Raw genomic sequence first — 118088 nt, 5'->3', positions numbered from 1 at the left:
CGACCCGAGATAACTCCTTAGCACACAGCTGGCGGAAGAAATTGCTCAACTCTGCCAACACTCGCCATATATTATCAGGGAGATAGCCTCGAACCATCACAGGAAGAAGCCGCTCAATCCATATGTGGTAGTCATGACTCTTCAGCCCATTGATTCGCATCGTAGTCAAATTAACTCCCCTCCTCAGATTCATTGCATACCCATATGGAAATTGTAACTTTTGGATCCGCTCTAGTGCTTCCTTTTTTTGGGGCCTCGTTAGGACGAAATCCGCCGGAGTCTTCCTCCATTGTCTCCCTGGTCTCGGAGTCTTCATTTCGTATCTTGGTCTATCGCACAACGTTGCCAGATCCACTCGAGCCTTGACGTGGTCGTCTTATCAGGAATGTCCATGATAGTTCCAAAAAGAGCCTCGCCCAATTCTTTTCAGTGTGCATGGCATCATATTGTGTGGAAGGAGGAGATCATTAATATAGGGAAGCCTCCACAAGCCAGAGACCTGAGTCCAGGAATGTTCTTCGCCATATCCCGCAAAACCACCTGCATCATTGACCTGGAGAGCATCTATCTGAGCATGAAGCATGGCACCCATCAGCATCTGCGGTGCAGATTGTGTAACTACGACACCTTTCGTGAAGTTCTTAATGTCTCTTCTAAATGGATGGTCAGCAGGAAGGAATTGTCGATGTTTGTTAAATGACGAATACTTGCCCCCCTTTCTCAACCAAATGAACTGCAGAGTTGCCTTGCATGTTGGGCATGGAAACTTTCCATGAGTACACCACCCGCAGAAAATGCCATACTCTGGGAGGTCACACATACATTCTGAAGTTTGTCTTTGTCGCTCGGTCGTACGTCCACACCCCCTCCTCCCATGCTTTTGATCAACTCATCGATTAGAGGCTCCATGTAAACACTCATTTTATTCCCGGGGTGTTCAGGAATAATCAACGAAACAAATATGGTTTGTCGTTGAAAGAGAACGCCGGGGGGGGGAGATTCAAGGGAATAACGAACATGGGCCAACATGAGTACGATGCGGCCATCATACCATAAGGATTGAACCCATCGGTTGCCAGCACAACACGTATATTACGAGCTTCTTTAGCTTTCTCATGATGAATCTCATCAAAATGAGTCCATGACTCACCGTCGGAGGGATGCACCATCTTATCTGGGTTGTATCGAACACCTTTTTTGTGCCATGTCATCTGTTTCGCGGTTTCCTCGGTCATTAGAGTCTTTGGATCCTCTGAATGAACGGCAGGTAACGTACGATTTTCACAGGAATCATGAGCTGCCTCTTAGGCTAACCGTCACCAGCATCCACCTCCAGGAATCTTGAGGCTTTGCATTTTGGACAGTAAGTTTCAGCCTTGTGCTCTTTCCTAAATAAGATGCACCCATTAGGACAAGAATGTATCTGCTCATATGGCATCTTCAGTGCACTAAGGATTTTCGTCGCCTGATACATTGTCTTGGGCATAATGTGATCTTCCGAAAGCATGCTCCCAAAAACGGTCAACATACTATCAAAGGCGTCTCGGCTCAGGCCAAACTGGGACTTTAAGGCCATAAGGCGTCCAATGCCGTCCAACTGAGAAACCTTTGTTTGGCCGTGAAGAGGTTTCTGTGCTGCCTCCAACATCTCGTAAAACGCCTTTGTGCTTGCCTCTGGCTCCTCCTCCTGCGGTCCTTCACCAAAATGTGCCTCCTCATAGTCGTCTAACATGTCTCCAATCCCACCAGCAGCATCGCATTCATCGATGTGTTGCTCACAACCTCGTCCCTCATACGGCACGACGGCACGGCGGTGGTGGCGTGGGCCGGGGCGGCACGGCCCTGCGGTGGCGGCGGCGCGGGCCGGGGCGGGAAGGGTCGCGGGGGCCGAGGGGGGAAGGGTCGCGGGGGCCGGGGCGGACGGGGACACCGGGGTGGCACGGCGACACGGCGGTGGCGGCGCGGGCCGTGGTGGCACGGCCCCGCGGCGGCGGGGGCGCGGGCCGGGGCGGGGAGGGTCGCGGGGGCCGGGGCGGACGGGGACATCGGAGCGGCGAGTTTCGCCGGGTCGGGGCGGTGGGGGACGCCGGAGCGGCGGCGCGGGTCGGGTGGGCGGCGGCGCGTGCGTGTGTGTGTGTGGCGGCGTGTGTGTGGGCGGGCTTGTGGTCGGGGATAAGTCCTGGTGAAGCATATTCGCCGAGTGTCAGATCAGCTTTGCCGAGTGGCTCAGATCCGGCACTTGGCAAAGCATACAAAAAAATTAAAATATATCGTTGCCGAGTGCCCCAGATCAGGCACTCGGCAAAGACTATATGAAAAAACAAAAAAAAAAGTTTGCCGAGTGCCTTCCCAGTTGGCACTCGGCAAACTTATGCAGAATTTTACAAAACAAATTATTTTTCACATTCCAATTCATGAAAAATCCATTATTTCAAGTATTATTATTTGAAAATCAAATTAAAACAAGGGACATTTGGTGTTTCATGATTCTTTGTAAAAAAAACTAATATTTCATGTGTTTCTAAGTCCAAATTAAATTGTACCAACTAATCTTTTTGATTAGGTGTATGACAAAAATTTTATGAAGATTATTTAAATAATTTACGAAAATCATTTAACTATTTATGATTCATTATTTCATGTGTTTAAAACAAAGCTTCTTACTAAATACATTGATTTTGAATGAGTGTCATATATATATATATAACAAAATAAAAAAATTAACCCAATTTCACAGGACACATATTTTGTTGTTCTTTGTCTGTAGAAAAAGTATCATATTCAAAATCCAATGTGACTTTCATTTCGAGTACAAATCATGCCGGATAATCCGCATCTCTCCGAAACTTCTTCGGAGATCCTCCGGTATCTAAGCAACGTACGTTATCAGTTGTCCGAAATGCTGTTAACTTTTTTTCACACTATCCTCACATAAAATCATGACATCTCAACAAGTCTCATGATTTTCAGACATTATTTTCTATTTTTTGTTTTTTTTCCGAACGTCCTTGCACAAGCTTGCGATCAAGTTTCATGATAAAGATGTTTCAACTATTCAGTTCTTTCACACATGCGGCATCAGTTTTGATTCCAGATACATGAATATCACTTTTCCTTTCAAAGATTTCGAAATTTCGAACCACTTCTAATTTAAAAATAACTTCAAAAAATATTTCCCGCAAACAAAAAAAATAACAGAATAGAGTAAACCAATGAATGAAAATATCATATGCTACCAGGGATTAAGTTTTCAAATTTGTGTTGATTATAAAAAAATTTGAACGAAAGAAAAATAAAAATACAAACTATTTGCCGAGTGCCAGGAGGATGGCACTCGGCGAAAGAGGCTCTGCCGAGTGCCGAACACAGACACTCGGCGAACTTTACGCTTTGCCGAGTGCCACCTTTGTAGCACTCGGCAAAGGATAACGGCCGTCAGGCACCCTGACGGCCGGCGCACGGCGGGCGCGCGTGCTGGGCACGTGACCTGTCTTTGCCGAGTTCTCGCCTTCCGGCACTCGACAAGGGCTCGGTATGCCGAGTGCCGTTCGTTGCCGACGGCCAGCACTCGGCAAAGTGTGGGCATGCCGTGTGCCACATGTTTGCCGAGTGCCCTAGGTCTGGCACTCGGCTGTAACACCCCGGTGTTAATTTAATGCTAATCTCGTGTTTAATTTCTAATCGTGGCTTAACCGCATCATTAGCGTTAATCGTGTTCGCATAGTAAACATTGTTTTAGCTATGTTTGACCTTGTTTTTTTCTCTCTCGATGATCCGAATCTCAAATCAACTTTCGCCCAAAATGAAAGTTGTAGATCTTCTCTTCCTCTACAACTTCTATTTTGGCCAAATTTCAAATTCCTATATCAAATTTTGAGTTCCAATAGGTCAAAGTCGATTCAAATTGGGTCAAAATCGTGCATTGTTCTTCCCTGTGCCTCCACTGTTCTCGCCCATACCGCGACCGGCGACCGTCGACGCCGGCGAGCTCTTCCACGCGTCGCTCATCCCGGCGATCCTCGTTCTCCGAGCGCCGCCTTATCCTCGCACAGGCACGGGAACCTTCTCCTCCCTTCCATCCGTTCTCCTTCCTCGCGCTCGCGTTGCGCAGAGCTCGAGCTAGACGCCGCCGCTCGTCGCGCCGGCCAAACCTCGCTGCCCCGCTTCGATCCTTTGCACTCCGAGCCGCACAACCTCACCCCGCACCCACTCCGCACCTCCCCGAGCTTGACCGTGCCCTACGCCGGCCGAAATCGAGCCGCCACTGCCGCCCGCCATTGCCGTTCTTCCCCGAGCTCCACCCTCTCCGTCAAGCTCCCTCCTCCGGCCCTCCTCCGCTCAAATTGAGCCCTCGGTGAGCTCCCCCGCGACCTCCTCTCCCTCCACGACCTCTTCCCCGCTCGGTTCCGGCGCTACCGCCGCCGCCGCGCTGCCATTGTCGCGCCGCCACCACAGCGCGCACGCCGCCAGGCCTCCCTGCGTGGGGCCGCGCGCCGTCGTTGCGCACCCCGAGGCCACCCGGCCGTGCTGATGCTTGCGCTGCCCCCATCCGCGGCCGCCTTGCTCCGTCGCAGCCGGAACGGCCGGCCACCACTGCCGCCGCCGCCCATGGTCTGGCGCGCCGCCGCCGCCTCGCTCCACCCCGTGCCGCCCCTGCGCGGGCTGCGGGTGCGTGGGCCCCTGCGTGCCAGCCCCGCCCGCGCTGCCCCGCAGGCCGGCCGGCCCACGGCAGCCACGCGCGTGCCAGGGCGCCGACGGCGTGCGCGGCCGGGGCAGGCAAGCAAAACAGGGGAGGCAGCTGGGCCGGCGCCCACTTACATGTGGGGCCCAGCTGTCAGCCCCTTTTGTTTTATTTTTTTGGTTTCCAATTTCAGTTATTTTATTTCAATTGCAATTTCATAATTGCATAACAATTAAAAGAAAAATGTGAAAAATGCAAAATAAATTTTGTTAGGTTTCTAAAATCGAGATCTTCAGAAGAAAAATACTTGTGCATGGGAATTGTCACTTTTTCCCCTGCTAAAAATTTGGGTTGTGTTAAAGCTAATTTAATTATTATCGGTTGTTTTGTTGCTCTAAAAATTGTGAAATTTATTCAGTAGATTACTCTTTGTATGCGTAGTCCCCTGAAAAATTTCTAGGTGCATGGCCTATGTTCATGATTGTGGATCTAATATTGTTTGTTTTTCCTTCTAGGGCTAAAAGAAATACTTTTCTATATCAATAAATGTTGGTAATTTATTTATGCACTCCTTATCAGTAGTTTTTCATGATAGAAAAGTTGTGCTACTAGATCCTTGCGGCGTGTTAAGTTTTAATCTTTAATTAGTTCTTAGCTTCGGTTTTATTTCCGATTCTTGTTTTCAGTTATTGCTAAGTCCGTGGTTTTATGTTTTTCTTGTGCTCTAGATGGGTGATTAGTCGTCCTAAGTAGTTTAGTAGCTGTTGTGTTGAAGGAAACACTTCAGGCTAAAATATTTTGAAGTCTTGAAACCACTTATCAGCACCCGCACCCTTTCGGTTTTAGCCTTGTTGTTGTGATTACTCAGTTTATTGTTGGTCGGTCTTGATTGTGGCTCATTTTGCATTGTATCGCATTGCATCGCATCTTGAGCACTCATGCGTCGTACTGTGTCCTAACTGTTGCATGGCATTCTTTTTCATACGTGCAGACGCCACGAACGAAGCCGCCTACGAGCTGATCGCCGAGCCGATCCAGGAGCCGCAAGCGGGAGAGCAGCAAGAGGACGCAGTCGAGCCCACTTGCGAAGAAGTTGCTAACCCCGCTGACCTGCAAGGCAAGCCTCGGAGCATAACCCTAATTTAAGTATTCAATGTTTAATTAAGTATTTGTGCATTTACGTTCTAGGAGTTGTATGGAAATCTAGTATGCATGTTCTCCCTAGGTAACCGAGGGTCAATACTAGTATGCAGATGTCGATAGATATGCTCTGCTAAGTAGGATCTCGATAGAAGTCGAGTGATTCCTGTCGCTCGTGAGAATTAAGATCTTGTTACTTGTGGCAATGTCGTTTGAGAATGAATCAATGAGGAAAAAGAAATGGAGACCGGGCGGATATGAGTTGGTTCTGGATATGAAAGGGATGGAAAGAAAACCTCCGCCTGTGTCGATTGAGGACCGTACCGTTGTTGGCCCTGTTGATCGAGGATTGAACAATACTAACGACATGCCGGAAGTAGGAGGTAGTCGAAACCGGTAAGCTGTGTACCGCTTTACAACGATAGTTTGAATTCCGACCTGCTACGCTGGGCGTGGGAGTTGGCGGGTGTTGGATAGGATGCCGCCTTCGGGTTCTCTGGGAGTTCACCAGGAGGGGCCCATCACCTGGGTTTTAGCAGGCGTGGTTCAGATATCGTGGTAATGATGGAAACAGTTGACGCGTGTGGCCCAACGGGGCTTACATGTGTCGTGTTGGTTAGGTCCACCTTGCAAGGTTAAAACGAATCGATTCGCCGTGTCTCGCGGATATGAGAGCCTTGATCACTGCGTCACATCATAGTAAAGGATGTAAACGTGGATGTAATGAAAACGTTTGTTGGTGTTTTGCTAGAGGTTGAGTTGATCCACCATGTGTGCTCTAGATGTTATAGCAAACCTAGTTGGTACTAAAATACTAAACTTGAGCTAAAATATTGAAAGTAAGGATTTACTACTAGTAGTTTTCAGCAAAACCAACTCCAGAGCCAAAAAGCTGTACATGTCTAGTTAATGGGCTAAGTATACCCAGAGTCGGGTAAGCCTTGCTGAGTATTAGAATACTCAAGGTTGTTGTTGTAACCCTTTTGAGCAGGTTGTGTTCCCGCTGACTTCGAGGAGGTCTGCACGTCCTGGATTGGACAGCTGCTTCCTCCTGGGTGGACCGTCGAGTGGGCCCCGTCTTCCCCGTGAAGATCGGGCAGGTTGGCATCACATCGGTGGGCAGGATGTGGAGCTCGCCTTGTATCATCGTCGTGGTTACCGTATTGTAATTCGAACTCGGTTTTTAAACTTCCGCTGTGTTTCAAACTCTGTCATTTGTACTTAAAACTTTTATATAAAACCTGTGTTGTAAATTAATTTGAAAATTTATGTATGCTGGTATCACCTGTGCTCCTCTTCGTACGGGCCTGCTAGTGCAATTGTGATCCTGGAGTACAGTAGTAAATCGGGATTTACCCGACAGCCTGTCAGATTATACCATTTTAAGTGCACGGTAACTTGATTAAGTACTAAGATGATAGTTAGCGCACTTAAGCCGGTTTAATTTGGGCGGTGCTGCTACATCGGCAAACCCGTAGACACTCGGCATTTGTGCGTTTTCCGGTAGTGTATGATGAACTGAATGTTTCACGCGTGAAACTGTCATCTATTTTTTATCTTCCCACAATATCAGGCTTGTCGTGAAAATGTGATGAATTGAGAAGCCATGTTCAGTTCTTCAATCGTTCAGTCTTCAGTTCTTCAGTCGTTCTCACTGGTAAAATGAGATTGGCAGCCTGCCTCATCCTGCCTGATAGAAGAACTGGTAACAGTTTGGAAGAAAAAAAAGAATTCAGGGTAGTAAGACAATCTAAGGGACATGTATTTGAGATGATGTAAGGGAACATATCTAGTGCAAACCACAACTTCATGAAAACCCGTGCAAATCACGGTAAAAAAGTCGTCTAAATTCACCCAAAAAAATCACACATGTAGATGATACAATGATAAACAACCTTGTAAAATATTTTGTCCAAACTCGACTTCGTTTGTGAGATATAAAAAGAACAAATTTCAAGTTTCCTAGCTTGAAATTTATTCTTTTTATATCTCACAGACAAAGTCAAGTTTGGACAAGATATTTTACAAAGTTGTGTACCATCATATCATCTACATGTATGATTTTTTTGTGAATTTAGACGATTTTTTTTTGCTGTGGTTTGCACGGATTTTTACGAAGTTATGGTTTGCACTATATATATGTCCCCATGATGTAAAGCTAAAACATGATCTGAAAAGGGAACGAAACATAGCAACTGAAGACAGATCCAAGTTACAGAGCCAATAATCAGTTCCATGTGGCGATGGGGGCCTTGGCACAGCGATGGGGCGGTGAAATCAACGGCGGCGGCGGCTTGGCAAAGGGGCGGCGGCGGCGGCGCGACGAGGGGGCGGCGGCGGCGAATTGTGCCGAGGGTGCCCCATCGCGATGTAGGGCAGGCAGTCGCACCGGAACGGAGGCGAGGCCTGGGGGAGACGTGGCTGTGCTGGAGCTCGTACCCGAGGGAGGCGGCGCTGGAGGAGCCGCGGCCGTGCTGGAGGTCGTACGTGACGACGGCTGTTGGCGCCTACCAGTGCCACCACCGGGAAAGCAGCGATGACGCCTACAAACGCCAATTTGGGGTGGCAGTATTTCATGGACCACGAATAAATCCGCAAGCGCACGAAATACCGCTGCAGCATTTTACCCGGGAGTATACCGGGGTGTCATTTATATTTCCGCAGGGAAGGCGGTGAGTGAAGAGATATAGACTAGTTGATGAAGTTTATCTAGATTGGATATTCTTATGCATAAGCAGGAGTAAGATATATAACATGTTAGGAGGTAGTGTGACACACAAACAAACTACCCTCTGGATAAATAAATAAAAGAAAAGAAAAGATGCTTTAGGCCGGGAGCAAGGCAGAAGTTAGAGCTCGAATCAACTGTGCTAGGCTAGCTATATCTATGCCATCTTATGGTTAGATCGTCAGAGATTAAACTACACAACAGGGAGACCGCTATCGAAGTAATGGGAGGAGCCCGTATACCCCGGCGGCTTTATGCACCTCCTACCTCCCATACCGAATGTGGAGGATTACTATGGCTCGAACAGGGCTGTCACCACCTGCCGGCTAGCTCTAAAAATAGTGGGTATAGTTGACATCCAGCAACTCTTAGCTAATCTAGACACCATGTCTACACTAGTAAGCGATACTCTAGTGTCCCGCGCGGAGCTCCCACCCTCCGGATGGACATACATCACACTAGAGCAAACATAGGAATACTGGAGTAGTTGATAGAGTTCTAAGGCCGATATATTAACCATTGCAAGCATAGAACGATCATGCAATGCAAGCATTGAACAATAACGCAACTAGATCAAGAAGCATATATCCGATAACTCAAAACATACTTCGAGCAGATATCAGTAACCATAGTCTAACTCTATTACAAACAACCGAATATTACAAGAGAGAGTTAGAGATGAACCCATACCAGAACTCTCGAGCAACTCCGGTGACTCGAAGACTCCTAGATTTCTCCTAAACTCCACTAAGCCTAAAGACTATGCAAGAGATGAGTGTTGTGAGGTGTGTGTGTGTGTTTTCTCATTCTCTACCCCCACTTGTATTTATAGCAGGGAGCCACGGGTGAGAAGCTGTCAATCCTCAGCAAACGGATGTTGTGAGCCAATGAGACGTCGCCACGTAGCAAGCTTAAGGCGGTGGGGCCCATGGGCCGGTCGGCCGACCAGGCTGGTCAGCCGGCCTGCCAGTGGCGCCAACCGCCCCCAACCTCCTCTGGTGGGTTGTCCTGGGCTGTCTTGTCTGGTCCATGTTGGTCCTGGCTTGTGTTGAGTGGATTTGGTGTGGTTATTGGGCTACACTTGGTCCAATTGAGCCTGATATTTTCTGTGATTTTATGTCGGGCCAAAGTGTGCTTGCAACCTGTATATTAGCTCAAAAACACAACTTGCATTTTCTAGAAGGTGAAGTGTGGTTTAGGGACTTTATTGGATAAAAATGCGCGTAAGAAATGCAAACTCACATGATTTTCTGATCAAGTTGACGCCTGGAAATAATCGTTAGTGAGCGTCAACAGCGGCGTGGCTGGAGCTCGAGGCCGGCGGCGCCTAGGGCAGGCAGTCGACACGAAACGGAGGGCCTGCATGGGGGAGACAGAACGGGTGCGGACGAAACGGCGGACGACGCGTCGGTTGGAGGGGGCGATTTGCAATAGTACCAGGCAACGGTGGGGGAGAGGCGGGCGTGAAAATGCAAAATTTCACCACATCTATCCAGTGCCCTTAGATGGAGATCCTATAGCCTCCATTGAAGTTTCCAAAGTTTGCACAAGAGACTTGGTTTTCATAAGATACGGTGCCTAATTAATTAAGCACGTGATTATTGCGGCCTGAAAATAACAACTGAGACCTGACTGTCGAGGACAACCGAGTATGTATATAGCGTTGCGGATTGCAAGTACTTCCTCCGTTCTAAATTATAAGTTATTTTAAGAATTTTGTAGAGTCAAATCATCTCAAAGTTTAACCAAAATTATAGAGAGAAATATAAAAAATTATGACATTAAATAGGTGCACTATAAAAATATAGCTAATAAAGAATCTAATGATACTTAATTGGTATCATAAATATTATTATCTTGTCATATAGATTTGATCAAATTTGAAAAACTTTGACTTTTTAAGATTTTTGAAATGACTTATGATTTGGAACGGAGGGAGTAGTATGGTAGATGCGGAGATGCCTAGATGCGATACATGGCCCCTGATTCAGCTGGTGTGAAGGAATTGGAACCTGCAGGAGGTGCTTGAACCCCGTGCGTAGCAGTCATTCTTCAGATGAGCCAACGACACCACACACTTGTGCGATAGAGATATACATGAGCTATGACTGCGGACTACCGTGCAATTAGCTCCCGGCCTGCTTGCTTATTCTTTTCTTTTCATCTTCTACTAGCATAGATACACGTGGTTTAAAAAATTAAATTAGTTTTTAACTAGATAAGGCATTGAATTATATATTAATTAAATTAATATTTAAATTAAATTCTAAAACATGTACAATGATAGATGTCATTGGTATCTCATAGTTTAGGTTCATACGAAGATGAGGAGGGAAGAGGAAGGGAGAAGGAACGGCAACTGTGGGGTGAGCAAGCCTCTGCTCTGGATTATTGCTGACGAGCAGGTACACGCGGGCAGGTAAGCCAACATCGAATGAAAAAAGAAATCGTTTTATGGCAAAAATACTCTCCGACATGCGATTTTTATATAGGTCTGCACCCTTTTCAACCTCCCTTCGCCCTGACAGATGAGTCCAACCAGGGGCGGATACAGGAGGGGGGCTAGGGGGGCTCAAGCCCCCCTAAGCTCCCCTAATTACACATAAAACACTGTAGCAAGACCTCCAAATCACCATTAAATTTTCACACAAATCAACATCTCTATTGTTTCAGCCCCCCCTTGCCTTCAATCCTGCATCCGCCACTGAGTCCAACGTGATAAAACCAGTAAAAGACCGCTACGCCCTTATCTTTTACAGGATATATAGATGATCTACAAAAAGTAGCAAGCAAATGTCAAGACTTCAGTCAAGCATGCTACGAGATGTGTAGCTAACATATTCCAACTAAAGATCGCATGGCATTATTCATTAACCAACATACCATGAATTCACCATCGATGCAGGGATCAACAGAGCCTTGCAGTTATCCTAGGCACAAAAAATATACTAGGCTCACACGCAGACAGCAAAAAGGATTAAACTCTTAGGCCAATCTCAGTGAGACTGGTTACCTAGACTGAATTCTTAAGAACTGTGCCAGTGGAGTGTCATAGTGATGACACTCCTCTCACATTTCATGATACTCATCTTTTCTCTCTCCTCATACTATTAGTATATATTAGCAAATTTAATATCCATAACACTCTTATAACACTCCCACTGAGATTGGCCTTAGCGCGAACACTTGAGAAAGATACTAGGCTCACACGCAGAACTAGGACTATATGGCTTACACATTTCATCGGCCAGAAATATTGTACAAGGAGCATCGATCTTCACACGCCCACCGCAGCCAGCGCAATGCAGATCCTCCCCTTCTGCATGTGCATTGCCGCCATTGCTATGACTCCAATCCATCTGCAGAAGCTCCTGCAGAATCCAACTCTGGTCCGCCGCCGCTCAAACCCCCACTCATAGTCTGGGAAAGCGAGGATGGGGATTTCTCCGCCCCAGGCCCGCACGTCGTCTCCTCCAGGGGTGACACGGGCAGCGCCCCACACCCTCCACCATCGCCACCCCCATCTCGGCCTCCTCACCACCTAGCCGCCACCGGAGCAGGGCACCGGAAGCCTGCGTGCCCGCTAGGATGGCGGTGGCGGGGGCTTTTCTCTCGTCGGCCCAAGTTGCCCCCGCTCCGGCTGACGACTCACTGGAGCCGGGCATGGAGACGGCGGATCCGGTGCCCCCGGGGGCGGATCTACGCGGTGCGGCTGCCTGCGGGGGTCCTGCGCGCCATGCTCACGGCGGCACGTCTGGGCTTGCAGGGGGCTGCGCTGGCGGCGCGGCGGCCAGACATCGGGGCGGGGGCTGCGGCTCGTGCCCTGGCGGCTAGGGCCGCCGCCCTCAGTGGGAGGGCGGAGCCCTGGCAGCAGGTCGTCGGAGTCGGCAACGGCGTCGGCTTGTGCCGATGGTGGTGGCTGTGGACGGTTTGTGGCGGTGTTACGCGACAGGTGGAGTCTGGCCCGGCTCTGTGTGCTGCCTAGTCGGAGGGGGTGGCGGCCGACGCAGCATTGCGGCTGCCGCGTGCAGCCGGCGCGTCGACGCCCGTCTAATGAGGCTTCCGTGGGGCAGCGGGACACAGCGTTGAAGGTGTTGGATGGTGAGGGGTTCGGCTTCTTGGCCCGGCATCTGCGCTTGTGGGTTCTTGGGCGAAAGCTTGGATGACGACGACGCCGTCGGGTGCCGCTTTCCCTGTTGGGGGCGTCGTGTTTCCCCTGGCGTTGACATCCAAGGGAGAAATCCCAGTCCATTTGGGACGTGCGATTGTGGCGCCATTGGCGTCACTCCCTTCCTGAAGGCGTCACATTTTGGATTGTGTTGTGGCTTTGATGTCTCCCTGGACAGATGTTCTTGCTTCCTTGTGCTTTCGGTGTGGGTCTTGCAACGTGAAGTCGAAGCTGCTACGCGAGACATGGCTTAGCAACGATGACACGCGGCGATCCTCCCTGGAGCTAGGGGTCTACATCCGCTGGGGGTGAGGCGGGGGTTCATGATCGGAACTTGGAGCTGCTCTTCGCATGTCGAGCTTGGCAACGATAACTGGTTGCGGCCGCTTGCTTCGGATCCGTTGGTGGGTGGCTCGTGGGTGGCTTGCCATGGGAAGTCGGAGCTGCATAGCTTGCTCTATGCTCGGCAACGAGCCAAGGATGACCCATGGCGGTGCGTCGTGTTTGTGCTCAACCGTGTTGCGTGGGTTGGTTAGCCCCTCGGACGCCTCTTCGGCATCTTGTTGGGGTAACCTTTCTTGTATATAATTTCTTTCGTCTTAATTGAGCGGCAGAGCTCCTGCCTTTATGTTTAAAAAAACGAGGATGAGGATCGTGACGAGATGTGAACACGGAACGTGCGGTCACCACATTTGCTGCTCTGCTTCCGCCCCTCGACGGCTCCGCATGCCCGCCCTCCGCCAAGGAAGGGAAGCGATGTGGATGAGGATTGGGTGAGGGAGGCGGCAGAAATTTTCATGCGTGGAGAGAACAGGGACCGAAGCGTGATTAGCGGGCGGATACCACGGCGAGTAAGCGAGAGGGCGAGGTGAGAAAAAACTTTAGTTTTTGGCAGAAATATTCTTTAACATCCAATTTTTATGGGTCCAACGTGAGGGGCACCGGCGCACCGCGGACCCAATACAAGTGAGAAATGTTTCCAATTGTTTTTTATTTTTATAATATAAATTTAGGAGTAATAATAATATGCATAAGGTAGATATGTCTTATGGGCACGTACATGCTTCGAGTCTAGGATGAGGATAAGAGCAAGTATATAATAGAAAGATGTAAGAGGGCTACAATAGTTGCTACATCAGATTTGTGATGAGTACTCGTAGATGACAGAGAAGAAAAGCGGGCTGTTGGCCTATAACCGGTTAATGCATAGATTCCTAGAAGTTTTGTGAGAGAACAAGGTAGCCGGGCATTAATAATTTAGTGTACGTCTATAACTACACTACTATATGAGTGGGATTTTAGTTGGTTGTATAGGATGTACGCAAAAACATACTGCCCATTATCGCCTATATTATTAACCATGCTCTAAATCCAAACACTGAAGTTGGTCCAATAATTCAAAGTTGAGTAACAAACTTAAAATTCATGATATTTATACACGTAGAATTAATCAACACTCCTTGTGAAATACATACTATTATCTCTGTTCCAAATTATAATTTATTTATTTTTTTCTAATCCTAAGTTTGACTACTCATCTTATTAAAAAAATTGTACAAATATAGTCAAACTTAAGTCATTTTTGAAGAACTTTTATTAATAAAAGCAAGCCACAATAGAAGAAATAATATTTTGCATAATTTTTTTAATAAGACAAGTGGTAAAACTTGAGTAAAAAAATTAAACGGGTTATAATTTGGAACGGAGTGAGTACTTGCATTGTCTCCGGGAAGAACTAATGATGTCTGAAATCTACTTATGATCTATCAGCAGCCAAGGTTAGCACAGTTAACCAGCATCACCTGCTATAATCAATCAATTTTTTTATAATAACAAATCAATTTATTAATCTGTACTCTCTCAGTTCCAAAACTTATATATAATTCGTTTGACTTTTCTAACCCTAAGTTTAACCAAACATAATCAAATTTAAGAACCTTTTATATTAGTTAAGCAGTTGAGTCTATCTCCCGTCCTGAAATTTTGCTGACACATTAACGAACGGAGTAGTCGGTCGAGACATCTCTGTAGAAAAGTTTGTCGCTTTCGTTTGACCATCAGGACAGCTCGGCGGTATACTGGCGTTTTGACAAGTAGGAGTACTAGAAGGAGGGGCGGTCATGCATCTACGCTGCATTGGTGGATCTTCAATGTATCTTTCGCTGTCCCTTTGATAGTTTAACTCATGCATGCAGCATGCAGGTTTCCATTTCAACAGGGGAGTAAAAGTAAGTAGCTAGAGCAGAAATGGCGCCAAGGATAAGATACTATACAGTTAGATATGCGTGTGCTCTAGTACGGTCGAGCTTAATATATAAACACGTGCTGCAACAGGTAGATGGACCAAATGCATGATGGAATGACCGGCCGGTTGGTGGATTTGTGGAGACGAAGAAGAAGCAATGAAGGACCGCAAATAAAGACTGGGGCAGTAATCTGGTGGATTAACTGTCTGCAGCCAGCCGTCTGGGCGGTCTGGCTGTCTGCTGCTTCATTCATTCTGAGTGGTGGTGTGATCGATGGCAGCAGGAACAACTAACTGAAGCGATGGAGATTATTATCTGCATTCAGCTTCAGAACTAACCGCGCCCCTTGTATGAGGGAAGGAATGGAACGCTTGGCTACTACTAGCACAGTAGCACTGGTAGAGCATCAGCACGAAGGCGCTCCAATAGTCGATTCCATGGTGACCCGTTGCCGTCGGTGCCGCCGCCGAGCAGAGGGGTCCGATCCAATCATTCGCTGAAGAAAATAAAGGCAATGGGGGAGCTGACAAGGAAGAAAAGGAAACGTGATCCACGCGCAGTCGGCCTGCCTTGCCCATGCAGCTCCCCTCGCCTAGTGTCGGCACCAGGGTTCACCTTTTCGGTTGGAAAGACCGAAATTTCGGTGATTTTTTTCGTTTTCAGTGAACACCGGGATATGAATTTCGGTCCGGAAAATTTGTGATTTCGATTTCAAATTCAAAAGTATGAAAGTCAAACTTTAGTTAAAAAAACAAAATTCGCTACAGTGAAAACGAAATTATGAACCCTGGTCGTCGCGCAGGGTTCTCGATCCGGCCAAGCCGCCCTGCATACGGTCTCCGTAGAACCCTCTGCTACTAGTCCAGTCCTATTGCCAGTGCCAGTGCCAGTGCCAGTTCCACATACCGTGCGTGGAGCCAGCAGAGCCGCGCAGGCAGCTGCCAAGCAGTCAAGAGCATGGGAGTCTAGAAGGGACATGAAGGGTGTGTTTAGTTGATGAAAAAATTTGAGTTGTGGTACTTAAACATATTTCATTGTTATTTAATAAATAATGTCCAATTATGAATTAATTAGACTTAAAAGATTCATTTCGTGGTAATCAGTTAGACTGTGTAATTAATTATTATTTTCAACTGTATTTAATGTCTCATGTATTTGTCCAAAGATTTGATTTGACGAATACAGTAGAAAATATTTCAGGAACTAAACACCCCCGAAAAAGCGCCGGTGCTCGGCCCCTGATCCACATCCACTGCACCGTGAACCGAACCACTTTTTACCTATCCAAATCCAATGTTCAGTGCTCAACGTCGTCGGCCTCCGTCGCTCGCGTCCCTCTCCGCTAATTTTTTGTAGTACTCCAACTCCATAGGAGTACTTTTTTTACGTACCAGTACCAGGGCAGGCCGGGTCGGCCGGGGCCCCTCGCCGTCTCGTCCTCCACTCTCCTACCTGCCTCTTGCCTCGCTCCAGAAGCGACAAAACCAGCTCATTCACTTATCCGTTCATTCAACGTCCCTTCTTCCTGCATCTGCTACTCGCGGTTGAGGAGAGCACCCGATTCAACGGCAAGGAAGGAACACGTGGGTCCAAATTCCAACCAATCGAGCGGGGTCACTTGCATGCGAGCGGACCATTTTCTTCTCCCTTTGCAAATAATAAAACATCCCTTGGCTCCGCTCCATTCGTTCCCCTCCCAAGCTGGAAATAATAAAACGCCAAGGCTGCAAGAGACAGGAGAAGAAACAATGTCGACAGATTATATATATATATAGGGGTGGATTTAAGGGGGCTAGGGGGGCTCTAGCCCACCTACTGCCCAAATTTCTATTGAAATCAAGGGAGAAATATGAGAGAGAAAAAGAAAAAAAGGTGAAGAAATGAGTAGAGATAGGGAGGAGGAAGAACCAAACCCCCTCTAAGTTGAAAATCTACTTCCGCCACTGTATATATATATATATCCTCCCATTCATCGCACCCAAGCAAGCAAGTGCGCAAGCAAGCGAGGGAATGGGAAGAAAGCAGGAGGAACGCGTGCTGCCGCGGGGCGGCGCCATTCACATCACAGGCCGCAGGCCCCGCCACCACGTGACGACAACTGGGGTGCGGGTGGAAACGTTGCATTCGCACGGCCCACCACGCGAGCAAAACGTGCCCTGTGCTCCCCCACCCCCAGTGCCGTGAAGCTTCCGCGCGCTCGCATCCTCACCTCCTCCCGGAGATGGACGCGCTTAGCTTAAACATCAGATATCTCATTCCGCTACGAGTACACGCGACGCTGCCCTTTTATATATATATATATATATATATACTCCACCATCCCTTGGCCATGTTTGGTTTACGTGATGAAATTATTTTACAAAAAGACGAATGTGTGCATGAAGTACTAAACGAAGTTTATTTGCGAAATCTTTTTATGAATGAGTGTAAATTCTCGAGATGAATCTAATAAGTCAAGTTTCACCATAATTGGCGACAGTGATGCTACAGTAACCGCGCCTAATAATCCCTGACCATACGGTCAAAAGCCTCATTAACTACAGTAACTGCTACAATATCATAGTTTTTAAGGTGATTCGGTAATTAGACTTCATTTAGTACCTTTAACTAGTGGTCAAAGCTGCTAAAAGTTTTCATAATTTTTTTTTACCCTCTAACCAAACATGGCCCTTGCTTAGCGTCCACAATGGAGAAGAAAAGCAGTCCATAGCCAATAAACAATTCATTCAGCTAATATTTATACGTCGTGCAACCAGCTCATAAAACTGTCCATAGTCTAAGGTGCCCATATGCATATGACAGCTCATAAAAGATAAACAGATATTAGTCTCTCTCTCCTCACTCACTACTCTCTCTCTCTCAAGGATAAACAAACAATGCCACTGCAAATTCATGATCAGTAGCGGACGCAGAGTTTAAAGTCGGGGGGCTTGGTTCTTCTCTTCATCTCCACTCATTTCTTCTCGTTTTCTTCATCTTTTTTCTCTTTTCTTCTCATTTTCTCTTTGATTTCAATGGACTTTTGAGCAGTAGGGGGGCTAGAGCCCCCTAGCTCCCTTGTAAATCCGCCCATGTTCATGATGATACTTTAACCTCGTCTAGTGCATGATATTTTGAGAGTTTAGGACATTGTACATCCCATAATCATGCAATTCAATATTAAGTGTTTTAAATTTTTAAAAATTTTGCCTTCTTCTGTAACAGTGTTATGCGCCTTCCATCACCAGCTTGTCATTCGATAGTAAATACTCCAGTTCATGGCCCCCATCCCCTTGTCACTTCATTAAGAAAAAGTGCAACATGACATCTCAATCCTCAAACCATTTCTATATTTTGTGATGAGAAGTGAGCATTAGCGCAAACAAATTAAATTCAAAACACTCTATATTCAGTTACTACTATTTTCAATTGCACGTGCCTCCTCAATCCCCATACATTTGTTTATAATGGAGATAGTGCCAATGTGGTTGACATATAAGTATAGTCATTCACGTGAACTCATACCATATTTTACGAGGAGTTAGCATTATTGCCAAGCGCAAACAAAATAGCTTATAACATTCTATTTTATGCTATCACCGTCACTAATAATTGACGTTTAAAATTTTATTTTCCTGCCTTATGCATTTTTAAATCAAATATACACTATCTGCCAAAGGCATTGTAAAGGTGCTAAGCATGCGTCCTCTATCACCGGCTTGTTGAAATCAATCCTAAATCCTCTGAGTGGGGACCCTCATCCTCGTTGCTTTCTTAAAAAAAAAATATTACCAAGGTTCTTCTTCCTGGGGTGAGCGTAGCGTTTGCGCGTGGAATCCAAAAGTGCGTGAATGGGTAGTGGCCAAGTTGCGCTGGAGCGGATTAGAGTAATCGCGGGCCGCGACAGCGACCCGGCGGCCACCTGCCTCGCCCAACTGGCCCCCCATGCTAATCAACACAAACCTCCAGATCGCCGGATCATCACGCCCGATCCGCGTTAAAATTTTATATACACCCCACGCATCCGTTTCGCTCCGTAAACTAATAAGGCAAGCTAAACACGTGAACGGGGGACGGACGGTCAGGATTTTGGGGCAGGTGTTAGAGCCTGTTCGGCTGATCGTATGAATAGTATAGTACTGGTAGAATAAATAGTATTTTGTGAGAAAAAATAAATCAAAACAAATCGAGACAAGTTATGACCAGGGTTAACCTTACCGACCGGTCCGGCCAAACCGGCGCGGTCCGGTACCGGTATACCGGTCCGATTTGGCCGGAAACCGGTCGGTACCGGTGGAATTCAAATTTGAATTCAAATTTCACAGTTCAACCGGTTCGTACCGGTATACCGGTCGGTTTGACCGGTTTACCGGTCGGATTGACCGGTAACCAGCCAAATTCAATTTTTTTTCTTTTTTCTTTTAAATTCAAATGCCCGCAAAGTATACTAAATGAATGTTTGTATAACATGTTTTAGTCTAAATGAACCCTCCAATCTTTTTTTTACTACTTTTACATTGTATTTGTATACTTTTATATGCACGTTTTTTTGTTTAACTTCAAATCCCCGCAAACTATACTAAATGAACGAATTTTTGAGAAAATTTGACACCATTAGATCCGTCGCACCTTGAAGTATTTTTAGGAATTTTTTGAGAGTTTTTATTTTTTTTAATTTAAATTTGAATTTTGAATTTGGACCGGTTTGGTACCGGTCCAAATCGAAACCGGACTGAATCGGTTTGACCGGTAACCGATCAAACCGGACGGTTCCCACCGGTTCGGTGAACCTAGTCGACAAACCTAACAGATCGCTTCCTCTCCCCTTCGTCGTCCTCCTCCCCGCCGCTTCTGGGCCTTATTTATTCGGCTGCCTGCTGCGTGGGCCCGCCGATGGAGGACTTTCCTCCTACAACGCTCTCTCACTGCGCGTGGGCCAGCCTGCTCTCGCCCCACCGCAGCGGTGAAGCGAGAGCCTCGGGTCTAGTCAACGGTCAAACAAAGGCGGCTGGATTTTTTTCTTCAAGTTAAAAAAGCCGGCTGGGTTATCTCCCATGTTCTCTCACTCTCTACCACTACCAGTGGCGGTACCAGTCGAGCGCGAGGCCACGCTGCTCCCTCACCCCCTCCCCACGTGCCGCATGCGGCTAGAGCACGCGAGTGATCTTTTAAAAAAAAAAGCTTGTAAATTGTAATGCTCCACCTGGGCCATGGAATATACATGGTGTTTAATTGAAACATGCAAGCGTGTGCTAATAGAATACTTATATTGGCGATTATCTATGGATAAATTCGTTGCATTCTAAAAATCTAGAAAAAAAGGATTACAGATCGTGCTAAGGAGAAAAGGATTTGGATCATGATCCCATGCAACAGAAGAGCTATCTGGCTTTTTTTTTAAAAAAATGTAGCTCTCACAGAGTAATGGTGTTAGGTCATGCGTCTCCTCTTCTTCATCGTACCAATTGTGGTACTCTAGTAGGCTCATAAAGGAGAGGAACCGGTGTGCAATTTGACTACTTATCTGTGGAACGCATGCATGGTGATAATGTCCTGTACAATCAACTAAAATCCTTTGCAAAAACACTTCTTTTTTTGCGAGCACGTTAATCCTATGTGTCTTCTGGCTTTGATACCATGTCCTTTTACCACAAATACATAAGCATATTCTCTTGCACGTTTTTCTTTCTTTGCTGCTGTCCAACCTAGTAATTTTCTATACATTTTCATATGCATATAATTAACCAAGGTCTCGTAGTGATAGAGTATTACCAACAATATCTATAATTATCGAGTCGACTTTTTTTGAATGTGGAAATTTCGCAATTCTTGTGATCCAGGACACATTCGCATGTCCTATGTCCTCCCCCACAGCATCTACACCATATTTGGAGCTCCAGTACATTCTCGCGTGAAAAATGCCTAGGCCCCCTTGATGATATATATCCCGTTTCAGGAAACTTATGCCAACAAGAAACAAAGAGGAGTGGTTAAATCTAAAATGGCATGATCACCGCATATGCAAAACAAGAAACAAAGAGGAGTGGTTAGATCCCAAAATGGCATGATCACCGCATATGCAAAACAAGGAACAAAGAGCAGTGGTTTAAATAAAAAATGGCATCAACAACATTTTAGATTGCTTTTACTACAATTCGAATAGGTCTATATGTCATATAATAGGTTTGGTGAAATGCATAGTTACAATGGCCAATGGCACCGGAAAATACCATTAAAAGCATGCGATTCTTATGTATCAAAGCATCTTCTCCAATGCATTGATTGCCTCTAAGGAACAAGAACAAGATCTTCCATATATATATATCATCACAACTCAACATGTTCTTATGCGAAAAGTTGGCAATTCAATCTAGGAAATCGCATGCTCCACCCCTTCCTTTGCTCCCATCCATATATAGCTGGTGCCTACCGTGTTCGCGTACATAATTTATTACTTATTAATCCCTCTAATACCTAGATCCTGAAAATATATTATACATAGTAAGAAAAATAGACAGCTGTTCTAGGCAAATTTGATATTCTCTTCACCATTAAGTTGCTACTTTGTCAAGCTCATCGATATCCGATATCTTTCAGCTAATATTATCTCGGATTGCTTTGGTTACTATTGAGATCTTGCTGTAAATCGTAGAATAGGGATCCTCTGTGCGAATAGCTTTGGTGAAATCTATGGCGACAGTGATCCAATGACACCTTGAAAATATCTTTTAAGATTCTTACGTATCAAAGCATTTCCTCCAATTCATTCATTACCTCTAAGAACGACAAGAACAAGAGATCTACCGTATATATCTTCACAACTCAAACATTTTATTTTATTATACGATACGCATGTTCAACCCCTCCTTTAGTCCCATCCTATATATAGATGGCGGCCGGTGGTATTCCCGGCCGTGCACCGCGGATCCAAAAAATATAATTAGGGGCCGTTTAGTTCCCAAAAATTTTCACCTCCCCTTTGAAACACATGTATGAAGCACTAAATGTAATTAAATAATAAAATTAATTACACAATTTGGATGTACACGACGAGACGAATCTTTTGAGCCTAATTAGGGCATGATTAGTCATAAGTGCTACAGTACCCACATGTGCTAATGATGCGGTCAAAGGGCTCAAAAGATTCGTCTTGCGGTTTCCAAGTGAGTTCTGAAATTAGTTTTTTAATTAGTGTTCGAAAAGCCCTCCCGACATCTGGTCAAACATTGATGGGACACCCAAAAATATTGTTTCAACCAAAAGAAGAAAAAAATAGTCAGCTGTTGCATGCAAACCTGGCATTATAGTATATCTTCACAATTAAAATCACCAGCTTTGCAAGGATATCAATACCCATTGTTTTCCTGCAGGTAGCATTATCTTATGCCGAAAGTTTAAGCAACGAGGTCCAGCCAATACACATGCCCACGCGCTTCCTCTCCTATCCATCCATATTTCCCCACGTGTAACCACGGAGGCAAAACCAGCCACCCATGACAAATGGGTCCCGCCGCTGCGGCCACAGGCGCCCACTGACAAAAGGGGCCCACCTCGCAGGAGGAGGCTACAAACCCGGGGGTGACACAAACGCGGGCCCCTGAATTTTAGGTTTATACCCTCCTAAAATCGACCCCTCGACGAATTCCCCCCGCTACTATTTGGCGCCGCGCAGGCCCCCTGCCGCCCCCTCGGTGGGGAGATGTTTCCGGATTTGCCCTCGGCACGCGAGCAGGGAGCGGGACCCGCGGCAGGGGCGTTTTCGGGTTTGTGCCCCTAATCCCACGGATTCCGCGTTCTAAACCGTTTCTTTCGCTTTCCCCCTCTCGGCCTCCTCCGTTCTCCACCCACCGTTTTTCTCCACCCTCCTGGCCTCCCTCTTCCTTGTCCACCTCGCCCTCCTCCTCCTGCTCGGCGGCTCATGAACCTGTGGACGGACGACAACGCCTCCATGATGGAGGCCTTCATGGCCTCTGCCGACCTCCCCGCCTTTCCCTGGGCCGGCGCCTCGTCGGCCGCCGCCACGCCGCCGCCGCCGCCGCCGCAGGCGCCGCCGGCGATGATGGCGCCGGGCTTCAACCAGGACACGCTGCAGCAGCGGCTGCAGGCCATGATCGAGGGCTCCAGGGAGACCTGGACCTACGCCATCTTCTGGCAGTCCTCCGTGGACGCCGCCACCGGCGCCTCGCTGCTCGGCTGGGGGGACGGCTACTACAAGGGCTGCGACGACGACAAGCGCAAGCAGAGGCCGCTCACGCCCGCCGCCCAGGCCGAGCAGGAGCACCGCAAGCGCGTGCTCCGCGAGCTCAACTCGCTCATCTCCGGCGCCGCCGCCGCCCCCGACGAGGCCGTCGAGGAGGAGGTCACCGACACCGAGTGGTTCTTCCTCGTCTCCATGACGCAGTCCTTCCTCAACGGCTCGGGCCTCCCGGGGCAGGCGCTCTTCGCCGGCCAGCCCACCTGGATCGCCTCCGGCCTCTCCGCCGCGCCGTGCGAGCGCGCGCGCCAGGCCTACAACTTCGGCCTCCGCACCATGGTCTGCGTCCCCGTCGGCACGGGGGTGCTCGAGCTCGGCTCCACCGACGTCGTCTTCCAGACCGCCGAGAGCATGGCTAAGATCCGCGCACTCTTTGGGGGCGGAGGCGGAGCAGGGGGCGGCTCGTGGCCGCCCGTGCAGCCGCCGGCGCCGCCGCAGCAGCCCGCGCCCGGAGCGGACCAGGCGGAGACGGACCCCTCCGTGCTCTGGCTCGCCGACCCGGTCATGGACATCAAGGATTCCCTGTCGCACCCGTCGGCCGAGATCTCCGTCAGCAAGCCGCCGCCGCCGCCGCCCCAGATCCACTTCGAGAACGGGAGCACGAGCACGCTCACGGAGAACCCCAGCCCCTCCGTGCACGCGCCCCCTCCCCCGCCGGCGCCGGCTGCCGCGCCACCGCAGCGGCAGCACCAGCAGAACCAGGGCCCCTTCCGCCGGGAGCTCAACTTCTCCGACTTCGCGTCCAATCCCTCCTCCATGGCGGCGGCCCCGCCCTTCTTCAAGCCCGAGTCCGGCGAGATCCTCAGCTTCGGCGCCGACAGCAACGGCCGGAGGAACCAGTCGCCGGCGCCCCCCGCCGCCACAGCCAGCCTGACCACCGCGCCCGGGAGCCTCTTCTCGCAGCACACGGCGACCCTGACGGCCGCCGCGGCGAACGACGCGAAGAACAACACCACCACCAACAACAACAAGCGCTCGATGGAGGCCACATCCCGCGCCAGCAACACCAACCACCACCCGGCGGCGACGGCGAACGAGGGCATGCTGTCCTTCTCGTCGGCGCCGACGATGCGGCAGTCGACGGGCACGGGCGCGCCGGCCAAGTCGGAGTCGGACCACTCGGACCTGGACGCCTCGGTGCGCGAGGTGGAAAGCAGCCGCGTGGTGGCGCCGCCGCCCGAGGCGGAGAAGCGGCCGCGCAAGCGCGGGCGGAAGCCGGCCAACGGCCGGGAGGAGCCGCTGAACCACGTCGAGGCGGAGCGGCAGCGGCGCGAGAAGCTCAACCAGCGCTTCTACGCGTTGCGCGCGGTGGTGCCCAACGTGTCCAAGATGGACAAGGCGTCGCTGCTCGGCGACGCCATCTCCTACATCAACGAGCTCCGCGGCAAGCTGACGGCGCTCGAGTCGGACAAGGACACGCTGCACGCGCAGATCGAGGCGCTCAAGAAGGAGCGCGACGCGCGGCCGGCCCCGCACGCCGCCGGGCACGACGCCGGGCCGCGGTGCCACGCGGTAGAGATCGACGCCAAGATCCTGGGGCTGGAGGCCATGATCCGCGTGCAGTGCCACAAGCGCAACCACCCGTCGGCGCGGCTCATGACGGCGCTGCGCGAGCTGGACCTGGACGTCTACCACGCCAGCGTCTCCGTCGTCAAGGACCTCATGATCCAGCAGGTCGCCGTCAAGATGGCCAGCCGCATCTACTCACAGGAGCAGCTCAACGCCGCCCTCTACAGCCGCCTCGCGGAGCCGGGCGCCGCCATGGGCAGGTAATTAGGGATCTCACCTCACCTGGGGCAGCCAGATATCATAGGGACGATACCGTTACCGTTACCGCAACCGGATTGTTTGTCGCCGTCGTCACCTCCATGGTCACAACACAATAGCTGCTGGAGAGATTCGCGAGGAGGAAGACGACCATGACGACGGTGTTGTTGTTGTAAACTTTAGAAGGGAGGATGGATGAGGGGTGATACTTAGCTGCTGCTGCTGCTGCGGTTGTTCATCTTCTTCTTGTGTTTTTGCTAGTAGCGTGTTACTAATTAGCAGGATTGAGCAATCAGCAGGCGTCCATCCATCCTTGTTAATTACCTACCTGTATTGTTGTTATGAGCCGCGATGATGGATCGATCGATCGACGCTAGCGTTGGTTGAATCAGAAACTGTATATAGGATGGGTTGATCGTCTTTGTACCGGGCGCACGATGATGCCCTGATACGTATTTTACACCAGGATCTCGCCTGAAAATGGAGTCGCTTTTTTGATCTCGCAACAACTGTCTTGGTTGGTTTACCATCAGTTCTTGTTGAAACTCTGAATCACATGTTCCTGCTGAAGCTCTTGATGGATCATGCCGTTGTCTCTTGACTGATCGATTGATCTTATTGTCTGTGTTTCTGTTACCATTTGACGAGCTTAAAGGTTGCGGTCGTGTCACCTGCCTGGGCGTGCTTGAGTTTTTAACACGAGCGACAGTAGGATTTGCACATGACATGATGGGGACACCATGGGAGCAGGGGGCATGTGAGTTGGGTGGATTTCGCCAGCACGTGCAAGCACTAGGGATGAAGGGGGGAGTTAGGCGAGGGAAGGAGGAGAAGCAACTTTTCCCATATCTATAAAATATAAAAATGGGGGGAAGCCACTTGCTTGGCCCATGAACTTGCAGGAAATTCACATGGAGCACCACGGTTTCCGCATGAATTAAAAAAGATGCACAAAAGTCCTGTATTGGGACTCGAGAACGGGGGGCCCTTGACTTGCAAAAAACGATTATCCAGTGGCCAGCCCCTGCCTAATGGCTATGGAACGCATGTACTCCTGTGAAGCAATCACACGTCACGAGTGATGTCATTGTGGTAGCCATGGGTGAGGCAAGGGCGCAAACCACATCACATATTCACATGTCCGTTTTTATATATCTAAACATATCCTTTTATTTTAGTGCTAGCGATTGTTTTTATTTGGTATTTTTTTTAGTTTCCTCTGCGTCGGCCGGGCTTGTTTCCTGGAGGGGGCAAGAGTGGCGTGCGGCTTTGCTTATCGCGCATGTGCCTTTAACTAACACCAGCCCGGGCCGGCCATCACTAGCGAACAAAAGGAGCTTTGCTGTTTGCTTGCCTCCCCAGCCCGTCTCCATTCCACATGCACCTCCTCAGCCATGCCGCGGACTCAAGGATTGGGAGCAAGCTCCACTTTTGCTTACGGCCTTGTACAGAAGCTCTAATCATTCTAGAATTTTTTTGCCTTCTATGACACTAGTTCTAAATTTTACTCCCAAATTGATGCTGCCATCAGTTCTGTTATTATCTTCCATTAGTACATGAACAAGTAGATCAAATTACCCATGAGGAAAAAAAAAAAGACAAGACCCAGATGCTCCCGGCCTCATCCCAGTATCCTACCTCTGTCCCATGCCTCCCTCCCTCCCCTGCTATCCCTCACAATACCTAGCTAGAATGGATGCGGTGGATAATAAGTAATCTGGGTAAAACATTTGGGCAGTGAAATTTTGGGTCAAGAGTTGGGAGTCAAGAAAGAATACAAGACCATTTTTTCTCTAGACCAATGCATGTGAATCAATCTGATCGTCCAGATGTATTCTTCTAAAAAATACTCCTAACAATTAAACATACATCAATATAATGACCTATGCTTGGATATGAAAGATCTTAATAGACTGAAAACATCTGGCACCAGTGGTCTAGTGGTAGAATAGTACCCTGCCACGGTACAGACCCGGGTTCGATTCCCGGCTGGTGCAAAACTTTTTTTTCCACATCAAATCCGTTTTGATTTATTCATTCTTTGGGCGTATCTATTTTGATTCACTTTCGAGTTGAAATTCAACTGCAGCGAAAGGTTGTGCTTTGTAACATCTCAGCAAACCATTTACAAATTGAACTCCAAGCAAAGAAGTGTTTTGGTACAAAGAGTGTTTTGGTACAAAGAAAAATCCTTGGGCACGAAGCTGGAGTAGAGCACGCATTACAACTAAAAATATATAAGGTCACACAAAACACAATACGGGTCAAACGGACAAAAAGCATCCATATCCTCACGTCGTGTCAAGAAGACCATGTAATCCAGAAAAGTTAAGGTATCCACCCAGCAAAGGATCGATACACATTTCCAGCTCGAGTATTCTATGGACATCTATATTACAGAAAAGGAGCATGTGCTTTACATGTGTACAAGGAACAACAAACGCAAAACCGACCCCTATGTAATGGAAAACTGTACATGCTATGTACTGAAATGCAGCCTCTGACAAGCTGCTCTTTGGTGGGGTATGGAGGCGCGGGCTGTATTTTGCTTCTGTAACAAGGCTAGTTATGTTCTTCACTCTACAAATCATACCAATTTCAAATGGACATATCTCCAAAAGCCACTGTGATTAATGATTTTTGTTTTTCGCGCTACGAATGATGGTAAGAATGCCGTCCACTTGGATTTGAAGGAGCTGATGGGGGAGAGGGAGATGAAGATGGTAGCCGGACCAATGCTGGTTGAGGCGGGGGTGCTGTAAGGGCATAGGTGAGTCTTGATGACGAATTCTCGATGAGCCCAGCAACTCCAGCAGCAGAGGACTGTGCGTTTGATGGGAGGAATAGATCATGCTTCTGGTCCTTGTAAGCACCCCATACCTACACAACAGGAAATTGATACTCAAACCACTATTTCTTTCATTTTCTGTTTGGCCAATCACTCATCATGATCACAGATGTAGTTTTCCAGATCCTAAAGATTTTCAGGGAATTGTGCTGCGCAGGGGAGTTACTTACATCAGAAGAATTCAGGACTTCACGAACTCTAGCACAGTGTGCACCTTCTGTTGCAAATGCATGAAGCACCTGTGTAAATCAAACAGGACAGGGAGTACAAGCCTTGAGAGTTGAGATTGATGAGGCCATATAACGGGCAGAACTAAATGCATCAAGAATAATAATAAAAAACTAGTACAATCAAACAGTTCTATGCTCTGAAGATTTATTTAATTTTTTAAAAAACACAATGCCTACTCACAGGAAATATATCTGTCCAATTCTTGTCTGAATACTTCGTGAATTTTGAAGTTCAAAACATTCCAGGCTACGCAAAAAATGCTGAATGTACAATTTCTCTACAAGTTATAGATACCCAAAACAAGAAAAAAGGATATTGGTCCCAGTTGGCTATATCATATGCCTATAGAACTTTTGCAATGGGTCCAATTTGTTTTTCTTTTCTTGGGAGTTACAATTCCATGTTCTATTGCATCGATCTCATGTTTTAATATACTAATATGTTTTAATATACTAACAGTCACCTCCACTGCCAAAACACGCCCAATCGAAGCCTCTGATTCATTCCACTTCATCTGATTACAGAGTCCCTGTCTTCCACCAGCACGCCAATCAAGAATACCAAGGAGCACTTCAACAAGACCAACCCTGTTTTGTTTCATTATCAAATACATGACAAAGCTTAGCCATTGCAAGACTTGATTCCAAGAAAGACTAGGTTGAGTGAATACACAAACAAGCAAACAAGCAAGCTTTTGGACTTCTGGATATCATTTCGTTTGCTTTTAAGTCTTAAAAATTTGGCACAGACTGATTTAAATAGAAATAAGAGGTTAACAATATTTGATGTCAGCAGGGACACAAAGTCAACAAAAATGAAGCGTTAACTAATTTTATAAACGAGGAAAAATAGGCATGACCTGAGATACCACAGAATACTTTGATTTACCATATTAAATTAAACTCAAACAATTTCAGCCCCTCACAAGTAAATTAACGATTTTGAATTGTGTAACTTCATATGCATCTTTTGCATGTCTATATAATGTGCCAACACCTATAGCCATTAAACTTCTTTTTTGGGAAAATTTAAAGTCTATAGTTTTACAAATGTTTTTGACAGAAATTTTAGCTTTTAGGACAAGTTCACATGATATGCACTATATTGGCATTTTCAGCAGCTTACTTTAGCCCCTGGGCAACAAGAGCATCACGAGCTCGATTACCAGCACCGACTACACGCTTTAATGTTTCCAATGCCAGTATACTTCCACCTTGCCACCCAATTGCTTTCATAAGCAGTGGTACAACCTGCATGTCAGTTCAAGCAAGAAAAGATTATGGTGCCACAATGTACTATGTATTGATCATACAGGAATACAGAATGCTTATTGAGTTCCCCTAAACAGTAGAGAAAATTTATTGATTTCCATGATGTCAAGTCAAGAATTTAAAAAAGGATGCAAGTATTAGTGTTCTAAAAGCAGTAAATGGCAGGGTGGCTCCTAGGGCCAACCGGCCAAGGTAGGCAAGCCAAGCCAATTTTTGAAACAGTGGTATAAATAGTCTCTGTGGAAGTTAAAGAGATAATTCTGCAGTCAGACTGATAAAAGATGCCAGAAGTGAAATCATCACATTAACAGGCTTAAATTTTAATCTGAATTCTGAGCATTACAGGTTCTAACATGATAATTACATTTCAAATCGCTGATTCTAGTATCAAAAAAAAATTATCACAGGAAACCTATTAGAAGAAAGTCAAATCACAAAAGCAGTCACCCTGTTGCATCAACAAAACCAAAAAAAAAACACTGCTCAAAAGATAGAACATGCATTACCCAGAAAGAGTTATTAAAATATAAAGAAGTCAAATAATTGGATACCTGAGGAGTTCCTGCGCTTGTTGCTGCCATAGCTTCTGCACAAGTTGTGCTAGATGCAAGCTGATGTAATACACGCAAACAACTAAGGCGAACACGTTCTTGTGGAGTCTGCACATTGGCCTCAGGTTGACCTGAATTGTCATGTTCACTAGGTTCTGCCTGCGATCCACTTGTTGCCTGCCCAGATGCCATACTCTCCCTTCTTCCCTCATAGGCCATAGCTGCAACAAGCTTTGGAACATAACCTAGATAACCGACATGGTCTGAAAGGGCCGGATGAACTCGTAGTAAGGAGACTAATGCTGCGGACAGCAGCAAAGGAAGCTCTGGATCAACAGCATGTGCTTCATAATGTGTAGCAGCAACAGAGGAGACATACTGATCTAGCAGTCCTTCAAGAAATCTTTTAGGATTTCTCAGTGGAAACTTGGGATCCTTTAGGAAAAGTCTTACATAAATTCCACCAACCTGAATTTGCGAAGCATAACATATTAGCCAGGGTTACAGAAATATGGTACGCAGGAATAAAAATGTTCTAGAAAACAAATTACCTGAGGTTCATCCTTCATTACATGTTGGCCAGATGCTTGTTCAGGTACATCCCAATCAACAACACGGCCTTTCATCTGCTCTTGGTAGAGGTCTGATGCCATGGTTGCCAACTGTGCAGAAAGAGAAGCTGCCATTGCAGGTGTCCATACTAGTTCAGGAGTTTCCGTTGTTTGTTCAAGAGATGAAACAACTGCTTCCCCAGGTCCATCTTTGATGGCAGAAACCAAACCATCAGGCAAGAATCTAGCAAGTGTGATCGCCACTCTGGGACCATGCATTGGTTGCCCAACAAGTTTGCCCAATAAGGATGCAGCTGCAGCTCTTTGTTGCATAGGGATTTCCTCTACATGGTATAAATTAAGTGATAAATATAATGTATGTACCTATAAGGTCATCTAATAAATTAAACATGTATAAATTAAACCATGTGCACAGCAGTTAAGCGAAGCAACATTTAAAAACATTTGAACTTCGCTGGAAGTTGGTAAGCATAAGTAATTTTAGCACGGATTTTATGCATACAATTAATCACTGCTAGAGCATGTAATTGCGAGTATCATGCAAATTGTACAAAATAATGGATGTAAAGAAACATCTGCTCTATAGTAACAATACAATAAAGTAAAGATCGAACCTTCAAGAGGCAACATAAGCTCAAGAATGTAAACAACACCACCATGCTTGGCAGCAGCCCAGGCAAGCTCTGGGGTGCTGGCTAAAGAATACAGTACAGCAAGTGCTCCATCCCTGCAAGGAGGATTGCAGTGGAGTATCTGAAATAGCAAAATGAGGCTCATCCTTTCTGCAACCATGGCCTCCAAACAAGGAGCATGCTTTGTCAACAGAGAAAGAACACTTAAACAGATTTGCGGGATGTTGCTTTCAGGAGGAACATGCAGCGCAAGGCATTCAAAAAGAGGAATCAGACGCTCCTTGGAAGTGAAGACAGCAGCCAAGCCTGGATTACTTATCAGAAGATTCTGCAATAAAAAGATGTGGCATACAATTCAGAAAATGCACCTCACACAGAAAAGGTTGAGAAAAATACTCTTTCAATAGAAGCACCTGAAGTGATGTTAGCCCACTTTGGAGGTTTGTAATTACTTTGGAATCTTCATCAGTCCCTGTACTTTGTTTTCCTGATGAGCCATCCATTTTTCCTTCATCAGTTGAATCACCAACTTTAAAGTTTTCAGAAGTAGATGCATCAAGTGAAACATGTTGATGCATCGTATTTTCCTCCAAATTAATGGAATTCCACTGTTGTACTAATTTTGCTATAAATTTAAGCAGAGCAATGCAAAATTCTTCCTGATCACTTATTTCAAAATCCGGCTGATTGTTGTAAACTCTCAAGTATACATTACCAACATTCAATTCTTTTGATAAAGATTCATAGGTGAAAGATTGTGATTCTGTCAAATCGTATGAACCATCAGGGCCTTGACTAGCACGCTGCTGGTCAACAAATTTGAGAAGCTCCCCTCTGGTGGTAGAATTCCATATGATCTGAAACAAAAGCAAAGTTGTTTGAGCACAAAAGTATCTGTGAATAACAAACTAAGAGTAGTGGATTTTGTGAAATAATTTTAATACGAGTATTAGACAGAAAAAATAACTTTTAATTGCACACTGAGGCTATACAAAGCAAGACTACAAGCTCACAGAATCAAGACAAACGACAGGCCTTTCTTAGCTGGGTTGATAATGTCCAACTTTAGTTGAAGTTTCTCTTATCCTTTCTCAGAGTTTTCTGTGAGGTTTACTCCTCCTTTTTAGGTCCTCCGGCCCTTTGTGGTTGGCGGCCTTTTGTACAGTTCTTCTCTTTTTTCTACTTATTTATATATATACCATACCACAGCAGGGGCTTCCCCCGCTGTACAGTTTTTTAAAAAAGGCTATACAAAGCATATATTGAAGAAGCGAATCATATATTCATATTACACATGTACAGCCAAACAGAAGTTGGTTGTGGCAAAATACTTGCATAAGTTGTGCCATTTGGAACAGAGTAATTGCTCACTATGACCAGATATAAATTGATGAAACAAATAATGCACTACTGTTCTGAGTATGCATCCATACACAAACATATCCTGCCAATCTGTCAGACTTAATATTAAACAAGGAGTAGGGAGAACATGACTATGAAACTGTCCTTGCTACATTTTCAAGCTGGAAATAATTCATTATATCCACTCTGACTATATTTCCCTATGTGTCTTAGGCTCTTAGCAATATTAATTACATACGCATTCTGATTATAATTCCCTGAACTTTGTGTGCATGACACTCTTAAGCTGCTTGTATGCATGACTATATAGCAAGTTGCTAAACATATAGCAGACCATGGTGGTGAATAGTATACAAGATGCATACATTTACATGAATTTTATTATGAAATCGCAGTATTCTAGGCATAACAATTGAAATAGAACCCATTACCTCAGGTGACTCCAAATTTGAATTTAGATTCGATAAGAGCTCTTTAGGTGGGTGGTTTCTCAGCATGTCAGCAAGCTTTGGAGTAAGAAGTGCCTTTAGAGCATTGTATGCAGATTTGTTAGATGGGCAAGATATCTCGACACTACTAAGACCGCAAAGCCTAGACAAAGCCTCAATTGCACGAACAGCATGCAAATTTTTTGCAATCTGCACCCTTGCACCATGTGCCTCACTTGTCTCATTCTCTTCTGCTGTTGAATCGTATTGAAGCAGTAGGGGCAGCACATACCTACAAGTATATTTCAATTAGATACATCAGAAACATCTGTTTATCTCCTAATGTATATCATAGTTCGGTTTACTATCTAATTTCCATAATAATTGAAGAAGCAATAAGATGGCAGGAAATTACCATAAAAATCCAGCCCTTAGCAGAGCATCTTGCAACTCCGATGACACTGAAATATTAGCAGATGTCAGCAGCGCAGCATCCACAGCTGAGGGAACAAATTCAAGTTCTGTACAGTGCACAATGTCCTCAACAAGGCCACCAAACTTGAGAATCTCAACTCTTCCTGATTCAAACTGGCTAAGAATGGAGAAGGTATGCATTATGTTGGTGACTATTCTTGCAGCTGGTTCATTTGCCAGTGTCGTGGGCTGAACAATGCACATACAGCGAGAAAGAAGTGTTGCCAACAAGGGGATACCACCATCTCGTATAAGTTCTTCTCCATTTAATGAAGAAGACGCACATCTAACAGAACATTATAAAAAAACATCAGATAATGGATATTGAATCCGAGTGAGCAGTTTTTAAGAAAATGTATAAACATAATAAATTAATTCTGTACTAGCTTACGTCAGCCAAATTAGCTCCGAAGCAGCTATAAGAAGAGGGGCCCTATCAGATGAAAGAAAATTGCTGTCATCCTTATCTACAGTGACAGCATTTAGCAACATTGGATAACCAGCATATTTAAATGGTTCCAAGACATCTCCATATCTCTTGTACAAGATACATTGTGCCTTGAGCAAGAGTAGCAACCTCCAGGCTTGTGGTCCCTGCAATCCCTGCATACTTGCCTGCATGTATAGATGATAGATTCACTGTAAATAGTCAACAGTGTGAAAATATGCCTTAAAGGGCTCACTAGTTTGCACATCACTACCAATTCGTAGGAAAGATAACAGTGTAGGTGCATAGGTTAAAAAATAACAGTGTAGGCAACAAAAGGAGAAGGCATGAAAAGATAGCATGCGTCAATGGCTAATAATTGTCCATATGAACAAAGGAGCACCTGCAATCGCTCATAAGCCTTTTGTACAGCAACGAATTTCTCTCTTCCCTCAGGGTTCTTGTCTGGATGGTACTTTATTGCTAGCTTACGGTACTGGCGCTTAAGCTTCTCCTCGTCAATATTTTCAATTTTGTTTCCAGAATTAGCTGAACTTAACTCAGAAGACTGCTTGCTATTACCGTTCTCACCAACCGCAAGATCATCAAGTGATATCTCCAGTATCTTACAGGCTTCTTCTTCAGACAAATCCATTGGACGACGAGTTAACTCTTCACGCCACATTACCAACAACGATTGCAAAAACTCCACGTGCTCAACAATGGGCCAGTTAGGAAACCTAATCTCATCACAGAGGTTACGGAGGTAGTAACGATGGCACCACATCTCATCTTTCAAATTCGGGTAAGTCACAGGTGGCATAGGAGCATAATCATACAGTGAATGGCAATGTTGTGCCAATTTCTGAGGAAAATCACCAAGATGCTGCAGGACCTGCAAAAAGAAATCAGATGAACACCATAACTTGAAAGGGGATTATAAAATCTCAAGACATGAAAGAAAATGTTACAAATAACGATAAAGGGGTATCAGTAAAAGACCTGATGAATAAGGTTTTCTGCCCGCATCTTGTGAGTCCATATAATTTCTGGTGTGTCAGAATCAGACACCATTGCACCTGCAAAGGCAGAAGGGCCACTACGTTCCAAGACATACAATAAAGATTCTGGGAGCAGTCCACCAAGTACACTACGTTTCGCCAAAGGCAAAGATGATGATACTGCTGCCTCTTCACCACCATGAAAAGCTTGATAAGTATGTGTGGCTGAAAACAATTGTGCAATTGATAGGAGATTTGAACCAGGATAAGCTAATGCAAAGTAAAAGGCTCCCGTACTATACAGGCGAATCATAGCTTTAGGGTTTCTTGTAACAATAGCCTTAAGTAATGAGGCAGCTGCTTCAACAATGCTTGGTTCCCCAGTAAGCATAACCTATACAATTTCAAATTGAATTTCTTTTGTCAGTGTCAATGAAATTATTGGAAAGAAATAGAAATATATCTAAAAATTGAAAAAGAACACTGAAGGGCTGAATGAATTTTACTAGTATGAACAAATAGCTTATCATAAAGACAACTAGCAAATACATGTATTCTATTGCTGATGGATATACTAACAGGTTTACTGATTTACAATTTATTAACTCTATATATTTTGAGGAAATATTACTTGTGAAAGCAGAGCAATGGCTGCATTCTATTCAGCTATCGGTATATAAATCTATTAGTTACTGTCACTTATATGCTGTGTTATCCAATCCCCACTATCAAGTTTCAATTATCCACTGATGATTTTTTTTTTGTTCGGCCAAATAAATTATTGCAAAAAGAGAAAAATAAATCTCAAAAGCTGAAAAAGAACATTGACGAGTTGAATAAATTAAGCACAAATTAAAGAATGAAATTATTGGTACGAAAATAGTTTATCATAAAGACAACTAACAATTGTATGTATTATATTGCTGATAGCTGTAGGAGAGAATAATTGTGTCTATTCCTCCAAATCCTAGAAGGGTGGGATATATAGTTCCTTTCCTATACATGAGCCTCTAGATGGACCACTGGCGGAGCTTGATTGAAGAAATCGGAAGAATGAGGCGCAGCGGTGTTCAAGACTGGACAACGAGAAAGTATACGCAGGGCAAATACCCTCCCGCAGCCACAACTAGCCACCTGCTACGTTGAGGCTGGAGCGAAACTCCGAAAAGGTTGAGGAGGGTAGTCCCTTGGTGAAGATGTCGGCAAACTGGGAGGTGGTCGGGACATAGAGTACCCGAACATCGCCGATGGCGACCCTGTCGCGCACGAAGTGCAAGTCGATCTCCACATGCTTCGTCCGTTGATGCTGAACGGGGTTGGTGGAGAGATACACGGCGCTGACGTTGTTGCAGTAGACGAGCGTGTTCTTGGCAAGCGGGCTGTGGAGCTCCGCTAAGAGCTGTCGTATCCAGGACGCCTCCGCCACGCCGTTAGCGACAGCACGGTACTCCGCCTCGGCACTGGAGCGGGAGACAACCGGCTGCCGCTTGGACGACCAGGAGACCAGGTTGCCGCTCAAGAAGATGGCATAGCCGGAAGTGGAGCGGCGAGTGTCCGGACAGCCAGCCCAGTCAGCGTCGGTGTAGACAACCAGCTAAGCAGAGGACGAGTGGTGAAGAACCAGGCCGAGGTCCACAGTGCCACGGACGTAGCGGAGGAGACGCTTCAGCGCAGCAAGGTGTGACACTGTGACTCCCGAGAATCATGCATATCGAGACAGACCTGCTGAACAGCGTAGGTGAGGTCCGGCCTTGTGAAGGTGAGTTACTGCAAGGCACCGGCCAGACTCCGGTAGGCAGTAGGATTAGCCACCGGATTACCCAGATCAGCAGACAGGTTCGCCTGAGTGTCGACAGGAGTGGAGCAGGGCTTACAATCATTCATCCCGGCCCGCTCCAGAATATCGAGTGCGTACTGCCGCTGGTGAAGGAGAAGACCAGACGGGCGAGGCTCAACAGTGACGCCTAAGAATTGGTGGAGCTGACCAAGATCCTTCATAGCAAACTCATGCTACAGAGAGGAGATGACACCCTGAAGCAACTGCTGACTGGAGGCTGTGAGCACAATGTCATCGACATAGAGCAGCAGATAGGCAGTCTCATCCCCACGGCAGTAGATGAAGAGAGATGTGTCAGACTTAGCCTCGACGAACCCCAATGTCAGCAAGAACGTGGCGAACAGAGAATACCAAGCCCGAGGAGCCCGCTTCAGACCATAAAGAGACTTGTTGAGTCGGCAGACCATGTCCGGAAGACTGGAGTCCACAAATCCGGCTGGCTGAGAGCAGTAGACTGTCTCTGACAGAGTGCCATGAAAAAAGGCATTCTTCACATCCAGCTAGTGCACAGGCCAAGAGCGAGAGAGCGCGAGCGAGAGGACCGTGCGCACAGTAGCATGCTTCACCACTGGACTGAAAATCTCATCGTAGTCCACACCAGGCCGCTGTGTGAAACTCCGGAGAACCCAGCGAGCCTTGTAGCGCTCCAGTGTGCCGTCAGCCCGACGCTTATGCGTCCAGATCCATTTGCCGATGACCACATTGCAACCAGACGGATGCGGCACGAGGTCCCACGTCAGGTTGGCAAGAAGAGCCGCGTACTCCTCTTCCATCGCGCGACGCCAGTGAGGATCCACCAAGGCGTCGCGGACAGAGGAGGGTACCGGAGAGACCCGCGGCTCCCCCTTAGTGGCGGAGAGAGTCGCGGCCTGTGGCGGATATACTGAGGAATCCGATGGATGACTGGCGGGTGGTACACCGCCGGCTCGACTCGAGAGCGAGTCGGCGGAGGCGGCGGCGGCGGCGGCAACGACAGCTCCGGTGTAGGAGGCTGCAGCGACGGCTCCGGTGTAGGAGGCTGCAGCGACGGCTCCGGTGTAGGCGCTGCAGGAGCCTCCGGAGCCAGAGGCGGCGCCGGTGTCGGCGCCGAACGACGCCGGTACACCTGCACCGGCTGAGCATATCGCGCAGGTGCAGGGGGAGGCACCGGGGCCGTGCAGGAGACACCGGGTCCGCGCGCGGCACGACCGGAGGTCCGGGGGCCGCGCGTGGCGCGACAGCGGGCACCGGGGCCGCGCTTGGCGCAGCAGGGATCACCGGAAGCGGTGCCGGTGTACCGGAAAAACCTGCAGGGAAAGAACAGATAGGCACAGGTGTCTGAACCACCGAGTCAGTCGAAAACAGGGACTCCAACTCGGGGTAAGGAGAAGGTGTGGAGGAGGTGGAGTAGGGAAAATCTGACTCGTCAAACACGACGTGTCGGGAGATCAGAACACAGCAAGAGGTGAGGTCAAAGCATCGGTACCCCTTGTGGTCAAGGGAGTAACCAAGGAACACACAACGAGGCGAGCGGGACGCCAGCTTGTGAGAAGCAGTGGCGGAGATGTTAGGGTAACATGCACACCCGAAGACCCGAAGGTAGTCGTAGCGAGGAGGGGTACCGAAAAGAGCGTGGTGTGGAGTGGGAGCAGGAGAAGCAGTGGACGGAAGACGGTTAAGCAAGTATGTGGCGGTGTGAAGGCTCTCAGCCTAGAAGTGGGGAGGCAGAGAGGCCTGGATCAGAAGACTGCGCACGACGTCGTTCGTCGTGCGAATCATCCGCTCAACCTTGCCGTTCTGTGGAGAGGTATACGGACAAGACATACGCAGCTGAACACCCCGAGAGAGGAAGAAAGAACGGGAGGTGGAGTTGTCGAACTCACGCCCGTTGTCACACTGGACGGCCTTAATGGTGAGGCCGAACTGAGTGGACACCCAGGCGAAGAAGTGGAGGAGGGTGGGAAAGGTCTCAGACTTGGCGCGCAAAGGAAAAGTCCAAGAGTAGTGTGAGAAATCATGACCACCACCAGATAGTACTTATAGCCAGAAAGACTGAGAACAAGAGAGGTCCACAGATCACAGTTTACAAGATCAAAGGCATACGTCGCATGCGAAGAAGAAAAAAAAAAGCCGAACATGACGACCAAGCTGGCACGCATGGCAGAGGTGCTCAGCTGGAGCCCTAGTACCAGGAATATCGGTACTACGACTGAGCTGAGCCAGAACGTCGCGGCCAGGGTGACCAAGACGGCGGTGGCAGGTGGTGGGAGACGGCGTCGCGGCAAAAGCGGCAGACGAAGAAGACGAGTGGTGCAGCGGAAGACGGAAGGCGAAGGGTGTAAAGAGGCCCCGTGCTGTCACACCGGAGGAGCGGATGCCGAGAGACCGAATCCTTTACAGTAAGGCCAGAAGAGTCAAATTCGATGGAACAAGAATTGTCAGCTGTAAACTGACAAATGGAAAGAAGGTTATGAACCATCTGAGGAGCAACAAGAACATTGGGAAGAAGAAAAGAACCAGGAGCAGAACCCACAGCGGTGACAGGAAGACAAGACCCATCACCAACCATGATGAAAGAAGGACAAGAGGGGTGTGGGGTTCGGACAGAAGACAGGATACTGGCATCTGAGGTGGTGTGGAAGGAGGCACCCGAGTCGGCGATCCACTCGGTGCTGACCGGCGGCGTCAGGCCCATGGCGCTGAAGGACCCGGTTTGCGCCAGGCGCCCCCGGCGGCGGTAGCAGAGGCGCCGGCTGCGCCCAGCGCGGCGGCGGCGGGCACCTGCGGGGTAGGCGCACCCCAGGGGCCCTACGCAGCAGATCCACCAGCGCCAGGGACCGGCGCGGGAGATCCCGCAGCAGAGGAGAGAGAGGGGAGGGAGGAGAGGGGAGGGAAGGGAAGGAGGGGCGGCGGCACCGGCTGCCGGCCGGCCATGGCGACAACGGCGGCGGCAGCTGCAGGGAGAGGAGAGGTAGAGAGAGGCTAAGCTGATACCATGTAGGAGAGAATAATTGTGTCTATTCCTCCAAACCCTAGAAGGGTGGGATATATAGTTCCTATACATGGGCTCACATATACACCAACAATAGCTATACCAACAGGTTTAAAAGGGAGTTACAATTTTAGTAACTATATATTTTGAGGAAATAAGCAAAGCTTAATGGTTGCATCTATTAATGTGAATCTATTAGTTACTATCACTTTTATGTTGTGTTCATCTAGTTGCCATTAACAACTGATGACAGAAATAGAAAAAAAAACTTGAAGCTGGAGAAAACCTGCGCCACATGAGGAAGGCATCTTGGACTTGACAATATACGTTTCACCCTAGGAGTTGGGGTTACTATTTCGCCTGCGTCATCAAGATCAGAGTGTGCTGACGCCATACTGTGCAATATAGATAATGCAGCCTCCCCAATCTGTAAACAAGATACATTTTCTAATTTATGAGAAGAAAATTTGTGCTTGCTGAGAGCTGACTGCTGAAAAGGGGGGAAAGTAGAAGCACGATGTGTGTGTGCGAGCATGTGTCTGATCACAGGATATAGACTCAATACCTGAGTAGGAGTCAGGACAGGTACTCTTACAGAAAGTGCCCAACGTAGTTCCCGTATGTCACGTAACCTTTTCCAGTCAGACATACCAGAAGCCCAACATTTTGTTGTCCAATCAATTGACTTCTTCGACCATAGCCTTCTTATTGCATCTTTTTCAAGTGGCCCGACTTGTGTGCCATCTTTATCAATGTACATCCACTCTTTTGAAGGTTCCATAAATGCGGTTGCTGCAATGAGGTTAGATTGCAAAGGAATAGCTGTCCGCTCAGATGTTTCATGCGCAACCGTAAGCAAATCAACAGCCAAAACACAGCCTCCAACCAAAACACATGCTTCAACATTTGAAAGGTCATTCATCAAGGCCTACAAAAACAAGGAAAATAGAGGGAGAAGATTTCAGATTTCAATGGTATGTCACGTCAGCAAAGCCATAGTAGTAATGGTCATTGAAAATATTGTCCAAAGTTAATGTCATGTCCCAAACTAAGAGATTTATGGATTCTACTGTGCAATGTCAAGATGAGACCAGATAACAAAGCTTGTTGACGTTTGCATATCTAGCATCTCTTATGTCATCTTACTATAAAATAAGAGAGAAAATGACAGTACATAGCAACAAACCTTTAATAGTAGTAGCAAACGATGCCTCAATGCCCTATCATCTGTTCTGTCTAGGAGAACAGTAATATGTGCAGTGCCATCAAAAGGTCCAATAATTTTATAATGTTGCTCATAAACTATTGCCATTGCCCTTGAACAAAGTTCTCTTACAGAAGACCCTCCGCCTCCACCAAAGCCATCTAATCTTCCCATGTCACACCAATCATCTGATGAACCTAACTCATCAGGAACTGCACCATCCACAGTAAGACCAATATCTGCATCACACAAAAACCGATGGTATAAAGCTCTAAAAAAGGCAACAGGATCACGCAGTGGAAAATCCTGTGCTCGATAGTTGCTCCCACTTTCAAGCAGCAGCCGCAAATAGTATTGCCCCACACAGACTTCTTTGGACAAGCTTGGGTAGCGAACTGAAAATTCAGCATAATTCCAAGAAATTCGAGGTAAATTGTCACTACCACCAGCATCCTCAGTGACCGAACCTCCAGGGACAATGTCATCAGTTCTTTCTTTCTCGACATCAAGGTTATGAACTTCAGCTTGCAATGCTTCCTTCAATTCCTGTCTGGTGCGCTCATTCCATATCAAATCTGCTCTGTTGTGATCTAGACTGAAAGCCCTCCAAAACCCATACCAGTTACACAGGAGCCTGCCCGATCCTACAGGAGTGCTTTCCACCACAACTTGTGCAGGGACTGAAAAATCTGAATGTGATGAGCTGACAAGATTTCCATTGGCATTGGAGTCCACTGAATAAACTTGTGAATCCAACTGTGGTGCCCCGATTTGATGATTATTTTCAGAAAGTGCCTCAGGTACAGAACCATGTGGAACTGAAACTGCATTAGAAGGATCGATATTTATACCTGCCAATGGGGAGTGGGCAGAAGAGTACTGACCAACATGCCTCTGATGGACATCTGCTCCTCCATAAGTACCCGCACTGGTGTGTCTGAAGAGTTCCCCATCATCAACACCATTGGAGGGTATCCCCTGTTCTTGTGCTGCCATACTTTTACTTCCACGAGCCCTCCTCTGCTGAAGTATCCGTCTCTGCCTTCTGCTTAAAGGTGCTTCATCATACTGGCTCTGTGAATCTTCATCTGACCTTGTATGAAGATAAGCAACAAGTCCAGGAGGAAGTATTCTTGATAGCAAATCAAGTGCAGGTTGATAAGAATCAGCCCAAAGAGCAACAAGTTGCCGACTAACATCACGCCGTTCACCAGCAGGAAAGAAAAAGGCATTTAGCAAATGCCTCAGAAGAGCACCATCCTTCAAGGCAGCATCACGCATGGACTCTGCTGCTATCGCATCTTCCTCAGCAATTGTACGCATAATAACAGAAATAGTCTCTCGCACACTTTCAGCTGGATGTGCAAATAATGCAAACAAACGACGGCGCAAACCAGCAACTTGACGTAGTAGCTCAACAAATGTAGCATGTTGGGTTGTTTCACCATGGGGTTCACAAAGCATAGCTTCAAGGACTTCCACAACGGACAGAGATAATAATGGTGAAACTGATATTGGCTTCAACCTGTTAACAAGGACTGGAACATAAATTGGCTGCGAGAACAATACAGATTTTGCATGCATGTGGGTGGCATGGGATTCTCCCCTTGTATCCACTAACATGGATGCATCACCAGGACCACCACCAATTAGCATAGCTACAAGTCCAGAAGCTTCAGCTGCCACTCCCTCTGAACCATTCCTAAGCAAACCCATTATTCTCGCAACAGCAGCAGGAAATGCCAAGACATGTGATGCCACACTTCTTGATGTAAGTAGCCTGCGTAAGCAAGCAACAAAACCCATTATAGTTGCTGCTGCTTTTGGGGATGGAGGCGGAAGAGGAGAAGCATCAGTGGGAAAGCCATGTTGTGGGTTCGGAAGAAGACTGATTAAGGCCATTAAGACCACTTCAGGTACTTCAATATTGACGGGCACTCCAGTGTATGGTACACATGCATTAAACTCCCTTATTCTACGCCACAATCTGATTTTTGCTCCAGGAACAGTGTCAGATGATGCTACAGCCTCTTTAGAAACTGCAGCTAAATGTTTGATGTGCATGGTAGCAGCCTCCATGTCAAAAATACCATGATGGGGCATCTGATGATGGGCTACACCACAAGGCGGATCTATCCGATGCCCAGGCATCGTTAACCTTGGTAGCACTGGAATTGCACACTGTCTCTGAAAACAATGAAGTGGAAGGAAAAATGAGGCACGAAGACAGGTGAGCATGACAGAAAACACATGCACCATGACTCTAAGAGTATAGATTAGGACTCTGCACTCATCTGCATCGCACTATTCCATGCTTAAGTCCATGAAACTCAAGGGCACAAGGAAGATCAATGCAAATACTAAAATGGACCTGCATAACAGTCTAATGCACCGTTTTGCTGCGCAGCAGGTCAAGATTCTTTCACCACTGATGTACAATTTGAAATTACTATACAGAAGATGTGAATATGTCAAAAATGGAAATGTTCTACAGTTATACACACACACTAAAATGGGAACACTTCTGGTCCTTCTCCAGGTATGTTGGTCATTGTACTCATCGAACTTAGTGAGCATATTGGTGTTCGCAAATAAAGAGTTGTTTTAGGTTCCACATGTTACAAATGAGATAGAGGCTAGACAGATCGATGTATTGGATAGCCCCAAATGGGGTTTATATAGTACATGAGCACCCAAACCCTAGACAATAGGAAAAGACTAAACTACCCTTGACTCATTTACTCTTATACCCTTAACACCCCTTCTCAAATGCAACGTGAATGCAATGTCGTTGCATTTGGAGAGTTGATACTAAGCACTAGACTCAACAAAAAAAGAAAATGATACATCCAAAGTCTAAAATCAAAGATGACATCAAAGTGTGCAACTCTTGAACTTGTCGATGTAGCAAATGGTCTCCTCCACAAGACAGCTGTTTTGGAGATTTTGAACCCGACGAGATTAGTGATGTGCCAAATCGAGCCAAATGAGAATAGAGATAAACCACATCTGCAAGACGGCATGCAGTGGTACTATCGTGTTGATGACTAAGAAGGCCACTTGGTGATGAAATGTAGCAAGAAGGCCACGAAAAGGCCAAATGGCAAAGATGCATCAACCACGATGACGAAGATGGGTTGCCACAAATCATGGCAAACCCGAAAAAGAAAATGGAAGTGGCTGATTTGGCAATGAATTTTGTGGACACGCACGGCATTGACGAACTCAAGATGTGTAGTGGACTTGGATAGACAATGGTGAAACAGAAGACAAACGAAGATGACTTGATATAGTAGACACTAGCAGCAAGACAGATGCTATATAGCAGCAGCAAAAGGCGCTCTGCCTCAAAACAGCAGCAGAACAAAATATGGAGATGTTCAAGCAGCTGATAACTTGAAGTGTAGAAGCACCACATATCCAGGGGAAAGCCCCAAAGAACAAGGATATGAAGAAATTCTCCCAATTTAAGTAGCAGCCTGCAGCAATTTGGCAACAAGATAATGATAATGGTGGGACGAACAACCACCTGCAGATAGACATAGGAGATGACGGGCAGAGAGCTGCTACACAGAACAAAGGGCATTAAAGGATGACAACGTGGTGGAATCATGAAGTAATCACAAGGAAACAAGCTGCTTGGAGATGATGCAGTAATGGCATATGCCACCAATTTGAACAAATGCTGCTACTGAATTAGGGGGCCACATGAGAGCAAAGCAGTAGCATAGATAATCCCTTGCTCTATTCTCTCCCAAATAAGCAGCATGAAGCTACAGCAAAGGATGTGACTGATTGGAAGAGAAGAGATGAGCAGAGAGGGAAAATATCACCGCCGGGAAGAGGCTCATGGCTGCAGCAGATCGAGGGCCAACAGCTCGGCCGAAGCTCGCACGCGGGCGGACGGACGATGCAGAGCAGGGGAGCGGACGGATCCATGGGAAGACGTGCTGCTGCTGCGGAAGAAGGCGTGACGACGGGTGGACGGCCGACGGCGGAGGGAGGCGCGACGGGCGCGTGGACAGCGCGCGCCGGACGCAGACAGCGCGGATAGGCGGCCGCCTCCAGCAGCCGGATCCGCGACGGGCCGAGTGGACGGCGGCAGCGACGGGCGCCGACCGCGAGGACGAAGATAGCAAGCGGAAGAGGCATGGACAGCCGGATTTGCGACGGGCAGATGCGGCACAGACGGGCGGAGACGAGGCCGGACGGCGCCGGATCGAGGCGGCGCAGGTGGACGGACGGCAGAGACGATGCCGGCGGAGGAGGCGAGCGGCGACGGGCTGGACAGAGGCGCCGGAACTGCTGTTGCTGCTGCGACACTACCTAAAAAAAATGGGTTTGGGGGGGCTGGACGGAGGAGTTGCCGCCCCTGGGAGGGAAGATCGACCCTCCCAGGGACGGCGCAGCGGAGATCGACGGGGGACTACCGGATCGGGGATCTCAACTGTGGATGTGATACCATGTTACAAATGAGATAGAGGCTAGACAGATCGATGTATTGGATAGCCCCAAATGGGGTTTATATAGTACATGAGCACCCAAACCCTAGACAATAGGAAAAGACTAAACTACCCTTGACTCATTTACTCTTATACCCTTAACACCACACATACATTTGACACCGTACTATTCATCAACTTCTTATGTGTGTGCAACTGAATGGATCAAATTACAGATTGTTCCTAGTGTGTGGCGAGTCTGGACATTTTTTATATGGAAAAAGTTCAATTTACTCCCTTCAAGTACAACCAAAGTCTGAATAACCCCCTAAACTATAACTTGGTTCAATTTACCCCCTAAACTATGCAATTTAGTTCATTTTACCCCATAATACAATTTGTCTTTTTTGTTTCTCGATACACAAGTTGAATTTTAATTTCAAATTTTGCATGGTAGTAGTGCACATCACAATGCATATTAAAAAAATTGTTATAATTTTGTCATCGTTATTTTTCATATAAGTTTGAACTCCAATGATTAATTTATAATTAAATATCCTAATCTATCAATATAAGGATAAAAAATTATGATGTATTTTTCTAACATGTGTTATGATCTGTAGTATCATCGTGTAAAATTTCAACTTAAAACTCCACCTATGCATGGAGAAATAAAAAAGACAAATTGTATTATGGGGGTAATTTGAACCAAAGGGCATAATTTTTTTTGGGAAAATTGGTCTCATAGCACTGAAAGATCTCCATATCTGAAAAATACCACCAAAACTTTGTTGCTCCGTAAAATACCATCGAAAGATTGCAACGTTATCTGAAAATAGCATTCCGTCACATTTGCTCCAAACGTCGTCGCCTCCGTTCGTCAAGGCCACACACGCAACACACGCAACAGGCCGCCATAAACACACCGGACACCGCCCTCCCGTGGGTCGCGGCAGCCGCTCATGGACGCCCTCCCGCAGCCCGCGTCGCCGCTCGCCGGCACTGGGGACCCGTTCGCGGCCACCCTTCCGCCATCATTGCCAGCGCCACCGGCAGCGTCGTCGTCGTCGCTCAACCTCACCCCCACTACTCATCATCACGGCGCTGCTGGCGTTCGTCTTCTTCGTCTCCGTGTCGATCGACTTCCTCCGCTGCATCGCGCGCGCATCGTCGGAGGCGGAGGTAGAGGAGGCCGGGGCGGGGTCGTCAGGGAGGCGTGGCGCCGCGGCGGAGGCGGTGGACGACGAGAAGGAGCGGCTGATCGCGTCGCTGCCGCTGTTCACCATGGCGTCGGCGCTAGCGGCGTTGCCCCAAGAGCTCGCCGAACTACGCCGTTTGCCTCTCGCCCTTCACCCCCGACGCCGAGCTGCGGCTCCTCCCTGCGTGCCGCCACGCGTTCCACGCCGCCTGCGCCGACGCCTGGCTGCGCACCACCCCGTCCTGCCCGCTCTGCCGCGCCGCTGTCTCGCTCCCGCACCAATCGCTCCCGGCCGCTGCGCAGGAGCCGCTCGGCTCACGGGACAGAAGCCTCTCCGGTCGCGGTGCGCGGCGACAGCCCCCACGGCCTCCCCCGGCGGCTCGCCTTTCCGCGCCCTGGCGGCCCCGGCAGCCCACCTTCCAGCGGTGGCGGTGGGGAGGAGGGGCCTCCCGCGGCGGCGGGGGGATTCGGGGGTGAGGAGGAGCGGTAGCGGGATTCGTGGGGTGAGGAGGAGCGGCAATCCGAGCCAGCTTGACGGAGGCGACGGAGTTTGGAGCAAACGTGACGGAATGCTATTCCCAGATGACGTTGCAATTTTTCGATGGTATTTTACGAAGCAACAAAGTTTTGATGGTATTTTTCGAATATGGGGATCTTTCAGTGGTATGAGACCAATTTTCCCTCTCTCTCTTTTTTGGGGGGGGGGGGGTAAATATCCGGAATTTGGCTATAGGGTGTTCGCAAATAAAGAGTTGTTTAGGTGCCACACATACATTTGACACCGTAGTATTCATCAACTTCTTATGTGTATGTAACTGAATGAATCAAATTACAGATTGTTCCTAGTGTGTGGCGAGTCTGGACCTTTTTTATATCTAGGTGTGTTTTGTTTGTGTGCCTGGGAATAGGCTCCTGCCTCTCCTTTGTTCTGGGAGCAGACCTTGCTTCTCCTTTGCATTTTTTCTCTCTTCTTAATAAATGACATGCAGCTCCCCTGCGTTGTTGAAGAAAAATATACAGATTGAATGCTCACACAGCAGTAAATGCACCTTAGGTCCTAACCACATGCAATGGTCTTGCTTGGGCTCCCAAACTTAAAAATTGTAGATACCTGAACTTACATAAGTGGGTCAATAAAAATATACCAATCCTATTTTAATTGGCAATTGAAGATGACACATACCACCTAAAGCTGAATCCTAGTCAAAGTTCAAGGGCATGCTACATAAAACTGCTATGGAAAATGGCTTTGGATTTAAGTAAGCTTTTATGGATTAGCACAACTCGTATAAGATTTTAATGGTTTTAATGGCAGTCAAGTATCACATGATCATTAGTCGGCAATCATGTGCGGTTTGGACCTATATTGACAGACAATACAAGTCTTGGCACCTACATGTGAATTCTTAAGTTTGGGTAGCTAGTGACATGTACACATAAATTTAGGGGCCTATGCAACTATGCCACTCTTCAATCCTGAACAGGATGCATGCCCTTTTTTGGTTAAAATGCATGGCTTAGTTGTGTGAAGAAAAGTACAGCTGCCTGTTAATGACCTTGAATTTGGTTGTCAAATATACCAAGGCAGTATGACCTCACGTGGGGCATAATAATTGAGGAAAAAACAAATGATACCTGGGTTTGTAAAACATCAAGAACTGTTGCAAGTAGATTATCACGGGAAGTGCTAGCATAAACCTGAGAGAAAACATATAAGAATCAGATTGTATTCCTTGTAATGAGATAGAGACCTGCATGCATACTTACATGAATTGGGCAACCATCATTGAATTCAAATGCAAACATCTGCGGCTCTTCTGCAAATCGAACAAGAGCATTTACTGCTGAGAGAGGTCGGACAATGACTGCCTGGAAAGATAGTTCAGTGAAAACTAGTAAGAACCTGGCATGCTGAAAGCTGGGGGAAATATGGCAAGCAATCTAGGAAAAAACAAATTCAAGGGAGAAAACATTATGATGCGTAAATCCTTAGCACTCAAAATTAATGGCCATTATTTGGTTTGTCAGTGGCTACAAGGGTGTAGGATGTCCATATTATGTAACATATAGAAAGTTTAATAATTCATACAAAAACGAGGAGAAAATGTCTACCTCGTAGTTCTCTGGACGCCTTTCAACAAGTGAAGTGTTTGTAAGAACAAGCAGACGAGAAATAGAATCACCCTGTTCTCCAAGCCCACCCCTTGGTCCAACACCCAAACCTAAGCTCTCAATACTAGCAGTGCCATGTGCAGCAGAACGTAATCTTGTTACTGACCATTCTCCATGCCGAGTTTCAGCAGCTCCAACTGCTTCCATAGCTGGGGAAAAAAGTCCATAGGCAAATAAAAATCAGAAGGTCAGAGTTACAGGCTCACAGGTAATAGACAAACTGTGACTGTTGAGTTTTCAATCCTTTCATTATACAAGAGAATGCAGGATCAGCATTCAGCAACATAAATAAATGTGTAGCCAAACCATGACATACATGTGGATTTTGTTGATCAACCTGATGCATGAAGGTGATATTTTAGCTCGTTCAGTTCATTTACTTCTAGAGAAATTAAGATGTTGTGTAGCTACAGAAACATATGGAAGGAAAATTGGAAAAGACACTACTGATGCTAAGAAAACATCAGATAGATATAGAAAAGTACCATCATCTCAATACCTAAATAGATTCCCCCAATAAAATACAGTACATGTAAAGTCCAATATCACCGGAGATACAATCCCTACCTCTTTTTGCTATGAAGTCAGATGCCTTCATTGACTGAGAATTATCCACAGATAGTGATAATCCAATCCTTGATCTGGCAGTTTTTGTCTGGATAAGATAGCTAACATCAGGAAGTTGCAAGCACTACAAAATCTGTATCACTAGACAATATGGGTGGAACCAACAAAAAAAAAAAAGATGAGAACAGAAAGGTGTACCAAATGAGATATAATTGCAGTGTTTGTAGTGCCTGAAGCAGCCATAAAAGCTTTTGACTTCCTACCATAAAGGGGGCATAGCACAAACCCTCCACCCTCAGAAGTCTTCCTCCCATAGCTATCCTCCAAGAGAATGATAGCAGGAGAATTCATATCTCTGAAGTCCAGGCACCAGCGCATATCACCAGAAGCCTCAAGGAGCTCAACACCCACCGAAGTGACCTTAAGTTTCTACAGAATGTTCACATACATCAACTATAGTATCAGGTACCAAAATTGTGATGATTAAACAATAAATCCCTTCAATACAACATTTTGTGAGTACATCATAGAAGATGTGCTCTGCTATCAGCTAGGTATCTAGCCCATTGAAGTGACACACTACAATCATCTAGTTCTTAGCATATCATGGCACAACTGGATAGTAGCATTTGATTTTTTTTTTCCAAGTTTTGCTACAGTCAGAGAAATCACAAAAAACTGAGCAAGGATTATGATTGTGCAAATATGTGCATTATCTTCAGGAGTTCTGCTTGAATTGATAGCTTCCGCCAAATCGGTAGGGAATAATGTTTTCATTGCTGAGTTTGGCTCTAAACAAGATCTGAATCGAGTTTTGGATGGTTCACCATGGAATGTGGGCAATAAAGCTGTTCTTGTCCAGCCTTTTGATCCAAACCTTAGACCATCGGAGGTGGTTTTTGATAAGTTGGCGATCTGGATCAGGATATATGACCTCCCATTTGGGCTCATGAATAAACAGTGGGGTTTTGAGCTAGGCAATAAAGTAGGACCTGTCATGAAGGTGGATGTTGATGAACAGGGAAGAGCATGGGGACCTTTTTTGAGAGTTAAGGTACAGTTTGATATCTCAAAACCACTACTCAGGTGCATCACCATTTTTTTCTAAGAAAAGGCAGGTACCAGAGGTGTATAATGTCAGATATGAGAAACTTCCCAATTATTGTTATTCTTGTGGGATAATAGGACATTCCTCTGTTGAATGTCCAACGCCAGCAGAACGCGATGAAAATGAAATTTTGCCATATGGAAAGGATCTCCGAGCCCAGGAGGAGAACAAATATAGGAAGGGGTCAGAGGAAAGGCAGCCAGGCTCAGCTGAACAAAGTTCCTTTTCCAGGGGGCAACATGGCTCTAGTGAAGACCGTCAAAGGCAACAGGACAGGGACTATGGGGGTTTTGATGGAAGACCTGTCACAATGGAGGATTGTGCTAATTCCTCTGCCAGAGAGGAACGTCTGGCAGCTATTAAGGAGATTGGTAAAAAAGACAAGGAAAAAACAGTGTATGAGGAAAAGAGTGTAGGCAAGGAACTTTGTCCAAGCTCTTCATGGTCTCAGGGGACCAAACGTAAACAAGCAAGGACCTCTGTTTCTAAGTACGCTAATAGTGATCATGATTCAGATATGGATCCTAACACAAATGCTATGGCGCTAATTATAGCGAATCCAGTTTCTCAGCTCACTTTACAAAGAGGCAATTTGGGTTCTGAAGTCGATTTGGAGGAGAGTGGGGATGAGACATCAAAGAAGATGAGGTTTTCATGTATCTCTTATGCACAATCGGCGGAGGCTGCTAGGCAGCCCCACCGAGAGCCATGAATCTTTTAAGCTGGAACTGCCGAGGCTTGGGACGGGACTCGGCAGTGGGAGAGCTTCGCTGGTTAGTGAGGCAATTCCGTCCCTCCCTCCTGTTTTTATCGGAAACAAAAATGAGGGAAGAAAAAGTGAAAGGTTTTATGTGGTCGTTGGGTTATAATGCATGCCTTGCAGTTAATTGTGAAGGGGGGAGTGGAGGCCTTGCTCTTTTCTGGTCCATGGATTATTGTGTGAGTTTGCAATCATTATGTCCAAATTTTATTGATGTCTATGTCAAGCACGAGTCAGGAGCATTTTGGAGAGCAACTTTTGTGTACGGAGAGCCCAGAACAGAAAACAGAGCCTTGTTTTGGGATCGGTTACGGTTCCTTAGGGCCCAATGGGAGGGGCCATGGGTGTGCATTGGTGATTTCAATGAAATTTTAAGTAATGAGGAGCATACAGGGCCTACTGCTAGGGGTGAGTCCCAGATGAGACAATTTCGTGATTGCCTTGAGGATTGCCAACTTGTTGATTTGGGCTTCAGCGGGCCAAAATATACCTGGAATAATAGACGACAGCATGGTCATAATATTCAAGTCCGGCTGGACAGAGCAGTGGCGAATGGTCAATTTACACAACTTTTTGATGATGTTCATGTTGAAAATATTGTTACAACTTCATCTGACCACTTTGCTATAATGTTATCTATCTCCAAGCATAATCACATAAGGCACAGGGAGGTGAGCAGCTATAATTTCAGATATGAAGCTGCATGGAGTAGGGCACCAGATTATTTAGAAACAGTTGAGAAATGTTGGGCAGATGCTTCAGCAAGGCCAAGTAACTTACAAAATACATGGGCCAACCTGAACAAGTTGGCAAGGCACCTTGCTGAGTGGAATCGAAAATCATTTGGGTCTCCCCGCAAGGAGATAAGAAAACTTGAAAGACGTTTGGCAAGGCTAAGAAATGACAGTGCCACAAGGCCTTATTCTCAAGAGGAAAGAGATATCGAACGAAGGCTCTGTGAGCTATTTGAAATAGAAGAAATAATTGATGGATAAGTCTTTGCTGTTGGTCTTTGTGGTCCCTTGTACCCCTGCAGCATCTTGTAGTCCTTAGCATCTTGGACTGCAGCATCTTGGACTGCAAGACAGCAGTTAGTGTCCTCTCTAGGACAGCAGTTAGACTAGTGTTAGACTAGCATTATTGGCTTCGTTTGCTGCCCAGCAGCCTGCTGTATATATATGTGGCCACCCCTCCCGTTGGAAGGTATGGCATTGTGAGTGTGAATGAAGAAAAACCCAGAAAACTTCCCCAACTTGAGTGTCATCCTCTCAGCTCAATGAGAGTGAAAATTGAGCTCCTAACATCTGGTATCAGAGCCGTACTTTCCTGTAGGTTGGATATCTCTTGCTCCTCCCCTTCCCAAGCCGCTGTAGCAGTCCAGCCACCACCACCAGCAGCTAGCGCAGCAGCAGCAGCAGCTGAACCAGCCACTACAGCAGCAGCAGCAGCCGCTACAACAGCAGCAGCAGCTCCGGCTGCCTCTTCTTCCCCGTTCCCTTCCCCCTCTCCACGCAACAGCCCCTTGGAGGCGCGCCATGTCCGACGCACCGTCTCAGCGCTCGGTCGCCTCGAGCGCACGGCGCCAGCGAGACGCCGAGCTCGCCGCGGCAGAGGAGCGCAGGCGAGCGACGGCTCAAGCCGCTGCAGCAGCGGCGAGGGCGGCCAGGCTGGCTGCAGCGGAGCTGGCAGCGGCCAAGGCGGAGGTGGAAGCAGAGGAGGCGGAGGATGCAGCGCGTGCGGCGGAGGTCGAGGTTGAGACCTTGCGCGGCAGCCTCAGCGGCTCCATCGCCGGCGACACCACCGCCGACAGGGACCTTGAGGAGTTGGCAAGGGAGAGGGCGCGGCAGCGGACCGCGCGGTGGGCAGCAGCCCACCCCCATGGCGGCGGCCCGGAGGCCGACGCGCCCGGCGGCGGCCTGGAGGGCCGGCGCGCCCGGCGGCGGCCTGGAGGGCGGCGCGCCCGGCCGCGGTCCAGGGGGCCGCGCGCCCGGCGGCGGAGGCGGCGCCCCTGGCGGCGGCGCGCAGGGCGGTGGCGGCGCTCCTGGCTGGGGTGCGCGCGGCGGCGCCCCCGGCTACCACGGCCTCCAGGCGGTGGTCAGGAACGTCGGTCCCGGCGGTGGGTGGCCCACCCTCACCAAGACCAACTACGTCGAGTGGGCCGCGGTCATGGAGGTGAGGCTCCAGGTGCGGCATATGTGGGAGGCAGTCCGGTACGGCGACGTCGACTACGATGAGGATCGACGGGCGCTGGATGCTCTCATCGCAGCAGCCCCGCCCGAGATGCAGTTCACGCTTTCCAAGAAGCGAACTGCCAAGGAGGCCTGGGACTCCATCGCTGCGGCACGTATCGGCAACGACCGCGCCCGCAAGACCACTCTCCAGGCACTTCGCAAGGAGTGGGAGAACCTGGCCTTCAAGCCAGGTGAGGATGTTGATGACTTCGCCCTCCGTCTCAACACTCTGCTGCAGAAGGTGGTGCAGTTCGGCGACGACACCTACGACGAGGAGAGAGCCGTCGAGAAGCTCTTCCGCTGCGTCCCCGAGAGGTACAGGCAGACCGCTCGCTCGATCGAGTCTCTGCTGGACCTCTCCACCATGACGATCGAGGAGGCGATAGGTCGCCTCAAGGTCGTCGACAGCGACGAGCCACAGCCTCCCTCGGGAGGCATCTCCATCGGTGGGAAGCTCCACCTCACTCAGGAGCAGTGGGAGGCTCGGCGCGGTGACAGGAGGAGGGGGGAGCCCTCTTCCTCGACTGGTGGCCGCAAGCGCGGCAAGCCGCGAAAGGAGCGCAGAGGTGCCCAAGCCGAGGCACGAGGGCGCGCCGAGGGTGGCGCCCGCGGAGATGCTCAGAGCGGCGCCGCTGACAGGCCCAAGGCGGCACGAGACGACGCCTGCCACAACTGTGGCAGGCCCGGCCACTGGGCCAGGGACTGCCCGCAGCGGAGGCGTGGGGGCCAAGCCAACATCGCGGAGGCCCAGCCGGATGACGAGCCGGCTCTGTTCCTACTCCACGGGGACATGGAGCCGCATCCGGCGGCACTGCCTGTCACCGCTCTACTCCACCTCGACGAGCCGCGTGCCCGAGTTCTCCTCGGCAACGGCTCCGATGACGACAGGGTCGATGGCTGGTACCTCGACTCCGGCGCCACGCACCACATGACCGGGCGGCGGGAGTTCTTCTCCGACCTAGACGTCGACGTAGGTGGCTCCGTCAGGTTCGGGGACTCCTCCGCTGTGGAGATCAAGGGCGTGGGCTCCGTGATCTTCACCGCCAAGTCCGGAGAGCACTGGATGCTCACCGGAGTCTACTACATCCCGGCGCTGCGGAACTCCATCATCAGCCTTGGGCAGCTCGATGAGAGCGGCTCCCGCGTGGTGATCGACAGCGGGGTCCTCCGCATCTGGGACCACCGTCGCCAGCTTCTCGCCAGGGTGATTCGAGGGAAGAACCGCCTCTACATCCTCCATGTCGGGGTGGCCCAGCCTCTTTGTCTTGCAGCTCGCAGGGACGACGAGGCATGGCAGTGGCACGAGCGCTTTGGGCACCTCCACTTTGAGGCCCTGAAGCGGCTCGGCGCCAAGGAGATGGTGCGAGGCCTCCCGTGCCTCGACCACGTGGAGCAGCTCTGCGACGTCTGCGTGCTGACGAAGCAGAGGCGGCACTCCTTTCCCCAGCAGGCGAGCTTCCGAGCCAAGGAGCGGCTCGAGCTCGTACACGGGGACTTGTGTGGCCCGGTGACACCGGTCACACCAGGAGGACGGCGCTACTTCCTGCTGCTCGTCGACGACCTCTCCCGCTTCATGTGGGTGACGATCCTCGGCAGCAAGGGAGAGGCTGCAGACGCCATCAGGCGTGCTCAGGCTGCTGCGGAGGCGGAGAGCGGCCGCAAGTTGCGCGTGCTGCGCACCGACAACGGCGGCGAGTTCACGGCGGCCGAGTTCACGGCGTACTGCGCGGATGAGGGCATCCAGCGCCACTACTCTGCGCCGTACAGCCCGCAGCAGAATGGCGTCGTCGAGCGGCGCAACCAGACGGTGGTGGGGATGGCCCGGGCCCTCCTCAAGCAGAGGGGCATGCCGGCCGTCTTCTGGGGAGAGGCGGTGGTGACGGCCGTCTACATCCTCAACCGCTCGCCCACCAAGGCACTCGACGGCATGACGCCGTATGAGGCTTGGCATGGGCGTAAGCCGGCGGTCTCCCACCTGCGGGTCTTCGGCTGCCTCGCGTTCGCCAAGGAGCTTGTCCACATCGGGAAGCTCGACGACAGGAGCACTCCGGGAGTGTTCATCGGCTACGCGGAGGGTTCGAAGGCCTACCGCATTCTCGACCCGGAGACACAGCGTGTGCGCACTGGCGCGCGACGTTGTGTTCGACGAAGGGCGAGGATGGGCGTGGGACAAGGCGGTGGACGACGGCTCGGCTCCGACGTACGACGACTTCACCGTCGAGTACGTCCACTTCGAGGGAGCCGGGGGAGTAGGCAGCTCTTCTTCGCCGAGCGTGCCTACCCCGGTCCCCGAGCCTCCACCGACTCCGGCGCCCGCCACACCGGCGGCACCACGCTCTTCAGCTACGACTCCGGCTGCGCCGAGTTCCTCGGCTGCACCACCACAGCTGGCGACGCCGCGCACTCCAGCACCGACAACCACTCCTCCGGGCACGCCTACTACAGCACCTGCTCATGCTGAGCACAGCCCGGTGGAGTTCGCTACTCCGCTCTCTCACGACGAGGAGCGCATCGACGCGTACCACGACGGTGAGCCACTGCGGTACCGTACGATGGAGGACCTTCTCGGCGATCAGCCGGTGCCGGGACTGGTGCCTCACGACCTGGAAGCGCAGTTGCACCTCGCGTGCGACGACGGCGAGCCTCGGTCTTTCGCAGAGGCCGAGGGACACGCGGCATGGCGTGCCGCGATGCAGTCGGAGATGGACGCGGTTGAGAAGAACCGCACTTGGGAGCTTGCTGATCTCCCTCGTGGTCACCGCGCGATCAGCCCTTAAGTGGGTGTTCAAGCTGAAGAGGGATGAGGCCGGCACCGTCGTCAAGCACAAGGCTCGCCTGGTGGCACGAGGTTTCGTCCAGCATGAGGGAGTCGACTTCGACGATGCCTTCGCTCCCGTGGCACGGATGGAGTCCGTGCGACTTCTCCTTGCGCTGGCTGCCCAGGAGGGCTGGCGCGTCCATCACATGGACGTCAAGTCGGCGTTTCTCAACGGCGACTTGAAGGAGGAGGTCTACGTGCACCAGCCGCCGGGGTTTGCGATCCCCGGCAAGGAGGGTAAGGTGCTACGTCTGCGCAAGGCCCTCTATGGCTTGCGGCAGGCCCCGAGGGCGTGGAACGCCAAACTGGACTCCACGCTCAAGAGGATGGGCTTCGAGCAAAGCCCGCACGAGGCGGCCATCTACCGGCGGGGCAATGGAGGCAATGCCCTGCTGGTGGGTGTCTACGTCGACGACTTGGTGATCACCGGCACCAAGGATGAGGAGGTGGTGGCGTTCAAGGAGGAGATGAAGGTCACCTTTCAGATGAGCGACCTGGGGCCTCTCTCCTTCTACCTGGGGATCGAGGTGCACCAGGACGACTCCAGGATCACACTTCGACAGACCGCCTACGCCAAGCGCGTCGTCGAGCTCGCCGGGCTCACCGACTGCAACCCAGCTCTCACTCCGATGGAGGAGAGGCTGAAGCTGAGCCGTGACAGCACGACAGAGGAGGTGGACGCTACTCAGTACCGGCGCCTTGTGGGGAGCCTCCGCTACCTCGCCCACACGCGGCCGGACTTGGCGTTCTCCGTCGGCTACGTTAGTCGGTTCATGCAGCGACCGACGACGGAGCACCAGCAGGCCGTGAAGAGGATCATCCGCTATGTTGCGGGGACTCTCGACCACGGTCTCCACTACCCGAGGTGCCCTGGAGCGGCACACTTCGTCGGGTACAGCGACTAGCGACCACGCCGGCGACATCGACACCAGCAAGAGCACGAGCGGGATCCTCTTCTTCCTCGGCGAGTGTCCTTGTTAGCTGGCAGTCGGTCAAGCAGCAGGTGGTGGCCTTGTCCAGTTGCGAGGCCGAGTACATAGCGGCCTCCACCGCGTCGACTCAGGCGCTCTGGCTCGCTCGACTGCTTGGTGATCTACTCGGCAGAGACATTGGAGCAGTGGAGCTCAGGGTGGACAGCAAGTCCGCTCTGGCCTTGGCGAAGAACCCCGTTTTCCACGAACGGAGCAAGCACATCCGGGTGAGGTATCACTTCATCCGAGGCTGCTTGGAGGAAGGAAGCATCAAGGCGAGCTACATCAACACCAAGGATCAGCTTGCGGATCTGCTCACCAAGCCCCTTGGGAGGATCAAGTTCCTTGAGCTTTGCTCCAGGACTGGGATGGTCCAATCTTCCCACAAGACGACGCACAAGACTTAGGGGGAGAATGATGGATAAGTCTTTGCTGTTGGTCTTTGTGGTCCCTTGTACCCCTGCAGCATCTTGTAGTCCTTAGCATCTTGGACTGCAGCATCTTGGACTGCAGGACAGCAGTTAGTGTCCTCTCTAGGACAGCAGTTAGACTAGTGTTAGACTAGCATTATTGGCTTCGTTTGCTGCCCAGCAGCTTGCTGTATATATATGTGGCCACCCCTCCCGTCGGAAGGTATGGCATTGTGAGTGTGAATGAAGAAAAACCCAGAAAACTTCCCCAACTTGAGTGTCATCCTCTCAGCTCAATGAGAGTGAAAATTGAGCTCCTAACAATAATGGCTCGCCAACGCTCTAGAGTGGACTGGCTTAAGGCCGGGGATCGCAATACATCATTTTTTCAGGCAAGGGCCACAGCTAGGAGAAGAACAAACAAAATAAAATATATCCGGCGTTCTGATGGGTCAAAATGTGAGGACCAAGCTGAGATAAAGGAAATGGTTCAGTCTTTCTACAATAACTTATTTACAGCTGAACCAAATGCTGAAATGAACCAAGTTCTAGCAGCTATTCCTTCTCGAGTTGATGAGGCCATTAATGAAGACTTATGTAAGGCCTACTCAAATGAAGAAATCAAAGAGGCACTCTTCCAGATGGGACCAACGAAGGCTCCAGGCCCAGATGGCTTCCCTGCATTATTTTATCAAAAACACTGGAGCATGCTGCAGGATGACATTTGCCAAGCTGTAAGGAATTTCTTAGAAGGAGATGATATACCAGATGGTCTATGTGACACAACAATTGTCCTCATTCCAAAGGGTTGAGTGGAATTATCTGCAGGGGGTCCTTCAGCAGATGGGTTTCACACAGGGGTGGATTAAAAGCGTTATGCGCTGTGTCTCCTCAGTTCGTTACTCGGTGAGAGTAAATGGAGAGCTAACAGAATCTTTTACACCTTCTAGAGGGCTGAGACAGGGTGATCCTATTAGTCCCTATCTGTTTTTACTTTGTGCTGAAGGCCTCTCTTGCTTATTGAAGAAGGAGGAACAAGCAGGTCGTCTAAAAGGGACATATAGCCAAGCATCGGGGCAAAGGATTAATCTACAGAAATCATACTTGTTTTTTGGCCATCACTGCCCTGCTGAAATTAAACAGAAGGGTTGGAATGATAGGCCAATGTCTAGAGCAGGGAAGGAAATAATGCTTAAATCAGTGGCACAGGCCATTCCCACATATGTCATGAGTTGTTTTCGGCTCCCTGATAGTTTTTGCGAAAATTTGAGAGCTACAATATCAAACCATTGGTGGGGCTTCGAGGGGGGCAAAAAGAAAATGCATTGGCGTTCTTGGGACTGGTTGACAACTCCAAAATTCTTGGGAGGTATGGGTTTTAGAGATATGAAGCTCTTTAATCAGGCAATGCTTGGCCGCCAATGTTGGAGACTTTTGACATCACCTGATTCTTTGTGTGCAAGGGTCCTTAAAGGGAGATATTATCCAAAGTGTTCCTTTATGGATTCAGGTGTCACAAGATCATGTTCTTTTACATGGCGAAGCTTAATGTTTGGGAAAAGTCTTCTGGAGCGTGGTATTTTTTGGCGAGTAGGTGATGGAAAAGAAATCAGAATTATAAAAGATAGATGGGTCCCTGGTGTACCTTGTCATCCTATCCATCCTATTGTTCAAATGCCTGATGATCTCAAGGTGAGCTCTTTAATTGACGAGTCATCTAAACAATGGAATGTGGAGCTGATACGCATATGCTTTAATCCTGCTGATGCTGAACATATTTTAAATATACCTCTTAGCCACAACCGGGTCTCTGATTTTGTTTCTTGGCCATATACCAAGACGGGTGCTTACACGGTTAAATCAGCCTATATCATGGTTAAATGTGTGGCTGCTTACTTAAAGGAGAGTGTCAACGGCAAAGGTGGTTCATCAAATCAAGCTGCTATTGCAGGAGAATGGAAGCGGATATGGAGTATAAACGCTCCACCAAAGATGAAAATTGTTTTATGGCGATTTGCACATGACTGTCTTCCAACAGGACAACAACTCAGAAGGAGGAACATATCTACTTGTGACCTTTGTTGTCACTGTGGGAGACATGAGACCATTGAACACACTTTTATCTCCTGTCAATATGTGGCTGAAATATGGAGGGAATTGAAGAAGAGATCGGGTTTCAAAAGTTTAGTCAAATATTTTGGGTCACCCAGGGACTGGATTTCTCAAATGTTGGCAGGCTGTACAGAAATGGAGGCCACTATCCTTGTCATAGCAATTTGGCATATTTGGGAGTCTAGAAATGCGGTGCGGAATGGTAAGAATGAAGTACATCCTCATTGCATAGTTGAAAAGATTTTAGCATATGTCGATATGGTGCTGCTGCATATGTTTAAGCATGTTCCGTCCAACAGGTGTGATTCTCCTAGGCGTAAAAAATGGGATCCACCGCCGGAAGGATGGGTGATGGTAAATGTTGACGCAGCAGTGTTCCAAAGGGCTAATCGCATGGGGATGGGTATTGTAATCAGAAATCACAAAAGTGAGTTCCTGGCTGCTTACAGACAGGGTTTGGACAGGATCATTGAGCCAGAACTTGCAGAGGCTTTTGCTTTCAGGCAAGCTGTAACCTTTGCTTTGGGACTCAATTATAAACGTGCCATAATTGCATCTGATTGCCTATCATTGGTCCAGAAGCTTCATTTCAAAACTTTGGATCGATCCAATACAGGGATCATTGTTGAGGACATCAAGAAGATGGCATGTATTCCTACTGTTGCTCTCTCTTTTGTTCATATTAGTAGATGTTGTAATGAGGTAGCACATGTGTTGGCACGATCTGCTGATCAACTAGTTGAAAAGTCTTGGTTTCATGTACCACCAGAGTTTCTCTGGTATACTCTATGTAATGATCTTTGAGCTAATAAAAAGCTACCCATTGCAAGTCAAAAAAAAGAATTGATAGCTTCCGAAACTAGGTAGAATCTGAAGGATGGAGAAATTCAACAGCAATATAGGGATAAGTAGTAGATGAGATTGGGCATGGGAGCATCAACTGACCAGCACAGAGTTGTACAATAAAATCACTTACAGAAATTCAGCCTCGCATTGTTAGTTCGCTGTTCACAGTAGCACAACATAGTAGACAGTAGCGGGATGCGAAGTTGATAGTAAGGGGGGATTCAGTAAGGGGGGCGGGCTTACGAAGGGGGCCCACTCATGGGTTCGTCGGCGGAGGTGTAGGACGGGGAAGTCGAAGGCGGGGTGGACCGGGCGGAGGCGATGGAGCTCGGTGAGGATCCCCGGGCGGAGCGGGGACGAGAAGCGCATGGGCTTGAACTTGCCGCGGCCATCGGTGCGGACGGCGAGCGCGAACTCGTCGGTGGCGGTGAGGGCCTCGGCCTGGTCGAACTCGGGGCCGGCGTCGTAGGAGTTGGTGAGGTTGAGCGTGGTGGGGTCGAGCGTGACGACGCCGGAGGTGGCGATGCACAGGATCCGGCGGTACCTTCCCCTCCACGAGTGCTTGACGACGAGGTACCGAGCGAGGTACTCGGGCTCCTCAGCGACCACGGCGGGAGCGGCGGCGGAGGCCGCGGCCGAGGTGGCCGCCTCTGCGGCGGCGTGGCGACTGGCGAAGTCCATGGTGGCTAGGCTCGGGCCGGCATTAGGTTTCCTCCACCAGGGTAGGGAAGGGGAGGAGTGGCGCGAGTGAGTCGCCCCCAGCGCGGCTGCCGATCTCGAAGGGACACGAGATCCCCCAGCTGCTGCCGCCTCGCAGGTCGCCGGAGGAGGGTGTTCGCCGGCGCTGCGGCCGGGATAATCGTTGCCGAGATTCTGTGTTGCGCGAGGATTCGTGGTGCCTCGGTTGATTGATCGATCGATCGATCGGTTGGTTGGCTCCTTTTTCCAGGATGTTTTATTGAAATTTTCTTTGCGTTTTCCAAGCTGTTTCTCGCTTCCGATCTCGATTTTATTACCTTCTGTCTACGTGGCTGAAGACAAACACGGAAGCCAAGTCCCCATGAAGGCACCGTTCGTGGGGAGAGGGAGAGGGATGCTTCAGAAATCAGGACGACTTGGCTTCCGTGTTTGTCTTCAGCACGAGTGAGGTTGTGTTATTTCTTTTTTATTTTCTTTTAAAATTAAAAAATACTCTACCCATTTCTCTCTTTTTTTGAACTTAATAACTACCCATTTCTAAAGAGAGAGCTTTCCTTGGTTCATCATTGACTTTGGTTGATTATACTTCTCATCGGATGCAGAACTCGAAGCGAACATAACTCAAAATTTAAAATATCAATTCCGTATATGAATTTATTTGATTTCATAAATAGTAGTATGAAATGATAATTAAAGTACACAAACACTGGATGGATTGTAAAGTAACGCAGCGGTACATTTATTGAAAGTTAAATTAAAGCCTTATTACGAGGATCTCCAGAATAGTTTCCTGCGAAAAAAAAATCTCCAGAATAGTTCTGAACAGTGACGGTTACATTGACATAGCAGATTTTTCATGTCAAATGTTGAAATGTAAATGGCCACCAAATCTACATCTATGGTGTATAGATGTTCCAATACGCACAATGTCATCTGCTTTTATTTTGCACCTAGTGATTTATCCGGCTATTATGATACGTTTTCGCTCTGACAGTGATCCGACTTCAAACTATTTCTGATATCCTAAAATATCCATACGCATGTAATATTCGATCCACTTCGTACCCACTAAATAAATATGGTTGACGATATAGAAAAAGTATTATCCATTTTCCTCTGATCCAGGGATAAGAATGAGTTGAGAGGACAGGTTCAATTTAGGCTATTTTAGTTGTGACTTCGATTTACCTGATTAGGAAAAAAGTTAGGTAATGTGTGACAAACCCAGATAATAAAACAAATGTAATATGAAGGTTTTCGTTTTCCATGCTCCAAGAGGGAATGAGATGAATCTTTGATTATACAAGGCTTATGGATTAACACTCCAGACTATGAGCATCGGTACTCATCTATCTCTCGGTCTAGTTTAGGAATCTTGGTTTATCATTTCTTGGCGGGGATTTTCTGGTTACTTCCTCTTTATTTTTCCCTTTGTTCTTAGAAGTATAACAGAGAGGCCTCTCGATTTTGTAGTTTATAGGAATGGAAAATCTCGTTCTGAAGGGCCAAAATTTTTAAGATGGGCCGGTGCATTTCAAATAATCCCGAATCTCGACATGGGCCGTTGGCCTTGCTGTACGGCCGAAGGCCCAGCTCACAGTCTGCGTAGCAACATAGTATTCTCCAACCTATTTATACGTGCAAGTTTTGTTTCACCGTGTAAAGAAAAGAAAATTTGTATATACACATCTGGTGCAAAACAGAACGCTCCAACTTATTTATTTACACTGCAAAATTCATCACTGTGAAGTGACAAGAGGTAGAACTAAAGTAGTAGAAAAAAAGAATTACATGGATTTCATGCAATAGAATCAAGTGATCACTAACTACATTTTCTAGCAGAAAAAAAAAGAATGCACAAGGGAGATGTATATCTCAGCGCATGCGCCATCATGATTCATCCTCCTCCTCCTCTCTTGGTTTCTCTACAGGTTCACGCCCAAGTATAATTATCAACCATGACGACGAGATAAAGATCAAGCAAAAGATCAACCTCCGGTTATTGCACATGGCATGGCAACGGCTCATGCAAGCATCGCTGCATCATCGCCTGATTGACTAGCGAGATCGAGAGCCTGCCTAATTATAGTCCGGAAACGTCCGCATCGCCTCCACCATGGACGGGGAGAAGACGGCCCCACCGTTGCCGGCGGCGCTGTTCACGCTCATCACCGGGCCGAGCGCCGCGGCGTCGACCGGCGGGAACTGGCCGGCGTAGAGCCCCCTCGGCGCGTAGAGCTGGTGCAGGTCTGGCGCGTCGGGCGCGAACAGCGGGATGTCGGGCGCCATGAAGTGCGCGTCCAGAGGCGGGGCCGGCGGCGGCATCAGCTGCGAGTCCGCGTAGGGAGGCGGCGGCGGCCCCGCGGCGTGGGCGTTGGCACAGCTCTCGGACGAGGAGGAGGACGACTCGTCCTGAGCGGCGGCGGCGGCGGAGGCCGGGCCCGCGTTGGCGCGCGCCGCCGGGGGCGCGCCGCGGGCGAGGCCGGGGCTGTCGAGGCCGGTGAGCTTCTGCACGATGGACATGAAGTCGCGCGGGTTGGTGCGGATGACCTTGGGCGACTGCGTGTAGATGATAACCGGCTGCGGCTGCTGCCTCTGCCTCGGCGGCGGCGCCGGGGCCGGCCGGTGGCTGCTGCTGGTGATGGCGACGGACGACGATACGGAGGAGTTGGTGGAGGACGAGGAGGGCGGCGAGTTGGCCTGCTTGTGTATGCTGTGGGAGTCCCTGTGGACCTTGAACGCGGCGGCGTGCCGCGCCCCGCCGGCGCCGGGCTGCCGCGGCGATGTGGGGCTCATGGGCAGTCGGCCAGTGGGTGGCTGGCGATGGGTGTGCCTGCCTGCCTGGACGGGGAGAGGGGGGGAGCGCGCGTATAAATAGCAGAGCCCGGGTGGGGACGCGAGGGCGCAGCGCATGCCGCCGGGATATTTCTCCGGGCGGATGGTTAGCGGCCGAGCGCGCGCGAGAGGATGGTGGCGGGAAGGAAGGCCGCCCGGCGAGCTACCAGACCGATCGAGAGGGTGGCAGTTACTGCTACTAGTAGCCTTGAGCCTACCCGTTTCGCGCATGCAGCAACAGCCACTCCTGTGCTCCTGACCGGTGGTCCCAGCGCCCAGCCCGATGCTACACTCCTCCCATAGTCTCAGTCCTCCACACGTGCCGCGCCACCGGCGGGCGGGCGTCCCTGGCCTGACGTCGCACGCGCATAGGAACTGAGCCACCGCCGTGACGCCGATGACGCAAGTGAGAGCTCCGGAACGTGCAGCTGCGAGATTCCGCTCAATATTGTTGCTTATTTTTTAAAAGAAAATCTCGGACTTTGCTTTTTTGCTGTGCGCGACCCGGACACGGTTTCTCTGCCAGATTCGTTCCCAGCTGCATCTATATATATTGACAGCATCTCCCCATCGTTTCGGTTCTCCAGGGCACCGTCTACCGATGGCGATCACGCCGCCGTACTGCGTCGACGAGGAGGAGCTGATGTCACCCAAGTCGCTGCTGGAGGACGTGGAGGTCCTCTCCCGAGGCGGTGGCGTGGGCGATAGGTGCGGAGGGCACCGCCGCGCAGATGGCGCAGACCATGGGAGCGCTCGCGGAGGACATCTGGCGGGGCGTGGCGGTGCTGGCCCTGCGGCCGGGCGAGGAGGCCGCCGTGGAGGCGCTGCGGAAGCAGGCCGCGCTGGCGGACGCGCGGCGCGCCGACGGCGAGGAGCTCCTGGCCACCACGCGCCGCCTGCAGGACCAGGACCTGCGGAGGCTGGCGGCGGTTGCTATCCTATCCGGGTTGCACTAGTATGCCATAACTTTTTTTTTCCCAATTTGTACCGTGTCATTGTTTCGTGAGTATACAAACGGTTTTATAGGAAAATTTCGTTTTTGTTTGAACCATCTTGATATATGGATTTAATCCAAGGTCGCTGAATTTTTCTTTTTAACTAGTGATTTCTATTTGTTTTTTAATTGAACAATTTCACTGCCCTTGTTCAGTGTTTGTAGTCGAAATGCAAACTTTGAAATATTATATTCAAAATATTGATCTTGGTTTAGCAAAATATTGAACCTAGCATTTAAAATTGTTCAATGCAGTAGAAAACCGAAAAAAGATTGTGACTCAATGAATAAAAGGAATTAGAAACATTTTTAAAAACAAAATGAAACAAACATTTCTCACACATGGTCATCGCCCCCGTTGATGAGTTGGCTTACCGACACTTTTTGGACAGCTACTGTGAGCTTTTGATTCGGAAATATACCTCGACCTATCTACATGGGCGTGAAGAAATTGAATTGCAAACCCTTCTATCCCTAGTAATGCGGTCATCATTCCCTTTAATGAGCTAAGGTTAGGGTTTTACGTCATCACAATAGAAATCCGTAATAATGTTTCATGTTGAGCTGCCACCATACGTAAATAAAATATAATCGCTCGAGCTGGTGGCTTGGTAGGAGTCGGTAAGCGATATCAGGTGGTGGGGCGTCATGTGTCGATCAGGCAATAGGAAACCATCTGAGGGGTAAATCACAAGGGTGAACAATCAAGGTCTGCCACAATGAAAGGGGTTAGGCTTAGGTGAGATCAAGGTGAGCCATGCACCCAACCCCCACCCAACAACCCAACACACACACACACACACACACACACACACACACACACACACACACACACACACACACACACACACACACACACACACACACACAACAAAACATAAATTCCGTTGATTTAGTAACAAATGAGCTAGGGGAGCGTCAACTTAACATCCGGTTGATATTTCATTATGATCTCGTTCAGATTTTGAACTAGTGAAACAGTGGCATGTCACAAAAGTGGGAAAAGGACAAAAAAGAAAGGTGAATGAAAAATCAAAACAGTGGTATGTCACAAAAAAGGAACTCACTCAGATTTCCATCACTGCGTATCTGTAACAGTGAACACGGAGACGCTCTTGATGTGGCAGCCTACGTCAGCAACAGCCACTCACCTTGCAACGGTTGTCCCTTCCCCTATGTTGCTTCCGTTCACCCTCCACTCGTCAACAGGAGTGCCTAAATCTAACTTTCATTATTCGGATTGGATACCATGTAGGCTAGACACTAAACATCTAGATTTGGATACGGATGGATCTTAACCCCTCTAAGCATATTCGAATTTGAAAACGAATGGATATTAACTGTACATTTACACCCCGACTTCCCAATAAGAAAATTCTCACGAGAGAGACATATGGTAATGAGGTTGGTGGTGGACGACATGGCGATGGTGAGCATTGGTGACGATGGTCAGGGGTGGAGCTATGTTGTATCTGTCGGGTGCGGCTGCACCCACAAAACTTTGAAAGCCAGCTATTAATTTTAAAGTTTCACCATATAAACTTAAACATCATCCATGTGATTTGAAGTGCCACATCCCCCTCAATTTCTCTCTAGCTCCGCCCCTATTGATGGTGGTATGCGGAGCAGTAGTCATGGTGTATGGATCTTGGCTCTAGTTATCAAGTCAAAACAAATATTTGTTGTGGATCCCACACTATTGGAAAATTAAGATTTTCCTATAGGTGATGAATTTTTTGATGGTTTTTATGGAAACATAGAGAAATTGCTATTGTTCTATGGGTTTGCAAAACCTGCAGAGAAAATTAATAGCACCCACAGAAAATTACGAATTAGCCTCGAGAAAAAAAAAACACAATTATAATAGAGTACATCGATCACAAACACCGAAGAGTCATATAATGAATCATGTGATGCTACCATGTGGAAATGCTGCACGTTAACATCCTGTTTTGCCGTGATTTGCGTTGGGCGATTTGGTCGATGCTTCTGTTCATGAGCAGTATCAGAAATTTAATCGACTGGCATCAAGATTTATTACAGACGTCTTCTTACATGAGAAACATGTATCTCAGTATCTATATGCATTCCAGAACCCAGAAGCAACATGAGCTGTGTTAACTACTTCACTTCCTCCTCTTCAGTGCACTGGTTCGTTGAACACCAGAGCCCAATTGACCTGTGGAGGATCTGAACTGCTGCTGGGGGCCAATGGCGAGAGCCCACGCAGGCACACACAGGACGGGCCACACGGTGTAAAGCCTCAGAAAGACGCGGCGGCTGTCTCATCGCAACGGCTAACTCGTAACTACTAACTCTCCCCTCCCTCCGTCCCTTTTGCTCTGCTTCTTCTTCCCCCTTCCCTGCTTCGCTGCTTTGGCCTATAAAAACAACCAACCAATCCACCGCTCCATCCGTTCCGCGACCCGCGCCGCACGAACGCAAGACAACGAGCGCCAACGAAAGCAAGGAGAAGAGCAGAAACGCGAGCGAGTCGGGGAGAGAGAGAGAGAGAGAGAGAGAGAGAGAGAGAGAGAGAGAGAGAGAGAGAGAGAGAGAGAGAGAGAGAGAGAAGGGACGAGGGAGGCGACCATGGAGGTGGAGGCGGCCGTGGAGGGGTGGACATCGCGGCGGATGCACCGGAACGGTGGCTTCTGGTTGAGAGCGGAGATCGAGGTGGACCGGGGTTCCTCCATTCCCAGGTAAGCATCAGCAGCGATCGGGTTCTTGCAGCACCGATCGTTCTTGATTCCTCTGGATGCTTCTCTCTCCCTCTCCCCTGCTGCTCTGCTTCCTCATTCTGGATGCTTGTACCATTCTTCTTTCTTGGCTCGGTCCACTGAATTCGTGTTTTTCTCGCCGTCCTTCGCCCAGAAAGCTGGCTGAATTCGTCCCCGGCTTTCGTCATCTCGTGTAGCAGCAAGATCGTTCTGTCTTTTCCTTGTCTGAATTCGTTGTGTTTGGCTCGCCGCACTCTGCAGGGGCCCGGGGTTCGGCTTCGCCGCCGCCGTGCGAGAGCCGCTGGTGAAGCTGCGGCGACCGGAGCACGACTTCGAGAGGTGGGACTGGGACTACTTCGTCTGGCCCCATGACCGGCTCGACGGTAAGTACCATGTTCGCAGGCTCTGCTGGCTGAACCTTAGAGGTCAATGAATCTGGACGGGACTCTTGACCAGGTTAATCGAAAGTTCGAAACATTCCTTTTTGTTACTTACCTGAGATGAGAAACTGGTGCTGCATCCGTCGGTTTTCGAACGAACAATATAGAAATGAAATTTCAGGAATAGATTAGTCGCCAACCATGTTCTGAATTTCTCGCGTTTCTCTTGATTTCTGCAAGAAATTGGGAGTGGTGAAAAAGGCTTAGGAATATGCGGTTGTTCAGGACTGCAGATAGGATAGGTCAATGAATCTGGACAGGAAAGTGGTCTAAGTTGATCTCTCGTTGAATTTGCTTTCAGAAGTAGTAAACGGCAGATATACCAATGAACTTTCATGGTATGAGTGTATAAAGCTTCAATAGTTTGTTCAGCGCATTTTCTTATGATATTGATCTAGCAGCACATTGTCTGATAACAAACTGAAAATGTAGTTGCATGCTTCAGCAGCATAGCATTATAGTGGTTATGTGCTTGTTGGTTGTTACAGGGTGCTGTAGACTATTTGTCGCTTCTTTAAGTTTGCTGGAAACCATGGAACCCCATTCATTCATCGCTAACTCCTTTGTTCCTCTACAATGTCTGACAAGAAACTGAAATTCTGATTTTATGCAGCCAATCTTGAGATGAGGGACAGTGATCCAGAGGCGACACTTGAAGCAGATCGGAAGGCGAGCGAGAGTTTCCTGAACAAGATCGCACTACAGCTGGAGAGCTATGAGATGTACCAGCACCTGCTGCAGCAGCACGCTTCAGCGTGGCCTTGCAACCGGCTCAAAAGTAAGCATGCTCAAGCACTCAAGCTCCTAGTTGATGATGTCTTGATCTCTATGAAGTTTCATAGTATAGTGTATGTATTTCCACTGCCCACATCATGATGTGGTCGATTCATTGTTAGTACTTAAATCCCCAATGGCATATGAGCACAGGTTCTGACTAAATTTGTTAAGAAACACAATGTCTGACTAAAAACAGAAAATTTAATGGCTGATTCCTATAGTTCAATGAATCTGGATGGAAATGTTCAACTAGATGACCGAGATTTCCTTTTTGATGGTTTCCAGAATGAGAAACTATGGCTACATTATCTTTTGGTTTTCGAATGAACCATATACAAATGAAACTTCCGTACTAGATTAGTCGCCAAATCATATTCAGTGATGCTGTTAAATACAGAGTAGTTGTTACAACAGGAAACTGAATTTCTTGCATGTCTACATTGTACAACCTTCCAGAATCCAGAATTGACACTATGGTTTGATTGCTTAATCGACACTCCTTGATTTTATTAACACAATTTTAACACATTTTCTGATGAAATTCATCTAGAAGCACATTGACTGATAAGAAACTGAAATTATAGTTTTTCGTTCAGTAACAGCATATAATGTACTACCTCCAGTCAAGTTTATTGACGTTTCAGACAGCAAAACCAGCTTGCTTTCTACTACTTGTTTTTCTTGTCTGAAACTTCAGGTTTACTTGACTGGAGGGAGTAGTAGTTATGAGCTGGTTTCAGGGTGTTGACAATTGTTGACGATTGTTTGTCATATCTGTAAAGTTTGCTGGAAACCATGGAAATAGGAAGCCATTGATTCATCACTTCCTATGTTGCTGAAAATAAACTGAACTTTTGATTCATGCAGCTAATCTGGAGATGAGGGACATTAGCATAAAGGCGACACTGCAGCCGGAAAGCGAGGAGATGTACCAGCACACGCAGGAGCAGCATACTGCAGCCTTGCCTCGCGACCATCTCATGGGTAAGCCTGCTCAAGCACTCAAGCTCCTAATTCATATGTCAATAAGTTTTGTTATCTATGGGGTTACAGTGCATATACTTCTACAGTCTGTATCTGTGGGATCTATTCATATTCAGCACTTAATTTCAGCATTGGCATTTAAACACAGTTTCTAAGTGAACAAGAAAACAGTTCCTGACAGAACTTGACGGTTTCTGACTAACTGAAAATGTGCAAAGAGTTACAGTAGTTATGTGTGGGGGTTCAGGTTGTTGTTTCTTCGTGTCATGATTGCTTCACTTTCAGTACCCATGCAATAGTTAGCGCCTCCTTTGTTCTGAACTTGTGTTCCTCTTTGATAAATCTGGCACTGGCAGGGATCCTGCCTAGGCTTTGAATGAGAACATGCTGTAATGTGATCATTTGTGACCAAGAAAAAAACTGAGTTTCTTGCACATTATTGTTAATTTTTGCATAAAACTAACATGGTGATGAGTACAAGGAAATTGCATAATCAAGTAGATTATCATGGAAGTCCAGCAACTAGGATCTGGTCGATTCATCACATCAGTAGCCCTTAAATTGAGTAAATCTTTTTCAGGAAACACGGTTTCTGACGAGAAACTGAAAATGTAGTTGTTCATTCTGCAACAACATAGCGTTACGGTAGTTGTGTGCAGGCTTCAGAGCATTGTCAGAATTTTGCCGCTTTTTGAAATCTAACTACTAACCTTAGCAATGCTATCGCAGTACAATGTCTGACAATAGACTGAGAAGTTTTGATTCATGCAGCCAATCTGGAGATGAGGAACACCGACGCGGAGGCGAAGCTTCAGACTGATCGGAAGGCAAAGGAGCGAAGCACGCGGCGGCTGAAGAGGTCCGAGATGGATCGGCGCACGCAGGAGCAGCACAAGGAGAAGGAGAACCAACAGACCGAGCTGTTCCGGACACCCACGCCGGTGAACAAGAAGGCCGTAGGACCCAGATCGGCACGGCGTCGCCGTGTTTTCGCAGAAGCTAACCTTAGCCCGGACGATGACAGCGCAAGGCAGAGGCAGGTTCCTTGGGCTTGTTAGTCGGACTTTCTCATGTGCCATCTGGTTGCTCCGATGGCTTGAGCTGCATGCATTGCAAGTCTGATACGACACAGCCTGAGATGTGGGTTGGTTTTCAGCTGGAGCTCGTTAACTGTCAGGAGTGGACCCTGAATTTTTTTTTTAGCTCAGGCTCTGTTTAGTTCGTTTTACATGTAAACGCAAAATTTTTTTGTGTGAGAATCTTGCCAATTTGAAGTACTAAATAAAGTCTATTTATAAAAATTGTGCAAAAGTCTATTTACAAAATTTTTTGCACAGATGAGTTGTAAATCGCGAGACGAATCTAATGATGCTAATTAATCCATAATTAACCAATAATTAGCGGATGGTTACTGTAGCATCAATGTTGCAAATCATGAATTAAGTATGCTCATTAGATTCGTCTCGCGATTTACAGCCCAACCATGCAAAAAATTTTGTAAATAGATTTCATTTAGTACTTCAAATTAGCAAGATTCCTTCGCAAAAGTTTGCGTTTACAGCTTTTTTGCGTTTATGGGGTGGGGCCTCAGAACTAGGTGAGCACGTTCGTGTGTTTGTACATAGTACAATACAATGCAGAGTAGAAACATTCCACGCATGGTTTTCCACTGCATGGTTCAGAACTAGGCTGAATTGTATTTCGGTTCAGAACTGTGTGGAAACAGTTTTCCGTTGACAAGTAGGAACAGATTCACGTCTCGTGAAGCTCAGTTTCCGTCAGTTGCCATTACTCATTTGTGTTGTTCGGTGGTGTCGTCAGTTTATTCTATAATCCTGCACCTGCTCTTCAGTTAGATGTGTTGATTCGATTGTTATATCGTTCTCCCTGCCTTAGTCTTAGCCGTTTGTTTGCTGGTTGTCCGTGGAAAACGCCCACCACTCCAAAATTAACTGGTGCGTCATTCTGTAAGAAAAATCTTTTACTTCTTCTATGGCCCTGTTTGGCAGGGCTCCAACAGCGGCTCCAAGAGCAGTTCCAGGCGGAGCCCTGCCAAACGGTGGTTTCGGCACCAGCTCCAGGTTTGGAGCCCCCGCTGGAGCCCCTCGTGGCTTCCACACGCGAGGAAGAGTCAGGAATTGTGGCTCCACGCGGCTCCAGCCTCCTCTTTCCAGCCTTGCCCTCGAGTGGGCCTCGTCGGGGTGCAGCCCGCAGGCCCGAGGTGGCCGGCGGCGGCGTCGGGCACGGCCTGCGGGGCCGACGTGGACGGCGACGGGCGCACCGACGGGCGCACATGGCGCAGCCTGAGGGGCCCGGAAGGACATGGCCGGCGGCGGCCGCGGGCGTAGGGGCTGTGGGGATGTGGCCAGCGGCGGCTGCGGAGAGGCGGAGGCGCAGGCCGTTGGTGCTCCAGGAGAAGGCGTGGGCCGCCGCTCTGGGAGGAGGCATAGGCCGCCGCCGATGGGTGGAGGAGGCTGTGGTGCTGGGGACGGGAGTTGCGAGGAAGGAGATGGGGTGAATGGATAAGAGGAGAGGAAAAAATAAAAGGGAAAGAAAAAGAAAAGAGGAGGAGAAAAAAAGAAAAAGGGAAGAAAAGAAAAAAAGAAAAAGGGCAATTTAGACATTTACAATATCAATTTAACAGGTGAAACTGTTTTACCAAACGTTTTTCAAAACGGCTCCAGCTCTATCAAAGAAGCTGCTCCACCAAAAGAGCCGGAACCGGAACTGTTTTTGGAGGAGCCGGAGCCCTGCCAAACAGTCTCTATAAAAACATCTGATGAGCTCCCTAAAATATCTAGGGTGTGTTTAGATCCCACAAAAACCCCCCAACATCCAAACTTTCCATCACATCAAAATCACATCGAAACATTAAATATAGCAAATAACCCATGCATGGAGTTCTAAATGTAGTTAAATAAAAAAACTAATTGCATAGTTTTGATGTACGTTGCGAGACGAATCTTTTGAGTCTAGTTAGATCATGGTAGGATAATATTTACCACAAACAAACGAAAAGTGCTACAGTGTGCTACAGTGACCGATGCGACTTTTTCTCCCACCTTTTCCCCCATCTAAACACAGCCCTAGTCAGAAGTAGCAGAAGTGGAGTAACAAAGGCCCTGTTTAGTTCCTTTTACATGTAAACGCAAAAATTTTTTGCGTGGGAATCTTGCCAATTTGAAGTACTAAATGAAGTCTATTTATAAAACTTTTTGCACAAATGAGTTGTAAATCGCGAGACGAATCTAATGATGCTAATTAATCCATGATTAACCAATAATTAGCGGATGGTTACTGTAGCATTAATGTTGCAAATCATAGATTAAGTAGGCTCATTAGATTCGTCTCGCGATTTACAGCCCAATCATGTAAAAAATTTTGTAAATAGACTTCATTTAGTACTTCAAATTAAAAAAAAAAATTAATTTTTTGCGCGGCTTTTTTGCGATTGCGGGGTGCGAACTAAACAGGGCCAAAATCGCGCAAGACCCGTGCTTGCTGCAGGCGTGCAGAGAGCAGACAGTGGCAATGGCAATGGCCATGGCCTGAGCTGACACATGACGGTCACGTCGCCTCAGTGTCTCCCAGCTAGTGGTAACCGGCAGGTGCTGCTGCTGCATGACCTCCAGCCACTCGAGAACCGGAAGGTGACCACAGCATGTTGGGCACAGCCTGGCTGCAAACTGGAGAGCTTGTAGCTTAATTTCTCAGTACTTGGGTTGGGTACTCGCAAGTGCCCTTGTAGCAGTAGTTTTATAAATTCCTCACCTTGATAGCATGATTTGTCACTAATGCTTATTGTAACTTTGTAAGTACAGCGACTATGAACCTGACCTATTTGTTCACATTTCACCGCATGGTCACCTGCTTTTTCTTTATGTTGATAACGTATATAATAGATCTATGTTCAACGATATTTTTTAGTATAATTTCTTGCCGTCTTTTCTATCTGGCTTTTGATTGTCAAGAAGCAACAACAAATGCTCCTAGTCCTAGTGTTGAGGCTGACCCGTGAACAATGACATCGTTGACATTTGACAGTTGGGGTAACCTGGCAACAATGGCGCTACCTGAGGATTTCAGCGAGATGGTTGTTATTGCACTGATCCTTATTTCCTTTGAGAGCACCAGTGTGATCAGTATTTCCCGGGATCCAATTAAGCATGTTAGATGTGTATACATTGTGTTTTTCTAGAGCAAATGTGTATCCATTGTTCTATTTTGAAAGAAAGCATATAGTGTATTATGTATTTATTTACCCACTAGTTTAGTGTGTCTGTTGCGTATATTGTACATAATTAAGGATGGAAACGGATCGGATACACATGGAGTCGGATTCAGATAACACCTTATACCACATTTTAAATCAAATACGGATACGGATATTCTCGGATACGAATGCAAAATGGATACCTCGGATTCGGATTCTAATTCGGATATTTACTTGATATATAAGATAATATTTATTAGCTATTTTCTTTATTGATAGTTTTAGATTACAAAATTGTTAGACATGTACAAACTAAAGAATAACAATATAATAAAGATAGCTAGTTAAAAATAGTTTATTTATCAATAATTATGTTAACAAATAAATACATAAAAATAATAGAATAGAAATAAAAATATATTGCAATAAAGATATAAATAATTTTATTATATATAAATAAAAAATATAAAAGTAATTTCAAGATAAAAACAATAATATTAAAAGTAAATTTAATATTTCTATATCTTTATTATAAAAATTAATAATATAAGTTATAAGAAATGAATATAATTTTTTAAATAGTTTTTGAATGAAAACGGATACGAATAGTGTCGAATATTGTCGAATCTAATAGAGAAAATCAATAAAAATCGGATTTGGATACATCCACTTTACTACCACATTAAATTCGAATATGGACACATATATCCATATTGATATTAAAACGGATACAGATGTCGGATAATTCGGATATTTGATATCCATTTCCCATCCTTACATAATAGGTATATTCAGTGCGGCAATGGCTCTTGTAGTGCACCTTCCTAGCACTTAGAACTGATGTCCAAAGCAAGGCATGGCTTTCTGTGCCTCAACAACAGGTACCAAATGCAGCATGCTCCCTTACCTCCAGTCATTATCAGAACTCCAGAGGCCTCTCCAGCTTGAAAACACACAGAGAGAGAGAGAGATTCCTGATCCAGCTAAAACAAAACATGCTGCTACTTTTATCACATAAATGGCAGAACTGGAAGCATCAAATAGACAAATGCAATGCAGCTGGGGTGAAGAGAAGAGGAGCTGGCCTGTCCACGCCGCTCCTCTAGTAACTTATTTATGAGGGGGCATCGCCCCAACCACCCATCAGATTGCTCGTCAGGCACAGCATCTTCATGCATAATACACAGGAATAAATAACCACTACCAGCAGCATCAGCTGATGCTTGCAATGCCTTGGGCACATCAAAAAACTGGTTGGCTGGCCTGGGCCCTCCACACTCTACATTAGCAGAGTGCCAGGACATCTATCTCAAGCAAGCCACGGGATCCAATGCAATGCAGTGGTGTGCAGCAGAAAGGCAGGGCATTCAAGTCCCTGCACTGCCTTCCACAGATTAGGCCTTCTCCTGTAGCCATGAGATAGCGGACGTGGAGGAGAGAGACACCGGCGTCAGATGCACGCAGTGCTTCGCGAAGTGTCTGTGAGAGGGAGTGCCGTGGGGAACCGTGCGAGATAGTGAGGTTGTGTTTAGGCTCTGTTCAAATCACAAAAACATCACATCAAATATTTCAACAAATACATATATCGGTACTCCAGGATTGGGTACCCCTCTTGCTGTGCCTAGCCAAGAGTCTCGTAGTTATCCTTAACTACGTCTCGACGACTGGGCGGCCGGACCCCTGTAGTCCGGAGCCCTACTCTCCCGGCAAACGGATCCGGACCCGCTTCCCGCTTGAGGAGGGTCCGGTGATACCACGTGTCCCGGAGAAGGGAGCGCTCGACTAGGGAGCCCGGACCTCCCACCAGGTCCCGGACCCCCAAATACTATCCGAAGCCGCCACGCGTCCGCAGGTGCGGGCACGCGTAGGGGCGCGGCGCTTCCCCGGGAAGACACGCCCACCTACCGCATTCAATATGGTAGACGAAAGTGCGCTCTGCCACAGCAGAGCTCGAGGCAGTTTTTGCCAGGCTGTACTATTGACCGCGCGTTACCAAGGCGCGCGGTGCAGCCTCTGGCACTGCCCACGCCAGTTAGACATGACAACTCGACGACGGAGTATCATAACGCCTATGCGGTAGACCCAACAGTCTACGCCGCAACCTACACTACCTCAACGGGCGCCTCGCCGATGGGACAGGAGAAGAATCCCCTCGGTCAGAGAGTCTACAGGACGATGAAGTGTATCCGGCAAGAGATTCTCCATCACTGTAGCTCCATTAGTGTCTATTTAGTATAGTATACATTCTTGTTGGACCCACCTGTCGGGGTCCAACACCTGTGTACGCGCCCTCCTTGCTCTATAAAAAAGAGACGTCCGTTAGAGAAGGGCTCAGGTCCAGAAGAAAACTGGAAGGCAGAGAATAGACTCATCCACCGACACAAGAGCAATAATACTCTCAAGTGGACGTAGGGTATTACGCTCCGGCGGCCCAAACCACTCTAAAATCCTCGTGTGTTCTTGTGTTCTTGCCCCAAAGCTAGATAGGCCTAATCGCTTAGCGCAATCCAGAGTACACCCCATCTGGGATTAGGGGGGTGCGTTCCGCCACCCGGCTGTGGGTACCCTAAAAACCCCACAACATTTGGCGCCGTCCGTGGGGATCGCGCAAGCGTTGGCTAGATCTCCGCTCACCTTCTAGTTTCTGAGGTTGAGCTCATCCTCTGCAACGACGACGAGAAGATGAAGAGGGGCACGGCGCCACCCGCGACGCATGCCCCAACACCGAAGCGGCAGAATCCTCGGTGCGGAGGCGCACGGCAGCGGCGCCTGCTGTGCGTCGCCATTACGACACCTCAGAGCCGGCACGGCGGTGCGCAAGAGCGACGCCTGCTCTGCGTCGCCCTGCGCCATCCCAGTGTCGGCTCAAGGTTTTCTCTCAAGCAACCACCAGGAGCCCCTCCGTCGACACGACGTCGGCTCAAGGTTTTCTCTCAAGATGGAGCTGGAGCCGACGGCTGTGGCTCGGGAAGGATGCCTGCCGCCTTCTTCCTCACTTGGCTCAGGCCTCTCTCAGTGCTGCTGCAGACAGGCCTCGGCCTCACCGAGAGGCACCGGGGCCCTGCGCCAGCACCAAGGTGGGGCCGGCAAACGACCACCCTTCTTCACGCTCCGTGCTCGTCCAAACAAGCACCCGTCCTTCGCTGTGCCTAGGGGCCAGGCTGGATTCAGCTCACTATGAGCAGTCATCAGGCTGGCTTCCAACGGCAGCCGGCAATTGCAGGGCCACTCCCATTCAAAGCCAAAGAAATTGTTCTCATGCAAACTAAAGCATGAAACAGTTCTTATGCTGGGAAGGGCCCTACAAGCTCCCGAGGTGATGCTGGATGATGCTGTGAAGGCACGTCCAGGGCGCCTTCGCCCCCAACAGCTGAGAGGAACCTCCAAGGTGGCAGCTCCACTACGGCCAACAACGTGCACGCCTTACGGGGCAGCGGCTGTAGGTTATCACTAGATAGGATTGAGTGTGTTTCTCCTTTGTAAGGATTTGGTGCCTACGTGTGGTCCAGAGCGGTAAAGGTCCGCCCTTGTAAACCCGACCTCTGGCTTCATCGCACAAACAGGTGACACCAGCAAGTGGTCTAGAGCGGTAGAGGTCCGCCCTCATAATCCCGAACTCTGATGTTGTTATCGCCATAAATTAACAGGGTTAATTTATGGGCCGAAAGCAAGATGTGCTTAAAGCAGAAGATTGAGGAAGGCTTATAAATCGTCTCCTGCGTGAGCATGTGGGCCACATTGGCCGTGTATTCTTAGATTTAGTTTAAGATTAGAGATAGAGTCCAATCGGGACAAGATTAGTTTAGATTGTTTCCCAAGTCTCCGGACTATAAATATGTATCCTTTGTTATTCATGAAAGAGCGTCATCACGACTCGCAAACAACAACTCTCGGCGCATCGCCACCCCTAATCCTAGGGTTTTCAACCAAGTAAGCGCCATACTGCCCTGATCGCTTCTTGTAATCAGGGCAGTATTGTTCTTGCTTTTACCTTGGTATTACTCGTACTGAAGCGTTTTTGATGGCGAGTAGTACTAGTTATCTTGATGTTCATAGCATGTCTTTTAGTAGATTCATCATGCTTTCGTTGCTTATCATCTACGAATATCACGTTGTCTCTGTGCAGTCACGTTTCAATCTCGTGCTAGTTCTTGTCGTATAGAATTAGTTGCACAGAGGCAACACCCTGCTTCTTTCATGTCTAGTAGATCTGATCTGTTTTGGTTTGCTCTTATCTTAAGAGTTTGCGTAATATCTGCTAGGTTAGGCCTTGCAAACGGATTGGACGATCCGGTGGTGTAATAGACGCTTTATCTTAGCCTTGATAGGGATTGTTCCGGGAATCGGCTCTTGCTAGTTCTTAGGCCTCTGTTTTGGGTTGTGGTTTAGTTGTCTGTTATGCTCGCTAGGCCTAGTCACGTGTAGGATGTTCCGATCTAGCAGTGAAGCTGTTACTATCGTGGATTAGATCAATTAGATTTAGTTGAAGCAGTTTTATAGTTATTTGCTTTATTTATCATATCTGGATACAATCAGATCCCATCTGACACCGGGACTCGATCGGCTCTTCAAAGCCGATGCAAGAGTCGTCCCGGGGAGCCGACCACGGCTCGGACTTACATTTACACGTGTCTTTGTATGCAGGAAACTGTTCGGAGCACGTCTGCACCCTCCTGATCGGGTATAGGTCAGGTGGCACGCCCGGTTTTCCACAAAACCTCCGGGCGCGGGACGGAATTGCGGGCCGTCGACGAGGGAGCAGTGCCTGCCAGCGCCCCAGCAACCTCCCGGCTCTTCGTGTTGCCCGTCGCTGCTCGCCGGTGGGTTTCGACTGACAACACATTCTGGCACGCTCGGTGGGACACTTCTCAGCAACAACATCCACTGCAACGATGACTGGAGCTCAAGATCAAGAACCCGCTCCCAAGCCCGTCACGTATGAAGAGCTCTCTCCTAAACACAAGAAGAAGTATGATGAGATCAAAGCTCTGCTGGAAGCCGATCTCATCGGCTCTTTTGAGAGGACCCGCAACCATGGCATCAGGTGGAAAGGGTTCTCGCCTGAAGGCGCTCTCGATAATGTGGACTTGTCTGTACCATCAGAGGAGCGCACCAGGGCCCTGCGTCAGAAGATGAACTATATGGTGGCCCATTCGCTTCATCGGCATTCTCAGAGCCTGATGAACGAGCTTGAGCGCATGGCGCACCGCGTCATCCAGGAGATAATCAAGAATCAGTACTCTCCATCAGGACCAATCTTGGGGAGTCACACAGACGAAGCTGCACTGCATTCTAGGCCGCAAATGCCATTCTCATTTGCGGCTCCCAGACCGCAGAGCTCGCCGATCTACGTCGTCCACAAGATCGGCGATGATCCTGGAGAAGGCCAGTTCCTCATCGAGCCACCTAAAGAGATCCCGCACGGCTACACGTGCGCCTACATCCCAGACAACGTCAGTCCAGCACGCTCGGTGCAGATGGTGAACCCAGGAGCTTCTGGAGTAGACGCAGAGAAACAAGCGTGGCTGGCAAAGTACGCTACTGGGCCGAGTGCTGAGCCATCGGCCCCAGGAGTTCTTAGTGTGGAGCAGGTCAGTGCAATACTCAGAGACCAGTTCGGCATCCTGCCCAAGAGGAAAGCGATCGGCTATTCCAAGCCGTATCCAAGCGACTATGACTTGATCCCACTGCCACCCAAGTATCGGTTTCCTGAGTTCACCAACTTCAACGGGTCAGAAGGAGCCAGCTCCATCGAGCATGTGAGCCGATACTTAACGCAGCTTGGGATGATCTCAGTGTCGGATCCATTGAGGGTCCGGTTCTTCGGCCAATCCCTTACAGGCCTGGCTTTTGGATGGTATGCGTCACTAGCTCCGGATTCGATTCGGACTTGGAGGCAGCTTGAAGATCAATTCCATACCTAGTACGACTCGGAAGCTGCAGAAGCTAGAATTGCCGACCTCGCCCAAGTCAGGCAGAAGCGAGGAGAGACTGTGTCAGAGTACATACAGCGCTTCAGGGAGGTCAAGAACCGATGCTACTCGTCGCGCATCACAGAGAAGGAGGCAGTCGATCTGGCTGTCCTGGGACTCGCTAAGCCGATCAAGGATGCGGCTTTTCAGTTGGAGTTCACGTCTCTGGCGCATCTGGTGCAGAAGCTTACAGCATACGAGCATTACCATCCTGAGCTGTACCAGGACAAGTTCAAGCACCATGTAAACATGGCACAAGCTGAAGAATCTGACGACTCTGGCTAGGAGCAAGAAGTAGCCGTGGCAGAGTGGACCCGGGGGGCAAACCCTGTCCTGTGTAAGTGGGTCAAGCAGCAGGGACTTGTGAAGGGCTTCGACTTCGACGTGACCAAGGCGGAGCAGATATTTGATCTGCTCCTCAAAGAAAAACAGCCGAAGCTTCCAGAGAATCACAAGTTGCCAACGGCCCAAGAGCTGTAGGGAAGACTGTACTGCAAATGGCACCACTCGTTCACTCATTCCACGGGTGAGTGCAAGGAGCTACGTCGTCAGATACAATCGGCTATCGAGCAAGGCCGATTAATCCTGGCTCAACACACGATGAAGGTTGACACCAAGCCCTTCCCGCAAGTTAACGTGGTGGAGCTGTCAGGTTTTGGATCCGAGGGCCAGGACTTGGCATTCCAGATCAACATGGTGGGACCCATGCGCCGCCATGACAAGCAGAGGAGAGAGGCCGTTTCTGGCAAACGGCCGCAAGATGAACATGAGCTGGAACAGCAGCACGTGACTGAAGAGCAGGTGCGCCACATCCGCAATCAGCTTCCAGCTTCTAATCGGCTTTTGTAAAAATACCAGTACCAATACCAGCTACGCCGCCGATATGAATCGGAAGAAGACGAGTACGAGCACCGCTCAGGAAGGACATTGGGGAGGCGCCAGGCTATACGCGACCACTGGCATTGCCCGTTCTTCAGGTACTGTTGGAATTCCGGCATGAGCCGATTACCGACTATAGATGATTGCTTGGAGTGCAGGCCTCGAGGACACCAGCAGGACAAGACATCATTGTTCCGGTGTTTGGGGCCCAGAACACGTCAGGATGACCATGTGAGGCGCCCATCTGGGGGTGATTCAGAGCTAGAGGAAGAAGACAGGTACCATCGCCCACGGTGGTGTCCTGACGGGCTCAATCGGTCGCAGAAGCGCAGAGTACAGCGCTTGCGCAATCTGGAAGAGGCAGAAGCAAAGTATCTTGACGTGCTAAGGAAAGCGCGTTCGGATCTCGCGGAGCAAGTCAGGTGACCGCAGAGGGAAGAGAGGCGCCCCCAAGGAAGGAGTGGCGCCCCAAGCAGACAAAAGCCGATGAGAAGCCATCGGCTGATGTGAACATGGTGTTCGTGCTCCCGTCGGAGTTTCGAGCACCCCAACCGGAGGAATTGGCCATCGCACAGCTGGATCTCGGCCCACGGCCAATCATTTTTTAGAAGCCCAAGGAGAAGAGCTACAAGCACTTGAAGGGGTTATATCTCAAGGGCTTCATCGACGGCAAGCCTGTAAACAGGATGTTGGTCGACACTGGTGCCGCAGTCAACCTGATGCCATACTCTGTGCTGCGACGATTGGGTCGTTCTTCTGCTGATCTGATCAAGACCAATGTGATGCTTAATGACTTCAATGGACAGCCATCGGAGGCGATGGGGGTTCTTAATGTGGAACTGACAGTGGGCCGCAAGACTGTATCAACATCGTTCTTCATCGTTAACAGCAAGAGTACATACACAGTGCTGCTTGGAAGGGATTGGATTCATGCCAACTGTTGTATCCCCTCCACAATGCATCAGTACCTCATCCAATGGGACGGTGATGAAGTAGAAGTGGTCCCTGCAGATGATTCCAGCGAGGTCTCCGTCGCGGATATGCACGCTTGGGATGCAGAAGGACAAGAGCCGATCTCAGGGATTGCCCTTGAAGACTGTGATCGGATCGAGGCGACAAAAAACGGACTGAGGCTGGTCTTATCTGCTGGCCTCACAGAGTAGATGCACCCTGGCTAGCCACGGGGTGTAATAAAAATAGAGAGGCCGGTCCTAGCGATCGGCCACAAAAAATAGAAAATTTTTGTTTTTGGTCGGAATTGTTACATCATGTACACACGATGGCCTGCTCTGGCAGTTGGCCACTCATCGACTATTTGATTTCGAATGACAATGGAAGTGTAGAGGCGGCCAACCCATGCGGTTGGCCAAATAATTTTTCTTGTCATCTCCCTGTGTTTGCCGCTGATCTTGCGGATGATGAAGACTCGCTTGCGTTTGCAGCTGATTTTTCAGACGACGGCAAACTCGGATACGGGTTCACATCAGCTGATGATTTGGAAGAGATTGACATCGGTCCTGGGGATAAGCCACGGCCGACATTTATCAGCAATAAGTTGGATCCGGCTTTGCGAGAGGAGATGATCGCACTGCTAAAAGAATACCGGGATTGCTTTGCATGGGACTACACCGAGATGCCCGGACTGGATAGAAGCATAGTCGAGCATCGGCTCCCACTCAAGAAAGGGTTTCGGCCGTTTCAGCAACGAGCACGTCAGATGAAGGCCGAAGTCTTAGAAGAAGTTAAGAAAGAGGTGGAGAAGATGCTGGATGCTGGGTTCATTAGGCCGTGCCGGTATGCAGAATGGATCTCCAGTGTGGTGCCGGTACAAAAGAAAGATGGCCGATGGCGTGTCTGCGTTGATTTTAGAGATCTCAACAGTGCAACTCCGAAGGATGAATACCCAATGCCTGTTGCAGAGACATTGATCAACGCTGCTGCTGGCCACAAAATGATGAGTTTCATGGACGGTAATGCCGGTTACAACCAGATCTTCATGGCCCCAGAAGACGTGAACAAGACTGTGTTCAGGGTGCCAGGCGCAGTTGGTTTGTTCGAGTACTTGGTTATGACTTTTGGACTGAAAAATGCCGGTGCAACGTACCAACGTGCTATGAATTACATTTTTCATGATCTCATCGGCAAGCTGGTAGAGATTTATATTGATGACGTCGTGGTCAAGTCCAAATCAGCTGCGGGGCATCTAGAAGATCTGCGCCAAGTTTTAGAACGGACTCGAAGGTTTGGACTCCAAATGAACCCAAAGAAGTGTGCCTTCGGTGTATCGGCCGGTCAATTTCTGGGATTCCTGGTGCATGAACGGGAAATCGAGATCGGCCTAATGAGTCAAGAAGCTGTGAAGACGATGAAACCACCTACTACGAAGAAAGAGTCGCAGAAACTCATCGGGAAAATTAACTTTGTCAGGCGATTCATTTCTAATCTGTCTGGGCGCATTGAGCCGTTTATGGGTTTAGTGAAGATCAAATCCGATGATGAGTTTCGCTGGGGGGCAGAACAGCAGCAAGCTTTCGATGAAATCAAAGAGTATTTGTCAAAGCCTCCAGTGTTGGTTCCTCCTCAGCATGATAGGCCATTTTATGTGTACCTATCCGTGGGTGACACTTCCATTGCTTCGGTACTAGTCCAGAAGCATGATGGCCAAGAGAGGGTGGTTTTCTACCTCAGCAGACTCATGTTAGACGCCGAGACTAGGTATCCTGAAATCGAGAAGGTTTGTCTTTGCTTATACTTTACATGTACGAAGCTTCGCCATATTTTGCTCTCGGCGGAAACAATTGTCATATGCAAATCGGATGTCATAAAACATATGCTGTCGGCCCCTGTCCTTAAAGGCCGACTCGGAAAATGGATGTTTGCATTGTCAGAATTCGATATCCGGTACCAGCCTGCAAAAGCAGTCAAAGGACAAGCACTGGCGGATCTTTTTGCGGATAGGATCAGCACTGATATTGCTGCATTATTTATTCGTGCTTGGGCTATGTTCTTTGATGGATCGGCTTGTGATGACGGGTGCGGCGTGGGAATTCTGTTGGTGTCGCCTCGTGGGGCGACTTACTCCTTCTCCATCAGAGTGACTGCCCCGTGCACCAATAAATTGGTGGCATATGAAGCCGTTCGCAAATGGATAGAATTGCTTCTCGAAGCTGGTGCAGAAGCGGTGGAAATTTTTGGAGATTCGAAGCTGGTGATTTCTCAGCTCACGGAGGAATATAGGTGTGAGAGCGAGGCTCTTTTCCCGGTATGGATGCAGTGCCGTGAGTTGATGTCACGATTCAGGTACATCAATTTCCATTGGATACGCAGGACTCTGAATAATGAAGCCAATGATTTGGCACAGATGGCTTCTGGCTACAAGGAGACAGCCGATGGAGTCGACGTGGAGGTTCAGTGTCTTGAACCTGGAGACAGGAGAGCCGATATCTTCAATTATTTGAAGGATTCGGCTCGGGGGGCACCCAGAAGGATAAGACTCGAGGCCATGAAGTATGTTCTGATTGGGGATGACATGTTTTACAGGACCTTGGAAGGACTACTGCTCAAATGTCTGGGACCTTCAGAGTCAAATCGGCTCTTGCATGAGGTTCATGAAGGAGCCTGCGGTACTCACCAATCGGCTCATAAGATGAAGTGGCTGATTAGGCGATCGGGTTATTACTGGCCCACTATGCTTGAAGATTGTTTCAAATATTACAAGGGATGTCAAGCATGTCAGAGGTTTAGTAAAATTCAGATAGTGCCAGCATCAGTGATGAATCCTATCATCAAACCCTGGCCATTCAGAGGTTGGGGCATGGACATGATTGGACAGATCAACCCGTCGTCTAGCAAGGGTCACCAATGGGTCTTAGCTGCCACAGATTATTTCATAAAGTGGGTAGAGGCAGTACCCATGAGGTCAGTGGCGTCAAGAGATGTGATCAGCTTTGTCAAAGAACACATCATTCACAGATTTGGGATCCCTCAGACCATTACGACCGATGGAAGATCGGTCTTTATATCGGAGGAGTTTAGAAAGTTTGCCGATGACATGGGGATTAAGCTGATCAGATCATCTCCATATTATGCCCAAGCTAATGGATAGGCTGAAGCATCCAACCAGAGCCTCATCAAACTCATAAAAAGAAAGATTGATGAATATCCTAGGCGCTGGCATGAGGTGTTGTCAGAAGCTTTGTGGGCATATCGTATTTCATGTCATGGGTCCACCAAGACGTCGCCGTACCATTTAGTCTACGGCCAGGACGCTGTGCTTCCATGGGAAATCACGGCTGGATCAAGGCGCGTTGAGTTTCAGAATGATCTATCTGCTGAACAGTATGCAGCCTTGATGAATGATAATGTGGAGGACCTGACAGAGCTAAGGCTTTGGTCGCTGGAAAAAATCAAAGAGAACAAAGCCAAAGTTGCCCGTGCATACAACAAAAAGGTTAAGCCTAAGGATTTCCAGGTGGGAGATTTGGTTTGGGAGGCAGTATTGCCGTTGGGAACTAAAGATAAAAAGTTTGGTAAATGGTCTCCAACTTGGCATGGTCCGTACAAGGTTGATCAGGTTTTGCCTGGGAATGCTTACATGCTCGAGGAATTGGACGGCGTCAAGTTTCCTGTTGCTGTCAATGGACAGCATCTGAAGAAGTATTTCCCGTGCATGTGGAAAGACGAGTAAAGAAAAGCCGATGAGATTCATCAGGCTGCAGTGTAATGGGCCAACACGTTGAGTTGGCCGCAAAAAAAAAAGATAAAAAAATAATGATGATAGGCCAACACGTTGAGTTGGCCGATAAAAAAAATGATGATGATAGGCCAACACGTTGAGTTGGCCGGTAAAGAAAGATAGCCGATGTATAACCATCGACTTGAGATGTTTTTAAACAAGTACAACTTTCAGGTTAACAGGTAGTACTAATTGTATCTTGAGCCTATCTACTGGTTCAGGAATTCTTCTATGACATGGATGGCTTCTATACGGACGGTGTCTGCTCGTGCTATGATGGCTTTGTCATCCTTGTCATCGCCTATTACTATCTGCCGACTGAAGGTGCTTATCTCTGCAAACTCTGCTTGTATCTGCTCGGTTATTTCCTGGGTTGCTTGTTTAGAGTTTGCAATGGAAGCTTCCTCGGCCTGGATGAGTTCTTTGGTGGTGCGGACATTTTCTTCGAGTTCCGCCAGTTCTTTCTTCAGGAGGTCGAGTCGATTCATGTTGGCAGACATGTCAGCTTTGGTATCTAGAATTGCCTTCTTTTGGTTAAGGGCCTTGCACTTTTGGGTAATATCAGCTTTCAGAGAAGCCTGAGAGCGACGTGCTTCCATCCTCTGTTGTGCTTTATTCACTTCTATCCGAAAGAATGGAAGCTTGCTGGCTGACCAGAGCTTGATTTGCAATGGCTCCGGGAGTTGGGATTCTATTTGCTCGAAGACGTTCTTTATCTTGCTGGAATCATTAACTAGAGCAGTGATCGGAGCAGATAGAAGATCTTTGATGAGTTGAAGTTGATGTGCCATGTTAGCCGATTGCAGCAAAGAGGATGTCTCTACTCCAGGGACAGTCAGACCCATTGATGCAGGGTCAAAGGAAAGCAAACCTAAAACGTCAAAGCTCTATGGGCATATCTGGAGTTAGGACAAGATGCATTTATAAAGCTATCGGCTAGTTCAGGATTGGTTTTGTAATGTTACCTGTTCTGAAGAAGAAGTGTTGGACGGTTCAGGAGCAATCGTCCTGTCAAAGCTGGTGTTGACGTCAAGAGCATCTGCTGCATCGGCTTGTTCCTCGCTTGTATTCATCAGTGCATCAGGAATTGCAGCCATCTCGTGTTGTTCCGGGCTTTCTGCATTGGAGATGTTTTCGGCTACATCCTGGAAATAGAATTACAGTTAACCAGAGCATATATGTATGAAATAAAGAAGAAGGTTGGGAATGATGAGTTACCTGGTTGGTATTAGACTCTGATGGACTCGGAGAAGTTGGTACTGGTTTCTTGATCACTCGCCTTGTGATCATCTTTCTTTTCTTGGTCAAGACTCGGGGGGCGACCACTGCAGAGGCTTGTTTTCGTTTGAAAGCCGACTGAAGTAAGTCTGGCTGAATAGTCATTATCACTTTCTTCATTGGTGGTGATCCTTTGCAGAAGAGTACATCAGGAGCAGTTGGAAGAAAGTGAAATGACTCCCCAGTACTGGTCATGGGTTCTGGACCATCTTGTTGCTGCTGACAGGATCAGCAGGTTAAGCCAAGAGAAAGGAAAAGAGGATTTAGAAAGATGAATGCATAAAATCAGTACCTCTTCTTTGGGGATTACGTATTCAGGATCGATTTGCTGCAGTTGAGGACCTAGAGCTTTCCTGAATACATGTGTTGTCCACATTCCCCACCAAGTGCTGAAGCCGATTGATGAAGAAGTGAAAGACAAATCGGCTGGTATTGGAATGTGGAGGTCATCAAGCATGCTGTAGCATCTTGAACTGGTAAGACCGTCAGCCAGATCGGCTCTGTTCTCCACCAAGTGGTGAATATGGAAGTGGGGAGGGACCTGTCCTAGGCCAAATTGCCGAGCTGCTATAACTGGTTGGTAAGATTCATAACCTGGCTTGATAATTATGTTAGAAGTGCTGATGCCAACGGGGAGGAAGCCAGGTCGAATCATCAGAGAATATAGATGCCGAGTGCTGTCGTCATCGGCAAAGTTATCTAATCTGAAGGCAGTTGGGTTCTCAAAGGATTCAGATTCAGTAAACGGGAAGTAGAGAGGATTGTCTAGTCCTTTGTAGAAGACTCGAAACCAGTTTGTTGCATCTGTTGAATTCAGTTTACTGCCAGGGAGACTAAATAAAGCTTGGCCATAGCTTGTACATCTAATTGGTTTGCCACTCTCATCGGAGAAAGAGTTCTTGGTCAGACCTTGGAAGTTGGGAATATGGTGCTGGAAGTACAGTTGTGCCCACAACTGAATGAACCACCAAGGGCCTCCAGTTCTCAGTTTCTTTTGGTTAAGTAAATTAGATGTCATCAAATGGAGATATCTGTAGGTTTCTCCAAGGAAGAGTTTGCCTAGGCCGGTGTGATTACCATGGGCTAGGTGATAGGCCAAGTGAAGACAGTTCTTAGTGGGAGCTAAAGAAGGACCACAGAAGATGAAGTGCTATAACCAAAGATTTAAGAAGGCCGTGTGTTCTTTCTCAGTCACTGGACCTTTTGTTTTCATGTGCTGACTCATGTAAGTACCCCAGTTTGTGCAGTTGACTTTGAAAGAAAGTTTAAAGGGGACTTCTGCCATTTTGTGAGCAGCAGGATTGGGAGAGCTAATGTCTAGTCCAGTGATCAGGGTAACATCCAGCAGAGTAGGGGTCATGGGTCCATGACCAAAGAGGAAACAATTCAGAGCATCAGACCAGAAATAACTGATGGTTTTCAAAAGATTTTCATCTTTGTTAAGAGGTGATAGTGATAAACTAAGTGCGTCGGCTATGTTTAAATCTTGCCACAAGGGCATGTGAGCTTTTGCTACTCTGTTGTACCATGTAATCCAGCTCTCAGGAGGATTAGGCCAGGCTCTTAAGCAGTCGGCCCAGAGGTTCAAATCAATGTTTTGGCTCACAAAAGGGATCCTATTTGCTTCACAAGAGATCAAATCTGTGGGGGTTTCATGGGTTTGTGGGCCAAGACAAAAAGATTTTGGATTAGAGGGATGCGGCAAAAGAATGTCTGACACCTGAAGTTCAGAAATTTAGAAATATGCGTACGGTGTCATGTTTCGGAGTTTCAGTTTCAGAAGCTTAATAAGCTGAAGAAAACTAAAGGATTTGGCTGAATATTACCTTCAGGCCGTGAGTTGCCGCATCATCAGAACTTGTTGTCTGAACTGCAGAATCCGCCATGGTTCAGATCTGTTGACTTAGGGATGGATTGCTGTGAGTTCTGATTCGAATTCCGGCTGCTTGGGGAGTTCTTGCTTGACTTTGTAGAGCTTGGTTTTCGAATTTTGCTCGGATTCGAGGGTTTGGTTCAGGCTGAAAGTATTACCCTATTCTTCTGCGGGTTGCTTCTAGTTTGAATTCTGTCGGCTCTTGGATATTTATAGAAGCCTGATGCGTTGCCATCGTCTTTTTGGAAGGTAATCGAACACATGAAATTGAGGAAACTTGATTTCATTAAAGGAAAGTTTATTACAAGGAAAGCCGATTTTACAAAGGAATCAATCCTTCGGCTTTGAGGTCCTATTCTTACGATGCTACCTACATCTACCAGTCGTAGGTGTTTGAACACCTGCGGCCCTTTGGGCTTCGCGGCGGTGCGTCTCCACCATCGTCGTCGTCATCATCGCCATCGTCGCCGCTGCTGCTGCTTCGCCCGCCGTTGCTGCTGCTTTCCTCTTCACTTCCCTCTATGGGGGCCTTGAGGAATTGATGGGGGTTTCCCCCTGCCGTCGTATCATCGCTGGAAGAAGAGCCGATCTCTTTGGAGGAGTCGGCTCCTTCCCAGGAGAAGGCATCGTCTTCACTGCTCTCCAGTTCCTCTTGGAAGAGGGACTGGAGGTCTTCCTCTCCTTCAGTCGTGGGCTCGTCCTCCTCGGAGGTGACCCCGAAATCGAACTCCTCTGCATCCCAGTGCAGAGGAGCCAGCGCCTCATAGGCTGCTATTGGGTCCCACTCGGGGGTCGGCTCTCGGCTCTCTGGGATGGAGTTGATGGAGGAGGCCGAGAGGGAGGAAGAAGAAGGAGGAGAGGAGGAGGAAGAAGAGGAATCTCCAAAAGAGTTGGAGCCGGAGGAAGAAGAGATGGCCATGGCTGGTGGAGAGTTGGGGTTTCTGCGCTACTGGCTGTGAGAGGAAGAAGGAGTTTGCTGTGGAGAAGGGCCGATTCAGGTGAGATTAAATAGTGAAAAGATGGAAGACGGATCGGCAGTTTCACATTCTACGAGGAGCCAGTTGTAGAGACGTTGCGTCTTCTTTGGTGGTTGCAGTGTGTTTAATGAGCATTAACGGGAAGATGAAACGACGGATTGGTTTTGGAACTATCATTGCCAAAACCAGGGGGGCATGTGTTATCGCCATAAATTAACCAGGATAGGCTTAAAGCAGAAGATTGAGGAAGGCTTATAAATCGGCTCCTGCGTGAGCATGTGGGCCACATTGGCCGTGTATTCTTAGATTTAGTTTAAGATTAGAGATAGAGTCCAATCGGGACAAGATTAGTTTAGATTGTTTCCCAAGTCTCCGGACTATAAATATGTATCATTTGTTATTCATGAAAGAGCGTCATCACGACTCGCAAACAACAACTCTCGGCGCATCGCCACCCCTAATCCTAGGGTTTTCATCCAAGTAAGCGCCATGCTGCCCTGATCGCTTCTTGCAATCAGGGCAGTATTGTTCTTGCTTTTACCTTGATATTACTCGTACTGAAGCGTTTTTGATGGCGAGTAGTACTAGTTATCTTGATGTTCATAGCATGTCTTTTAGTAGATTCATCATGCTTTCGTTGCTTATCATCTACGAATATCACGTTGTCTTTGTGCAGTCACGTTTCAATCTCGTGCTAGTTCTTGTCGTATAGAATTAGTTGCACAGAGGCAACACCCTGCTTCTTTCATGTCTAGTAGATCTGATCTGTTTTGGTTTGCTCTTATCTTAAGAGTTTGCGTAATATCTGCTAGGTTAGGCCTTGCAAACGGATTGGACGATCCGGTGGTGTAATAGACGCTTTATCTTAGCCTTGATAGGGATTGTTCCGGGAATCGGCTCTTGCTAGTTCTTAGGCCTCTGTTTTGGGTTGTGGTTTAGTTGTCTGTTATGCTCGCTAGGCCTAGTCACGTGTAGGATGTTCCGATCTAGCAGTGAAGCTGTTACTATCGTGGATTAGATCAATTAGATTTAATTGAAGCAGTTTTATAGTTATTTGCTTTATTTATCATATCTGGATACAATCAGATCCCATCTGACACCGGGACTCGATCGGCTCTTCAAAGCCGATGCAAGAGTCGTCCCGGGGAGCCGACCACGGCTCGGACTTACGTTTACACGTGTCTTTGTATGCAGGAAACTGTTCGGAGCACGTCTGCACCCTCCTGATCGGGTATAGGTCAGGTGGCACGCCCGGTTTTCCACAAAACCTCCGGGCGCGGGACGGAATTGCGGGCCGTCGACGAGGGAGCAGTGCCTGCCAGCGCCCCAGCAACCTCCCGGCTCTTCGTGTTGCCCGTCGCTGCTCGCCGGTGGGTTTCGACTGACAACAGATGTACACCACGAGTCAAGCAATAAAGGAGATTTGCTTCCTCAGTCCTATCTTTACATTAACCTGATAGCACTTGTCCATTCAGCTTTCATATTTTCTTTCTTCCGTACGGAGACTTTTCTTTTGTTGCTAACAATCCAAAATTGAGTTACTGGCTTGTGGTCAGGTGGGGACACCCCTTCTAGATAGAAGGCAGTTCAGATCTCTAGGGACCTGCTCCGGAGAAGTGGTGCCCGTATCTTGGGGTAGAGAAGCTCCGCGTAGCTTAGCCTGGTAATGTACCCTAAGCCTACGTACTTTACTACCTTGTTACGAGCCCCCAATTATCCGAGATTGCTGTCCCTAGAGGTCCCGAGCTCCTTTCTAGTATAAGGCCTGGCTCCCTACACCTCACTGCAAGGTCCGGTGGCGTAATTCATGGGATCGGCAGCAACAACCCAAGTCCACTCCGGTGGCTCGCTCCGGCGGAGACCGCTTGCCACGGTCGCTCCAAGTCCACTCTGGTGGCCCGCTCCGGCGGAGACCGCTCGCCACGGTCGCTCCAAGTCCACTCCGGTGGCCCGCTCCGGCGGAGACCGCTCGCCACGGTCGCTCTAAGTCCACTCCGGTGGCCCGCTCCGGCGGAGACCGCTCGCCACGGTCGCCTAAAGCCGGGTCCGGGGAAGTGGTGCTCGCTCTCTGAGCGGTTCGAGGTCCGTGCAGCCGCTTAGCTTGGTTCCATACCCTAAGCCTGTACCTTCACCGCCCTACGGAGAACACACTAGTACCAGAACCTGGCAACAGGTGTTCCGGCCTCCAAGGGGTCCGCAGCACTCGCACTCGACATGAGCACACCGACACAGCCAAGTTGCGTGGAAACACATCACGATGGTGGCCCCACCCGCGGGTTCGTGCCTCTCCCGTGGTGGGCCCGGGGGCCACTGTCGGTACCCAGGATTGGGGTACCCCCTCTTGCTGTGCATAGGCAAGAGTCTCGTAGTTATCCTTAACTACGCCTCAACTACTGGGCGGCCGGACCCCTGTAGTCCGGAGCCCAACTCTCCCGGCAAACGGACCCGGACCCGCTCCCCGTTTGAGGAGGGTCCGGTGATGCCACGTGTCCCGGAGAAGGGAGCACTCGGCTAGGGGGCCCGGACCTCCCGCCAGGTCCCGGACCCCCAAATACTATCCGAAGCTGCCTGGGGGGTCCGAAGCCGCCACGCGTCCGCAGGTGCGGGCACGCGTAGGGGCGCGGCGCTTCCCCGGGAAGACACGCCCACCTACCGTATTCAATACGGTAGACGAAAGTGCGCTCTGCCACAGCAGAGCCCGAGGCGGCTTTTGCCAGGCTGTACTATTGACTGCGCGTTACCAAGGCGCGCGGTGCAGCCTCTGGCACCGCCCACGCCAGTTAGACACGACAACTCGACGACGGAGTATCATAACGCCTATGCGGTAGACCCAACAGTCTACCCAGCAACCTATACTACCTCAACGGGCGCCTCGCCGATGGGACAGGAGAAGACCCCCTCGGTCAGAGAGTCTACAGGACGATGAAGTGTATCCGGCAAGAAATTCTTCATCACTGTAGCTCCATTAGTGTCTATTTAGTATATTATACATTCTTGTTGGACCCACCTGTCGGGGTCCAACACCTGCGTACGCGCCCTCCTTGCTCTATAAAAAGGAGACGTCCGTTAGAGAAGGGCTCAGGTCCAGAAGAGAACTGGAAGGCAGAGGATAGACTCATCCACCGACACAAGAGCAATAATACTCTCAAGTGGACGTAGGGTATTACGCTCCGTCGGCCCGAACCACTCTAAAATCCTCGTGTGTTCTTGCGTTCTTGCCCCCAAACTAGATAGGCCTAATCGCTTAGCGCAATCCCTAGTACACCCCCTCTGGAATTAGGTGGGTGCGTTCCGCCACCCGGCTGTGGGTACCCTAAAAACCCCACAACAACATGGAATATTAAATGAAGTCTATTTATAAAACTTTTTACATGGATGGACTGTAAATCGCGAGACGAATTTAACGAACCTACTTAATTCATGATTTGCAATAGTGCTGCTAGAGTACTATCCGCTAATTATAAATTAATCATAGATTAATTAGCATCATTAGATTCGTCTCGTGATTTACAACCCATCTGTGCAAAAAAATTTTGTAAATAGACTTCATTTAGTACTTCAAATTAGCAAGATTCCATCGCAAATTTTTTTTTGCAAAACATCTAAACACGGCCTTAGTTTTAAAATTTCTCTCCAAACTTCACTGTTCACCTATCACATCAAATCTTTTGCCTCATACATGAAGCATTAAATATAGGTAAATAAAAAAAATAATTGCATCGTTTTGATATACACGACGAGACGAATTTTTTGAACCTAGTTAGATCATGATAAAATAACAATTAGCACAAACATACGAAAAATGCTACAGTATACTACAGTGTCCGATGTGACCCTTTTTACCACTATTTTACGGATCTAAACACAGCAAGATGAATTTTGCACTGTTCATCGAATAAAAAATTCCATGAGCGAGCCTGGAGCCGATGGTTGGAGGAGGCCTTAGGTCGACACAAGAAACAAAAGGGCACCACATACATTCACTCCCATCCAACCACCACCACACAACAAGAGCAAGAACTGGGGCGGGCAACACACAACAATCTAGTACCAATGTAATCAAACGATTGGAGTAACTCGAACAAAGCAGGTTACAGATCGACAAAGGGCAGTGCCGAGAGGGAACAAGTCAATTCCCGAACCAAGACCCTGATGGCCTGGGACCCAATCCAAGGGTCACAATCGGTTTGGTTCGCTCGACTCCTCTCACTTTTCTTTTCTTTCCTACACAATAATCTTGAATCTCTAACAGAGTTCTACGGCTCTACGACACATACAGCCAACCATCACGCGCAAACTATTAGGTAATTTCCCATCTTATTATTACAAAAATCAAAGACGAATACCGGTCGAAGCTAACCTTCACAGTTCTGGTTTCTGAGCAAGGGAACAGACTGAGAGCAGCAGCAACTGCATGACCAAAATGCCGGGTTTCTATCTCTGGGATTGGCTCAGCCAGTGCAAGTGAGAGCTTGACAAGACCCTTTCTAGTAGTTTTTAGATAGCACTAGCTTCCCAAAATGATCAAAATGCCCCCACACTGTTTGGTCGGGGGTATTTTTGTCATTTTGAGAGGCACATGGCGGGAAAAGAGAGGAGTTTTGAATTTTTCATGTGTTAGTTTCGGGTTCTTGTCAAATCCTCCCTTGCACCGGCACTAATAGAAAACCTGGGTGTTAGAAAAAAAAACAACCGGACTTGGCAGGCATTTTGGTCTGTGTCGATCTGCTCTCCTCCGTTCCCCACCCATGCATTCTTGCAACTAGTTGGAGCCGCCCACAGATGCCGGCTCAGCCCTGCTCGCTCCAGCGCCCTTCAGCGCGGTTGTAATCTGATGGATGGCATTGCAGACATGGCTGTTGATAGCAGTGACACTGGAGAGGTTCAGCTTGGCTGAGGGCACCGCACTGGCTAGCACCTGCATGCCGACGGTGAGGAGGCAGCCGGTGGCAGGCACATCTGGGTTACCTGGGCTGCTTTCGCCATTGCCAGAGCTTTCGCTGGTTGCTGCAGGCGAAGGGTTGGCTGCCGGGAAGATGGCAAAACCCAGGGGGAGGAGAGGGATATAGGAAGGGTCCCCGCCGCTCATTGTCACTTGGATGGCATAAACATCCACAGTTCCAAACACCACAAGACTCCCGCCATTAGGGTGGGTGCTGCTCTCCTGCAGCAGGAGTTCCACATTCTGTGACGAGTTGCTTGCAGCCTGCGGTTTTCAATAGTCGCAAAAATGCAATCAGTTCTTCAAAACTCATGGCAAGACCTACTTAAATGCGTAAACAGTATTTCAGCTATTATGTATAAATAAATGAACAACACAAGAAAGATTGAGCCATCTCAACAAACATTTATGTTATATACATGACTATCATGAAACTCAAGTCGGTACTTCAGTATGTACTAAGTGTGAAATAAGCATACGATTTGCATGTGTTGATACTGTAAAGAGAGGACCTTTTAGACATATACAAGCTTTGCACCATGCAAAAATATGAGACACTATTACCTTTTCTTTCCGGGGTGAAATTTTAAGTTTTAAGAGCAAATGGAACTGAATCTTTGTTAGTAAAATTGCTGTGATGCATGTGCTAAGACTCAGTAGATTGATCGAATCTCATTTATTATGGCATCTTGAGTACTGTACAGCTCGGGTAGCCGCTGTTAATTTCTTGTCCTTGGCATTGGTAGCAAATAGTAAGGCCCTGTTTAGTTCCCACCCCATAAACCCCGTAAACGCAAAAAAACTGTCACATCGAACGTTTTGACACATGCATGGAGTACTAAATGAAGTCTATTTACAAAACTTTTTGAATAGATGGGCTGTAAATCGCGAGACGAATCTAATGAGCCTACTTAATCCATGATTTGCAACAGTGATGCTACAGTAACCATCCGCTAATTATTGATTAATCATGGATTAATTAGCATCATTAGATTCGTCTCGCGATTTACAACCCATCTGTGCAAAAAGTTTTGTAAATAGACTTCATTTAGTACTTTAAATTAGTAAGATTCCAACGCAAAAATTTTTTGCGCTTGAACTAAACAGGGCCTAAAGTGCTTGTAGAACTATTTATTAAAATGATCGGCAGTTCTACACCAGAGTAGAGTTACTGCAGTAAGTCGGACAGGCGGCACCATTTATTAGCAATTAGAAATTTTGCTTTCCCCATTGACAACTTTTATGTTTTTGACAAGAAAAATGCATAAATGTATATTCCCACGAGGGGTATCCTAAAATATAAGAATGTACACTTGTCACCTTTCAGAATAAATTACTAGTCCAGAATAATAGCTAGGTTATCGCTACAGTTTTCTTAAAACATTAAGAACTACGAACTGATAGGTACCATAAAGGAGGATCCAGCCTAATGTGATTATGCTCTTGCAGAAGGAATTAGATACATAACATCTGTATTCGTAAAACTCTTTACTGTTCACATACGAGGAATACGAGTAACAAACTCCAACAATCAGCAGAAGAAATGAGATACTCACATTAATTCGAAGAAGTGAAATACAATTTCTTGGGTGCGATCCATTTGCAATATGTGCTACTTCATGAAGTGAGCCTTCATTTGACAAAATCTCAAGCTGCAAAAGTAAAGCATCCATCAAGACACAACTATATTAAGTTAAATAACAAGAAGAAACTAAAACCAAGAATGCAAAGAATAACCCAGCATGTTTGAAATCGTAAATATAGACACTACCTGACAGCGTTGTTGTTCATCAGCAAGAAGCTCGAAGACCTGCTGATGGCTGAAAGGAAGCCAACTGGTGGAGACAGCAGTCAGTATGACACCGCTGGGCTGCCCTGGATCAGTGTTCTTCCTAGTGGTGACCCTGATCGTGTCCTCTGTAGACTCTGAGAGTGCCGTCCAAGATTGGCTACCAGAAGCACTGATATTGGCACAGAAAGTAGTGATCATCCGTTGCGACAGCTTCATCATATTTGTTCTTGCCTCTGGGGTGTGGATCACTGGGAATTACAAGGTAGGATAAAATGAAAAGAACATGATGGTTAGACTTATTCATGATGGATGGATGTTGTGGATCAGAAACAAGATAATAGCAGTAGCTATCATAGTAGAAAAATGTTCTAAATGGCCATATGCATACTCGGCAACATATTTCCTTTCAGAACAGATGCCAGTGACAAAAAGGACTGACATTTTGTTGAAATGGGCAAGTGAATTATCCTTATCCCTCTAAGGAAAAATGTTGGCCTTTAGGCAAGTTATCACAGACAGAAACTACAAGAATCATATAACAGATGTCATGTAGGATTTTGGACAAGTAAAGCTTGGAACTACAGGCCTCAAGTAGGAAAGATTCAGTATGAGCAAATAATGCGGTGCAATGTGCAATATAAGCAGCAATCTAGTAGTATACTTGAAGTGACAGATAGTGGAGTATACCTCTAGGGTCAGCAATGTTGCGAGCGAGTTCACTGGCAAGGCGCTCACACTGGCGCTGAAGCAGGGAGATCCAGCGCGTGGCACCGAAGGCAGTGCCGCTGGCAACATAGTCTTTGAACACCTGGTGCAGCGGCTTCTCCTCCCCAACCATCTCCATGTGCTCCACCCACACCACCTGCATGGAGTCATGTGTCAGCCCTTAGTGATGAGTAGGCATCACGCACGCCATGGCTCATGTACAAGTGACATGCTTACACTTGAGTAACCATTGGGCATGTCCTGGATGATGCAGCCAGAGGGGCGCCTCCGGCATTTGACCACTGATGAGGTCTGCAGAGCCTCCAGCTGAAACCCCTCTGCGGGGAAGTCGACGACGGACCAGGTCCCCTCTTCGGCGTTATGCACACAATAGCGGAAGAACATCACCTCCCGCGCCGGCACCAAAGGAGACGGGAACTGCACCTCTGCTTGCATCTGTCATTCATTCCACGCAGTAAGATTAAATCCCTCCCAATTTGATCCCTCACATTTTACATTAAAAAGTTGTAAAGTGATCATCAGGTAAACATAGTCGAGATAGTTACCAAGACAAGAGATCCACTGCCCAGATGGCCAGAAGCAGCTCCATGGTTTATGACCTGAATGGTTCTCGCCTTGGACACGATGGAAGGGAACAACTCCATCCACTTGTTCTGGCAAAACAGAATTTGGTTATCACAAAAGTTTATTCAAGACATAAATGCACAAAAATATTAACCACAGTTTTTTTTATTAAAATGGATTGGAAACTCACTGCGTCGAGGAAGGCATCCACCAGCGTGATGCTGTTCATGATAACAACGGCGCTGTCCCTTGAACCCTCGGTCCTGGCGGCGGCAGGCGTGGAGCCTCCGCCCTGCTTCCCGCCGTCCACCGGCCAGCTGAACATCCGCGCGTGCTCATCGGGCACCATGACCTCGGAGCTCGCACCGCGGCGGCGCACCCAGAGCGGCTCGCCGGCGCGGCACATCCTGGCGAGGGTGTCGGCCGCCGTGGCGGCGAGGTCGAGAACCTGCTGCCTGTCCTGCTCCGGGACGGGCGCCATGGCGGAGCCCATGTACGGCGACGCGTCGTGGTGCTCCGCTCCGGCGGTGATCTGCTGCGACGGCGGCGGCGCGAGGACGGACTGGATGAGGTCGCCGCACCCCATGACCGGAGATTGGTCCGTGAAATGGCGCGAATAGACGCTCATGTCGAGGTTGAGCGGCGGCATGAGCAGATGCGGCGCCGGCGCCGATATGCAGCCCAGCGCGGACGACGACATGCCCGGCTGGCGCCCGCCGCCGTACCGTGTCGCCATGCACGCCAGGCGGTCGAGCTGCACGCCCAAGCAAATGAACAGTGAAAATTACAAATAAAAAAAAGAGAGTACTTTGCCCGTCCAGGATTCCTAGGGTTTAAGCAGCAGCAATGAGGGAGCGAGCAATGCAAAGCAACCTCGTCCTTGAGCCTGGCGTTCTCGACGCGGAGCTGCTGCTCCTCGAAGGACATCTCGGCGAGGACGGCGGCGTGGCCGCAGGTGGGGCAGACGACGTTGCGGATGGCGGCCTGCAGGCGGTAGTTGTCGGCCTTGAGGCTCTCGTTCTCGGCGCGGAGGAGGACGTTGTCGGCGCGGTCCTGCTGCGCCTTCATCTGCGTGCGCCGGTTCTGGAACCAGAACTTGACCTGTCGGGGCTTGAGCCCCAGCTCCTGGCTCAGCTTCAGCCGCTGCTTGTCGTCCGGGTGCGGGCACTCCTTGAACAGCCTGCGGGCATGGCGTTTCATTCGTTTGGTCGGCCGGGGAAGAAGAAGAAGAAGAAGGTTATTATTAGCATTCGTTCTTACGCTTCCATCTGCTGGATCTGGTGCGCGGTGTGGCGGTGGTAGCGCTTCTTCTTGCCGGTGTTGGTGGCCAGCTGCTGATTCCCGGCGGCGTCCACGGTCTGGAGCTCGAGGCCGCTGGGCTTCTGCTCGGGCCAGTCGTCGTCCGCGAAGCTGAGGAGGCCGTCCAGGTGGCCGCCGCCGGAGCCGCCGCTGAGCTCCATGTCCATCTCCAGCTCCATGTCCTCGTCCTTGGCCACCGGGACTAGCGCGCCCATGATGCCGCCCTCCTCCTTCTGCAGAAAGAAAGAAGGAAAGAAAGAAAGAAAGAAGCGCGTACCATTTCAGGCTCGAGGCAACAAGAAGAGCAAGCAAGGGGACTGACGAGACGGAGTACTTACAGGTATTAGGGAGGCGGTGGAGAAGTGGTGGAACGGCATGGCGGCGGCGGCGGAGGAGGACATGAAGCCGGCGAGCGCGCCCGGGTTGGGGATGAAGAGCGCGTCCGCGGAGGAGGAGGCCCCGGCCATGGCGGCCATCGAGGACAGGACCTGGCAGTCCCCGAACATCCCCCCTGCTTCCTCCTCGGCAGGCGAACCGGCGGAGGGAGGAACGAGCTCGCCGTCGTCGTCTGCTTCCTGGCGATTTTGCGTCCCACAGAGAAGCAAGCGAGCGAGCAGTTAAAATCCGAGGCGAAGCATGGCAGGGCGAGGACGGCGGGAGAGGAAGACGATTTAGCGGGGGGTGCAGGAAAGGGAAAGAAAGCTTCCGGAGAAGTGAGGGGAGGGCGGACGAGCCGTAGCTCGGTCGGCAACTCGCCAGGTGCGCGAGCTTGCCGGCCCTCGGGAGCGACGCGGGCGTCGCACCGGAAACAGTATTCCCATGGGTACTGTAGCGTGCGTGCGGGGGTGTGCGCGTGTGTGCGGTGGCGTGAGTGATCGAGATTTCTCGGACACTTTATCTGCGTTGAGTCCGATACGCTTAAAAATGTGTTTCGAGATTTCTCGGACAGTTTTGTCTGCGTTTAAGTCCGGTGAACATGTACACTTAAAAGATTTAAAAGATTTATATGACTCCCAGTGCTAAAAAAAGAGAAGTGAGGGGAGGGAATGGAGGGGGACGATGGGATGGGAGGGAAAGGGGGCAGGACAAGGGCGGGCGGAGTAAATGGCGCAGTAAATACCCTGTCGGTTGTTCTGTGCCTCGGCGTACCCCCTGGCTCCTCCTTCTCCCTGCCTTGTTTTGTTTAGCTCGGCTTTCCCTGAACGCGACGCGAGGTTGAAGACGACGGCGAGGTTGATGGGACGGACGCCTTCTCCTTCTCCTTCTCCTGCCCTGTGCTCGATCTCGTCTTCCCCTCGCAGCTGCAGCAGCAGGCGGGCGCAGCGAGGCGGGCGCAGCGAGGGAGACGACGACGACGACTGCGGCAGGGAAAGCGAGGGAGGCGCGGAGGAGGCGGCGCGGTTACTTGTTCGTGTCGTGTCTGCGTGTGTGATGAGCGTGGCGCGACGCGACTCCCCCGCTTTGACCTCTTTATTCCGCCCTCTGCCTTCCGCGTGACGGACGCCCGGCGGCGACCGCGACGCGCCCTCGCTGACCCCGCTAGGGGGCCCACGTGGCAGCGACGGTGCGGCGCGTGGGGGGACGCCCCCGGGCCCCGGGTGCCGGGCAGCCAGGCCCGCGCGCGGGCCCCGCGTGTCACTCACCCGTAGTAGTACGACTAGTAGCGTGCCGCTGCGCCACTGTGGCGGAGGCCCAGAGCGTATCGTGTGGGCGGGTGGTACAAATAAATGCGGTAATTAGGGAGCCGGATTACAGTGGGAGGGGTGTGTGTGGGGTGAAAGGCGAGCGACAGGCGGTAATAAATGCGCGCGTTGCCGCGCCATAAACTCGGCGCGCACAGTAACGGGCGGTCCGGACCGGCTGTGGACTCGCCGTCCCGTTGCGTGCTTGACTAGCCAAGACCCTGCCTGCATGCCTGACGAGAGGCGTCAACAAAAGTCAACACCCCTGTCGCTGTGGCTCCTCTCCTCCGGGACGCGCGCGGCGCGGCCTCGTAGGACGGGCCCCTTTTCCTCCCTCTCCCTCTCTCTCTAGCGGTGTCCGTCCGATCTGGGCCGGCGCGAGATCCGGCCCGTCGCCGTGGCGAAACCGCGTTACGGGCGGCTGGGGACGGATCGCATGTGCGCGGTCTGCCGGGTGGGCCGCTAGCTGTGGGGCCGGTGGAGTAGAGAGCTGCTAGCTAGGGCCCCTGCCCGTGCCCCCTGGCGTACGAGCACGCATCCATGCAATGCAAGCGTGTCGCGCGCCATCACAGGGACGGGGACGGGTACGGGGGTATCGGAGGCCGGGAACAACAAGCGTGTACGTGTGCCACGCGATTCGGCACAGTAATGGCGGCAGGGGAGGATCAGCCCGTACCGCGAGCCTGATGACTAGTAACCAACGCGCCGGATAAACGCCAAATGATTTGGCCCAAATGAAATCTCTCCGATCTTTCTAGGTCGTGTTTGGTTTACATGACGAAATTTTTTTCAAAAAAAAACAAATGTGTGCATGAAGTACTAAACGAAGTTTATTTACAAAATTTTTTCATAAATAGTGTAACTTTTCGAAATGAATCTAATAAGTTAAGTTTCATCATAATTGGCTACAATAATACCACAGTAGCCGCGCCTAACAATTCCCTAATCTTACGGTCAAAGGACTCATTAGCTACAGTAAGTGCCGGGATCGCCGGCGCGGCGACATCATCGTATCGGTCGGCATCGTATCGTTGTTCTCGTTTCATTATTTCTGAACAGAAAAAACGATATGGTTGTGCACTTGTGCATGTTGATGTTGCCATGGCGCCATTGAGGTTGTTTTGGGCCAAACATGGGTGAGAACCCTTAGCTTTATCCGATTCAGGGCGCGTTTAGTTCCCCGTCCAAAAATTTTTGGATGTCAAATCAGCACTTTGACCGGATGTCGGGAGGACTTTTCGGACAGTAATTAAAAAACTAATTTCAGAACTCACTTGGAAACCACGAGACGAATCTTTTGAGGCCTTTGACCGCGTCATTAGCACATGTGGTTACTGTAGCACTTATGGCTAATCATGCACTAATTAGGCTTAAAAGATTCGTCTCGTCATGTACATCCAAACTGTGTAATTAGTTTTGTTATTTAATTACATTTAATGCTTCATACATGTGTTTAAAGGGGAGGTGAAAATTTTTGGGTGAAAATTTTTGGGAACTAAACGCGCCCTCATAGCACTGGATCAGACAACGATGTCGCTGTCTGATTAGGCAGCAGGGTTCTTTTGCACTGTACTGCGGCTGTGTTTAGATATGAAAAGTTTGCGAAAAGTAAAGCTGAAAAGTACTATGGCACTTTTCGTTTGTATGTGGTAAATATTATTTTATCATGGGCTAACTAGGCTCAAAAGATTCATCACGCAACGTACATCCAAACTGTGCAATAAGTTATTTTGTTTACCCATATTTAGTGTTTCATGCATGCGTCATTTGTTATATTTAATATTTCGATGTGATTTCGATATGACGGAAAATTTGAAAACTTTGAAAAAACTAAACACAGCGTGGGTTCAAAGTTCCCGAGTCTTGGATGGCAGCGCATCCGGTTTCTTCTAGATTAGTAGACAACAGCTTCATGTCGAGTAGTATACTGCAGCTGCGCTTCTAGGAGGCATTGTTGCCGAGTCCGACATCTACCTCTTCTTGGTAGCGATGTCTAAAGGAATAATGAGATTATGTATTTTTCCAAGCAACTTTTTTGACGGTCTTTTTCGCACGCAACTTTGATCTTAGGTTTTGCTTTAATTTGTTCCATCGATGGATCGGAGAGGTGGTTAATTATACTATATTGTCCAAGCTAGCGCTCACTGCTGGACATTTCCCCCTGTTCTTCTCCCTCAATTCAACTATTGAAGGCCTGCAGAACAAAAGGTCCCGAAACACTCGACGAAAACAATGTGGGGGCATAGCTGGAGAAGGCGTGCTGGTAGCTCATCATGTGATGATCAGGGATTTTTTTACCGACCGTTGAGTAGGAATCGCGGGCGCTCCGTTCCGGCTAACCGGTCCGGTTTGACCGGTTACCGGTAAAAATCGGTTAAACTCAAATTTGAATTCAAAACCCGCAGTTATACCGGTTTCGAACGGCTAACCGGCCGGTTAGACCGTTTACCGGTTCGATTTGACCGGTTACTAGTCGGTTTGAGTGGTAACCGGTCGGTTTGAATGGTAACTGACCAAATTCAAATTTTTTTCTTTTTTAATTTAAATACAAATGCCCGCAAAATATACTAAATGAATGTTTGTATAATATGTTTTAGCCTAAATGAACCCTCCAACCCTTTTTTTACTACTTTTACATTGTATTTGTATACTTTTGTATGCACGTTTTTTTTTAACTTCAAATGCTCGCAAAGTATACTAAATGAACGAATATTTGAAAAAATTTGACACCATTAGATTCGTCACAACTTAAAGTATTTTTAAGAATTTTTTGGAATTTTTCCATTTTTTGGAATTCAAATTTAAAATTTGAATTTGGCCCAGTTTCTAACCGCCCGGATCCGGAACCGGGCCGGGCCGGTTAGACCGGTAACCGCGGTAACCGGTCCGGTTCCGAACGGTTTTTTTAACCCTGGTGATGATGCACCCTAACACATGTCCAGAGCTGCATGTATAGCTCATCATTTTTATTTGGAACTTGTTAAAGGCTGGAGGACTGTCGGATCATTCATGTGTTGCACACTAATAACACGACCCAACTACCTAGGTGAACTATGTCTATTGTGGTTGAAAGTTACCTCAAACCAAACAAATCAATACGGGTCACTCAGGCCATTTCACGTGATCTGCAGCTCTGGTCTCTCTGTAGCCGCGGTCACGACGCGGCGTGGTCATCGTTTGGTGGGAAATAAAATTACATTGATAGCGTGAGATGGTGTGATGTAAAAACTCCCCTCTACTCTCCTTCTGCAAAACTTTGTACTATGCCACAACCTCGCATCAATACTCAGGCCGGCTTCTTGCCTGCCGTGGTTCCTCTTCAAAGGAAAAAAAAAATACCGGATCAAAGCCCGAAGCCACGTACACTACATAAAAAAACCTATAATGACGTGCACAGAAGTGACCTGCCGTTGTTGCCTCTCACCCTACAAATAGAGATGACATGCTTTATCTCCACGCGTCACCCTCGGACCAGTTTGGGCCTCGCGAGGCCTCGGCAGAAACCTGACCCGTCACCTTTGAGACAGGATAGGTGACGGAACTTAACAACGGCCGTCACCTATACTGGAGGTGACGGTCCACATTCTTTGACCGTCACCTAGATTCTATTCAATGGTGACGGGCCATGACTGAAGCTGCGAAGGTGACGGTCCACATTTATGGACCGTCACCTAGACTACATCAAATGGTGACGGGCAATGATTGAAGCCACAAAGATGACGGCGTTTATTTAGCCCGTCACCGTGTCTTGTGATGCGCTTAAACTATGCTACTTGAAAGGTGACGCATTACGCGTACAGTTCGTCACTTATGTGTATGCGTCATCTTACCAGTGGCCACGAACTCAGCCATTTTTTGTTGGACACGCACGTCGCCGCAGTTCTAACAAAACGATGAAAATTGATAGGTAACAATGCTGAGAATAGCGCGAGTAGAAAACCTTGAAAATTGCGAGATTGTTGCAAGATAATAATGCAAGCAGCAAGAAGTTCATAATATATATACGACAGCGCTATTCTACACAACCAACCCAACAACAAACCAGCAAACCCACCGACCGATACCCCCACCCCCTCCGACTCGCCCCCACATGTCTAGCTTCTTCGTTCGCGAGCACGAGCCGCGAGCGGCGAGTGCGAGGCCTCCCCAGATCGGCGGCGCGCGGGGCCATTGGGAGCTGCGGCGCGCCGACCGCACAGGAAGGAGCGGCGGCGCGGGCCCGCACGGGGAGCAGTGGCGTGGTATATGGCGCCGGGAGCGCACGACGCGGCCTTGCTGGGAGGTGCGGCGGGCGGCTTGGGCGGTGAGCTGTGGTGGGGCAGCCTGCACTGGGAGCGGCGGCGCGATCTCGCAGTCTGCGGGGAGCAGCCAAGGACCAGCGGATGTGCGGCAAGAGCAGAGAGGCCGCAGAGGCTAGCGAGCAGGCGGGGAGCGGCAGCAGCACGGCCTTTGGCTGTGGGAGCGTGGGGAGGTAGCCGCACGGAACGGCGGAGGAGCAGGCGGTAACCGGGAGATGGTCCCGCGGTTGCTGGCCATGGCCGCGGGAGGCGCTTGCGCATTCGAGGATCTTAGTTGTGCAGGCCCAGCAGGTCGCCGTGACGCGTTCTGCGCGCGTCCCCGCTGCTGTGTAGGCGGCGGCGCAACCCGCTCGAGCGGAGCAACGACGGTGCATGCCGCCGTGCCTGCAGCGACCCTGCAGGCTAGCTGTTCCATGGCGAGTAGATTGTGGGTTAAAAAATTACTGAACCTTCCACTATGATTTGAAAAAATTACTGAAGGATGTGGCGTTCTCATAAACTACTAAACTACTGAAATTAAAAGGAAACGTAAGTTGCTGGACTACTGAAAAGCATGTGTGTAGTACCTAGTTGTGCAAAAAGATTGGGCGCGACCCGCCCAAGCAGGGAGCGTCAGGCGGCGAGCACACCATGCGTGGAGCCGTGGAGGTGTAGTGTGGTGAGAAGATTGGGCATGCTTGGAGATGTACTGCATCGAGCAGATTCAAAAAAAATACTGAACCTTCCTTTGGAATTTGAAAAATAAAGAAGCACTTGGACTTCTTCTCTCATTAGTTAAGCTACTACTCCTCCTCCTTTCACAACTTATCTCTGTGTGTTTTAAGGTGATTGAATTTAGTAATTTATAAGGGATTTTAGTTTTCTTCTTAACCATCAATTTCAGTATCTGGCTCTTCGATGGCTCATTAGTTTAGTAATCTAGTATTTACTCTGGATTTGCTGTATGAATTTGTTAAAGGAATTATTGGACGAGCATTACAATATCTACATGTGCTAGTGGAAGTCCTGAACCACAAAAAAAAGAGAGAGGGGGAGCTGCTCCTAAATAACTGGATCTCTATGTTATTGAACCAAACGAGTGTAATAAAAATAATTATTGGTGAAAGTCTTGAATTACCCAAAAATATGAGAAAAATAACTGAATGCGCATAGAAAATACTGAATAATGGATCTCTAAATTACCGAATGGTGTGTTACTGGAAAAAATAATTCACAAAAAATATGAGAAACTACTGAAAAAAGTACATAATAATGAATAGCTACTTCTTTGGATTACTGAATCCAAGTAAAAAAGTCTTCGGAAAAGGCATGAAGCATCTTTCTTTTCTCTTAGAACCCTCTCCGTTGTCAAGTTTAGTACTATCACTGTCGTATGTGTGAGACGATGAATCAGAAAAAGAGTGCCATGCCCACATGAACCTGCCACCGGTAAAACTCTAAAAAAGATCATTGAGAAACACATAGAGTGAGACATGCAGGATATTGAATTACTGGGTTACTGTTTTAACGAGAATAACTTAAATGCCACCTAGTACTACTGGATTACTAATAATTACTGGGTATTGAGGGATTACTTGTACTTGTAATTATTACTGGATTACTAGATACCTACCGCAAGCGAGGGTGGTAGGATGAACCCATATCCGGAAGAATTGGTGTGTAGTTCTTTCTCATCAAGCATCAATAATAAAAAAAATTCTAGGCTATTTACAAACCTAAAAATTACTGAATTCAAGATATACATAGGTACTGAATATCAGATCTCTAGAATACTGAATCCAAGGCATACATAGAAATTGCTGGATGTGTACTACTAAAATACTGGGTTGCTGCTTTACTTACAAACACATGTACTATACTACTACTGAAATAATATAGTACTGAGCTTAAAATAAAAATGAAAAAAGAACAATTGTGCTTGAAATAAAAAATTACTGAACCAAAAAATGCTAATAGAAGTACTCGACTAACTACTCAGTTCAGATCATCCAATACTCAGTAATAAAAAAAACTAGACCAGACAACTAAACTTAAAGTCCTATCAAAACTACTAGCCTAAAAACTCATATAGTTAGGTAGTCTAGTATTTTGTTGTTTGATCAAGTAGTTCACTGATGACTAGTTACTGAACTAATAGATTACGTACTCAGTTCAGGTCACCATTGCTCAGAAAAAAAATACTGGTCTAACTACTAAACCTAACAAATTGCTGATACTACTAGCCTAACTACTCAATTTAGAACATCAACATTTAGTAATTGCTGATAAAATGGTGTTGAGAATATTACTGAGCCAAAGAGAAAAAGCCAAGTTACTACTGATCTAACAAAAAAAAACTCATACTAGAAGCTAATAGAACTACTATACTAACTCATGTGATTGAGTTTCAGTAGTTTATAGCATGGTTTTTGGTTTTGTTCTTAGCCGTCAAGATCAATATCTGGCTCTAGAAGGTTCAGTAATTAGACTATTCAAACTATGTTGAGTAGTTTCAGTAGTTTTCTTACTGATCGAGCTCTATTTAATCTCATGAGGTTCCGTAGTGAAATGTTTAGTAATGACTACTGAACTACTATACTAACTCAGCATCATATGTTCAGTAATGACTGGAATTTACTGATGCTAGATGCTAACCCAACTACTGTAGTACTACTGAAAATAACATAGTGCTGAGCCTAAACTAAGCAATAAAAAATTTGTGCTTGCAGTAACAAATTACTGAATTGAAAATTGCTTACAGAACTACTGAAAAGGATGCTGAACTACCTAATGAACTACTGAAACGGATGCTGAAACTGGATGCTCTCATAAACTACTAAAACTAAAGCAAACATAAGTTACTAAACTACTGAAAAGGATGCATGATCAAATGCAATGGAGGATAGGAGATGCGCTTTGTCGATAAAAAAGGTGGAGCTATGCATTGTGAAAACGGACGCTCACCAAAACATGTCAAACCTGCCAATGAGCCGTGAAGCAGGAGCATGCACCGCCTCAATTCCCCCGCTCAGGGAGCTCGAGCTGCGCACCCTCCCGGTCAGGCAGCAGTGCTCCCCCGCTGGGGGCGCCCAAGTCACCGCAGCTGCTGCGCAAGGGCCCGGCATGAGAAAGGGAGAGTCAACCCCGCAGCTGCTGCTCGAGGCCTCTGCGAGTGCCGCGCAAGGGCGCGAGCGGATGTGGGCGGGACTGCATGAGTGATGCGCCCGGCGGCCGCCGGTCACAGTCGGCACTCACACCGCTAGCGCCGCACCCGGCTGCTCGAGGATGCCAGCGAGCCGCCTCCATGCCCCTCTCTTCGATGCCGCTACATGGGTGGCGCAGGTCGGCCCTATAGCCTCCGCTGCTCGCTCGCGCGGCTAGGCTCGCCACGCCACCCTTCGCCGTCGCCGCCACCCCGCCATTGCCGCAGGGGATTTGCGTTCCTGATTTGTGATTTGGGATCAGGATCAGGGTGTGGGTGCCAGGGGGGTATCTGGCGCAGGGTGGGTCAAGTTGATGGGTCGAGCGGTTTTGGTGCTGGTTTCGGGCGCATAGGCTGGGTTGGCCGGTCGGTTGGGTTCTAGGTGTAGAATGCTATTCTACACCTAGAGTGTAGATTAGCACATAGGTGTATAGATATATATGTATATATATATATATATGTATATATATGTATATGTGTATATATATATGTATATGTGTATATGTATATATATGTATATGTGTATATATGTATATGTGTATGTATATGTATATATATGTATACATATACATATATATGTATATATGTATATATGTATATGTATATATGTATACATATATAGGTATATATGTATACATATATACATATATATATAGATATGTATATGTATACATATGTACGGCAGCGCTATTCTACACCCTAGGTGTAGAATGAGATTCTACACCTAACCAACCCAACCAGCTAACCCAAAAGCAATACGGCTCCGCCCCTCCACCTGACCTATCCCTCACATGTCCAGCTTCTGTTTCGCGAGCACGAGCCGCGAGCGTGCGAGCGGCGAGTGCGCGGCCTCTCTAGTTTGGCGGCGGGCGGGCCAGTGAGGGCCGAGGCTGCGGCGGCGCTAGCGGTGTCGGGGGCGGGAACCGACGCGAGCGCTAGACGTGAGCAGCGCAGAGCGCGGCGAGCAACGAGTGCGAGCAGTCAAGGCGCGCTGGGAGTTGCGGGGCGGCTTGCACAGGGAGCAGCAGCGCGGGCTCGCAAGGAGCGGCGGCGCGGCCTGCATAGGTAGCAGCGGCGCGGGCTCAGGAGGAGCGGCGGCGGCGTGGGAGCAGCCGCGGCTGCTTCGCCTGCAGGGGTGCTGCAGCGCAGAGGAGGCAGCCGCACTGGTCGGTGCAGGCGCACGGCATGGGGAGGAGCACTGCATGGGCCAGCTATGGAGGCCGCGTGCGGTGAGTTGCAGCGGCCGACACGCGTTGGCTGTGGGGCAAGTGACGCACGGGCACGTGGCCGCGGGGAGCAGCTGAGGGGACCAGCACGGACTGGAAGCAGCGCCCATGGGGCATCAGCTCCAGGAGGAAGAAGCAAAAAAGAGGGATTCGAAAAATTACTGAAGGAGAAATCGATTGACAATGTTAATTGAACTAATCATCTTCTATTAGCAATTGACTATAGCTCACTTCTCCCCTTTTTTTGTTGATTTGATGAATTTTGTTGTAGCTCAGTGGCTAGTCTCTTCATGATTCAATTACTGAAAAAAAATAATTTGTCAATTGTTAGTAATTAAGCGATCCTTACAAAAGGCACTAGTTTCAATAGTTTTTTAGTTTTGGTGGTACCTAATTACTAGCCCTCTTAATTCATTGTAGCTCGGTAGTCCAGTAATTTGTATTTTGGAACCTGAGGGCTGGGTAGGCTGTGGCTCAGAGTTGCGGCGCGTGCACTCGCACCTGAAGGCTGTCGTGTGCAGGCTGCATCGAGGCGAGCAGAAGAGTTTGTGAATCTTCCCGTGAGATATGACACCGAAGCATTTGACTTCTTGATAAGTTAGTAGTTTTTGTTATTAGTGAGCTCTCTTCAATCCCATGTAGTTTGGTATCTAGTATTGCATATGAGTTCTACAGAGTATATATCAAGCTTGCTGGTTTTCCTATCCAGAAGAATAGGACAAGGAAGAATAGGCAAATGATTCTTTTGATCGTATGAAGGGTGTGTACCATTGTTGAATTCAATAATTCAAATACTGAACTATTAGATTTATGAATTACTGAGTTGATATATACTTAAGCATTAGTGGATCTGCATAAAAAATGTTGAGTAACTGCTGGTACACCTTTGTTGAATAAAAAAATGTACTATGAAATAAGATGGTGTTAAATTCGTGAAAAAATTACTAGATGTACATAATACTGAATAACATGACAAATTAGTACAAAACTGCATAAAAAATGAATAGGCTGGTCGATTTCCTCTGGGTACGGATTGAGGACAATGGCTCAAAAAAATGATTGTGCAAAAAATAGGATTACTGAATGTCTATTACTGGATTACTTAATCAAATGTGTTTACTGAAAAAATATTTATTACTGACTCTCTATTTCTAGATCCAAACACAGAAACTAATTGCGAAAGGAAAAACTAGCCTGCATAGATCTGCATATAAAAAAGTTCTGAAAATTTGGACTCCTGATTACTGAATCTAGACATGTGCGCAAAAAAGAAAAATGCTTAATCTCCTAATTACTGAATTTATATATGTACACAAAAAGAAAAATACCGAATTATTGGATCTCCCTATTACTGGATGATGACTCAGAAGATGATCTTGCAAAACCAGGATTACTGAATGTGTATTACTAGATTACTAAATAAAAGACGTCTACTAAAATATTTATTACTGAGTCTCTCTATTTCTAAATCCAAAAATAGGAATTATTGCGAACGAAAAAACTAGCCTGAACAGTTCTGCATATAAAAATTCTGAAAAATTGGATCTCCTGATTACTGAATCCATACATGTACACAAAGAAAAATACTCTCCTGATTACTGAATCCATACATGTACACAAAAGAAAAAAATACTAAATCTCCCTAATTACTGAATCCAGACATGTACACAAAAAAGAGAATACTGAATAACTGGATCTCCCTATTACTGAATCTAAGCATATACATGGCGCACACATATTAGTCCTGGGAATTGCTGGAAAAAAAGTACATAATATTGAATAGCTGGTTCTCTGGATTATTGAATCCAAGCGTATACATATAGTTGGGTGTGTGAGTGACTACGCAAATGTGCACATATAAGTCACGATTGACTGTCTCGTGCACCCTCCAAAAACCAAAAGGTCTACAAAAAACACATGAAGCAGTATCTTTCTCTTCACTTGGAACCCTCTTCCTTGTGAAGTTAAGTATTATGACTGTCGTGTGGATGAGGCGACGAGTCTTGAAGGCGTGCCTTGCCAACATGGTGCAAATGCCCTGGCGCTAGTTCTTCAATCATAGCGGGTAAGGGGCTGATGGCGTTGCGCTTGTGGAACAGATGTAGTAGAGAGGTTGGGCCCTATATTGTGGTCAAAGTAAAAAAATCCACGTATATAAAATCAGTTGAGCAAACACAAAAAGAGAGAGATGGCGTGGGGAAAAAAATAACATAGTACTAATGTTACTGGACATACACAAAAGAAAGTATGTTACTGAACAAAATCAAATAATTACCAAACATAATACATATTGCAGAGCTACTAAGGTAAAAGCACCGTGATTGGCACCAAAAAAGCAAGAAAAATATAATAGAAATACATATTACTAAGCAAACTAAATAGGTGTTGTTAACGATGGAGCTAGGAGAATACTAAACACGATTAGATGGAGTACTACTGAACTCGATGGATCGAGAGTGCTGAACATGTTGAGACGGATCAGCGAATACTGAAGATGATGAGATGGACTATACTGAGTCATATAGGTTGGACTACCAAAAAGCTAAAATGATCGACTATTAAACATGACTAAGCTTGAAAAGGATGAACTACAGACACGATGAGATGGATTATACTGAATATTTATTACTGAGTCACTCGGTTACTGAATCCAAACACATGAACTATTTTGCAAACAATTAGTAGGATATAAAAAATTCTGAATAACTGGATCTCTGGAGTACTGAATCCATCCAATGTAAAAAAAGAAGAGAATACTAAAAATATTATTACTAAGTCTCTCACTTATTGTGTCCAATTACTGAATATTTATTACATAAAAGAAATATTGAATAACTGGATCTCCCTGTTACCGAATCCAAGCATGAATATGGTGTGTTACTGGAAAAACAAATTCACCAAAAACCTGAGAAATTACCGAAAATAGTGCATAGTACTGAATAGCTAGTTCTAGGGTATTGAGGGATTACTGGATTACTAGATACATACCACAAGTGAGGTGCGGTAGGATGACCCCATATCCAGACGAATTGGTGTGTAGTTCTTTCTCATCAAGCATCAATAATAAAAAAATACTAGCCTATTTACAAACCTAAAAATTACTGAATTCAAGATATACATAGGTGCTGAATACCAGATCTCTAGAATACTGAATCCAAGATATAAATAGAAATTGCTGGATGTACTGTTGAATTACTGGGTTACTGCTTTGCTGAGAAACACATGTACTATACTGCTACTAAAATAATATAGTATTGAGCTCAAACTAAAAATGAAAAAAGAACAATTGTACTTGAAATAACAAATTATTGAACTAAAAATGCTTATAGAACTTGGGGGACATTCCTCAAACAAACCTTCTGCACAGTGCATCTACATCTTGTAGATGACTGTGGAGCTTGTGGATCTTCTCGAGGGTCATCCATAATTGCACACGGTGAAAAAACAATTATATCATCAACAATACTAAAAAGGGGATTATTGTTCAGCACAGTAGGAGGATTACTAAACTAAAAAATACTTGCAAAATAATGAATTACTGAACTGAATAAATACTTACAGAACTACTAGACTACCTAATCAGTTTAGATCGTCAGCACATAGTAATAAAAAAAAATACTGGACTACTAAACACAACAAATTAGTGATACTAAATCCTAACAAAACTAATAGCATACAACGTTCAGTAATTGTCGTTAATTGTTTACAAACTACTAGCTCGGTTGGATCAGGGTGTAACCATTTTTTAGTTAGCTTTTACTTTAAGTAGTTCAGTATTTATATTCAGCATCCTCTTGTTCAGCATCATATCCTCCGTTTTTCATGCATCCTCTTTGTTCAGTAATTTTGTTATTAGTCAAAATTACCAAACTAAAAAAAATGCTTACAGAACTACTAGACTCCCTACTTGGTTCAGATCAGTAGCGCTTATGAATCGAAGAAAAAAAATACTGGACTAAAATACTGAATAATCTTTATCATCAGCCTACTTGACAAATACAGAGAGCTAATGAAAAAGCCAAAAAAACTGAATGTAAATAAAAATGATACTTCAGTAAATGGGAGAATATTTTCCCAAATGAGCAGACAAAAGATATGAGAGCTACTACTATATATGTTTGAAACAATTTTACTACCGAAGTAAGTGAAAAAGGCATTTTACTACTGAATTAATCTAGTACTGAAAGCAGTAATTTTACTACTGAAAAAGACATGAGAGATACTTCAGTAAGTTTTAGTTACTGCACCATCCTCATTCTCTAAGTTAGTTAAATTACTAGGATGGCTGGTTAAATTACTCACTTAACCAGTTACTGAGATAACAAAAAATTGAAAGAACAGGGAGGGGCGCGGAAGGTGTGTGGAGGCACGGGGCTCACCCTGACTCTACGCTGCTTCTCCCCTTCACAATCCGATGATCAGCATGCCACCCTCATAGCGAAAATAGAGAAAATCTGATGAAAAAATTGAATCCCTAGCACATCCAAATCAGTAGACAAATTGCACGTCCATGACAACAGCACGATCTGCCGGAGGGGGTGAAGGTTTCTGCAGCCACTTGAGAACCCCCACCCACCGGCGCTGCGCCCTGCACGCAGCTCCGCCCGACATTACTGTAGAGAGGGAGCTTCGAGGGTTGAACCGAGAGAGAGGGGGGCGGGGAGTGCTCGTTCTGCTTGTGAGGCCCCGATGCTGCCGCTCACGACCCAGCGCCGGCACTCGCGAGCGCCGCCGCCGTGGCTCCCGACTCGCCACCGCCGCTCCCCAGGCACGCCGCGCCTGCTGCCACTCCCCACGCAAGCCGCGCCCGTCACCGCTCGCCGGCCTGCGTGCCACCGCCCTGCTGGCCCCGCACGCCGTCGATCCAGGGAGGTCTCGCACTCGCCACTCGCCGCGCGGCTCATGCTCGCCCAATGCAGAAGCTGGATAGGTTGGGGAGACGAGTCGGGATGGTGGGCTTATCGGGCCGGGTGGTGGGAACCGGGTTGGTTTGGTTTAGCTAGCTAGTGGGCTGGCTGGGTTGGTTGGGTGCTGGGTGTAGAATAGTAATCTACACCCTAGGTGTAGATTAGCACATAGGTACATACGTATATGTATACATATATATATGTATATGTAATATACATATATATATATGTATATGTACATATATCTATACATATACATATACATATATATATACATATATATATATACATACATATATATACATACATATATATATACATACATATATATATACACACATATATATAAAGGGAGCTACACAGAAACTTCGATATACATAGTTTATGAGAGCCTCCTCATAGCTTCCGCCACCATGAAGATGGCGTAGACGTATCCGGCGACGCTCGGCACGATTGGCGCGTTCACCGGAGGTCTCCCAAGGCAGTGGAGGGTCTCATTCAACGAGTTGAACGAGTCCCTCAGGACGCCGATTGCCCAGTTGTCGCCTGGGCCGAAGGGGTTGGGATTGAAGACGTCCTCCACCGGTGCAGCGGACGGAGCCAGAGCCGGAGCCGGAGCAGGAGCCGGAGCCGGAGCTAGGGCCGGAGCAGGGGCCACGCGCAGGGGCCGGCACGGGAGGTGACGGAGGATGAAGGAGAGGACGACGAGTGGAGGAGGGGGAGGAAGACAACCACGAGGACGACGAGTCCGCTGCTTGAACGTAGCGGTGACGGCGGCGAGATCGGCGGGAGGGAGAGCCACCCGATATCTTAGCGTGTGGCGGCGGCTGCGCGCGCGAAAGCAGTTGTGTGATCTGAGGCACGCGAGAGCAACGTCCGTGGCGAGTGGAGAAGAAGAAGAGGTCGGGAGGCAGTATTTATAGGGCCGGCGGAATGCGAAAGGTCCGGCGGAATTCGAACGGGCGCGGCTGCGGAGAGGGCAACGAGCGACGGTTGCGATTCCCGAAAGAAACTGATAGGTGACGGGCGGTATGTGGAGCCCGTCACCTATAAATATTTGCAGGTGACGTTGGCAACGGGCGGCGGTTGCGATTCTCGAGAGAGAAGATAGGTGACAGGCGGTATGTGGAGCCCATCACCTATAATGATTTTAAGGTGACGTGAGCGCTTTATCATAAGTGACGGACCTCAATGTCATCCGTCACCTGTAAACGTTGCCCGTCACCTGTAACCATTTCAAGGTGACGTGAGCTCTTTATCATAAGTGACGGACTACAACAACGTCCGTCACCTATAAACGTTGGCCGTCACCTATTGATCTTAACCTAGAATTTGCCCTCGATCAGCCGCCGCTCGGGCAGCCAGCCGCCGCTCGTTTCGGCACAGAGGCGGCGGGAGGCGGCGATTTTTTGCAGCTACGCATTTGGGCGATTTGGGGGTCGTGCAAGGTTAGTGCTCCAAATTATCCCTCTTGATCTACCCATTCCATCCTCCTCGATCACCTCGTCCTCGATGTTCAATTAACTGTTAAAAAATCTTGTGTTTTATGAGTAGATGGAGGATAGAAGTTGGATGAGCCTTTCTAGCCATTGTTGTCCGCAGTACTTGAGGGGGTTGAAGTCTTTCATACAGATTGCAAGGGCCGACATGGAAGCGAGGTCTGAAACAACAATGTATTGTCCGTGCCTCGATTGCGGAAATGATAAGAAATACTCTGATTGTGAACTGGTTTATGCGCATTTGATCGTTCGTGGATTTGTACCAAATTACACTTGTTGGAATAAGCACGGAGAGGAAGGGCCTATGGAAAGGGGGGAATGGGTCGCCGATGCCCAAGAAGCAGGGTGCAGGGATGATGATCAAGATGGGCAAGGCAACTGTGATCAAGAAGGGTGCAGAGATGACATCAATGAGGAGTGCATTCTGGAGTTCAGTGACGACCAGTTTGATGCCTTGGTCGACAATGTTGAGAAGATGATCCATGATGTCAGGGGAGAAGATGAGATGACTGAAGCTAAGCTGCGTAAATATAAGCAATTTGTTGAAGATTCCAAAAAACCTCTTTATCCCCATTGTGAGAAGAGCATATATCAGAACAGTGGTGTCCGCATTGATGCTTATGATAACAACATGCAAAAGGCCCCATACTATGATCAAATAGAGGAGATATGGGAGCTCAACTACCTAGAATTTAAGGTTGCCCTATTCAAATGTCGATGGGTTCAAGGGTCAAAGGGAGTGACACGTGACAAGAATGGGTTTGTCAGCGTTGATCTTCGCAATGTTGGGTACAAAACAGAATCCTTTGTTTTGGCAAAAGATATGCTGCAAGTGTTTTATGTGCCTGATACAGTTAGGACGACGCGGCATATTGTTATTCCTGGCAAGAGAAGGATTGTTGGAGTGCATAATGCGGTGGATGAGGAGTTTAATCAATTTGATGAAATCCCTCCTTTTGCAACTTGTGAGCTCCCCCGCCTAAATGCCAATGACAAGACCCCGTACCTGCGGACTGACCACAACGAAAAAATCCGTGTGAGGTCAAATTCAGGCCGTGGACGTGGACGTGGACATAAAGAAACATAGTGTAACATGGTCAAATTCTGAATTTGATATCCCAAATAATTATACTGCAATGTACATTAATTGTGGTCTGAATGTGTACAGCAGTCTGAATTTGATATCCCAAATAATTATACTGCAATGTACATTAATTGTGGTCTGAATTTTGATGTAATATGACTGAATTTGCTTTCTGTAAGTGTAAGTGCAACTGCAATGTACATCACTGTGAAATCCTTTCTGTAAGTTCAAGTGCAAGTGCATTATTCGTCACCTATAAGCCATAGGTGACGGGCGACGTTTGTGTGGCCCGTCACCCATGCGTGAAAGGTGACAGGCTATATTTCTTGCTCGTCACCTAAGACATAGGTGACGGGCCACACTGGAAACAATCTCCAGGCGATGCATTGTAAAGCTAGTAGTAAGGTGACGGGCCACATTTCTTGCCCGTCACCTGGGTCAAGTTCCAACTGTAGTTAAGGCCATCCCCCTTAGCCGTAGATCTTTATGGCTCCCATTTCAAACCCTAGGTCGCGCCCGCCTCCTCGCCTCCTCCGGTAGCGCCGCCCTCTTCGCCGTCGCGCCTCCTTGTCGCGGCCCCCGACGCCCGCCCTCGTCCTCGCCCAGGCAAGAGCCAGAGGCTAGCCGCCGCCAGCAGTCAAGATCTAGAGCTGGGCACACCGTCACCCAGGCAAGAGCCAGAGGCCAGCCGCCGCCAGCAGTGAAGATCCAGAGCTGGGCACACCGTCGCGCAGACAAGATCCAGAGCCCAGCCGCCGCCAGCGGGCAAGATCCAGAGCCGGTCACGCCGTCGCGCCCGTCATCGTCTTTAGACAAAATTGTTCTTGCTGTCATATATTTGCATGGATTTGCTGTCTATTTTTGCTGTCCAAAACATCAGTCTGCATTGCTTGGATTTGCTGTCTATTTTTGCTGTCCAAAACATTAGTCTAAATTGGTTGGATTTGCTGTCTATTTTTGCAATTAGAGGCAAATGATGATATGGGAATAATGAAAATCTTATTGCCATACAAAATTGAGAGATTGAGAGATTGTTACTTGCCATGAACAGGTCAGCCTCGAAGGGCATGAAGCAGATGCCATGAACACTCATATGCCCTTCGAG

General features: G+C 48.1%; 5 protein-coding genes and 1 non-coding gene across 10 annotated transcripts; 3 read left to right on the top strand and 3 right to left on the bottom strand.

Annotated features, from left to right (window-relative positions):
- Positions 1–22760: 22760 nt before the first annotated feature.
- LOC120651567 (transcription factor MYC2-like) lies at positions 22761–25492 on the top strand. Its single transcript, XM_039929093.1, has one exon. The coding sequence runs from the start codon at positions 22861–22863 to the stop codon at positions 24967–24969; it is 2109 nt and encodes a 702-aa protein (XP_039785027.1). The 5' UTR covers positions 22761–22860; the 3' UTR covers positions 24970–25492.
- Positions 25493–26889: 1397 nt separating this feature from the next.
- Positions 26890–26960, top strand: TRNAG-GCC. Its single transcript has one exon. It is a non-coding gene; the product is annotated as a tRNA-Gly (tRNA).
- A 237-nt stretch (positions 26961–27197) lies between these two features.
- Positions 27198–61386, bottom strand: LOC120651565 (dnaJ homolog subfamily C GRV2-like). Of its 2 annotated transcripts, XM_039929091.1 has the most exons (22): positions 60651–61386; positions 49350–49580; positions 49152–49239; positions 48525–48733; positions 48180–48281; positions 48048–48110; positions 40755–42959; positions 40134–40496; positions 39855–39995; positions 34762–35154; positions 34163–34654; positions 33724–33947; positions 33274–33618; positions 32862–33150; positions 31482–31925; positions 31051–31396; positions 30416–30759; positions 29865–30332; positions 29168–29292; positions 28506–28629; positions 27982–28050; positions 27198–27843 (listed from the first exon to the last, which is right to left on the bottom strand). In XM_039929091.1, exons 1-22 carry the CDS (start codon positions 61086–61088, stop codon positions 27616–27618), a joined length of 7731 nt encoding a protein of 2576 aa, XP_039785025.1. In that variant the 5' UTR covers positions 61089–61386; the 3' UTR covers positions 27198–27615. The 2 variants fall into 2 exon arrangements, with proteins under 2 accessions (XP_039785025.1, XP_039785026.1); XM_039929092.1 differs by lacking the exons at positions 48180–48281; positions 48525–48733; positions 49152–49239; positions 49350–49580; positions 60651–61386 and adding an exon at positions 47277–47406 and having other exon boundaries at positions 48048–48079.
- Positions 61387–62958: 1572 nt separating this feature from the next.
- On the bottom strand, positions 62959–63902 carry LOC120648722 (VQ motif-containing protein 20-like). The gene has a single exon (XM_039925406.1). It carries the CDS (start codon positions 63900–63902, stop codon positions 63186–63188), a length of 717 nt encoding a protein of 238 aa, XP_039781340.1. The 3' UTR covers positions 62959–63185.
- A 3366-nt stretch (positions 63903–67268) lies between these two features.
- Positions 67269–71157, top strand: LOC120651564. 2 transcript variants are annotated; one of them, XM_039929089.1, is made up of 5 exons: positions 67276–67637; positions 67917–68038; positions 68709–68873; positions 69740–69856; positions 70628–71157. In XM_039929089.1, exons 1-5 carry the CDS (start codon positions 67528–67530, stop codon positions 70912–70914), a joined length of 801 nt encoding a protein of 266 aa, XP_039785023.1. In that variant the 5' UTR covers positions 67276–67527; the 3' UTR covers positions 70915–71157. The 2 variants fall into 2 exon arrangements, with proteins under 2 accessions (XP_039785024.1, XP_039785023.1); XM_039929090.1 differs by lacking the exon at positions 69740–69856 and having other exon boundaries at positions 67269–67637.
- A 22671-nt stretch (positions 71158–93828) lies between these two features.
- LOC120651563 (homeobox-leucine zipper protein ROC3-like) lies at positions 93829–100550 on the bottom strand. Of its 3 annotated transcripts, XM_039929087.1 has the most exons (11): positions 100227–100550; positions 99445–99681; positions 99068–99339; positions 98681–98987; positions 97998–98561; positions 97789–97896; positions 97460–97678; positions 97205–97379; positions 96497–96765; positions 96282–96377; positions 93840–94989 (listed from the first exon to the last, which is right to left on the bottom strand). In XM_039929087.1, the coding sequence occupies exons 2-11, from the start codon at positions 99610–99612 to the stop codon at positions 94546–94548; spliced, it is 2622 nt and encodes an 873-aa protein (XP_039785021.1). In that variant the 5' UTR covers positions 99613–99681; positions 100227–100550; the 3' UTR covers positions 93840–94545. The 3 variants fall into 3 exon arrangements, with proteins under 3 accessions (XP_039785022.1, XP_039785021.1, XP_039785020.1); XM_039929088.1 differs by lacking the exon at positions 100227–100550 and having other exon boundaries at positions 93829–94989; positions 99068–99336; positions 99445–99980; XM_039929086.1 differs by lacking the exon at positions 100227–100550 and having other exon boundaries at positions 99445–99980.
- Positions 100551–118088: the final 17538 nt, after the last annotated feature.

This window comes from Panicum virgatum, chromosome 9K (genome assembly GCF_016808335.1).
Source record: "Panicum virgatum strain AP13 chromosome 9K, P.virgatum_v5, whole genome shotgun sequence".
NCBI lineage: Eukaryota > Viridiplantae > Streptophyta > Magnoliopsida > Poales > Poaceae > Panicum > Panicum virgatum.
This window is presented reverse-complemented; position numbering and strand designations above follow the sequence as displayed.

Excerpts from the sequence above, each read along its gene's own strand:
- LOC120651567 (XM_039929093.1), top strand. The coding sequence starts at position 22,861 with ATGAACCTGTGGACGGACGACAACGCCTCCATGATGGAGGCCTTCATG.
- LOC120651565 (XM_039929091.1), bottom strand. The coding sequence starts at position 61,088 with ATGGACTTCGCCAGTCGCCACGCCGCCGCAGAGGCGGCCACCTCGGCC. Across the intron at positions 30,760-31,050 it reads GCTTATGTTGCCTCTTGAAG|AGGAAATCCCTATGCAACAA; the intron begins GTTCGATCTTTA and ends TATACCATGTAG. Across the intron at positions 28,051-28,505 it reads GGCGTGTTTTGGCAGTGGAG|GTGCTTCATGCATTTGCAAC; the intron begins GTGACTGTTAGT and ends TGATTTACACAG.
- LOC120648722 (XM_039925406.1), bottom strand. The coding sequence starts at position 63,902 with ATGAGCCCCACATCGCCGCGGCAGCCCGGCGCCGGCGGGGCGCGGCAC.
- LOC120651564 (XM_039929089.1), top strand. The coding sequence starts at position 67,528 with ATGGAGGTGGAGGCGGCCGTGGAGGGGTGGACATCGCGGCGGATGCAC. Across the intron at positions 68,039-68,708 it reads GCCCCATGACCGGCTCGACG|CCAATCTTGAGATGAGGGAC; the intron begins GTAAGTACCATG and ends GATTTTATGCAG. Across the intron at positions 69,857-70,627 it reads GCCTCGCGACCATCTCATGG|CCAATCTGGAGATGAGGAAC; the intron begins GTAAGCCTGCTC and ends TGATTCATGCAG.
- LOC120651563 (XM_039929087.1), bottom strand. The coding sequence starts at position 99,612 with ATGTTCGGGGACTGCCAGGTCCTGTCCTCGATGGCCGCCATGGCCGGG. Across the intron at positions 98,988-99,067 it reads CAGATCCAGCAGATGGAAGC|GCTGTTCAAGGAGTGCCCGC; the intron begins GTAAGAACGAAT and ends CCATGCCCGCAG. Across the intron at positions 94,990-96,281 it reads TTTCACTTCTTCGAATTAAT|GCTGCAAGCAACTCGTCACA; the intron begins GTGAGTATCTCA and ends TGAAAACCGCAG.